This window comes from Oncorhynchus clarkii, chromosome 12, assembly GCF_045791955.1.
Source record: "Oncorhynchus clarkii lewisi isolate Uvic-CL-2024 chromosome 12, UVic_Ocla_1.0, whole genome shotgun sequence".
Taxonomy (NCBI): domain Eukaryota; kingdom Metazoa; phylum Chordata; class Actinopteri; order Salmoniformes; family Salmonidae; genus Oncorhynchus; species Oncorhynchus clarkii.
In genome coordinates this window covers 69,386,608-69,508,503 of record NC_092158.1, presented here as the reverse complement: position 1 = coordinate 69,508,503, position 121,896 = coordinate 69,386,608, and the positions used below count along the sequence as shown (strand labels likewise).

The 121,896-nt window shown below is 43.3% G+C and overlaps 2 protein-coding genes and 2 non-coding genes across 31 annotated transcripts; 2 read left to right on the top strand and 2 right to left on the bottom strand.

The window, feature by feature from the left end:
• The first annotated feature begins 400 nt into the window (after positions 1-400).
• LOC139421124 (supervillin-like) lies at positions 401-35,013 on the top strand. 25 transcript variants are annotated; one of them, XM_071171700.1, is made up of 33 exons: positions 401-489; positions 9,024-9,716; positions 10,389-10,553; positions 10,774-10,947; positions 11,589-11,617; positions 15,051-15,112; positions 16,392-16,540; positions 18,198-18,429; positions 18,930-19,477; positions 19,709-19,817; positions 21,290-21,340; positions 21,535-21,597; positions 21,784-21,858; positions 21,947-22,100; positions 22,219-22,314; positions 22,408-22,488; positions 22,664-22,868; positions 23,017-23,189; positions 23,570-23,686; positions 23,807-23,943; positions 24,187-24,334; positions 25,251-25,396; positions 25,660-25,835; positions 25,934-26,072; positions 26,423-26,884; positions 27,093-27,195; positions 27,311-27,518; positions 27,629-27,762; positions 29,988-30,143; positions 30,653-30,796; positions 33,387-33,499; positions 33,736-33,891; positions 34,309-35,013. In XM_071171700.1, the coding sequence occupies exons 2-33, from the start codon at positions 9,382-9,384 to the stop codon at positions 34,393-34,395; spliced, it is 5,127 nt and encodes a 1,708-aa protein (XP_071027801.1). In that variant the 5' UTR covers positions 401-489; positions 9,024-9,381; the 3' UTR covers positions 34,396-35,013. The 25 variants fall into 25 exon arrangements, with proteins under 25 accessions (XP_071027801.1, XP_071027800.1, XP_071027790.1 ...); XM_071171699.1 differs by having other exon boundaries at positions 23,567-23,686; XM_071171689.1 differs by having other exon boundaries at positions 21,944-22,100; positions 23,567-23,686.
• Positions 35,014-36,757: 1,744 nt separating this feature from the next.
• Positions 36,758-43,816, bottom strand: LOC139422192 (transmembrane protein 98-like). Of its 4 annotated transcripts, XM_071173354.1 has the most exons (9): positions 43,713-43,812; positions 43,287-43,334; positions 41,372-41,610; positions 40,898-40,969; positions 40,518-40,649; positions 40,276-40,309; positions 40,070-40,185; positions 39,913-39,972; positions 36,758-39,746 (listed from the first exon to the last, which is right to left on the bottom strand). In XM_071173354.1, the coding sequence occupies exons 3-9, from the start codon at positions 41,500-41,502 to the stop codon at positions 39,545-39,547; spliced, it is 747 nt and encodes a 248-aa protein (XP_071029455.1). In that variant the 5' UTR covers positions 41,503-41,610; positions 43,287-43,334; positions 43,713-43,812; the 3' UTR covers positions 36,758-39,544. The 4 variants fall into 4 exon arrangements, with proteins under 4 accessions (XP_071029455.1, XP_071029458.1, XP_071029457.1 ...); XM_071173357.1 differs by lacking the exon at positions 40,898-40,969 and having other exon boundaries at positions 39,390-39,746; positions 43,713-43,816; XM_071173356.1 differs by lacking the exons at positions 43,287-43,334; positions 43,713-43,812 and adding an exon at positions 42,299-42,358 and having other exon boundaries at positions 39,451-39,746.
• Positions 43,817-54,439: 10,623 nt separating this feature from the next.
• Positions 54,440-54,511, top strand: trnac-gca (transfer RNA cysteine (anticodon GCA)). The gene has a single exon. It is a non-coding gene; the product is annotated as a tRNA-Cys (tRNA).
• A 6,944-nt stretch (positions 54,512-61,455) lies between these two features.
• On the bottom strand, positions 61,456-61,527 carry trnac-gca (transfer RNA cysteine (anticodon GCA)). Its single transcript has one exon. It is a non-coding gene; the product is annotated as a tRNA-Cys (tRNA).
• Between the last annotated feature and the right edge of the window lie 60,369 nt (positions 61,528-121,896).

Below are 121,896 nucleotides of genomic sequence, written 5' to 3'. Positions count from 1 at the left end.
GTTTTATACTGAGAGGTGGTAGGGTACTTATCAAATGAGTTTGCCTTACAGTATTTTGTGTTAGCTTTCAAACGGGTGATTTTTATTCCTGAGTCATATTTGGATAAATACAAGTGTGTTTAGGTTTCAAGTTATCTTTATTTAAGCGTATCTTGATCCATGAAATGGCCAGACTTGACATTGTAGATGTAGCCTATGCTGTTGCAAAGAAAATGAACACATCCAATCATATCTTAAACGATAGAGAAGACCATGCTCTATTGACAGTGTGCTGACATTGTACTGGTTCTGTCAGTTGCTGTCTATAGCTCTCCCAGCCTTGTCCCCTGCATGTGGCAGCGCCCGGGCAAGGGGAGGGGGTTGTATTTTTAACCGGGACAGTCTGCGCTCGCCGTAAATGGGCTTTCACGCTCTGTTGCTGCGGCGCACAAATGCCCAGTCCCTGCTGTTGTTAGTGACCATAGCCGGTCCCCTACGATTCGAGTACATGTAAGTACCCTAGCAAAATTCCTTTATGTAGGCTTCTAAAACAAAACATGTTGAAAGCCAACTTACAATGGGAATTGTTTAGCTTTTCGTTCATTGTAAATGACACCGCGAGTTTTAGTGCGCTTTGGCACAACTAGATTACAACAGTTGATTTGACTCAAATAAACTGACACATTCAAGGGCATAGTTCATTTAAATGATTTGCATTTAAAGACTAATTTGATCTATTAATCGTATAGCTAGCTACACAGTTAGAAAAACCTATTCAGTGCGCACGAGTGGCAAGGAAAATAGACCCTCGAATTGTGTCCATTACGCGTCAGTTACTGACAAGTAATTGTGTCCCGATTGGAAGGTCTTCCCCCAGGTTTTTTTTTTCGTTGGCATTTGGTATCAAATAGTGATTATACTCTGTTAACAGATCTGTAATATCAAACTGCGGAGAGACTTGGTCGGCCTAATGTCATTCATTATCTTACCAAACATTTGACTTGAGACTTGTTTGCGTAGGAACATTGCTCTCATTCGTGCCATGACTCTTGTCTTGTTTTGTCAGCGGTTTTTTTTGTTCTTCGTTTGCGTTCTTACATACTATACTGTGAGATCCTATTTTGGATCAATATTTGGTGGTAATGACGTTTGTTGCCATGGTGTTTTCTTAAAGTGGTTAGCTACTGACTGTGTTGTGGCTGATGTAGAGGGTGGAAGTTAGAGTGGACTGGCATGTCATCTAGGACTGAACTATATGTACAGAAAGGAACAGTGATGTCATCACTGATACTCACATTGTAATTCATGTGATTTAGGCTAGATCTTTTGGATGCCATCTGGCATTGTTGGAGCAAAATGTTCCCAATTGTTCACACTTGGATGTCACACAGTAGACAACTGTTAATGTGTCATATCATTCCAGGGGCTGAGGGGTGGGTTACAGTATGAAGGGTGGAGGAGGAGGAGAGCTACAGCTGCTCTAGAGGCATTATGTTCCGTAGTGTAGACAAGTCCTAGAAGCTGCAGTTGTTATCATTTCTAAACTCAATTAGTGTCTTTGTATAGGCTCTGCAGAAGTCTGCCCCAGTGATAGAAGCATTCTGAGCTATTTAAACCCAGAGCATTTTATTTTAAATACAAGGCTCTGGTTAAATCTATCCCCAATTTACCTGCATCACATGTCCATTGGGTCCAGTGATTATCCAGAACATGGGTACAGAGAGAGGTAACACCCCTTATGCCTTCCGCATGCTAGCCGAACCGAACGAGTGTGCTCGCATACTCCCTTAGACATTCACTTGAAAAGCTAGAAAAAAGTGGCAATAGTACTGTTTGTCCATCTTGTGACGCCATAGCCAGTATACACTTCCTCAAAATAGAAGTAATCTAAGATAACTTAAGAAATCTGTCATTAATTTTGACATTTACTGCAGAGGAGATTGTTTTACATCCAACTAAGATGTTTGGTGCAGTATTTCTCAAGTGAAAAAAAATGTTGCATGAAAACGATTAGTCTCTCATTGAATGACAACAAACACTTCATTAAAGAATCCATACTGTTCACCAATCACCGTAGAAGGGGCGTAGACTTCGCCTTTAGAATGGGAAGAGTGGATGGGAAGCCACCGCTCATTTGCCCTTAAATTACTCTGCTGCCCAGTGGGGGGCTACAGATCTAATCCCGTGTAATTCCTCTCTTTAATCTGGCCTTCGCAGTCTGTTCCATTCCTGAACCCGATGACATCATCTGATGTAACTCCTTTAACTTCAATGGGGGAAGATGTGAGTTCAGAGACCCCATGTTTGGGAAAAATCCATTGCATTTGTACTGAAAGTTCCAAGGTTTTGTAAGGGTCCTCGTCCTCCTCTTCTGAGGAGGAGTAGCGAGAAGGATCGGAGGACCAATGCGCAGCGTGGGAAGTGTCCATAATGTTTTTTAATAAAGACTATAGAACACTGGAACAAAACAACAAACGATGACGTGAATATACAAAACCGAAAACAGTACCGTGTGAACCAAACACTCACATGGAAAACAAACACCCACAACCCAAAAGTGAAACCCAGGCTACCTAAGTATGATTCTCAATGAGGGACAACAATTGACAGCTGCCTCTGATTGAGAACCATACTAGGCCGAACTCAAAAACCAACATAGAAAAACAAACACAGACTGCCCACCCAACTCACGCCCTGACCATACTAAAACAAAGATATAATAACAGAACTAAGGTCAGAACGTGACAGGTTTAGTATGGACATTATCTATGAATAATCCTTTAATAATTATAGATTACTGTGTGGGCATTTTGAGTTCTGTTAAACAAAAAAACATATATGCTAATAGGATAAGGGGCAGTGGGGATTTTAGCATGTAAATCTTGGTGGGGCGAAAACTTTAAAATGTGTGATGCATGCCAGTAAAGCCAATACACAACACTAAACAATACTATAATGGTGACAAACGGTACCCACAAACTGTTAGGGCCTACATAGAGCTGTCCCAACACCTTAGCACTGATACACCTGGCTATCAGCTGAGCCTTGTCTGGCAGCGAGACAGTTCATTCAGCTTCATTTACTGCCTTTAAAAAATATATTAAAAAATAGACATAGCTGATATGGCTAAATTGCTTGAAAGAATATAGTTTCTACTGACAATTGAGATGTACAAACTATGGCATAAGGGGACAACAAACGGATAAGAGGCAATCCGTAATTTCGATTAAGACATTAATGAGCGAGCTAGAACGGACGTAGTGTTCTATATGAACTATATGTTCAGCACTTTTGAAATGCAGCATGGCCAATGTTGAATGTTTATAATTTTAAACTAGGAAAAAATATATTTAATCTTAGACCTGGGTCCACACGGCAGGGTAGCCTAGTGGTTAGAGCATTGGGCTAGTAACTGAAAGGTTGCAAGTTTGAATGCCTGAGCTGACAAAGTACAAATCTGTCGTTCTGCCCCTGAACAAGGCAGTTAACCCACTGTTCCTAGGCTGTCATTTAAAATAAGAATTTGTTCTTAACTGACTTGCCTAGTTAAATACATTTTTTACACATGACAAGGATTAAAACGGATTTGCCAGTAGATTGTTGACTTGATTCATGATGATGACTGACAATAACCTTGAGCTTTCTTCAATGGGCACTTCTAATCTAACTCTATGGCAGCACCCAAGGGGCTTGAATTTTTGAGGTCTACCCTTAGACTTGGCTGTGACGTAGTGTCCCCATGAGTGACAAAACACTGAGCCAATCCCAACACAATACTCCGTATTTTTCTGCTGGCTTGCCCCACCACCACAGAAAGCACTGAGCTAGGCTGAAACACCTGCATTTTGGAGCTGCCTTACTCAAGAAAACAAAAAAGACACCATGTTTGTATGCAGCTTTATTAACTCAATGATATATATATATATATATTTTAGATTGTTTTCAAACTGATATGTGACAAAATAACATGCAAAACAGGCAAGCCTCCCTTTTTATTTTTGGGGCTCTGCCCCGAATGACGGGTCGCCACTGGTAAGGGGATACCTAGCCAGTTGCACAACTGAATGCATTCAACCGAAATGTGTCTTCGCAATTTCACCCAACCCTTCTGAATCAGAGAGGTAATATGTCCTGCATCACAGAAGGTTGGTGGCAACCTAAATGGGGAGGACGGGCTTGTTGTAATGGCTGGAGCTGTACAGGTGGAATGGTATCAAACACATGGCTTCTACGTGTTTGATGCCATTCCATTTGCTCCTTTCTAGCCATTATTATGTGCCGTCCTCCATTCAGGAGCTGCCACTGTCCTGCACTGCATGACCAAAAGTATGTGGACACCTGCTCATCGACCATCTCATTCCAAAATCATGGGCATTAATATGGAGTTGTCCCCCCTTTGCTGCTATAATAGCCGTGACTCTTCTGGGAAGCCTTTCCACTAAATGTTGAAAGATTGCTGCAGGAACTTGCTTCCATTCAGCCACGAGCATTAGGGAAGTCGGGCACTGATGTTGGGCGATTAGGCCTGGCTCGCAGTCGGCGTTCAATTCATCCCAAAGATGTTCGATGGGGTTGAGGTCAGGGCTCTGTGCAGGCCAGTCAAGTTCTTCCGCACTGATCTCGACAAACCATTTCTGTATGGACCCCGCTTTGTGCAAGGGGCATTGTCATGCTGAAACAGAAAAGGGCCTTCCCCAAACTGTTGCCACAAAGTTGGAAGCACAGAATCATCTAGAATGTCATTGTATGCTGTAGCGTTAAGATTTCCCTTCACTGGAACTAAGGGGCCTAGTCCGAACCATGAAAAACAGCCCCAGACCATTATTCCTCCTCCACCAAACTTTACAGTTGGTACTATGCATTCATACACAGAACAGTGCAAACTGGCTCTAACATGAATAGAAAGAGGAGTAGGAGGCCCCGGTGCACAACTGAGCAAGAGGACAAGTACATTAGAGTGTTTAGTTTGAGAAGCAGATGCCTCACAAGTTCTCAACTGGCAGCTTCATTAAATAGTACCCGCAAAACACCAGTCTCAATGCCAACAGTGAAGAGGCGACTCCGGGATGCTGGCCTTCTAGGCAGAGTTGCAAAGAAAAAGCCATATTTCAGATTGGCCAATAAAAAGAAAAGATTAAGATGGGCAAAAGAACACAGACACTGGACAGAGGAACTCTGCCTAGAAGGCCAGCATGTTCTGTGAAGGGAGTAGTACACAGCGTTGTATGAGATCTTCAGTTTCTTGGCAATTTATTGCATGGAATAGCCTTCATTTCTCAGAACAAGGATAGACTGACGAGTTTCAGAAGAAAGGTCTTTGTTTCTGGCCATTTTGAGCCTGTAATCGAACCCACAAATGCTGATGCTCCAGATACTCGACTAGTCTCAAGAAGGCCAGTTGTATTGCTTCTTTAATCAGAACAACATAATTGCAAAAGGGTTTTCTAATGATTAATTAGCCTGTACACCTATGTAGATATTCCACAAAAAAATCTGCAGTTTCCAGCTACGATAGTCATTTACAACATTAACAATGTCTACACTGCATTTCTGATCAATTTGATGTTATTTTAATGGACAAACATTTTTGCTTTTCTTTCAAAAACAAGGACATTTCTAAGTGACCCAAAACTTTTGAACGGTAGTGTACTTTTGCATATATGTGGTAGATTAAAGCTGTTCGTTCAATGCCCTGTGTGTCCTCAGGGTCAGCGTGGGACTGGGGTGAAAGAGGGACATAAAAGATGGTGTCCGTGACTACTTCACCTCAGCTCTGTTTACAATGACATGCGGGGAGATATGATACTCACCTTCCGTTTTACCTCATTAAAACCTCTCTCTGAACTTACTTTTGCAAGTTGATTCAACTTTATCTTGGCAAATAGTGAAAATAGTATCATTGCTCTGTGTATTCCTAGCGAGTACTAACTAGTCTGTTCTTCCGGGTGCTTTAGAACAAGCTTGTTTATTAGTGTTACTGGATTAGGGACTGATGATCCATGCTGAGCTCCAATGGCAACCAATCTCTCTCACCCAATCCAGCCCTGCCTAGCCCGTGACATGACCTCTGCACCAGTCTGCCAAAAAGATGGACACTCTGTCTCTGTCTTCATTGTCTTACTCTCACTCAATTACATGGTATAGAGATGTTTCTCATCTTGCCCTCTGTTACTCTTGGGAAGGTAGGGCTCTACCAACCAAGCTGTCTCTATTCTTGTGGTTGTGTTGAACTTGACCTCACATACACAAACATACACACGTGAGCACACACACATACAGAGACTTAGCACACAAACACAGCTGCCCTTCTGATCTTGATGTCCCGTAGGGATCACTGCGTCTGACAGCTCAGCTTTCGGTGCATGGCCTTTTGCTGTCGTCTGCGACACGTCAGATTTGGAGATCCACCTGGCTCTATGTTAGTCGCTTGCTCACACTGTCTGAGAGCTGTAGTCAAAGTCAGAGGTGTATCCAAATCAATTTAAGTCAATCATGTCTTCCGTATATAAGCTTGCAATCTGGAAGACACTCTGTCTCACACTATTCCCAATACTCCCAGAGCAAGCGATGTATCTATAGTGTAACTGATGTCTGTGTTTATCTGTATATGGTGAAACCATGACTGTGACAGACCACTACAGAGTACACAGTGCCCTTTAGGCCTGCATTAGTTCTACTATTCTAAGTCCTATGAGTCCCATAGCTCTCTCTGCTCATTGTTCCATAGGCCCCATTGTGTGTCATCTGTGGTGGGAAAGGGGCAGGAATGCTGACGCTAACATTTAGCCATTTCAGAACACCACTCACACACCAATTTTTGGCGGCCTAGCAAATGGCTCGAGCCCCTACTGATTGAGAATACAAATGTGGTGATGTCATTATTTATATACAGTTGAAGTCAGAAGTTTACATACACCTTAGCCAAATACATTTAAACTCAGTTTTTTTTTTACAATTCCTGACATTTAATCCTATAAAAATTCCCTGTCTTAGGTCAGTTAGGATCACCACATTATTTTAAGAATGTGAGATGTCCAAATAATAGTAGAGAGAATTATTTATTTCAGCTTTTATTTCTTTCATCACATTCCAAGTGGGTCAGAAGTTTACATACACTCAATTAGTATTTGGTAGCATTGCCTTTAATTCAATTGTTTAACTTGGGTCAAATGTTTCGGGTAGCCTTTCACAAGCGTCCCACAATAAGTTGGGTGAATTTTGGCCCATTCCTCCTGACAGAGCTGGTGTAACTGAGTCAGGTACGTAGGCCTCCTCGCTTGCACGCACTTTTTCAGTTCTGCCCACAAATTGTCTATAGAATTGAGGTCAGGGCTTTGTGATGGCCACTCCAATTCCTTGACTTTGTTGTCCTTAAGCCATTTTGCCACAACTTTGGAAGTATGCTTGGGTCATTGTCCATTTGGAAGACCCATTTGTGACCAAGCTTTAACTTCCTGACTGATGTCTTGAGATGTTGCTTCAATATATCCACATAATTGTCCTACCTCATGATGCCATCTATTTTGTGAAGTGCACCAGTCCCTCCTGCAGCAAAGCACCCCCACAACATGATGCTGCCACCCCATGCTTCACGGTTGGAATGGTGTTCTTCGGCTTGCAAGCCTCCCCCTTTTTCCTCCAAACATAACGATGGTCATTATGGCCAAACAGTTCTATTTTTGTTCCATCAGACCAGAGGACATTTCTCCAAAAAGTATGATCTTTGTCCTCATGTGCAGGTAAACTGTAGTCTGGATTTTTTATGGCGGTTTTGGAGCAGTGGCTTCTTACTTGCTGAGCGGCCTTTCAGGTTATGTCAATATCGGACTCGTTTTACTGTGGATATAGATACTTTTGTACCTGTTTCCTCCAGCATCTTCACAAGGTCCTTTGCTGTTTTTTTGGGATTGATTTGGGTAGATTACTCGTGTCATGCTCAAAGTAGATGTCCTATCCGACATGCCATAACTATAGTTTGTTAACAAGTCATTTTATGGAGTTGTTGTAAAACAAGTTTTAATGACTGCAACCTAAGTGTATGTAAACTTCCGACTTCAACTGTATGTTTAGTGGTTCAGATCCTTGTTTGTGTTCAAACAGCCAGGCAACCTAGTAACCAGGATGAAGGTTTTGCATGTATTTGCTTGTTGAGAGAGACATTAGACTGTCAGATGAGTGATTATGGACATTCCTGCTCAGGGACATTTCGAGGGACATACATTCCCAATGACATGTTTAGTACCATGTTATTGGTAGAGGATCAGAATGAATGGTGTAGCCTACCTGAACCATTATTGGGTTTGAACAACCAGCAAACTATACCTCTTTGAAATATTATTTACTTTGTAAATGCAATATTTAGTTTTGTTGATGAACTTAGTGCTTGCCGGACAGCGACTCCAACTTTTCAGCTCGCTAACATAGGAAGGCACTAACTAACGTTGAAAGCAGGAGGGACTGATCTTGTCCAACCTGCAGACAGTCAGCCATGTACTGTAGGACTGAAGTGGAGCTGACTGGCTGGCAGTGTAGGGTTTCAGTGCAAGGGGAGATTTCTGCTTTGCAGAGCAGCCTCCAACAGGTCAACTTACAGGGCTTCAGCAGGAAAGAGGAGAGAAGGGAGACGGGCGTGGGAAGGAAAAGAGGGGGCAACGATAATGTAGCTGGTTGCCTACGGATGGCATGCTGTGATAAAATGAGATGAAGCAAGACGCTGACTTTATAAGGGACATTTCAACTAGGTATGGTTTGTTTTGGTCCAATGCGATGTGGAATTGAGAGAGACCTGTGTAAATTCTGGCGACTGTAAATTCTTTAGCTTTTTTTGTTTGTTGTCGTCATAGCGACATGTTATTTGATTTAATAGTGCACTTGTAGGCTGGTGCTCTGTTTATGTCGCGGTGGTTGACTTAACCAAGAACACGCGGATGTGAAACAAACGGTGAATGAGTTATTCAGCTGGTAGGGAATGAATGTGTGGCTAACTGATTGAGAAAGTGGGATGGCGCAGTTAGCTGATGTTTCTATTGCTCCCTCTGTCTCAGTAGAGCGATGAGCTCAAAGGAAGGATTCGTCTGTCTGACAGCCTGCTGACTGGAAGAAGACGTTCCCAATGCCAACGATGGAGGTGCTGATTGGTTCCACATGCCAACTTTGGACTTTTTGATTGGTGAAGCACATTAGGATATCTGACTGGTGTCTGCTGTTGTTTGGAGCACAGACTAACTTACTGGAGGAGGAATTGATTTTTGAACATCCATTTATCCTTTGGTGTCTGATAGCTGAGAAGTGACGTAAGGAGGGAGTCTCTTGAGGTTTGAGTCATCAATGCCCAGGTCATTGTTAAAGGAGACCTACTGAGACCTTCTGACTAACGGACAGACAGGGAGTGGAACAGGCAGCATGGACACTATCGAGAACCCCGACTTGGAGCCCAGATCGGAGCGGATCGCCCGCTACAAGGCCGAGAGGAGGCGGGAGCTGCAAGAACGCTATGGCAACATGGAGGAGCTCCCATCCAAGTGGGTGAGGAGGGATGGGGCTCTCATGAACTCAGACAGTGCACCTCCCTCCACAGACAGGACCCTCTCTGGGGGGTTGAACGGCAGAGCGGGGGGGCCGGAGGGCGGCCAGAGGGGCCTCCACTTGGAGAGCAACACCCCTCTGGAGTCAGAACCTCGGAGATTCTCCAACGGCTTTGAGGCAGACACCGGTGCAGACCCAACATACCTCCAAAGGTGAGTCCCTTCCATGTGTAGCCATTAGCCAATCAGTAGTGACGATCCGTCTCAACCGCATCGGGAAGACAAGTAAACAAAGAGTGATGCAGCAGACAGGTGGCAGACACTGACAATTTTCTTTTTTTCTGTCTGTGATGTCACCCCACATGTTGACTCAGACCACTGAAGCTAGTTATGAACGTATGCACGTATGAACGTATGAAGGTAATGCCGGCTGGCCAGTGAATTGCTGTGTTATACAGTATCAGGCCATGTTTCTTTTCCCTGTTCCCTGACAACAGATTGATGAATAGAAACAACCATATTATGTGTAACCACCTCTTAAAACAATCCCCTTCCAGTCGCCAAGCTCCTTTTCCAGTGAAAACTCTATCCTGCGACCTTTCAGCCTAGTAAAACAGTTGTCAGAGTTCACCTGTGCTCTATGGCCTTTGTTGCTAATTCATATGGAGCGAGCTAAACCCGACTCCCAGCGTCATGCAGTACTAGTACAGCAGAGATCCCGTTGATTCCTCCATGTGTGTTTTACACCCTCCTGACCTGGGCTCCCTTTCCTGTAAGAGGTACAATACTTTGTCAGGGGTGCTCGTTAGGAATGGGTGTAGTTGTGGTAGTTTGCCACTTTCCGTACGCCACCTCTCTCCCACCTCCCTCCTCCCCCGCCTCCAGGAAGTGTTCTTCTGACTCTGCCGGCGTGTTGAGTGGGGTGGAGCCCCTAGCTCCCCCAGGCACCCCTGGACCCGACGCGGCCCAGCTGCAAACGCGGGTGTCGGTGGGCCAGTTGAGGTGTGCCCTGCTGCAGCAGACTGGGACTGGAACACAGCCTGAGAAAGTGTAGGGTCTCCTGCATGAAACGGCCTATGTGTGTGTGTGTGTGTGTTGTTATTCTGAATATGTGTGGGCGTCAGTCTTCTATTTCTTTCTGTTTGCATGCGTCTGCGGTGTGTGTCAGTGGGAGTTGTCCCACTGTTTCCAGTTGGAGATTTTTTTTCTCATCTCTCTCTCCCCTTCTCTCCCGATGCTCACCCTGTTCCTCTGTGGTTGGGGATAGTAGTCCTGACAGTGGCCGTGCGGCCTCTTCCCTTGACCTGGCTGTAAAGCCGGGCTCGGAGGGGGGGCGGCGGCGCACCCGTCGCTATGTCCCTGGGGTGTCAGGCGGGGGCAGCAAAACCAACGAGCGCTTCAGGACACAGCCAATCACAGCCTGTGAGGTGCAGGAGAGCGGCGGGTAGGGACTGTGTGCTGAGGCCAGCCATATCAACCATGTCGTATCAGAGCATGCAGGTCAAGCCTGGGGCTCTGCCCTAGTTTGGTTACTCTTCAGGTGGAGAGGTTTGCAGTGTTTTGTGCCATTGCCGTGGTTCTTTTCTTTGCTGATTGTTTTGATAGTGTGTGATAATGGTTTGCGTGCATGTAAATGCTTCCCAGATATTTGCTGTCCTCTCATATCGGAGCATCGCTTTTGGTGGTCCTCGTGGTTATTTATTGAAATAGTTTGGCCTTGGTACACTGGCAAGAGGCATGATTTGCATGTATGTTTGCATCTGTTCATGGCGCTTAATAGCAACCATGACATGAACAGTGTTGCTTTGTTGAGCATGCAGATATGACCCTGTGTGTGAGATACAGTAACCCGCACAGACATCAGAGAGAGAGTGAAAAGAGAGAATTACACCAGGCAGGAATGAGCATGGTCAAACTCCTCTCATCTTTTGTCTTGTGTGCATGTTCGTGTTGATTCTCTCTCTCTCTCTCTCTCTCTCTCTCTCTCTCTCTCTCTCTCTCTCTCTCTCTCTCTCTCTCTCTCTCTGTCTCTGTCTCTGTCTCTGTCTCTGTCTCTGTCTCTGTCTCTGTGTCTCTGTCCCACAGGCTGCTGGAGGAAGAGGAGAACGCTAAAGGTACCGAACCCCGCCCACCTGGCTCTCACATGGCCTGTTTTATTTTGCCACACACAAACGGTTGATCCATTGCCTATTGTACAGCCTCTGTACTGCCTCTGTGTTAACTGAGTGGGGCGAGAGAGGGACAGAGAGAGAGAGGAACACAGAGAGAGACACGGCGAGAGAGCGAAACAGAGAGGGACAGAGAGAGGGGGGGTCACAGGCATAGTGCTGTGTGGCTTGCCAGTGTTAATGTTTAACACAATGACAAAGAAGAGCATGTGCTCTCTCTCGCTCTCCTTCTCTCTCTCTCCCCTCTCTCTCTCTCTCTCTCTCTCTCTCTCTCTCCCCCCTCTCTCTCTCTCTCTCTCTCTCTCTCTCTCTCTCTCTCTCTCTCTCTCTCTCTCTCTCCTCTATATCACAGAAATGCCGACATAGGCGATAGGAGGTGGCAAAGCTCTCTGATCAGCACTTGTCTCTACAAGTAGCGTGTGATAAAATGGCTCAGCCAGCTACTGTAATAGGCGTTTGTCATCACACAGTAGCTGAAAGAGAGAGACAGACAGACAGAGAGAGAGAAAGAAAAGGGGGGAGGACAACATCGGGTCAGAAGGAATAACTGTTTTTTCTATTTTCACTCATAAACAACCGTTAATATTAACACCCAAACCTACAGTGGGGCAAAAAAATATTTAGTCAGCCACCAATTGTGCAAGCTCTCCAACTTAAAAAGATGAGAGAGGCCTGTAATTTTCATCATAGGTACACTTCAACTATGACAAACAAAATGAGAAGAAAAAAAATCCAGAAAATCACATTGTAGGATTTTTTTATGAATTTATTTGCAAATTATGGTGGAAAATAAGTATTTGGTCAATAACAAAAGGTTATCTCAATACTTTGTTATATACCCTTTGTTGGCAATGACAGAGGTCAAATGTTTTCTGTAAGTCTTCACAAGGTTTTCACACACTGTTGCTGGTATTTTGGCCCATTCCTCCATGCAGATCTCTAGAGCAATGATGTTTTGGGGCTGTTGCTGGGCAACACGGACTTTCAACTCCCTCCAAAGATTTTCTATGGGGTTGAGATCTGGAGACTGGCTAGGCCACTCCAGGACCTTGAAATGCTTCTTACGAAGCCACTCCTTCGTTGCCCGGGCTGTGTGTTTGGGATCATTGTCATGCTGAAAGACCCAGCCACGTTTCATCTTCAATGCCCTTGCTGATGGAAGGAGGTTTTCACTCAAAATCTCACGATACATGGCCCCATTCATTCTTTCCTTTACACGGATCAGTCGTCCTGGTCCCTTTGCAGAAAAACAGCCCCAAAGCATGATTTTTCCACCCCCATGCTTCACAGTAGGTATGGTGTTCTTTGGATGCAACTCAGCATTATTTGTCCTCCAAACACGACGAGTTGAGTTTTTACCAAAAAGTTCTATTTTGGTTTCGTCTGACCATATGACATTCTCCCAATCTTCTTCTGGATCATCCAAATGCTCTCTAGCAAACTTCAGACGGGCCTGGACATGTACTGGCCTAAGCAGGGGGACACGTCTGGCACTGCAGGATTTGAGTCCCTGGCAGCGTAGTGTGTTACTGATGGTAGGCTTTGTTACTTTGGTCCCAGCTCTCTGCAGGTCATTCACTAAAAATCCAGAAAATCACATTGTAGGATTTTTTATGAATTTATTTGCAAATTATGGTGGAAAATAAGTATTTGGTCAATAACAAAAGGTTATCTCAATACTTTGTTATATACCCTTTGTTGGCAATGACAGAGGTCAAATGTTTTCTGTAAGTCTTCACAAGGTTTTCACACACTGTTGCTGGTATTTTGGCCCATTCCTCCATGCAGATCCTCTTATGGTTCTGGGATTTTTGCTCACCATTCATATGATCATTTTGACCCCACGGGGTGAGATCTTGCGTGGAGCCCCAGATCGAGGGAGATTATCAGTGGTCTTGAATGTCTTCCATTTCCTAATAATTGCTCCCACAGTTGATTTCTTCAAACCAAGCTGCTTACCTATTGCAGATTCAGTCTTCCCAGCCTGGTGCAGGTCTACAATTTTGTTTCTGCTGTCTGTTGACAGCTCTTTGGTCTTGGCCATAATGGAGTTTGGAGTGTGACTGTTTGAGGTTGTGGACAGGTGTCTTTTATACTGATAACAAGTTCAAACAGGTGCCATTAATACAGGTAACGAGTGGGGGACAGAGGAGCCTCTTAAAGAAGAAGTTACAGGTCTGTGAGAGCCAGAAATCTTGCTTGTTTGTAGGTGACCAAATACTTATTTTCCACCATAATTTGCAAATAAATTCATTAAAAATCATACAATGTGATTTTCAGAAATGTTTTTTCTCATTTTGTCTGTCATAGTTGAAGTGTACCTATGATGACAGGCCTCTTTCATCTTTTTAAGTGGGAGAACTTGCACAATTGGTGGCTGACTAAATACTTTTTTGCCCCACTGTAATATCAACTAATAGCTACTGTATAACAGTGCATTTATAACAGTAAGCCTGATGAATATAGTCTGACCTCTACTTACACTCAACCCCACTTTGTAGCTGCCTTTACAGAACATCTATAATAAACAGAACATCAAATAAATCAAGGGCTTTTATTTTTAAACACTCCACCAGACCCAGATGGGCACAGGGTGACGGTAGAATGTTGAAGTTCCTCGGTGGCGATGGATTTATGAGCCATAAAAGCATGCCTGAGCACCACACCGCCACTATAAAAAATAGTCCCCGCTTGTACGCAGTAGCTGTCCAATAAGTTCTCTCTCATGCATTCATTTGACTGTCCACCTAAAATACATGATTAAATGGCCATTGAGAGCAGTGTTAGAAACAACAGAGACAGTTGACACTCACTCGATCAGTGTTGCTGTCCAACTACCCAACTGCCTGGTCAAAAGGATGAACTGTGTGGTCATTAAGTTCAGGCCAGGTGAGAGGAGAAGCAGGCAGCTAGCTGTGCCAGCTGAGAGATAGTGGTGGTGGTGCCATGTGACAGTCTAGTGAGTGCCAGGTGCAGAGCGATGGCCTCACATGAAGGGATCAGTCACAGAGATCTGTCTATCTCATTGTGTCGCAGTGGACTGGCGGCTTGACTAACAGGTAGCCTCTCTGGACTGTATCTCTCCAAAGGCTACTATGAGCAGGTTAACTGTGTTTTTCTGTATGACAGGGACTGCTATATGATCACAAGGTGTGTGGGGGTGCTGTTCCATTTTTTTGTTTGCCTATTTTTATTTAGAGGGTTCGGCTTAATGTGTTTGACAGGCTCAGGGATGCCAAAAGGATACCCCTGCTGATGACACAGACAGGCTGACAGGGATTTAGTGTGTCTTTGAGTGTGTATGCACTTACCTCTAATGTATTTACTTCTGTTTGCCTGACTTGATGTATATATTTAATGTCATGTATCCCCCCCCCAGCTGATGTGAAGACAGACGACAGAGCCAAGATGAGTGTGGCGGCCAAGATGTCTCTGTTTAAAGTAAGCACGTCCATCTTGCTCAACCTTGGCTGTGAAACAGGACCCCCTCCCTGTTCCCTTGTACCATGCTGTCCGTCTCCATGCCTGATCACAAAAGGTCATCACCATGGAGACCAGGGGGGCTACACCGGGCTTATGTCTCACAACAGCACATCAACAGACACGACAGAGCCCATGTTGAGAGGAGAGAGAGAGTTGTTTATTATCTACTTCACTTGCTTTGTCAATGTTAACATATGTTTCCCATGCCAATAAAGCCCCTTGAATTGAATTGAAAGAGAGCGAGAGAGAGAGAGAGAGAGAGAGAGAGAGAGAGAGCGAGGCTGCTCACCTTACAGTCATGGAGCAACACATGATGAGCCAGCAGGCTGAGCTGAGCATGCAGAACTGAATACACTGAACGAATGTTGAGGAATATGAATGGCCAAACAGGTGCTGCTCTCTGATCCAGACAGGGCCTTGTATATTAGTACTGTACTAATATATTAGTACATGGTGCCTGAATAAGACCAGGTACTGTATGCAGACAGAGTGTAGTATAGGACATATAGGAAGCCAGAACACAGAGTGCATGCAGATGGACCCCTCTGTTCTTAGTTTATTCCCATTGGTTAATGTTTTATTGTTTAAGTAGCCTTTGGCAGTCTGTTTTGTTAACAAGACAGACTGCCCCCTCCCACCCAATATTTCACTTCCTGGTGGGTTTTAGTCACGTAGCATCTGTCAAAACCTAGGTGAAAAGTAGCCAGGGACTATCAAGCCATGAACAGCCATTAACAGGTGGTTATAATTAGCCCACAGCTAGCTCCTGTCAGGCTCGCTGGTGGAGGAGGGAGGCAGGGCCAGGAGGGAGGGGGCTGAGAGGAGGGCCAGGGGGGTAACGGTACACTACTAAGGGAGCTCTGGTTACACTGTGACCTGCAGGCCTGGCATTCTATCCCTCTCCTCTACCTTCTTACATAGGCCACCCACAGCACCTTACAGATCCCTGGTTTATCCACCAGCTATCGCACCCACTTCCTCTGCCTACTGCACCTCCATTCACATTCCAGGAAAGAGGGACACTTTCAATGAAAGAAATGAAAAAAGGAGAGGACATTTTGTCATTTCTCAGTCACTATTTTATGCTCTGTTTGATCTAAATGTTGATTATACACCTGTGGCAAAGGCATTATTGTTCAAGATGTAGTATTACCTATCAAATATGAACATAAATGTTATGAATTACTATTTCTCTCGCTCTTTCTTTCTCTCGTCTCCGTCTTTCTCTCTGTTGCAGGAGCTAGAGAAGTCAGCAGCCCCTGAGGCCTCCTCCTTTCTGAAGCCTCGCTCTGGCAGCGTCGCGTATGAACGCAGAGTACGCCGTGGCAACGAGCACCGCTCACTCACTCAGCCAATCACCTGTGAGGAGATGGTGGTGGCCACCAGGTGAGCAGGGTCAAGGGTCACACCTCTGGTCAATGTACAAGGATATATTGTATCTGTTGGCAACGAGGTGTTGGCATACTGTATGCAAAAAACATTAGCCTCTCACACATTAAAATTCCTTGCCCAGTGGGTTATGGAATCCACATGGAATGGTCATGAGATCATAACTGATTCTAGTTGTGATACGGTTTATGGTATTTGGTTTATGTATAGCATTCTAGATAATGCATTTTGGTATGGTACCGCTTAGGTGTAAACTCCCCTAAAGAGGGGACTAGAGTGTGTTTGGTACCGGTTCCGACTGACATTTTCACATATGAAACAGTGTGTGGACACCGGAGATCGAAATGGCTTCCATTCAGCAACAGCCCTAGTTCTCTTCCGCCTGTGTGACTCAGGCTGTGAAATCTTACACCACTTGAAGCTGGGATGTCCCATCTACCATTTCATTCGCTCTTCCGACTGTCCATCAACTCCTGGCTGACAAAGCACATGCCTGCAATTCTTTAGATCCTAGCGCAGCAGGAGAGCGTGGGTTTGTCGCTCTAGCACATTCAGATAACAATTTATCACCAACTTTATCAAAGTAACCTAAAATAATTCATAGATATTAAACAAAAAAACGATTTATATTTGTCATAGATGGACAGGATTAATATGATAAGATGAAAGGCCATTTCATAATGAGTTCAGGAAGCATAGCTAGAGCCCTGTGTGATGTTCAGAAGGGTGCAGAAGTTTTAAACGAGAGAGACCTTAAGAAAATATGCCAAATTTTTTCGGACACTAAACATACAAATATTTATTTTACAGTTATAAGGAAGGTGAAATCTTATAGTTAAGTCATTTTATAATTTGATTGTACTATTTAGAAAGCATTAAAGTAATTTCAAGTCTTATTCATACAGTTTTGTTGAGTAGAAAATACATCATCACATTTTGTATTTGTGTCATATTTGTACTGTGTTCTTGAGCTTGTGTCCTCAAAAGTGACTACACCTCAGGAATTTAAAACAATTTTTACCAGAAAGGTGAGATTTTAATATTTCTCACAGTAAAAACATTTTTTATGGCCCTCTCATGATAAAAATTAATTTAGGGTATGTCTATTTAGGTAGAGATCTACATTTTGCCATTACATTACGTTTTTTATTGGAAACCTAGAGCTGGCAGGGTTTGTTCACTCACAATGACGTCCTGTCTGGCTAACTACATGTAGTCTAGTGGTTAGAGCGTTGTGCCAGTAACCGAAAGATTGCTGGATCAAATCCCCGAGCTGACAAGGTAAAAATCTATCATTCTGCCCCTGAACAAGGCAGTTAACACACTGTTCCCCAGAAGGCTGTCATTGTAAATAAGAATTTGTTCTTAACTGACTTGCCTTTTTAAATAAAGGTTAAAAAAATAAAAAAATGATGAGACCTTTACTGAGTAGGACAGAGAGATTCCTACCCCTAATTAGAACAGGGGGCAGTCAGAGAGGAGGCTAAAACACTGATTTACTGCCATGCATTAAAAATATCTCACATTGTGTTCCACAGTTCCTGTCAATCCACATTTGAATTAACATGGCTGTTTCTCTGTTTTAACTATTAACTCTTCATCCATGACTTCCATTCACCACCTTCTCTTACCTATCTACCCCATGTCCTTGCAGCACCCCCCAGCCAGCAGAGTCAGGCGAGGCCCAGGCTGTGCAGGCCGAGGCGGAGGCAGGGGAGGACGATGAGAACAATAAGCTGACTATGAGCGAGAAGCTGGCTCTGTTCAACAAGCTGTCCCTGCCAGGGAACCTGGGGGATGCCGCTCCCCATGCCCCCCCAGAGAGACGCAGGCAGAAGGGGGCACGCTACCGCACACAGCCCATCACCGTGGAGGAGGTCAGCCTGGTGAGTGGGAGTGGGACCAAGACATCCTCAGAGGAATGGAAGAGGGAATATTAGAGATGATTGGCAATTGCGTGTGTGTCATTCTTTAACTGAGAAATGTGGATTGTGACACAGGTGAGTGTGTGTATGAGCGCGAGTGTGAGTGAGTGTGTGTGTGTATACTGGATGTTGACGTGAGCATGAGGGAGTGAGTAAGTGTATGTGTACACCAAATTGAATGTCACACTCTGTGCTTCTAACTGTTGTGAGCACCTGATTGATCAATAGTTTTATTTGATCAGTATCAAGCCAATATCGACCATAACACTGTCCAGAGGGAAACACTACACTCGCGCCCAATTCAATCACACTAGAATTAGACAGGTCCAAGTGGATGACTCAGAAATATGTAGTAACCTCTTCTTCTTATAGTTTTCATACTAATTTACACTATTGTGATGAGTAGAATCTATAATCTCCATGTCTCTGACAGTAATTCACCTCGCTTTGTCTTCCCTCAGCTCCAGAAAGGCCCCATCCGACTGCCCCCGCTGCGCCTGTCCCCCACCCTGTCCGACAGGCAGCAGGAGCAGTCCATCAATCTGAGGCCCAGTGAGGTGCGTCAGGCCCAGCCTCGACCCGGGGCCGATGTGGAGCCTGCCACAGGACCTGACCCGTCCCAGCAGGGCCAGCAGCAGCGCAGGGACTCTGAGCCAGGAGAGATCAGAGGCATCCTGAGGAACAGCGCCTCTGGAGCACCAGTACGGGACCGAGACAGAGACACTATGTGGGAGGACAGACAGCAGGACCAGGACGGAGGAGGGGAGAGGGGGAACAAGGTGGAGGAGAGGAGGGCAGAAAGACATGACAATGTACCAGTGCCTTGTAGAGAGAGACCAGCCTCCTCGGCCCCCTGGAGACAGAGGAACAGGAACAGGAGGGAGACGGTGGCCGTGTGTAGCCCAGCCAGGCCCTCCTCAGAGCAGGGTCACCCCCAGGAGGAGAGGCCTTCCCTGGCTGAACAGAGAAAGCAGATGGACCCCCCTGGGAACACCTCTGGGAGAGACAGGTACACAATTAACACAGAGCCAACATACGGGCCTTTTTAAATTCTGTGTTTGTGTGTGAACGTTGAGGGAACGTTGTGACCCTGAACGTGTATTGACATTTGTGTGCTGCAAGAGGGATCTCTATTGTGTGTGTGTGTGTGTGTGTGTGTGTGTGTGTGAGAGCAAGCATGAGCACGAGAGAGAGATTTGCATGGCTATTTTTTTTAGACCTCCCCTCTGCCTCTGTGCAGGCTGTCAGATGCTTCCAGGGAGGAGGGAGAGGAGGAGAAGGGGGGCAGGGTGAGAAGAGACACTCCTCCCAGACAACACGTCCAGGTGACCTTGGCGGACCAGAGGAAGGTAAGACCAGCGGCCGTCTTACTGGACCTCGCTTTAGTCTAAACACACAGACGCACCTCAGTCAGAGCAGGCAGCTACTGGGAATGGTGGGCAGTGGATAGATGCTGACATCACTGTTTTGCAATGAAAATCTCACACGGACTGAGCTCATGTGTTTTGGAGCCAGTTGGTTGGCTGTTTATAGTTGATTTGGGTCTGCACTTGTGTTTAGCATCTTGAATATGTTGGCTCAGAATTACAGTGGGGTAAATCCAGTCTTAGCCTGGAAAGCAGAGCAGCGGACAGCTGTGGACATATCATTCTCAGTCAGATATAGATATATAGATCCACGGGAGGCTCCCAGACAATCCCTAGTCCTCAGGGTCTGTGATACTATGGCTTGGCCCCTACTGTAACACACCAGCCCAGAGAAAAGGCCCTGGCTTCCACTTGTAATCTCTAATCCTCTGGGTGGCTGTCTGCAACCAGTGGGTTTAGTGTAACCTGTCAGCCAGGGAAAGAGGGGAGGATGAGGGTCACCAGGGGGACCGATCACAGGGGAGATAAGAGGGGATGCTGTCCGCACGCTGCCCAGAAATGATATCGAAATAGGATGTTTATTTAGAAAAGGGTAAAAAGGTGCCCTTCGTGCGTGGCCAGGTAGGAGGAATTAGTTAGCTGTCCTATCTGTTTTTGAAGGTTGAACAGATATGTTGTGTGGGCTGGTTCAGCAAGCAGTGCTTAATTTGAGAGTTTGTTAAAGTTTTGCCATTCTACTGAAACCAAAAGAGCATCATAATATCATAGCACCTCTACACCAGCCCTATACCTTACTATGGTATGTGTTTAATATCATAGCACCTCTACACCAGCCCTATACCTTACTATGGTATGTGTTTAATATCATAGCACCTCTACACCAGCCCTATACCTTACTATGGTATGTGTTTAATATCATAGCACCTCTACACCAGCCCTATACCTTACTATGGTATGTGTTTAATATCATAGCACCTCTACACCAGCCCCATATCTTACTATGGTATGTGTTTAATATCATAGCACCTCTACACCAGCCCCATATCTTACTATGTATTCAATCACTGAGAACTACCTTGCTTTACTTAGATATGGGTGCAGTTTCTACTGGTGCTAATGCCCAGGAATGGGCTGAATGGCTCTGAATGACATGGAATGTTAACAGATAGACTGAGATGCTTCCATGAACACCCCCTTGACCCAATTAGGCCCCCTTAGCTGGACAGTGTTGACAGTTCTCGTGGGTGGGTGTGTGTGTGTGTGTGTGTGTGTGTGTGTGTGTGTGTGTGTGTGTGTGTGTGTGTGTGTGTGTGTGTGTGTGAGAGACCTCCATACATTTTCTCATCGCTCTTCACCCTCTCTTTCTCCTGTTTGCCATCTCCTTTCACCTGCTCGCTCCTCTCACACTCTTTTTTTTCGGCTTTGCTGACCACACCCCCTCTCTTCTCCTGTAGGAAGACAATGAGATCTCCCATGATGCAACAGTCGTCAACCCTCAGTGCTGGGTAAGCGGAGTGCAGGCTCTGTGGCACCCTATTCCCTACATAGTGCAACTCATTGCCTACAAACCTCTGTGTTTGGTTATTTCAACCAAACTTATTACCCTGGTTTGTTGACTATGCTGCTCGTCCAAGTCATATCACATCTATTCTATTCTGTTCTACCCAATCCTGGGCTTATTCCTTTATCCTCCTCCCAGGTTCCTGTCTTTTCCTCTGTCTATTCTAACAGTACACCTCAATATGTCATGTGCTACAATCAGGTGAGTGTGTGTGCAAGCACCCGTTCAGGTGTGTGAGTGTGAAGTGTGTCCATTGCACGCCATTGCCCCTCAATAGTCCATTTAAATGTACTTGTTTGAGTGCTGTGATGTGAGTTGTGTTGATACTGCAATGAAACATGTTGATGTAGTTCCCCTTCATATATCCTGTTTTCTCTCCCTCCTCAGACCAGCTCTTCCTATGAGGCCCAGGAGGTCTCCTCTCCTACCCAGGTGTGCTCTCAGCCCCAATGGAGACAGAAGGTGACACATGCACACAAAAAAAACCACACACACATACTGGTAGGTGTTACTGTATGGCATCTGATCCCGCTCTCTGCCCATGCAGCAGACTAGACCAGTAGAAGCGGAGGAGCTGCCACAGGCGTCGGTGGCTGAGCGCATGAGAACCCTACAGGACAGCGAGGAGCAGTGGAAGACCAGAGGGAGAGGAGCCGCCAACGACTCAGCCCAGTACACTGTGGCCGGACGCATGGCGAAAAGAGGTGAGGTTTCCCTCTTTCTCCTTTTCTCTGTCTCTCTCTTTCTCTCGTTCTCTCTTTCTTTCTCTCCTTCTCTCTTTCTTTCCCTCACTCAGACCTGTGTGGGATTGTCCCATTGCAGGTTTGGTGACCCCTGTATCAGACATAGACGAGACCCCTCCATCTCACACTAAGAGACCCTCAACAGGAGCCACAGCAACAGCATGCCCATATGAAGGTAAACATACCCCATCCAGAAAAGAGAAAATATGTTTGTGTCTGGTTTGTGATTGTAGATCCTATCCATGACCTCTGGTTCTCCTCTCAACAGAGATCTCCAGTCACCCTGGGATGGAGGTGGACGAGGACACAAAGCTGGACAAACTGGATTCCATTGTGGACAGGTTGAATAGTACGTTTTATTATCTATTCTAGGATGATTTGTCCAAACCTCAGATTAAGAGAGGAAGTCTATCCACTAGTGTCTATTGTATCACTTACTGTGTTTTTCTCAGTGATGCTTTGAGTATCCTAATGAAGTAGAATACCTGTAACTTCTCTCATGTTGTCCCCCTCTCCTCCCCCAGCCGCTCCCCAGGACACGCCCCTGGAGGTGACCTCAGTGGGGGAGAAGGAGGTCATGACCCCTGATGACCAGGAGACATGTGGTGGTTTCTACAGGGAGGTGTCTCCCCACTCACCCGCCCTTGCCCTCCCTGCTGGGGCTGGAGCTGCCACTGGAACTGACCCAGAACAGGACCTGAGTGCCCTCTGCCGGACCAACACACCCATGTGAGTTTGGGGTGTGGGGAGGGGGGGGCTGTGTGTATGTGTTTACATGGACACTTCTATCTAATTGTATGAGTGTGTTCATTGCCTGTGTTTGTGTCTTAATGCCCCTTTGTGTTGTGTGGGTGTGTCTGTGTGTGTGTGTGTGCAGGCTGACATCAGAAGTAGCGCAGCACAGGCGGTCGGTGCGTCCGTCCCGTAGGACCCAGGGCTCCCGGAACCCTCTGCGTGCTCTGGCGGCCCGCGATGACATCAGACAGGACTTCATGGGAGAGAGAGTCACCATGGCTACCGTGAACACTAACAGGACACAAGTGGAGAAGTGTGAGTGATGTTAACATATACCAGAGATCTCTCTCTCTCTCTCTCTATATATATATATATATATATATATATATATATAATATATTTCTCTCTGTCTTTCTTCTCTCTCTCTCTCTGTCTTTCTCTCTCTCTCTCTCTCTGTCTTTTTCTCTCTCTCTCTCTCATTTTCTCTCTCTCTCTCTCTCTCTGTCTTTTTCTCTCTCTCTCTCTCTCTCTGTCTTTTTTTCTCTCTCTCTCTCTGTCTTTTTTCTCTCTCTCTCTCTCTCTCTCTCTCTCTCTCTCTCTCTCTCTCTCTTTTCTTTCATCAGTCTTCTTATATACTGTTTATGACTTTCTCATCTCTGATCTCTCTGTCCCATGTCTGTCCTGAACTCTAGCAGGTCTGGCCAGTACAGAGGACTTCAGTAACGTCCACCTTCGTGATGTCACTTCCACAGAATCAGTGAGGAACAGCAACAACTTGCCCATCAGCAACCTCATGCTCATTCACATCAAAGGTCAGCACATATTGTGTGTGTGTGTACGTGCATATGATTGCGTTTATGAGTGTGCATGTGTGTGTGTGGATACAAACTCTCTATTCAACATGTGTGTGTGTGTGTCTCATATGGTGCCAGGTTGGCATCATGTGCAAGTGCGTCTGGTGGAGCCCACAGCCAGGTCTCTGAACAGTGGAGACTGCTTCCTGCTGGTCACACCCACTCACTGCATCCTCTGGAGCGGAGAGTTCGCCAACGCCACAGAGAAAGCCAAGGTACGACTTCCACGCGACACACACATTGTATCACGTACTGACGGTCTACTCTCTAGATCCCTGTCTTGTATTGTTCATGAGGGATTCCCGTTGGGCGTCTTATTAGTCTGTAATTCAAACTATATATGACTTTTGAATAATATCATACATAACATTCTGCAGTTAAACACAATGTGAAGCCACTGGTTCATGTCCGTTATAAATGGTGATGATGTTTGCCTGTCTTCTGCTGTCTCTGTCCAGGCGTCAGACCTGGCCTCGTTGATCCAGACACAGGGGGACCTGGGCTGCCTGGCCTGTGAGGTCATCCACCTAGAGGAGGGGGTCAATACTGACAACAGCCTGGCCTCTGACTTCTGGAACCTTCTGGGAGGAAAGACACAATACAGAGGTCGGACTAGAACTAGTCACCAACCACTCTGTCACACACTCAGTAGACAAACTATGTGAAAATCCTATTAAAACAACCAGAACTCCCTTTTAGGTACGCCAGTCAGTCAGTCAGTCAGTCAACTAAGTCAGTCAGTCAGTCAACTAAGTCAGTCAGTCAGTCAGTCAACTAAGTCAGTCAGTCAGTCAGTCAACTAAGTCAGTCAGTCAGTCAGTAAACTAAGTCAGTCAGTCAGTAAACTAAGTCAGTCAGTCAGTAAACTAAGTCAGTCAGTCAGTCAGTAAACTAAGTCAGTCAGTCAGTCAGTAAACTAAGTCAGTCAGTCAGTCAGTAAACTAAGTCAGTCAGTCAGTCAGTAAACTAAGTCAGTCAGTCAGTCAGTAAACTAAGTCAGTCAGTCAGTCAGTAAACTAAGTCAGTCAGTCAGTCAGTAAACTAAGTCAGTCAGTCAGTCAGTCAGTAAACTAAGTCAGTCAGTCAGTCAGTCAGTCAGTAAACTAAGTCAGTCAGTCAGTCAGTCAGTAAACTAAGTCAGTCAGTCAGTCAGTAAACTAAGTCAGTCAGTAAACTAAGTCAGTCAGTCAGTCAGTCAGGAAACTAAGTCAGTCAGTCAGTAAACTAAGTCAGTCAGTCAGTCAGTCAGTCAGTCAGTAAACTACAAGTCAGTCCAGTCAGTCAGTCAGTAAGCAAAGTTAGTCAGTCAGTCAGTAAACTATAAGTCAGTCCAGTCAGTCAGTAAACAAAGTTAGTCAAACAGGCAGTAAACTAAGTAATTAAGTAAGTCAGTCAGTAAGTAAGTAAGTCAGTCAGTAAGTAAGAAACCAAGAACGTAAGTATGCAAGCAACCAGTAAGTGGCCATTTGCATCTGTCTTTGTGTACTGTAGGTGTGATCGTATATGTGTGTGTTCCCTGTAGGAGCGGGAGCCCCAGAAGAGGATGAGCTGTATGAGAGTGGGGTGGTGGAGTCTAACTGTTTGTACAGGCTGGTGGAGAACAGACTGGTACCCCATGAGCAGGCCTGGGCAGCCATCCCTACTGTCTCCCTACTGGGATCCACTGAGGTCAGTCCCTCCCCTGGATCCCCCTGTGTGTTTCTGTGGCTTCTCAGCCATTGCTGCCTTGGTGCTACATATCAATCAATGGGTTTTAAACTCAATACAAAGATTATAAACTGGAATGCCATCTGTCAACTCGTGTGTGTGATTTTCAACACTACAGATAGAATCTGATCTCTGAATGGCACTCTCTCTCTCTGCCTCTGTCTCTCTGTCTCTCTTCTGTCTCTCTGTCTCGGTCTCTGTTTGTTCCCTTGTCTCTCTACCAGGCCCTGGTGTTTGACTTTGGCAGCGAGGTGTACCTGTGGCATGGGAAGGATGTTGCCTCTGGTGACAGGAGTGTGGCTGTACAGCTGGCCCAGCAGGTGTGGGGTGGTCCCTACGACTACAGCAACTGTAGGGTCAACCCACTGGACCCCACACACTGCAACCCCAGCATACAGCCGTAGGTACACACCACACAGGCGCTTACATAGTAAAATACCTAATTTAAATACATACTGTTGTATTCATTGATACATTATGTGTGTGATTTGTGTACAGGCAAGGTGAAAGACGGCCCAACTGGGCCCTGTTTGGCTGTGTCTCTGAGCACAAGGAGACAGCCCTCTTCAGGGAGAAGTTTCTGGACTGGGCTGCAGATAAGGAGGAGACGGCTGCAATGGTGGTAGAGGAGGCACAGGTTAGTTAGAGAAAGATTAAATCAAATTGTATTTGTCACGTGCTAAATACAACAGCTGTAGACTTTACCGTGAAATGCTTACTTACAAGCCCTTAACCAACATAACGTTTGAAGAAAAATAGGAGTCAACTAAAGTAAAAAAAAAAAATGTAAAAAAAGAAACAATAAAATACTAATAACGAGGCTATATACAGGGGATACCGGTCCCGAGTCAATGTGCGAAACACATGACTCAAAGCCAAATAGGACCCATCCTGTACAGATTCAGAGTGACTGTGAGAAAGATGCCTGGTCTTCTTTGACTGTATTTCTCCTCTCCCTTCCTCTCTCTACTGTGTCTCTCTGTGCAGACTGCCATGCCAGTGTGGCCCCAGCAGAGTCCCCTGCCCCAGCAGCCCCAGCAGCAGATAGAGTGTGTGTCTCTGTGTGCGTGCGATGCCAAGGCGCTGGTGGCAGGGCAGGGGGTGGCGCTGCCAGGGGACGGGGTGGTCTCTACAGTCCTGGAGGGGGTGGACGTTCAGAGGGGGCATGGGGTCGTACCCCTGGAGGACGGGCGGCAGGTGGAGCTGAGCACTGTTGCCGTGGATACCTGGCACATTCAGGAGTTTGAGGACAGCGAGGCTCAGCTGGAGAGCCCAGGGCAGCTGCATGAAGGAGACACGTACCTGATCCGCTGGACCTATACTCTCAGCCCAGTGGATGAAAGCGGGCAGCCTGGGAGGGAGTGCTCTGCTGTCTTCATCTGGCAGGGCCGGCACTCCAGTAACAATGGGCGAGGCGCGTCTGCACTCAGGAGTCATGAGGGAACACAGGTGGGTGGTTCTTCCAATTAAACTCTTAAACCACCCATAGCCTCAATTAAAACCATAGAGTCACATATAGAACATGCAAGTTATAGGATGTCTATGGTTAAACCTGCCTAGCATTTCAGAGGCCTGAGTTTAACCAGTGTTATTGCTGTTGAGTACAGTTGGCTCTCTGACTGATGTTTCTACCTGTGTTGTTGTTGTCCTGTTGAAGGTGAGGGTGCCTCAGGGGCAGGAGCCTCCGTGTTTCCTTCAGCTCTTCCAGGGAGGTCTGGTCATCCACAAAGGCTGCCGAGCGGACACCACCAACAACACAGGTGGGATATTACCTTGGCTTTACCTCCTCTGATTTAGGTGGTGTGTGTGTCTGGTTGTGTGTCTGTGTTCTGCATAGATGTGTGTTCCTAACTGCACTCTCTCTGTGTCTTGTAGGGGTCTGGCGTCTGTTCTGTGTGCGTGGGGAGCTGCCTGAGGAGGCCAGTCTGCTGGAGGTGGACTGTAGCTGTGGCGGCCTGCGCTCCCGAGGTTCTCTCATACTGCTCAACGGTCAACAGGGGGCGCTCTACCTGTGGTACGGCTGTAAGGTCCACGCCAGCTCCCGGGAGGCGGGCAAGAGGGCTGTGGAGCGACTCACTCAGATGTAAGTCTCCCTTCATGGATGTGTTATTGTGCTTCTGTCTATATTCATTCGTTGGAATGCAAACAGTATTAATACGTGGTTATGTGTGCTTTCTGCTGTCTCTGTGTTAGGTGCCCTCCTGAACTGGGCCTCAGCAGTGATAGCCTTTCGAGGGTGCAGGAAGTGGAGGAAGGGGCGGAGCCTGTGGAGTTCTGGAACGCTATTGGGCAGCAGGACAGGAAGACCTATGACTGCATGCTGCAAGGTACTGAACACACCTCTCAGTTCCTGTTCATACCTAAACAAAACACACCTCTCAGCTCCTGTTCATACCTGAACAAAACACGCCTCTCAGCTCCTGTTCATACCTGAACAAAACACGCCTCTCAGCTCCTGTTCATACCTGAACAGAACACACCTCTCAGCTCCTGTTCATACCTGAACAAAACACACCTCTCACCTCCTGTTCATACCTGAACAAAACACACCTCTCAGCTCCTGTTCATACCTGAACAAAACACACCTCTCAGCTCCTGTTCATACCTGAACAAAACACACCTCTCAGCTCCTGTTCATACCTGAACAAAACACACCTTCAAATACAGTGCCGTGAAAAAGTATTTGCCCCCTTTCTAATTTTCTCTATTTTGCATATTTTTGATACTGAATGTTATCAGATCTTCAAGCAAAACCTAATATTAGATAAAGGGAACCTGAGTGAACAAATAACACAACAATGACATAGTTATTTCATGTATTTAATAAACCAGGTTATGCAACACACAATGCCCCTGTGTGAAAAAGTCATTGCCCCCTTACACTCAATTACTGGTTTGGCCACATTTAGCTACAATGACTCCAAGCAAACGCTTCCTGTAGTTTTTGATCAGTCACTCGCATCGCTGTGGAGGAACTTTGGCCCACTCTTTCATGCAGAACTGCTGAAACTCAGCAATATTTGTGGGTGTTCAAGCATGGACTGCTCATTTCAAGTCTTGCCACAACATCTCAATTGGGATTAGGTCTGGACTAGGCAATTGCAAAACGTAAAATGTGTTGCTTTTTAGCCATTTTCGTGTAGACTTGCTTATGTGTTTTGGATCATTGTCGTGCAGCATGACTCATCTGTGCTTCAGCTCACAGACAGATGGCCTGAGATTCCCCTGTAGAATTCTCTGATACAGAGCGGAATTCCTCCAGGACCTGAGTCAGCGAAGCATCCCCAAACCATCACACTACTGCCACAATGCATGACCTTTGGTATGAGGCTCTTACTGTGGAATGCAGTGTTTGGTTTTAGCCAGACATGATGGAACCCATGTCGTCCAAAAAGTTAGACTTTTGAATCATCTGTCCATAAAACATTCTTCCAAGAGTCTAGAGGATCATCCAGGTGCTTCCAGGTGCTTCCTGCTCCCGAGGCAGCAGCTACACTTCCTGGGGTCCAAAGCACCCACATTACATATAAAACAGTGAACTATGTTTGTACTGAATGAGCTAAAGATAAAACAGGACATCATATAACATCCCTACACCACCACATATCCACAACACAAAATGTTCACTACCACCATACAACAATATCACAATGTTATGCGTATGCGTGTGTGTACCGCACAGTCCCCGCTGTGTATTTCTACCTGTGCCTGCTTTTTAAATCTGATTCTACTGCTTGCATCAGTTACCTGATGTAGAATAGAGTTCCATGTAGTCATGGCTCTATGTAGACATGTATTAGAGACTTCTACAGGAGGTCAGGCCATCCATCTGTGAGCTGAAGCTGAAGAGCAGCTGGGTCATGCAGCAAGACAATGATCCAAAACACACAATCGAGTCTACACGAAAATGGCTAAAAAGCAACAAATTTGAAGTTTTGAAATGGCCTAGTCAAAGTCCAGACCTAATCCCAATTGAGATGTTGTGGCAGGACTTGAAACGAGCAGTCCATGCTTGAAAACCCACAAATGTTGCTGAGTTAAAGAAGTTCTGCATGGAAGAGTGGGCCAAAATTCCTCCACAGCGATGTGAGAGACTGATCAACAACTACAGGAAGCATTTGGTTGCAGTCAATGTGGCACAACCAGTTATTGAGTGTAAGGGGGAAATTACTTTTTCACACAGGGGAATTGGATGCTGCACGACTTTGTTAATTAAATATATACAATAAGTTTACATTTTTTTGTTGTTTGTAAACTCAGGTTCCTTTTATATAATATTAGGTTTTGATTGAAGATCTGACAACATTCAATACTAAAAATATTCAAAAGTAGAGAAAATTACAAAGGGGGCACGTACCTTTTCACAGAACTGTATTTAACAGAATACCTGAATGCTCAGATTAACCTGAACAGATATCCCAGCCCAAATGTCTTCTTTTTAAATTAACACACATATGACTAATGTAAGAAGGTGTACACCAGCTGAACCTGACTGAGTGCTGGAAGGTTGAGAGGTTGATGTGATGAGATGCTGTGTGTTGTTATATCTCAGATCCAGGGAAGTATAACTTCACGCCACGCCTCTTCCATCTGAGCGGCCGTTCCGGAACCTTCCAAGGGGAGGAGCTGCAGAGCCCTGCACGGTTGCCAGGGGTTGTCATGGCGATGCCCTTTATCCAGGAGAGCCTGTACTTTGTGCCACAGCCAGGTGAGTGTCCACTCAAAGCCCAAACACACACATGTATGCATGCACGCACTCATAAACACAACTTCCATTGTTATCACGAGGACTCGAGGTACAAAACACTCACCTAATATCCCTCCTTTTCTTTCCCTTTCTCACTGTTTCTCTCTCTCTCCCTCTCGCTCGCTGTTTCTCTCTCTCGCTCTCCCTCTCTCGCTCGCTGTTTCTCTCTCTCTCCCTCTCTCTCTCTCTCCCTCTCTCTCTGTCGCTCACTGTCTCTCTCTCTCTCTCTAACTCTCTCTCCCTCTCTTTCTCTCTTGCTATTTCTCTCTCTCTCTCGCTCACTGTCTCTCTCTCTCTCTCTCTCTCTCTCCCTCTAACTCACTCTCTCTCTCTTTCTCTCTCTCTCTCTCCCTCTCTTTCTCGCTCGCTGTTTCTCTCTCTCTCCCTCTCTCTCTCGCTCACTGTCTCTCTCTCTCTCCCTCACTCTCTCTCTCTCTCTCTCTCTCTCTCTCTCTCTCATCCCTCTCCAGCCCTGTTCCTGCTGGATAACTGTATGGAGCTGTATCTGTGGCATGCAGGTGAGCCTGAGGACAGTCAGACCACTGGCTCAGCCTGTATCCGCTGGGCGAATGAGAGGAGGTGTGCCATGCAGACAGTGCTCCACTACTGCAAAGGTGAGAGCATGTAGACAAAGCAGGGCAGCAAATAGAATATACATTTTTTATTTGACCTTTATTTATCCAGGTTTTTCTCATTAAGATAACATCTCTTTTCCAAGAGAGACCTGGTCCAATAGCAGCAGGGGGAACAACGTTTCAGACAAAACAACTTACATACACTAACACAACATTGAACAAAACTATAAACACACAGTACAACAAAAACATTTTACTTGACTAAAAACAGCTGTCCTAAAGACAATTACACTCTTCTATGATATATACATCGATCAAGTGTTTTAACTCCACCAACGAAACAAGATCATCAAATTTTTAAATGTTCAGGAGAGTTCCTGGACCATGGAGCTAAGTAACTAAAACTATTTCTACCATGACCTGTTCTAATTTTTGGTACTGTTAGAAGCAAATGAGAATGGGACTGTAATTGATATTTATTTACAGACCTGACTAAAAAAAGAACAGAGATAAAATGGCATTTTACCCAATATGGCCTTTATAAATCAGTGTATACCAGTGTTTAAGCCTACGCAAGGTCAATGACGACCAGCCAACAGCGCTGTAGAGATCACAATGATGTTAGACATTTTTGATTTGTAATGAACCTGAGGGCTGCATGATACACTGAATCTAGTGCTCTCAGGGTAGTGTTTGAGGCCTGCATATATACATATATATATATATATATAACATCACTAAAATCTAAAACCGCCAGTAATGTACATTGTACCAGCTCCTTCCTGGCCTCAAAAGAAAAACAAGCCTTAAACCGGTATTAAAAACCTATTCTCAGCTTGAGCTTCCTTATGAAGTTCATTACATGCACAGTGAAGCTCAGCTTATCATCAACCCACACACACAAATATTTGTACACTTTAACTTGCTCTATAGTATGTTCTGCCAATGCAGCAATGACATGATTAGTAACATGCCTGACATTTGAAAATGGCATGCATTTTGTTTTACCTGAATTTAGAACCAGCTTTAAATCAAACAGATTCTGTTGTATGATGTTAAATGCTATTTGGGCATTTTCAAAAGCCAAAGATAAACTACTACCACTTGAATAAAGATCAGTGTCATCTGCATAAAAATGAACATCCGCTGTTTCAATAAGATCCCCAATGTTGTTGATTTACAAAATGAACAACAGTGGGCCCAAAATAGTACCTTGCGGAACACCTGAGCACACCTCTATAGATTTACAACCATCTGTCATTGCCCATTGTGTACGATTTGATAGGTGATTTATAAACCAGTCTAGAGCATGACCAGTAATTCCACAACATTTGAACCTTTGCACTAACACAGCATGGTCCACGGTGTCAAAAGCCTTTGACAAATCAATAAAGACAGACACACAATGTAACTTCTTATCAAGAGCATAGTGGATGTCATTTAAAACCTTCAATGTTGCTGAAACAGTGCTGTGGCCAGACCTAAAACCAGATTGCATTCCATTTAAAATGTTGTTTTCTTGGAAGTAGGCCATTAGCTGCCTACTAACTAAGGACTCCAGTACCTTAGACAGTACAGACAATTTTGATATAGTTGTCAAGTAGCGAAGGATCTCCACCTTTCAGGAGAGGCAGTACAAAAGCAGATTTCCTTAACGTTAAGCGTGAGCTTAAACATACATGTTAAGCGTTGAGCAATGATGTCTGCAGATATGTGCAGGAAGCGGGGGTCTAGTTCATCAGGGTCGGGGGATTTTTTCCATCAATTTCTTTCAAGGTTTTACACACTTCTGAAACAGAGAAGGATGAAAAGGAGAACCTGGTGAAGGAGTGCACAGAGGTGTCAGGTAAACTCATAGGGCTCAATTATACCTTTGACCTTTTCAAATAAACTGCCTGCATCTAAAAAAATGCAGATTCAAGGCTTTCAGAATGGAGTTTCTCTCAGTTACAATCTGTGTGCCTACCAACAATTGTTTGGGAAGCTGTGTATCTTTTTTGCACTCCAAACCTTTCACTCCTTTTCAGAATTTGGATGGATAATTTAAATTATGTGAAGTAGATTTCAGGTAGTGGTCTGCTTTCAATTTATGGATCATAGCCACACCCATATTTCGAAGACGTTTAAAAGTCATCCAATCATCTGCCAAACCAGTCCCTTTTTTCTTTAGCCCACATAGCATTTAGTTCCCTTATGATTTTTGTAAGTTCTTTTGTAAACCAAGGGTTCTCTCTGCCCTTAATCTTGATTTTTTTTTAAAGGGGCATGCCTATTGCATACATCCTGGAATGCGTTGTGGAAGTAAGAAACGGCTAGTTCAACATCAGGGATGAATTCCATCTATTCCATTCAATGCTAGATACATCATGTAAAAAACCTTGATTGTTTAGATCTGGGGTACCCTATGAGGTCCAGAGTACTGCTGGTAATTACACCCACCTGGTGTCCTAGGTCCAAATCAGTCCTTGATTAGAGGGGAAGAACAAGTTAAAAAAGCAGTGGAACTGACTTCGAGGTCCACATTTTAATCTGAGTTGTTTAGATGGAGTGTGTCGGGGATATGCTGTAGTTAGGGGTTAAGTTGCTCTGTGGTTCTCTGACGGTTTGGGGTGTGTTGGCGGTGTTTCAGAGAGGAACCCGAGGCGCCCCCTTCAGGCCTACCTCATCCAGGACGGAGTAGAACCCCTCACCTTCACCAACGTTTTCCCTCGCTGGGAGAAGAGACCCACACCCACCACACAGGTACAGGAAAAGAGGACTAATTCGTCCTCCTCCTCATAATAATTTTCATTATCAAAAATAGCATCTGTACGCATCAGTAGCATCATCTGTGATAACTTCACAACAGCAGAAAGCACAGTTCAGTATTATCTGGTTGGGTAAAGACTGTTGTGTCATAGCAACACCACAGTCTTTGTCTTTCAAAGTCAGGTATGTTTTAGATTTAGATATGCTGACTTGTGAATGCTGTTGTCCAGGGGGAGGCCGGGCGGGTCAAGCTGACCTTGGTGCAGGACGCCCTGGCCCAGCTCAGTAAGACCCAGTACCCCCTAGAGGAGCTGCTGCAGACCCCTCTTCCCGAGGGAGTGGACCCCCAGCGCCTGGAGATATACCTCTCCGACCACGACTTCCAGGTTGACACACAAACACGCTTGTCCTGCGTGGCTCAGTTGGTAGAGCATGACCCTTGCAACGTCACGATAATGGGTTTGATTCCCACTGGGGCCACTCATATGAAAGTGTATGCACGAACTATGTATGCACACTTTGGATACATTCGTCTGCTGCATGTTTTGTACAGTATTATGACGTTATATAAAACAGAGTGCAGCTACACCTGACAGCCACTAGGGCGCACCACTAACGTCTTAATGGTGTGGCCAATTGAAACATCTTCTTGTGGTAGTCTCAAGATGATAAAAACAATGTGAAGTATGTAGGTTTCTATGTAAATATTTCACAAAACGTTCATCCCTAAGACCAGTGAGTGCTTGCTTTTCTCCAGTATCCTACAGTATCTGAAGTAATGTCTGTTTGTTTATATGTTTCAGACTATTTTGAAGATGAAGAGAGATGAATATGACTCCCTCCCAAACTGGAAACAAGTCAGCCTGAAAAAAAGCAAAGGACTCTATTGAAAACCTAAACAAACACAAAAAGATACCATTTTATTTATGTCAACATATCCCGAGGAGAAAATGTTTTTGTATTTTCTATTTTTAAGAGAATGATATTTCCCGTTCGGGTGATGACAAATCGTGTACAGTGTTTTCTTAGTATCTTAGTATCTAGTTCTTGTATTTAAGTTGTATCTGTGTGTCTTCTTTAAGTATGGTGCTTTAGGGCCTTATTCGTTCTCAGCCAATCGCTCTCGCTTGCAGAGAGACAAGACTGCCTATACCGTCAAACAGCAGGACAACCATCCTTCTCCCCAATCAATCAACTGGATCCATTTTCTTATTCCTAGAGTTTACATGAGTGTGTGGTTTTCTTACGGACTGTGGATTCCCTCAGAAATGTTAACTAAAAAGAAGAAGAAACAGCATTACACATTTTCCTATGAAACTTTAATTTACCTGTACAAATCAATGAAGGGGGAAAAAAAAGAGAAAGGTGAAAAGGGCAGGAGATAAGGAAACATCACTAACGAACGGTGGGTGGGGAGGAGAAAACACAGGAGAGCTTACATACAAAAGCAATCAATTGTAATAAAACGACGGGAACCAGGAAAATAAAGGGAGTGGCCACTTTTTTCATGTTTCATCTCAATCAATATCATTCCATCACAGCTCTGCTTATCTGATGTAGGCTGCAGTTATACTGGCAGTCTTCTCTTAGGCTGAATTTCAGAGCTTGAATTATTTGACTCCGGGTTCTAAGTAGCAGTGTATTGATCTGAGTAAGAGTGTATTGATCTGAGTAGCAGTGTATTGCTCTGAGTAAGAGTGTATTGCTCTGAGTATCAGTGTATTGCTCTAAGTAAGAGTGTATTGCTCTGAGTATCAGTGTATTGCTCTAAGTATCAGTGTATTGCTCTGAGTATCAGTGTATTGCTCTAAGTAAGAGTGTATTGCTCTAAGTAGCAGTGTATTGCTCTGAGTAGCAGTGTATTGCTCTGAGTAGCAGTGTATTGCTCTATGTAGCAGTGTATTGCTCTATGTAGCAGTATATTGCTCTAAGAGTGTATTGCTCTGAGTAGCAGTGTATTGCTCTGAGTAGCAGTGTATTGCTCTGAGTAGCAGTGTATTGCTCTGAGTAGCAGTGTATTGCTCTGAGTAGCAGTGTATTGCTCTGAGTAGCAGTGTATTGCTCTGAGTAGCAGTGTATTGCTCTGAGTAGCAGTGTATTGCTCTGAGTAGCAGTGTATTGCTCTAAGAGTGTATTTCTCTAAATAAGAGTATATTGCTCTGAGTAGTAGTGTATTGATCTGAGTAGCAGTGTATTGCTCTAAGTAAGAGTGTATTGCTCTAAGAGTATATGTCTCTAAATAAGAGTGTATTGATCTGAGTATCAGTGTATTGCTCTATGTAGCAGTGTATTGCTCTATGTAGCAGTATATTGCTCTAAGAGTGTATTGCTCTGAGTAGCAGTGTATTGCTCTGAGTAGCAGTGTATTGCTCTGAGTAGCAGTGTATTGCTCTGAGTAGCAGTGTATTGCTCTGAGTAGCAGTGTATTGCTCTGAGTAGCAGTGTATTGCTCTGAGTAGCAGTGTATTGCTCTGAGTAGCAGTGTATTGCTCTAAGAGTGTATTTCTCTAAATAAGAGTATATTGCTCTGAGTAGTAGTGTATTGATCTGAGTAGCAGTGTATTGCTCTAAGTAAGAGTGTATTGCTCTAAGAGTATATTTCTCTAAATAAGAGTGTATTGCTCTGAGTAGCAGTGTATTGCTCTGAGTAGTAGTGTATTGATCTGAGTAGCAGTGTATTTCTCTGAGTAGTAGTGTATTTCTCTAAGTAAGAGTGTATTGCTCTGAGTAAGAGTGTATTGCTCTGAGTAGCAGTGTATTGATCTGAGTATCAGTGTATTGCTCTATGTAGCAGTATATTTCTCTAAGTAAGAGTGTATTTCTCTAAGTAAGAGTGCATTGATCTGAGTAAGAGTGTATTGATCTGAGTAAGAGTGTATTGATCTGAGTAAGAGTGTATTGATCTGAGTAAGAGTGTATTGATCTGAGTAAGAGTGTATTGCTCTGAGTAAGAGTGTATTGCTCTGAGAGTGTATTGCTCTGAGTAAGAGTGTATTGCTCTGAGTAGCAGTATATTTCTCTAAGTAAGAGTGTATTTCTCTAAGTAAGAGTGCATTGATCTGAGTAAGAGTGTATTGATCTGAGTAAGAGTGTATTGATCTGAGTAAGAGTGTATTGCTCTGAGTAAGAGTGTATTGCTCTGAGAGAGTGTATTGCTCTGAGAGAGTGTATTGCTCTGAGTAAGAGTGTATTGCTCTGAGTAAGAGTGTATTGCTCTGAGTAGCAGTGTATTGCTCTGAGTAGCAGTGTATTGATCTGAGTATCAGTGTATTGCTCTATGTAGCAGTGTATTGCTCTATGTAGCAGTGTATTGCTCTATGTTGCAGTATATTGCTCTAAGAGTGTATTGCTCTGAGTAGCAGTGTATTGCTCTGAGTAGCAGTGTATTGCTCTGAGTAGCAGTGTATTGCTCTGAGTAGCAGTGTATTGCTCTGAGTAGCAGTGTATTGCTCTGAGTAGCAGTGTATTGCTCTGAGTAGCAGTGTATTGCTCTAAGAGTGTATTTCTCTAAATAAGAGTATATTGCTCTGAGTAGTAGTGTATTGATCTGAGTAGCAGTGTATTGCTCTAAGTAAGAGTGTATTGCTCTAAGAGTATATTTCTCTAAATAAGAGTGTATTGCTCTGAGTAGCAGTGTATTGCTCTGAGTAGTAGTGTATTGATCTGAGTAAGAGTGTATTGATCTGAGTAGCAGTGTATTTCTCTGAGTAGCAGTATATTTCTCTGAGTAGTAGTGTATTTCTCTAAGTAAGAGTGTATTGCTCTGAGTAAGAGTGTATTGATCTGAGTAAGAGTGTATTGATCTGAGTAAGAGTGTATTGATCTGAGTAAGAGTGTATTGCTCTGAGTAGCAGTGTATTGCTCTGAGTAGCAGTGTATTGCTCTGAGTAGCAGTGCATTGCTCTCAGTAAGAGTGTATTGCTCTATGTAGCAGTGTATTGCTCTAAGTAGCAGTGTATTGCTCTAAGTATCAGTATATTGCTCTAAGAGTGTATTGCTCTGAGTAGCAGTGTATTGCTCTGAGTAGCAGTGTATTGCTCTGAGTAGCAGTGTATTGCTCTGAGTAGCAGTGTATTGCTCTGAGTAGCAGTGTATTGCTCTGAGTAGCAGTGTATTGCTCTGAGTAGCAGTGTATTGCTCTAAGAGTATATTGCTCTGAGTAGTAGTGTATTGATCTGAGTAGCAGTGTATTTCTCTGAGTAGTAGTGTACTGCTCTAAGTAAGAGTGTATTTCTCTAAGTAAGAGTGTATTGATCTGAGTAAGAGTGTATTGATCTGAGTAAGAGTGTATTGATCTGAGTAAGAGTGTATTGCTCTGAGTAAGAGTGTATTGATCTGAGTAAGAGTGTATTGCTCTGAGTAAGAGTGTATTGCTCTGAGTAAGAGTGTATTGCTCTGAGTAAGAGTGTATTGCTCTGAGTAAGAGTGTATTGCTCTGAGTAAGAGTGTATTGCTCTGAGTAAGAGTGTATTGCTCTGAGTAAGAGTGTATTGCTCTGAGTAAGAGTGTATTGCTCTGAGTAAGAGTGTATTGCTCTGAGTAAGAGTGTATTGCTCTGAGTAAGAGTGTATTGATCTGAGTAAGAGTGTATTGCTCTGAGTAGCAGTGTATTGCTCTGAGTATCAGTGTATTGCTCTGAGTAGCAATGTATTGCTCTATGTAGCAGTGTATTGCTCTAAGTATCAGTATATTGCTCTAAGAGTGTATTGCTCTGAGTAGCAGTGTATTGCTCTGAGTAGCAGTGTATTGCTCTGAGTAGCAGTGTATTGCTCTGAGTAGCAGTGTATTGCTCTGAGTAGCAGTGTATTGCTCTAAATAAGAGTATATTGCTCTGAGTAGTAGTGTATTGATCTGAGTAGCAGTGTATTGATCTGAGTAGCAGTGTATTGCTCTAAGAGTATATTTCTCTAAATAAGAGTGTATTGCTCTGAGTAGCAGTGTATTGCTCTGAGTAGCAGTGTATTGCTCTGAGTAGTAGTGTATTGATCTGAGTAGCAGTGTATTGCTCTGAGTAGTAGTGTATTGATCTGAGTAGCAGTGTATTTCTCTAAGTAAGAGTGTATTGATCTGAGTAAGAGTGTATTGATCTGAGTAAGAGTGTATTGCTCTGAGTAAGAGTGTATTGCTCTGAGTAGCAGTGTATTGCTCTGAGTAGCAGTGCATTGCTCTCAGTAAGAGTGTATTTCTCTAAGTAAGAGTGTATTGCTCTGAGTAGTAGTGTATTGATCTGAGTAGCAGTGTATTGATCTGAGTAGCAGTGTATTGATCTGAGTAGCAGTGTATTGCTCTGAGTAGCAGTGTATTGCTCTGAGTAAGAGTGTATTGCTCTGAGTAAGAGTGTATTGCTCTGAGTAAGAGTGTATTGCTCTAAGTAAGAGTGTATTGCTCTGAGTAGGTGTGCATGTATTTCCCAGGCCTTTGGTCCTATTGGGTGTCCAGGGTTTTCCCCCACATGGATTAGTCTGACTAAATGTAAGCTTCCATGTGACTGTGCACTCCTAACGGGGTGGATTATAGCTCACCGCTGGGAGATGGAAGACACCCAGGAAGGAATGTCAAGGGGGCAGTCGTCCATGACAACAACTACACACAAGCCTGTCTCAGTGAGCTCTCCACTTACAATACAATCTGAGTCTGAGAGTGTAACATAAAATCTATATAAATCCTAATCATAACATACATTATGGTTATACATAACTATATACAAAACCAGAAACATGGTAAAAGTGAAAGGATCAAGAGCAAAATAGCACAAGGATCTGGCAACCCATCCTTTTCTAAAACCAGCTCTATTCTATTATCTAGCAACCCATCTGTATGTAAATCAGCACAGAACAACAGTGAGAAAGATCATTGGGAATGTGTGTTTTGGGAATGTGTTGAGTTTTTTTAATTGTGTGTTTATCAAGCATTGTGTATGCGTGAGAATGTGCCCGAGATGTGCATTAATGTGTCTATTTGTATGAGTGTAGGAGTGTATGTGCCTGCTTGCCTATGTGAATGTGTGCGTGCATGTGTGTATGTACATGTCTGCGTGTTCTAGATAGCCTGCTCTCTCTGCACGTCTATTCCAGGTAGACTCCGTTCTGGTTCAGACGCTAGCGCCGCCTCCCGCAGCACCACCATGTGATCCTCAGCGGCGTGCAGTGATTGGTCGATCCAGTCCATGCTGCCAGACATGTGACAGGCGTTGCGTGTCACCAGCACCAGGTGACTGACTGACAGGAGGAGGGCGGTGGCCCTGAGGGGACAAAATAGACAAAGGACATTTAGAATTTCTCCATCAGAGACTTCTTAATCATATGAGTTCCATCAGCAGAACTATGGTCTATATTGTCCCAGCTATCTTTGTCCCCTCAAACCATTATAAATGATGTCATCTAACAAAAGCAAACTTCATTAGGTACCTGGCATCAAGAAGTATGGGGTCCAGGGGAGGGTACATTGACCGCACAACGTCATCCACCCTACAGACACACACGGGATGATGGGAGGTGATGAAGGACGAAGCACGGTCAGATAATTTAAGGGTTATGTGATAGCACTGTATAACCTGACAGTTACCTCGGACTGATGCGTTTAGCCACAGTGATGATGTCACTGAGGCTGGCTGGAGCTTTCACCTTAGCGCCTGAGCCCATTGTCATGGCAACCAGCTTTTCAGTCAGGGTGTGGCAGATCTGCCAATGGAGAGAGTGTGTAAATATCCTTGAGTTAGATCGTAATGAAAACGATGTATTCGTGCAGGGTGTACAGCACATAGACATTACCTTTAAGATGGAGATACAATGTGAAACCAATCCACTGTTAGAGAAAGAGAGAAAAGCTGTAAATAAGGGTTCATTTTGTTTGTATGATCATGTCAGAGATCTATCACTTATTTGAACTTGATGATGTTACGCTCATGTTAAAGTTATTACTCTCGTAACCACGGAAGGCTATATATACGAATAGCTACAACAGCTGGCCTGATCTACTCCTGGCACATGTCAGTGTCACATGGCAGACATACGAGGCGTCCTCGATCCAGTCCTCGTTCTCCAGGATGGCCTCGATGTGAGGGTTGGTGATGACCACGTCGTCCAGCTCCAGCTCAGACGGCTCACTCTGGGTCTCCATGGCACCGATCAGGTCAACACTGGGTCTGTGGGGAAGGAGAGAAGTTCTGATGAAGGGAAGAGAGAGCGAGTGTGTGTGTGAGAGAGAAAGGGAGGGAATGTGTACTGAGTAGGTGTGTGAGAGGGAGGGTATGTATTCTGAATAGAAGCGTGTGTGTGTGTGTGTATGAAAGAGAGGTAACGCGAGCGAGAGAGTGAGACAGAGAAATATTACTGGCTCTAGAACTTTGCCCCTGTATGTTGACTTAGTATTAATCTTGTGTATCGTTTTGACCTTCGTGCTGTGAAGTCGCTCTGTTCAATCCATAGACTTATAGCTTCAAACCAGCAGGTCAGTCCATTGGGCCTGGGTAAGAGTGGGATACAGTTGAATCAGCTATATCCAGGACCCCTTACCACCACCTAATGCATTGTAGGGCCTAGGCCACAAACCCCATCAATAGGGCCAAGAGTTTTCCTTGTCTGGACAAACTCAGGGCACTACCCATAACCACCCAAAATGCCACTGTCCCCTCCCCCTCCCAGATGAAGCTTGCTAGGCATACTAGGCACGGCTAGGAGTAAGGCCCTAACCCTGACGACCCAAGATGCCACTGTCCCCTCCCTCCCCCTCCCAGATGAAGCTAGCTAGGCATACTAGGCACGGCTAGGAGTAAGGCCCTAACCCTGACGACCTAAGATGCCACTGTTCCCTCCCTCCCCCTCCCAGATGTATTGTATGTAGCTAGTAGGTATACTAGGCACTGACTTGGAGTTGAAGTGGTGCAGCAGGTGGTGGGGGTGGCAGTAGCGGTGTCGACACACCACCACCAGGGCAATGAAGGAGGCCAGGAAGATGGTGGCCAGCACCCCAATGGCCACGATCACCACCGTCTCCATGGCGACGACGGGTCCCAGGGCGTCGGCAGTCGGCAACAGGGGGAGAGAAAGGTGTTTCTGACCAGGGTTCTGGTTGTCTGGGCTTGGTGATTATGGCTGGTCGCTCATCTGTGGAGGAGTTGGTCATTAGTGGTTGGTAGTTTAGTAGTTACAAATAGTTGATTTCTAGACGTATGGTTACATCTTAAAGACGCTTTAGCTGAGAAGCCATCTGAAAACGACATACTTCAACTTCCATTTCGACCATGTGCAACTACGTAGTTAGATATAGCCTACTTCACAAACCACAGAGAACATGCCCTGTGACGTGGCTACTAAATATGAAACACCTCCAAAACAAACAAAACTCAGAACTTTATCTGAACTCATTGAAAGCTATCAGCGGACAAGCCCTTTGTGTTTGCTTCGTTTACTGTAGCAGAGTACATACTGTCCATGAATACAACACAGTTAGTTGATCATAACATCTGAATCTCAACCTAAAATAATATAATCAGACATTATAGGAAGAGATGAACTTATCATTGCATGTTTTTTTTCTTCCGGTGCGTCCACATCCTACAAGAAACCCACGTCAACTGATGTGAATGCTTTATAACCTATTTCAGATCCAAAACCAGAGTTTCTCGAAAGCTTTTAATCAGAGTCATGTGAGCTGTTTACGGTGTACTGTGAGTGTTGTGTTTTTGGTATCGGACGTACTTTATGACTCGCTGTTCAGGATCCAAATGTACACACAGCAAAAATAAACCCATATCCTTTCAAAAGAAACTATATCCATTGTCTACCCTCTTACCCTTTTGGGGTTCTCGGGTCCTAGTTGTGCGAACCTGGAATGTACTTCTGATGGTCTTACCACAGTGAGTAGTTTTCACACAGGATGTGTCAAACAAAGACTACACAAAATACAGTACCTGTCCTCTGCCTAGTGTAGTCACTCATTAACCTAGCCTTGCCCTACCTGGGAGCCTAATGTGTGCGTGTGAGTCTCACTACTACTATAAGAGGCCATGAGCAGAAAGACAAATTTACTTATGGTACAGCATAATAGCTTTGTAGTGAGTTGGCACTCATACGGTGGAGAGACACCATTGAAACACAGCTTTTGTGCAGTCACTATGGGCAACGGAATTACCGAATTATAACATTCCCAACCAGCATTTTGATCCAGATGATTATATGAGATTCTGCTTTGGAATGTTGTAATTCTTTAAGCAGATTAATTTGCAGCACACTGGCTGTATCATACAGTTCTTTCGCCGCTCTCTTTCAATCAATCCTTTTGGACTCCTTTTCTGTTCAAAGGCCTCTGGTTTCAGAGGCCCTCACTCAGGGTGGAGTTTTGACTGGTTTCTCCACACGTTTCCATTGCAAAAAGATGATTTGATAGACAGATAACTGTTTTATTCTGTAATTTTGGCCAGATCCACTATTCATTAACCCGACCAGCCCTACCAGCCTATAGTGTGCCATGCGTAACATTGTAGTACTTCAATTTAATACATCCTTCAACCATCTGACCAAAGAATATTCTGTGGTCACCATCTTTGATTCTTATGTAGTGAGACACAGTAGACTAGAGCCTGGAGACATTTTGTAGGCTTAATGTAAACACCTCTGTGCTCCCTCACAAAGGGCCACATTCTGTTCCAGATTGCAGTTCCCACACCCCCAAATTCACTACAGCAGCAATGTTGATGATGGAATAGTGAGAAAGGGGTGCATCCAGTCATTTGAGGAATATCTGCAATGTGAGACCAAGCTCTTTAAAAACAAAGATTTACCTGAATCGAGTTGAATTTGCAACTACAGATCATTCATGGAACAATGTTCTGCAAAAAAAAAGCAACAGAGCCTCATCTCATCATCCCCAATCTTTGAAATAATACATGTTTGAAATGAATACATACATAATGATAAATAGATATTTCTATTCACTAGTCAGAGTTACAGTTTCCCAGTTGTGTTGTGGTTAACTTCCTACATATCAGAACTGCATTTGCAATATTTGCAGAATTGTTAGTGAACCCCAAATAACCCCCCAAATCGTTATTGTTCCTCAAGGAACAGTTCAATTTCATAGAGTAATACAATTAATTCAATTAATTCCCCCCAACCTAATATAATTCACACTTGCATCATCCTATTCTGAATACGGAAAGTAAACTAAACACACCTATCATAAATGAGTTGGAGAATAATAGACTTACCTATACATTTTGTCCGTTTTCTTGAATTATAGCTTTGAGAAACAAAGCACCTTTTCCTCAAGGCGAGCGGAGATGGCACCGACCTCTCCAAAACGGGAACGCGCACAGGCCATACGTGAACGGCTCAGCACTGAGCAGGCAGCCGGTGAGTGAGTAGTGATGGAAGTTCGCCTAACTTTGCAAGAGTGAACTCAAATTAGCAGTGCCGTGCATGAGCAAATGATTACGGTTTCGCGCGCGCAAGAATGTATGGTCTGCTTGCTGAAATACTTTGTTTGTAACCGGCTAAGAAATAGGCCTAGTTTATGTATACAGGGTTTATAGACATGCACAAGATTTAACCTGTAAAAAATACATTTTGTAATAATTTTAAAAAAGTTTATAATCAGAGATGTGGTTTATATCTGAGACTTTATTATGTGACATCAGCCAGGCTAACCACTTGGAGTCTGATTAAACTATAGAAATGAACTTCGTTGTAACCAGACTCTCATCGAACCCACGGGCCCTTCAGAGGTGATAAATAATTAGGTTTATAGTTTACTGTTAGGCTACCTTTTTGACGTTATTGACCAATATGTCTTCAGTACTAGGCCTCACTTGTAAGACCGATTAATTCGCTATATACAGCCTATTAGCATCAGATAGGTAGAGTATTATTATCATAACATTCATGTGTTTTGGTAAAATGTTTGATAACTCTAGAATGCATGCGTTTTTTGTTTTACCATTAATATAGGCCATTAATAAAAAATGCCACATTTAACAGATCTTCAAAAACCCGCTAGAGGGCGTGCCCGTCCATCAGATCTCGGAAGCCTACATCTTTTGGAGGACTGAAAGGTAAGCTTTGAATAAAAAAAAGAACAATCATTAGCTAAATGGAGGGGAGCATGTCAGTAAATATAGTCGTAACATTATGGCTAGGGTTACACACTCCCTGAATCAATTATGAAATCAAATACATGCAAGCCATAGGTTCAATGGTTGAAGACTCGTCAAACCCTTGTCTTCAGGTATCAAGTAGAAAATTCTTAATAAAAAAAATATATATTAATAGTTTTATTTAGTAGTTAACTGGGCCTTTAATAGTCCTCTATTAGTGGACGATGTATCGTCTGCAGCACCAGCGAGGGCAAAAAGATTAGTCCCCACCCCGTTGGAGGAAAAAATGTACAGCACTCCCAGGCCCAAATTACTTCCTGCGGCTACACCTAAAGTCCATTGAGACAAGAAAGATAGTGTAATGAACAGTCAGATAGCCCTCTGTAGCTCAGTTGGTAGAGCAGGGATCATCAACCGATTTTTACTTGAGGGGATGGTCAGGTGGCCGGAACATAATTTCAAATAATTTGTTTTGACCGCAAGAAGCACAAACAGATATAATATTTGGCTAAAATAGAATTTCAAACCTTGCTTACATTTGTATATGATCACATATATCTCTCTATAATGTGTGGGAATACTTTGAAACAGATTTCCTCAATTAAAACCACTTGGATCTGATTTGCTCCTGTTTTTACAGTCTCTAATGTCCCAAAAAATATATAATACAAATAAAACACTTTTTTTTTTTTTTCAGAAAACTTGGGGGGGGGGGGGGGCAAATAAAACACTGGCCTGCATGCTGCCAGTTGGGGAACCCTGTGGTAGAGCATGGTTCTTGCAATGCCAGGATAGTAGGTTCGATTCCCGGGACCACCCTTACGTGAAATGTACAGTATGCACGCATGACTGTTACTTGCATTGGGTAAAACCATCTTGCATATATTTATATATTATAACCCTGCTACGACCCCACTAAAAGGGTCTGGCCCCTTGATCTCACAGAATAGGCACTGAGGATTATAGACACATAGCTCTTTGTGATCGATCTCTGTGGGTTGCTTTTGTTTGTCGTCTCTCCGCTAATGCTGCTGTGCTACTCCTACCTCGAGTGTGTAATGACAGTATCCTGTGCACCAGATAGCAGTGATGGAGATAATAATAGGCTAGCTACCCTTATGTCTGTTTCCTGCAATAAAGTAAGGTGCTCTTTGCAGAGACTATGGCTGGTTAGAGTGTTTACTCCTCTGTTCCTATCAGAATAATGTGTTATGGTGGAGTGGCAGCTAGTGCAGGAGTGTGCAGGCAAGCAAACCCTACAATTCCAGCATATCATATGTAGTTTGAGTTTGAATAACCCTGGCACAAAATGAAAAAGAATCAATGAAAACACATTCTGGTACACTAGTTCAAGAGAAGCACCTTGTGTTTTCAGCGGGAATGTAACATAGTTGTGTGTAACAGAAGCAGGGTGATTCCATGCCAGCAGGAGCGGAATATATTTTGGATATCAGATTGTTCTGGCAATTCTCACAAAAAAAACTTCATTGGGGGAAATTGTGTTTGAAATGCTTTTTACATTTGTATCACAATTTGTTTTTGAAAATGATGATGAAAGTGGCCATTTCAGGCGCCTTTTAGACCTACAGTATGCATGCCCTCCAGTAAGACCCTATGATCTGTGAACCGTACATGATACAGACAACATCTTGGTGTCATTATACTCCTTATACTATCCTCTATGTCAAAATAAAAAAGCATTGTTTTTTAAAATATTTATATTAATATTTTTCATGTTGAATAAATTCATGTGAACATTTTTATTTCAGAATATAGACATACTCCATATTTTACTGCACACCGAGATGTTGTCTGTGTTCTGTACGGTTCACAGATTATAGGGTCTTCCAGGAGGCATGTTTACTGTAGGTCTAAAAGGGGCCTAAAATGGCCACTTTCATCATGATTTTCTAAACATGGTTTGTGATAAAAATGAAGTTCCTATGTGAGAATTACCAAAACAATCTCAGATACCCAGAATATTTTCCGCTGCTGTGGAATCGCCCAGCAGAATGATGGCCGGGTGTAGTTGTCACCTGATGGTAGTAGGGAATATAAATGGTTCACTCCACAATACACACATCCATCTCAGGCCACAGCCCATTACCTCACATTAAGGGCATCTACACTGTACACTCAAGCAGTACACTGTACACTCAAATAGTAACAGGTTCCTCTCGGCACCCAGAACTCATGTGCTGTTGGCCATTTACTCGATTTCAAAATGAGAGTCATGAGAGACTACATACAGGTGTACCCTCCCTGTACAGTTCCGCTAACCGGAAAGTAAGTTTCCCCTTTATCACCCCATGTTCAGTATTACTCTGAGCAGGCTTTGAGACCTCTGAGACCTCTGACCTCTCACCTCAGAGTGCGTAGTGTTAATAGAATCCTCAGCCAGAGAGCTGTGCAGCAGTAGTCGTGATTATAGCAGGAGTAGTCAGTCAGCAGCTGCTGTGTGAACATAACAGCAGATCCAATCTCCTGCTAACAGTTAGAGGGGGAGAGAAGGAAAAAGAGAGCGAGAAGGAGAGAGAGAGGGAGAGGGAGTGGCAGAGCGAGAGAGAGAGAAAGGGAGAGAGAATTGAATGGAAATTGAGAGAGAGAGATCGTTACAACACTGTATATGAACATAATATGTCATTTGAAATGTCTTTATTCTTTTGGAACTTTTCTGAGTGTAACGATTACTGTTCATGTTTTATCTATTTCACTTGCTTTAGCAATGTAACGTATAACTTAGAGCTGCAGATATATTACTGTGCAAAGGTCATGTTTTATCTATTTCACTTGCTTTAGCAATGTTTCCCACTCCAATAAAGCCTCTTGAATTGAATTAAGAGAGAGCCTGGCTCTGACTGTTGTTTAATTGAACTATTTGCTGTCATAAAACTGACTCCAACCCTGGTCCTGGCCTTGCTGCACATACACCAGGAAGCGTTGTGCGGTAAAGCCTTGAAAATGGAGCATGTAATGAGTATGACTTATTTCTGACGGAGTTAGAAACGGAGCATGGTGATTTGCCTTATCACACAGAGGAGCTGCAGATATAGTGTGACCATAGAAATTTGTCCTGTTGAAAATTAAAGATTACTGACAGACCATAGAGGAAGTTGAGAGTAGTGCAACTTATCTCTCTGTGGTAGCTAGCCCTGTTGGAGACTAGAGGATGCAGTAGAAATGGCCAGGTATGGTCTTGTTGTCTGGGCTTTTGATATGCCAACCTGTAAGACTCGCTCTCTCTCTCTCATTCTCTCTCTCTCTCAGGACAGGGCATTGCTTTTTACTGGTGACTGGTTGTACTGTACTATTTAAACAACATTTTTTTACTTTCTCCCCAATTGGTAGTTACAGTCTTGTCCCATTGCTGCAACTCCCCTATGGACTCGGGAGAGGCAAAGATCGCGAGCCATGTGTCCTTCGAAACACAACCCTGCCAAGCCACACGGCATCTTGACACACTGCTCGCTTAACCCAGAAGAACCAATGTGTCAGAGGAAACACTGTCCAGCTGGCGACCTAAGTCAATTTACTAGCTTTGAGCTTACTAGAGTTCAATTGGATATGGAAATCCAGGCCAGCAACTCCTCCCCTAACAACACTGGCCCAATTGTGCGCCTTCTCATGGGTCTCCCGGTCGCAGCTAGCTGTGACACAGCCTGGGATTAAACCTGGGTCTGTAGTGATGCCTCAAGCACTGCAATGTCTCAGACAACTGTGCCACTCGGGAGGCTCTAGTGCACTATTTTTGACTAGGGTCCTTAAGCCCTGTGATCTCTCTTCTCTCTCTGCATCACACAATTCAGACCCACATCAGGGCACAGGACTGGGCTCAGTGTGAAATGGATGCTGGGTGCTGTTTGTTAGATTGCCTCAGCGTGGTTTGCCTCCATCACACACTATTTAGACATTTTGATATTGATTAGTTACAGTTGTTTTGAGTTAGACTTCCTGTAGTTCTTAGAAAAGTAGCCATTGCTGCTAAAGCCTGACAGATATGCTTTTTTGGGTCCGATACCGATTATTTTTGGGGGCAAAACTTACCGATACCGATATATCTGTTAGTATACTGTTTTACAGCAGGGAAATTAAAGTGTCATTTTACACACTGAATTTTCATAAATTGTCCTCCAAAAAATAAATGGTCCAATAATTATGCTTCAAATGTTGTTTTCGTACATTGTGACAATAATGACACATCATGAGAATGACCTCAAGTGTTCAGATAAACATGAGATTCCCTTTTTCCATCCTATTTATTGAGTAATGGTTATCGGTGCAGATAATATTGGTGAACTGATATATCGGTTGGGCTCTATTTGTGTATGGGTGGGGGGGTTGAAGCGGGGGGTAGCTGTGGTACCACAAAAGCACTCTAATAATTAATCAATTGCAGTTTTCAAAGATAATCACAAATGGTGGGCAGCATTCATCACTGACAATTTATCACAGTAGTGTCAACGTGCATGTCTTGGTTTGGTAGTGACCATTATCGTAGAGATACACCTTCTGGTCTGTCAACTGGTATGATGGTGTGGTGGGGAGCTGTGAGATTAATGATATCATCCCATCTGTTGGTTTATTGAACAGCGGTTGGAACCGGTTCAGGAAACAGAACCGAAAACCGGAAAATAACACAATTCTTCAAGAAACAGAAACGGAACCTGGAACGAAAGTGATCCATACTGTTTGAAAACAGAACCGTTATTTTAAAAGCATGGGAAATGGTTAATAATATTCCAGGTATTGTTTTTCTAGTCCTACAACAAAACACCTATGCAAAGCACTCACTCTGTCCCTCAGAAATGTATTCCAGTGTCTGTCTGCAAGCTGGGTATCTTAACCTTTCCTGTACGTGTTTAGGCTACCTGCCCCTCCCCCCTCCAAAGCATAGGCTACTGTACTGATGTTACAAGCTTGATTCAGAAGATAGGGAGAGAGATTTTTTAATTCGCTACAGTTGAAGTCGGAGGTTTACATACACTTAAGTTGGAGTCATTAAAACAACTAGTTTTTCAACCAACAAATTTCTTGTTAACAAACTATAGTTTTGGCAAGTCGGTTATGACATCTACTTTGTGCATGACACAAGCAATTGTTCCATCAATTGTATACAGACAGATTATTTCACTTATAATTCACTGTATCACAATTCCAGTGGGTCAGAAGTTTACATACACTAAGTTGACTGTGCCTTTAAACAGCTTGGGAAATGCCAGAAAATTATGTAATGGCTTTAGAAGCTTCTGATAGGCTAATTGACATCATTTGTACCTGTGGATGTATTTCAAGGCCTACCCTCAAACTCAGTGCCTCTTTGCTTGACATCATGGGAAAATCAAAACAAATCAGCCAAGCCATCAGAAAAAAATTGTAGACCTTCACAAGTCTGGTTCATCCTTGGGAGCAAATTCCAAACGCCTGAAGGTACCACGTTCATCTGTACAAACAATAGTGCGGAAGTATAAACGCCATGGGACCATGCAGCCATCATGCCGCTCAGGAAGGTGACGCATTCTGTCTCCTAGAGATGAACGTACTTTGGTGTGAAAAGTGCAAATCAATCCCAGAACAACAGCAAAGGACCTTGTGAAGATGCTCTAGGAAACAGGTACAAAAGTATCAATATCCACAGTAAACCAAGTCCTATATCGACATAACCTGAAAGGCCGCACAGCATGGAAGAAGCCACTGCTCCAAAACTGCCATAAAAAAGCCAGACTTCAGTTTGCAACTGCACATGGGGACAAAGATTCTACTTTTTGGAGAAATGTCCTCTGGTCTGATGAAGCAAAAATAGAACTGTTTGGCCATAATGACCATCATTATGTTTGGAGGAAAAAGGGGGAGGCTTGCAAGCCAAAGAACATCCCAACCGTGAAGCGCGGGGGTGGCAGCATCATGTTGTGGGGGTACTTTACTGCAGGAGGGACTGGTGCACTTCACAAAATAGAAGACATTATGAGGTAGGAAAATTATGTGGATATATTGACGCAACATCTCAAGACATCAGTCTTTGTTAAAGTTAAAGCTTGGTCACAAATGGGTCTTACAAATGGACAATGACCCAAGCATACTTCCAAAGTTGTGGCAAAATGGCTTAAGGACAACAAAGTCAAGGTATTGGAGTGGCCATCACAAAGCCCTGACCTCAATTCTATAGACAATTTGTGGGCAGAACTGAAAAAGCGCGTGCAAGCGAGGAGGCTTACAAAACTGACTCCGTTACACCAGCTCTGTCAGAAGGAATGGGCCCAAAAACTTATTGTGGGAAGCTTGTGGAAGGCTACCCGAAACATTTGACCAAGTTAAACAATTTAAAGGCAATTCTGCCAAATACTAATTGAGTGTATATAAACTTCTGACCCACTTGGAATGTGATGAAAGAAATAACATTCTCAGTAACAACTCTCTACTATTATTTCACATTCTTAAAATAAAGCGGTGACCCTAACTGACCTAAGACAGGGAATGTTTACTAGGATTAAATATAAAGCTTGAATATGTTTTATTCTGTTTTGTGTTTAAGTTTTCCTGTCGCCCTCCAGAGTTAGCAGATTTATATAATGAGATGAGTCAGCCTCCAGTATTTATGCTGCAGTAGTTTATGTGTCGGGGGCTAGCGTCAGTTTGTTTTATCTGGAGTACTTCTCCTGTCCTATTCGGTGTCCTGTGTGAATTTAAGTGTGCTCTCTCTAATTCTCTCTTTCTCTCTTTCTTTCTCTCTCTCGGAGGACCTGAGCCCTAGGACCATGCCTCAGGACTACCTGACATGATGACTCCTTGCTGTCCCCAGTCCACCTGGCCGTGCTGCTGCTCCAGTTTCAACTGTTCTGCCTTATTATTATTGGACCATGCTGGTCATTTATGAACATTTGAACATCTTGGCCATGTTCTGTTATAATCTCCACCCGGCACAGCCAGAAGAGGACTGGCCACCCCACATAGCCTGGTTCCTCTCTAGGTTTCTTCCTAGGTTTTGGCCTTTCTAGTGAGTTTTTCCTAGCCACCGTGCTTCTACACCTGCATTGCTTGCTGTTTGGGGTTTTAGGCTGGGTTTCTGTACAGCACTTTGAGATATCAGCTGATGTACGAAGGGCTATATAAATAGATTTGATTTGATTAAATGTCAGGAATTGTGAAAAACTGAGTTTAAATGTATTTGGCTAAGGTGTATGTAAACTTGAGACTTCAACTGTATATAAGAATGGATTCACTTTTTTAATGATAGTTAAGGATACTATAGGCCTATAAATCACATTGGATTTATTAACTACAAAAAGCTAAGAAGGATTTTTAATTCTGGTGCCACACTGCACACACAGGCATGTTAGCTAGCTAGCTAGCTCAAACGACATTCAAAGTTCCTTCATAGAAGCCGCTCCTTCTCGGTATAATTCTGTGGAACTAATTCATATAATGCATGTCATAAGATGCCCAGCACTTCAAGCCTCCTCCTCAACCCTCTCTCGCTCTCTCCCCACCCGCAGAATTTCAGTCGCGTCTTGCGCCATAGACTACAATTGTCTGTCCATGACGCATGTAAACAACTAACTTGCCTGCTCTATCCGCACTGATTGGTGGACTAAATGAATGAGCTAAATGTAAAAAACGGTTGATTTCACAGGTTAAAAAAGTAACAGAAATATAATGATATGAACCAGTACATTTTTGGGTTTCGATCTGATTCAGAACTTTATTTTGCTGGTCAGAACAGTGGAACGAAAAATATATATTTAAAAAAAATGATGTTCAGAACAAAACGACTGGGAAATAATAATTTAGGTTCCAACCCCTGTTATGTGATTATTGAGGAAGCTGAGTTACTATACTGTAGATCCTCCTTATCTAGGGTTGTGATTGAAGTGTTGCAAAATGTGTATGTGCAGAAGAGCGTATCTCACCTGTACATTTTGAAAGTTCTATGGTGTCATCCCTTAACTTTAGAGATGATCTGTTATGTGTTTTAATAATCCAAGCAGTTAAACGAGAGACTGTTGAAGGATTGATCCATCAATACAAAATTGGGATCAATACTGATCAATATCATTGCCTCACCATGGTGGATCAGTGTTATTGGTATCTGTGAAATATGCTGATCTTGTGTGTGTGTTCTGCATATTGCCATCAAATTATGTATTTTTTACAATGATAAAATGTGTCCATCCATACCTGTGCCTTGAGAGGGTTCCCGTACAAGAGTGGTTTTGTCTTCCCTGCCTTTTCTATTGGTACTTTCTTATCTGAGAAAACTGAGAAACCATGACAATGCCATCTGAGCCCCCTGCCCATAACAAGCACCTAATGGTCCATGAGAATGCTGCCCATTGGAATCTGTTGTTCCGTTGACATGGCAATGGACAGGAGAGGGAGTCTTGTCTTGATGTAAGGTACTATGACTATGTGGGACTGTGGGTGAAAGGACTTGTGAAGAGCAGGAATGATGAAAGGAAGGAAATCCATATGATGATGATTACCGAGCTGATGAGAAGAATAAGGCCTACTCTCCTCTCGTTGTTACTCTGCTACTCCCAGGGGTCAAGAGCTGGGGTCACAGTTAATGAGGTTCTGGATCTTGCTTTATGGAGACGCATCATAATTCAAATATGTGTTTGAGAGACAGAGGAAAAAGAGCGACAGCGCATCATTTTTCCTTTGATGCTGGTTTGGTCTGTTTATCTCCCTCAAGTTGTGTTTGCATCATTATGTGTCTCTCTGGCCTGTCAAATCTATAGAAAACCCATTTTCTGTGAAACACGACCCTCAAAGTCACTGGACTTTGGCTCAGAACTGTGCTTTCTCCATTCTGTTAGAATTAAAAGAGAGAATTTAGTGTGAACTTTCCTAGCTGTGCCCTCTGGCTTTTTCAATTCCCACAGCTCCTCCTGGCTTACATGGCTCTACGTTCCATAAGCGGCTGAGTGAGAATTGCAGGGCAAGCTTTCCCCGACACTGAGACAGAGCCGATGGGGATGAGTGGAGGACACTGTAGCGTCCTTAAAAATTAGACCAATTCAGCATGCTTTTAGTCAGAGAGCTTTTCTTTGTTGTTCTTTGTCTCTCTACTCTGTAAATACAGGACTGTTGAGAATCAGCTTCTTGGCAGAGGGTATTTACAAAATAAAGTACAAAGACATTGGATACTGCTCAGTTGAGACTTTATAAAATAAAAAAAACATCGCGTTTAGAAAAGTTTATTAAAGTGGCACTCCTACAATATAACAACATTGACAATATATCTCTTAGATGAAAACAACAACATTGGAGACTACCCGGGAAGAGTCTTGAGGAACTATAAACATCCATGAGACAGTATCATAAGCTTTTGTTGTCAGCCGTATTCAAACCTGCACAGGAACCTCAATGGATGTCTAGTCCATTGGCTTAACCACTCAGCCAGGACAACCTGATAGTCTTGACACAGAAACAGTGCCCTGATGCTTATTGACTTTTCAGAAGCAGCATGGTCACAATGCAGGGTCTCGGTGTGTGTGTGTCTTATTGTTAGGGTTCAGCAGTTCCTATTCAGAATGACTGATGGAAAGGTGTGTTTTGTGTGACTGTATCAGAGTGCCAGTTTGTATGTGACCACCACGCAGCTTCCTTTGTTTGCTATTGTTTGCTCAGCAGAGCAGTGCATGGCCCATGCTACAGTGTGAAGTTAAGTGGCTCTCTGTCCTCTGGTGCTGTTGACACACACATGCACACACAATAACCGATACTCAATGAGAGAAAGGAGGTGGTTCCCCAGTCTGATCACATGGCCCTGGCAGTAATCACATGGCCCTGGCCTAAAACCAACAATACAATGATAACACCTCTGTTTGCACTTTATTGCAACAGGGGGTATAGCTCAGTGGTAGAGCAATTGACTGCAGATCAATAGGTCCCTGGTTCAAATCCGGGTGCCCCCTCATTTTCTCTTGGATTTCTGTAGTAGTCAAATGTCACAATACAATTGCTTTGATCATGTTTTCTCTGTCTCTAGTCACTTATTAGATCAGATAACCCCGCGATATCAGTCAGTCAGCAAACAGCACCGGTGAGAACGGAGATGTTTGACAAATGATTGCTCTCCCCCTCCATCTGGGTCCTCATCTGTCAGGGATCGCTCCATCCTCCTCCTGTCCATCTGCAGGAGCGATTGCTTCTGCCTTCCAATACACCTTTCAAAACAATACGTTTTTCTGCCAACTTTAGCATCCCGACAACTTTTTGCCAACTTTTCGTTATATGTGAATGGTATTGCCGGAGACAAAGCCTCTACTTTTATTTCCGCCAACCGACTTAATAATCATAATCATAATTGCGGTAAAGTTCTGCCTACGGCTTACGGCTTATTTGCTGACAAGACCGCAGGTGCCATCGCGTGCATGTTGATTTTGTCCACCCACACCAGACAAGATCAGGTCATGCAGGTTGAAATATCAAAACAAACTCTGAACCAACTACATTCATTTGGGGACGGGTTGAAAAGCATTAAACATGTATGGCAATTTAGCTAGCTAGCTATCGCTAGCTAATTTTTCCTGGGATATAAACATTTGGTTGTTATTTTACCTGAAATGCACAAGGTCCTCTACTCCGACAATAATCCACAGATAAAAGGGTAAGCCGAGTTAGTTTCTAGTGATCTCTCCTCCTTCAGGCTTCTTCTTGTTTGGACTTTATATGTCGGTTGACAACCAACTTTAAGGTGCATTAACACTACCAACTGGACCTCAGTTCATCTTTCAATCACCCACGTGGGTAAATGCTCCTAAAAACTAAGATGCGAGACTTGCAGCACGTCAAGTGTCACAAATAGAACCAAGTTCTATTTGAGCGCTTGGCTACCCAGGCACTCGTTGACGTGCGCGAACTGTATGGGTGCAATGAGAAAACCAAAAAGAGACCATGTTTGTATGCGGCTTTATTAACTCAATAATATACAGTCCCAGTCAAAAGTTTGGACACACTTACTCATTCAAGGGTTTTTCCTTATTTTTTACTATGTTCTACATTGTAGAATAATAGTGAAGTCATAACTATGAAATAACACATATGGAATCAAGTAGTAACCAAAAACGTGTTAAACAAAGGAAAATATATTTTATATTTTTTAAAGTAGTACGCTTGGCCTTGATGACAGCTTTGCACACTCTTGGAATTCTCTCAACCAGCTTCACCTGGAATGCTTTTTTAGTGGGACAATCATTTAACATGCAAAACTGAATGACGGGTCGCCACTGCTATAATGTAGCCTAAATCAAGTAGCCCTATTATTTTTGCTTGATCGCATTTAGGCAACTCCAAAAGCCTGCGGAGGTTGTGAAATATGAACACGAGACACACATGCTCTTGAAAATATAGATTGCTATTATTCTCTATTAGTATTATGAAGATACTCTCAATGTAAGACCCTACGCCTACTCCCTAAGAAAGCAGAGTGAGGGTAGGAAAGACCTAAAACGTGGAACAAAAAAGCATAGACTTGCCTTGGGCTCTGTTTCAGAATATATATTTTTTATATGAAAGCAGTTCCACATGTTGCCTTGACGCAAGCTGTGTGGTAAAAATATTATTTGTATTTTAATCTGTTATATTTCATTATGTAGCCTACTGTAAAATATGTGTGTTGACTGTGATCAGGGTAGCCATGTCTGTTTAATGAACAAGATACCTATTGATTTCATGTGCGTGGCGCAACTATGTAGCCAATAGGCTGGACAGACACCAACATCGGCCACGTACTGCCACTCTTAAAGTTGCCGGCATGTGCACTGGAGATAATAATCTGGTAAAAATGGGACAGTATGGATTGGATAAAAAAAAACATTGGCAGATATTTTTTACAGGCAACATACCGTAAAGTCTGTCTGTACAAGTCTCATTTCTCAAACTCTTCTCCCTGTATTTCAAGGCTCACTGTAGAGAAATCACTCTCCCCCGGCTTCCATCCATGATATTGTCCTTATTGAGTATCCTCCCCTACATTTTTTATTTAAGTTAACACTATTACTCCCCTTTTGAATTCTTTATCACTCCACCTTTAGATCTTTCTCTCCAATCTCAGAGAAATGGTTCCCGCTCAGATCTTGTATCCAATCTTTGAGCAATTTCTCCTCTCGCTGAGCCTAAGTGTGGATATGAGAGCTTGCGTCCCAAATCGCACTCTACTCCTTTTATATAGTGCCATTCGGGATACACACAGAGACAGCAGTGATAGTTAAGGGAGGACTTTTATCACTCGCCCAGCTTGGTAATTGGACGTGTTCAATGGTGTCGTGAAGCCATGCAGTAAGAGGAGTCGAAGGAGAGAGCCAGCCTTCATCATCCAGATGGGAGAATTAAAGTGAATTAACAGACCGAACATTCAGAGAACCCCTGTGGAGTAGAACACCCTCTGTGTGGCATTTAACAAAGCAGACCTGCATCAGCTCATCCAGTATTGCTGGGGAGAGCGGCAGAATTAACTTGAATTTGAGTCTCCGATTGAATCGAACCATAAGAGAGAGAAATAAGAATATGACTACATTGGTATGTTACACGGGCAGGCATGTTATTTTCCTGATGGAGGTGGTGAGTGGGCGTATGACAAGGCGCCCGGCTGGAAGCGATGTGTGTAACAGCCGTGCTCTGCTCGACACTGCAACACTGATGAAATCCACTCTGTGGTCTATTGATCTGGCCTGCAGTTTGATTTATGTTGTCTTTAAAAATTCATTAGGTTGAGGCATGGGGGAGCTGCAGGGCAGCGGGTGCTCCTGTAGGGCACATTTGTCTATGTTTACAAAGCCACCAGCATTGACTCAGCAGCAGGAAAAGACACTAGGCCAAATGAGTCTGTGTGTTGTTGTTACTCTGTACACACACACACACACACACACACATGATTTGAAATCCCTGTAGTATTGAAGTGCATCTGTTGCTCTATGCCCTCATCTCGGTGTGACTACGTTTGCTATTGATTCCTGCATGTACCTAGAGCTCTGCACTGCTGCTACCTGCACCCATAAATCACATGACGACTACAGGACGACGACCCCGGGGACTCACTCCCATCAACCCCTACATCCATTTGAACGTGTGGAGATACTACAGCGTCGGGTCAAAAGTAGTAGTGCACTATGTAGGTTGCCATTTGGAATGCTGACCACATGTTAGAGTGAGGCCACAGAGGAGCAGGCAGCACACAAAGAGTTAATGATCATCAGAATAGAGCAAGTCCCCCCTCATAGGGAAAACAGCAGGTTGATGAGGGGTGCCGTTTACTATCAAGACACGCTGTTAATTAAGACCGCATGCTTCAATTAGCTGGGTAGTGCTTAAAGGACGTATTGAGAAGGGGCCTGGGGTTAATGTTCTACTCGGGGTTAGAGGGAGAGAATGGACTGTACGACAGGGGAGGGAGAGGGGGAGAGAGTACTTGCCTCTAGTAAGAATGCTGCAGAGGGAAGCCTTGACTTGCACATGAAACTCTGCCTGCCTGGATGTTGGCTGTTTGAAGCAGGGAAATTAGAATTTGGGTACGGCTGTGCTCCTGCCTCAGCCCTGGATCTCGCCCACTCTGCTGTGCCAGAGTGGGAAGAGTTCACATAGACACACACTGCTCCACTCCAGCACAGAACTTGCTTTCTTCTGTGTGTGTACACTCTTAGAAAAAAAGGGTTCTGGAATGGTTCTGCGGCTGTCCCCATAAGAGAACCCTTTTTGTTTTAAGGTAGAACTCTTTTGGGTTCCATGTGGAGCTCTTTGTGGAAAGGGTTCTACGTGGAACCCAGAAGGGTTCTACTTGAAATCAAAAGGGGTTCTTCAAAGGGGTTCTCCTATGTGGAAAGCCGAAGAACCCTTTTTGGGAACCATAACAATAACCTTTTTTTCTGAGTGTTTGTGTGTGTGTGCTCTTACACAGCTAAGAAGTTACTAGAGTTTAGTATGAGAGACTCCTTCATTGAAGATGGATGATTGTCCAGCAGTGTTCTCCAGGAAGGCATTTGTAGCTCTGTTGAAGGGGGTGCTTGTGTGCGTGCATGACTCCAGTTGTATTGTGTGTGGGGGAGTGCATTTACACGTGTGTGTGTGTGTAAGAAGCGAGTGGTTTATGCGTAGAGTAGATTGCACGTGTATAAAAATGGGCCCCTGGCTTTCTAATCACCATATTATTTTCATTACTGGGTTCAATTGAAAAATGGCACCTCTGGTTGCATGTAGCAGGTTACATAACACAGCTGTTCTTCCTTCCTTGGAATTTGCGTCACATCCCAGATATCCCCAAAGGAAACTTTTCAAAATGCTGTTTTTTTCACCTGCAGAGATAAACAAAGAGATAAGCATGGCGTGTGTTTGTGGAGAGGTCCGTCAGCCAGTGAGTCAGCAAGCCATCCAGCCAGTCAGTGAGAGCCTTATGGAATAATGAGTCCCCATTGTTCTGAAGCTTAGATTTTTTTTTTTATCGCTTTGGAATTATTTTTACAAGTATGTGGCACATTTTCACAACTCTTAGTACAAAATCAATGAAATGCAACTTAATGATATCTTTTAATTTAGTAGTTTTAACTACCAGTTAATCCAATAGCAAACAATGCAAGATACGTGTTTCAAATCGCCCTTCGAAGTGCTGAAAGTAATATGCTACAGTACTGTAAATTATAGTAGATTACACAGTTCACATTAGGTGATGCACTTACATTACCTAACAAAATTGACAGAAAATCTATAGTTTCCATAATATCTATCCGATGTGTGATCAATGAAGACATTCTCTACAATGGTTTATGCAAAAAAATAAAACAATCCATCATATATAATTGCGACATAGTTGTACTGTCTGTAAAGAAAATATATATAAAAATTTAATAAAACAAATTAAATTAAAAAGAAATCAATGTTTATCATGCATTAATTTGCATCAAGCCCGTCTTGAGCATTTGGCCATAAATTCTCATCCACATCACAATGAATGTCCTCATTGTTCATGCACTCACCACTGCCCACTCCTGCTGGTTGGTCAGCACATGGCCACGACCACCACCCGGGGGTCTTCTATCAATTCTGAGGGTAAAACAGAGTGTACTGTCAATAGACAGTATTAATAGACAGTATTATTACAGTAAGTTTTGTGAATCTGCATTGCAATATGTCATTTACTGTAAATGTAATGGTTGAGCATTGTGCATATCCCGCAGACTTACCGCTTTTCTCGCTGAAATGTTCTCATGATCAAATTGACATGGTCAGCGACAATGGCGCGGACGACATCAGGCAACAGTTTCCTGCCGTCTGCTTCCCTCTCTCTGATGTTCACCTCTTAGATGTGGCCCATGCCCACCTCTTTGACGGGCCCCTTGTCCACGAGCTCTATGATTTCTTCCTCTGCCTTGCTGTCTATTCTGCTCCATGTTGAAAGAAATATCAAGTGGTTCACTCACACACACCCTTTTAAATGGTGACCAAATGTGGTTACCACTATGTGGAATCAATTAGCAATAACAAGTAGTCATTATGTATGGTTATCATGTATCATACACGTCATTTAGATGTTTATACTTTACAAACACACTTTTTTTCTGTAGTTCTCAAAATCCATATACAGTATAGTAGACAAACCAGTTTAAAATCTATAGGTTTACTTAACGGTTAAGTGATTAACCAGTAAGAGCAGTTGGATTAAGTGATGGTTAAGTGTATTTAAACAAATGAGAAGAGAGTCATGTGTATGGTGAGCATTGCATTGGGAAAGGCAATTACTTTATATGAAAGCTATTTCTTGATGGAACACGGATTAGGTGTGGTGAAAAAGTTACTGTGTGATTTTGTGTGTTGTACTTAGTCAATTGAAAATGTGCTTAAAGTTTTGAAGAAAAAACACTTTTTGGTGATCTGTTTTGAGTTATGGGATGGACCATAAGTGTTAGACTTTTCTTCAGGCTGGTCAGTGTGTGCATGTGTATCACCAAATGTTTATCCATCCCCGAGACTGTAATGGAAAACAGTAAAAAACCTCTGAAACGTTTTACTGCAGCACACTGTAAATGATGATGAATTCTGAAAAAATGTCTGTTTTTCAAATGGTACTGTAATTCCACTCCACAGAATACAGTACCGTATCTTTGGAGGGCAAAAAACTTTCGACCACTAGTGGTTGCATGTTATTGTTGTTTTGGGCTCATTAACATATTTTGAGGTGTGCCTTGTAGGAGGCCATATTCATTTGCACCTGTGAGTGAAAATGCTGTACCAATTAACTCCTATGGTGGTTATAATGCCCCATCAATTTAAAATGTATAGTGGACATATTGGAGTGGCATGTTTGAGCAGTAAATGTAAAAAAATGTGTTAATTGTTTGTTTTTTCTTTTGATTTGATTAACTTAAGTTGAATTGATTATTTATTGTTTATAATTTAAGTTTAACTGAATTTGATTTGACATTTTTACAACCAAATAACTGTACCTGAGCACTCTGCCAATTTGGAAGCCTTTGTTAAGGCCTCTAGAAGTGCAAGCGATATAAAACATTGCATATTTATTAATACACTGTACTGTGTAAACACTTTACCGAGCAGACAACCTGCTTGAACCAATCCCTTGTAATTAAAGTAAAATATGTGACTACAAACCCTTCCCCTCAATGAATTGAATTAGTTCTGATTACGGTAGCATTGACCTTTTTAATGTATAATTTTACGCTATTGGACTGTGTGTCATTAGACAGTGCTTGCTTTGATACCATATTTATATTACAGTAACTGTATTGAGATATTGAATACAGAACTTTACTTGCCACAGGCTGCCTGTAAATCATGATCAAATTTACAGTAACCCTTTTACAGTGTACTGTTGTCTTGTATTTTTTATATGAAAATTTAAGAGAAAATGAGGGGGCACCCGGATTTGAACCAGGGACCTATTGATCTGCAGTCAATTGCTCTACCACTGAGCTATACCCCCTGTTGAAATCTTGCTGCAAACAGAAGTGTTATCATTATGTTGTTGGTTTTAGGCCAGGGTCATGTGATCACAACTACCAGGCCAGTGCACCACCCTCTTTTCATTCTTTCAGGCTCAGGTCACTTCAGTGTGCTTCTCAGGACACAGAGTTCTCACAGACAAAACAATCAGGTTGTTGTGGCTTAGGTGATGGACTAGAAAGCCAACATTTACAAAATAAACTAAAGTAAAAAACAAAACACAAAGTAACACAAAATAACAATGTGGGGGGATACAGATTAGGTCATTTGTACATGTAGGTAGGGGTAAAGTGACTATGCATAGATAATAAACAGCAAGAAGCAGCAATATAAAAACACATGAAGTGGCAAAAGACAGAAATAACTGCACAACTCTCATCTCCTTCCCCCTCACTCCCTACCTTTAACATCAGTGGTGTTCCCCTCAAAGTGGTACCCCATTTCACCACCCTAGGTGCTTCTGTCTCCCCGAAGTCCACACTCTGTCAATAGAGTCTCTGCTTCCTTTGGATGCCATCGTGCCAGGGTCTTAAAAAATCTAAACCCCAAGACCCAAACCAAGGTGGCAGTATACAATGCTGTTTGTTTCTCCACCCTGCTTTATGTCTCAAAGACCTGGACCCCGTATAGGCGCCACATCAACATCTTGGAAGCCTTCGACATCAGGTGCCTCCAATGCATCTTTGGGATAACCTGGGAGGACAGACTATCCCATAATGAGATTTTGTCGACCTGTATCGAAGCAAGCACGGCTAAACGACACCTCTGTTGGCTTGGCCACGTAATCCGAATGCCTGAACACTCCACGCCGAGTTCTCTACGGCCAACTGAGTGCAGCCAAACGCTCTGCGGGAGGTCAAACAAAAGCACTTTAAAAGGCCACCGCATGGACCCGCTGAAGCGCTGCAACATTGATCCCTCAAGCCTGGAAACCCTTGTACTCGACAGGTCCACATGGCAGTCCACCTGTGCCAGGGAGGTTCAGCACCTGGAAGGTGCCATCCTATAGAAGAGAAGTGAGAAACGCACCCAGAGTCTCCAACGCGGAGCTGGAATCACGCTATCAGAATTCCAACATACGTATCCCACCAGCAGCAGATTATGCAGCTCCCGCAACGGCCTCCACAGCCACATGAAGTGGCATCAGGGCCAGAAGTGTTGATCCTAACCACCCCTACCCCAATCACAAGAGGAGCATTTGTTATCATTGTCAACGATGGACAGTTTGTGTGTGTGTGTGTGTGCGCGTGTGTGCGTGCGTGTGTGTGTTCTCATTGAACGTTTACCCATCTCTAGCGGACTAAACTCCACTCCATGGTGAAGGATGTTTATGATGAACTTCACCAACAGAGTGGAGCAGAGACCAGGCGTGGTGGAATCTAGCTCTGACAACATTGGTTAATTCTTTAAAAATATATATTTAATGAAACACCGATGTATAAGGAAACTTAAGGAAACTTCATAGGAAGAAGGAACACTCAAGAACACAGTTCTATAAAAAAAACTTTAAGTTTGTCAAAGACCTCTTCGCAAAGGAAAAGTGCGGAATCCTAAAAACTCCAAAGCCAGAACTGGAAGAACATCTGGAAAAGGTCCACCAGGACATGAAAAGGCATGAGCAGATAATCATCCCACATAACATCCCACCTATTCAACCACCAGAATTCAATCTGGACACTGACCCTCCAAAATGGAAGGAAGTAGAGAACGTTGTCCGAAGAGCAAGAGTGGCCTCGGCTCCTGGGCCTAATGGAGTACCATACAAGCTCTACAAGAACGCCCCGGATGTTCTACGCTTTCTTTGGAGGCTCATGAGGATAGTGTGGCAGAAGGAAATAATACCAAAGGCATGGCGAAGGGCTGGTGGTGTGCTAATCCCGAAAGAGAAGGATGCAACAGACATCAGTCAATTCCGACCAATCTCCCTTCTCAACATCGAAGGGAAGATCTTTTTCAGTATAATAGCACAGAGGCTGTCCACTTATCTGGAAAGGAACAAGTACATTGATACATCTGTACAGAAAGCAGGCATTCCTGGTTTCTCTGGTTGCCTGGAACATACTAGTATGATTTGGCACCAGATCAAAACAGCTAAGAAAGACAAGAGAGACCTCTGTCATCTTCCTCGACCTGGCCAATGCCTTTGGCTCAGTTCCCCATGAACTCCTCTGGGAATCCTTCAACATTTTCCACGTACCAGAACCCATCACTACACTGGTAAAGGCCTATTTCCAAGACCTGCAATTGTGTTTCACAACACCTGACTTCACAACAACATGGCAGCGCTTGGAAGTAGGCATAATGGCAGGCTGTACAATTTCACCTCTGGCCTTCACTATGGCCATGGAAGTCATCATCAGGGCATCGAGATGGGTGGTCGGCAGTGAGAGAACTAAGGAAGGGCTCCGTCTCCCACCTATCCAAGCATACATGGATGACATGACTACACTGACCACCACTGCAGCATGCACCAGGCGGCTACTTGCAAAACTGCAGGATAAAATCAAGTGGGCCTGGATGAAAATCAAGCCAAGCAAATCTCGAAGCATCTCCATAGTCAAGAGATAGCTTAAAGATGTGAGGTTCTGCATTGGAGATGACCCGATACCAACGGTGTCTGAGCAACCCGTCAAGAGCCTGGGTAGATGGTACAATGAAAGCCTCCGGGATAAAGATCAAGTGCAGCAAGGCAACAACATCTGAACACAGGAAGCTGGTGGTCGAGGAGGTGCGCAGACAGGAGGAGACTGCAAGAAGTGCAAAGGCTGTCTCTCTTGCTAACCATGGGCAATGGACACGGTGGGAAGGCCTGGAGAGGAGAAAGATCAACTGGAGTGAGCTTTGGCAAATGGAGACAAGCAACATCAGCTTCATCATGTTTATGATGTGCTTCCATCACCAAAAAACCTACATCAATGGTATGGCGAGGACCCGACCTGCCCCCTCTGCCCAGCACCAGCGACTCTCAGGCATATAATGACAGGTTGCAAGACCAGCCTCTCACAAGGTCGCTACACCTGGAGGCACAATCAGGTCCCCAAGAGCCTGGCTGCAGCACTTAAGATCAAGAGGAGTGCAACCAATTCATTACCTCCAAAAACAAGCAATCAGGTCAAAACAACAACATTCATCCGGGAGGGACAGAAAAGGCCCAAGCATCCTCCTACGAAGCCAGAAACTGGACACCTAGCCATGGCCTGGGACTGGAAGATGCTTGTCGATATTGGCCAGCAACTCATTTTTCCACCTGAGATTGCTTCTACCAACCTTAGGCCAGACATGGTACTCTGGTCCCCTTCACGAAAGGCTGTGTACATCATAGAGCTCACAGTCCCGTGGGAAAACTCTGTTGAAGAGGCCTACGAGCGTAAGAAACTGCGTTACACAGAGTTGGCAGCAGACGCAACTCAGCGTGGCTGGAATGCAAAAGTCTGGCCAGTTGAAGTGGGATGCAGAGGATTCGTGGCTTCTTCCACCATCAGGTTGGTGAAAGAACTTGGAATCCATGGACAGGCTCTGCGGCAGACCGTCAGAGCAGTTTCTCAAGCAGCTGAAAGAGGCAGCCAGTGGATCTGGATCAAACGGAAGGACCCTTGCTGGGCTATAACTTCATGACCCCCCCACCCCCACCTGAGAACCCAATTCAGATCCCTCCAACTTGAGGAGGGCATATGAGGTATGCGGTCAGCTGTTGGGCTGGCTCAGGGAAGAGGACGACCCTGCCTTGCATAGTCCCGTGGGACATCTTAATTGGGCATGGGATACAAGCTAAGCCTTGATCACCCTTTAGCTGGCCACCTTTGATGAGGGTGTTTAGTGATTAAAGGCCGAAACACCCACTGATTCGAAGGCACACTACTGAGGATGTGTCCCAAAATTGACATCTTAACCCAGTCTAAGAAATAAACCTCCCATGCCACTCTGTCAACATCACGGCAAATCTCATGTGAGTACATTCCATCTTTTGGCACAATGGACAGTTTTTAACATCTCGTCCTGTGTTTTAGGATTCTTTGTCCTCTGTAGTTCTTGCCTTTCTTCTTTTGCTGAAATCCATATTTTTTCAATAAATGTTTGTCAAATACACCACTGACTTTTTGCTAATTTCTGTTTCTTGAAGATCAAATCGTATTAGTATTTCACAACAACTACCTTATACACACAAGTGTAAAGGAATGAATAAGAATATGTACATAAAAATATATGAATTAGCGATGGCTGAACGGTATAGGCAAGATGCAGTAGATCGTACAGAGTACAGTATATACAGTAGGGCAAAAGTATTTAGTCAGCCACCAATTGTGCAAGTTCTCCCACTTAAAAAGATGAGAGAGGCCTGTAATTTTCATCATAGGTGCACTTCTACTGTGACAGACAAAATGAGAAATAAAAATCCAGAAAATCACATTGTAGGATTTTTTATGAATTTATTTGCAAATTATGGTGGAAAATGACGATGGAAGCCAGAGGGTTAAATAAGGAACATTCATGAATAGAATGGACACCAGCTGTGTATGGATAAAACAAAACAAAACAAAAATAAAACATGGATCGGTGGTGACCAACTTCGGCAGAAGTCGTGACAACTCCACTAACAACACATTGGAGAAACAGCAAAAACCTGAAGCTAATCAGAACGAGCCCTCAATCATACAGTGCTACGCCCCAAGCAAAGATAAGGACAGGGAGACAAAGGATATTTTCTACGGTTAGGTTCTAATTCTCAGAGTAAAAAACTCAGCGGACATTATGAAAGCTTAACCAAGTTTATTCTTCCCAGAGGATCAATACAGCTGCATTCAGACAAAGACATTCACACAAGCACTGATATTTAACCCTTCCTCATCGGCTGATTCTCCTCCTACACATCTGTACAAACATCGTTCTTTACTGCTAGGCAGGACACTAGTGATACGGGCCATAAACTTTTATTTCTCCCTTAAGGTGACCTGACCTCAAACCCTCCTCCATCACTAATCCATGGCTCTCTCCCCTTATCAATGCCTGCCACATGTATTCGCTTCCCTGCACTCAACACATCCCAAGCTTAATTGCACACACTATATTCCTTCCTCCTATAACCATTCACTTCTGGTGTAGACCCTCTAAACCTCAGCACTCTCTCAGTGACATGAATAGGTATATTTCATATTCTCAGAACCCAACACTACCATGGACTACAAAACACGTTGGACAAGCAGAAGGAGAGACGTAACAATACTCATGGTAGATTTCAATGCTAAGATAGGAGCAGACAACAGTGGCTTTGAGGAAATCATGGACTCGGCGAGATGAATGAGAATTGGGAGATGTTTGCAAACAGATGCGCATCAAACAAGCTTGTCAACGGAGGGAGTGTTTCCCCATAAGAGAATACACAAAGCAACATGGATCTCCCCCGACCAGAGGACAGAGAATCAAATAGATCACATTTGTATAGTGCAGACGTTTAGGAAATCAATGCAAGACGTTTAGATTAAGATTTTATTTGGGATCCCCTTGCCCGATGCCAATGGCGAAAGCTAGTCTTCCTGGTGTCTGACACAACGAAATAGACACTACAGACAAATAGACCAAAATGTACATACATTTCAAAACATTAACATAGACATTACAGACTTACACACATACATTACTACATATTCCTTAAATAGGTTATAGGTCAGCTAGGGGAGAGGCATTGTGTTGTTTTATTAGTATTTTAAAGCTAATATTGCTGTTTGCTTGAGTAATTTGAGATGAAAAGGAGTTCCTTGTGATCATGGCTCCATATGACAATACATTACATTGAATTCATTCTGGATTTGGGGACTGTGAAGAGGCCCCTGGTGGCATGTCTCGTGGGGTAAGTATGTCGGTCAGAGCTATATGGAAGTTGATTATACAGACAATTTGGAATTCAACACAATAATATTTCACAAAAAAACTAGAATTGATGCAGTCAGTCTCTCCTCTACTTTGAGCCAAGAGAGACTGACATGAATACTGTTGACATTAGCCCTCTGTGTACATTGAAGGGCAAGACATGCTGCTCTGTTCTGGGCCAGCACGCAGGTCCAAAGGAGAGTGGATGCAGCCTACTACCACTACCTGGTTTTTGGCTAAGCTAAGGCTGAAACTTAAGAAGATCTGGGCACCAAAGAACAGAAGAACGCATTACAATGTGGACCTCCTAAAGGAAAAGGTGTTTTGCATCACCCTCTTTAACAGATACCAGGTCCTGCAAGAGGCAGAGGAAGAAAATCTAAAGAGGGCGTTGAGGCTAGAATCCAAAAAGCCAGATCAGCCTTCGTCTCTCTGAGGAGGAACATCTGAAGCTCCAAGAAGATAACAACCCACACAAAAATTTGGCATTTATAAACAAGTGCCTCGTTCCAAAATCATGTGCGTTAATATGGAGTTGGTCCCACTTTTGCTGCTATAACAGCCTCCTCTCTTCTGGGAAGACAGTGGAGGGAGGAATAGCCATAAGGATAGCTGTAAGAGGAGGAAGAGTAGGGAGGTGGGTAGAGTGTAAGAGGAGGAAGAGTAGGGAGGTGGGTAGAGTGTAAGAGACGGAAGAGTAGGGAGGTGGGTAGAGTGTAAGAGAAGGAAGAGTAGGGAGGTGGATAGTGTGTAAGAGAAGGAAGAGTAGGGAGGTGGATAGAGTGTAAGAGAAGGAAGAGTAGGGAGGTGGGTAGAGTGTAAGAGAAGGAAGAGTAGGGAGGTGGGTAGAGTGTAAGAGACGGAAGAGTAGGGAGGTGGGTAGAGTGTAAGAGAGGAAGAGTAGGGAGGTGGGTAGAGTGTAAGAGAATGAAGAGTAGGGAGGTGGGTAGAGTGTAAGAGAAGGAAGAGTAGGGAGGTGGGTAGAGTGTAAGAGAAGGAAGAGTAGGGAGGTGGGTAGAGTGTAAGAGACGGAAGAGTAGGGAGGTGGGTAGAGTGTAAGAGAAGGAAGAGTAGGGAGGTGGGTAGAGTGTAAGAGAAGGAAGAGTAGGGAGGTGGGTAGAGTGTAAGAGACGGAAGAGTAGGGAGGTGGGTAGAGTGTAAGAGAAGTGTGAAGAGTAGGGAGGTGGGTAGAGTGTAAGAGAAGGAAGAGTAGGGAGGTGGGTAGAGTGTAAGAGAAGGAAGAGTAGGGAGGTGGATAGAGTGTAAGAGAAGGAAGAGTAGGGAGGTGGATAGAGGTGGGTAGAGTGTAAGAGAAGGAAGAGTAGGGAGGTGGATAGAGTGTAAGAGAAGGAAGAGTAGGGAGGTGGGTAGAGTGTAAGAGAAGGAAGAGTAGGGAGGTGGGTAGAGTGTAAGAGAAGGAAGAGTAGGGAGGTGGGTAGAGTGTAAGAGAAGGAAGAGTAGGGAGGTGGGTAGAGTGTAAGAGAAGGAAGAGTAGGGAGGTGGGTAGAGTGTAAGAGAAGGAAGAGTAGGGAGGTGGGTAGAGTGTAAGAGAAGGAAGAGTAGGGAGGTGAATAGAGTGTAAGAGAATGAAGAGTAGGGAGGTGGGTGGGGTGTTAGATCTGCTTCGATAAATCAAATCTGTTCTGGAGATACAGACCTGACATGGAAACTGAACTGAAACCAAGCGGTGAGCGAAGAGAAGCTGATCAAAAGGGAGGAGAGAGGTGGAAAATTGAAACTCATACTCCTCCAACTCCTCCTCCCCCACTGCCTCTTTTCCTGTCTTCTGTTCAGCTCACTTTTCTGACAGAGGAATCTAGCTTTGCATTGCAATGAAGAAGTTGAACTTCGCACTTAACACTGTGTTAACACTAGTTTCCTTAACACACTACTAATGGAAGATTACACAGAGCTCCGAGTTAAAATAACCGTGGTTGCAACATAAAGAACACTGGAATAAATTAAACTGATCTGATATACCGTATCAAACCGGCTTGATACTAGACAGCAGAAATTATAATTGTCTTTGTTCACTACTCCTGCCCCAATGAAGTAATATATCCTATCAGCAGCAACAAAATCCAAAACGGAAAAAGATAAATATGGAAGAATGACATATTACAACTGAAATATGACTCGACTGAAAATGTAGCCTATGTCAAAACGCGTTGAATTGCAGACAATTGCCCAAAATGATGCCTACACTGAGGCTAATCTCCTGCGAAAATGAAGACCAACTTTTATTAATCACCACATTGTAAATACAAGTGAAATGGATTGCAGCAACATGTGATAGACATATTGAATATCAATACAAAACAAATCAATTTGCATCTGTTTCTTTGATTAAGATAACGACTTCCAAACACAATACAAGAAAAAAATTGCCTACAACACAATCAATATGTTGTTTAAAATGTCAAATGTGTACCCTACAGTTCAGGAATATTTTATTTCCCCCTTTTGATAATATATTGACATTTTTGTGAAATCATTAAGGGATTACATAATTTGGAAAATATATATTTCTTCATTCATAAAATGTGTAAGGGTAGGCTACATTGCCATAGTAAAGTTGCCATAGGAAAACAAGGAAATTACATATTGTATTTCAATTGTATGGAATGATTTTAAAATAGACCAATCACCCTTAGGTGACCAAAAGAGCAGGATTAAATTGTTCCGTCTAAATATTATTTTAAAAATGTTGGCAGCAATCAGGACTGAATGGCTCTCCATTCAATCTGTATCGCTGAATTGTTACACATTGCACAATAGAAATTGAAAGGAAATTGAGCTGACAAGCAGTGTTTACCTTCAATGCAGAAATTGAAAGGAAATATATGATTGAGCTGACAAGCAGTGTTTACCCGCTAATGCGGAAATTCTGCCTTTACATTTCAATCATCCTGTAATGCTGAACTTCCACGATACGGATTGAATAGAGCCCTAAGAGTACAATTGAACAGTGTTGTGTTCGAGACCACCTAAAGCGAGACAGATTGAAGCCCAAGACCAGAGCGAATAGAGTCAAGAGTCAAGAGAATGTATCAACACCGGAGCGAATCAAGTCAGAGTCAAGAGAACGTATCAAGACCGAGACCGGGAGGGGACCTCACCATAATGATAAGAGATCTCTGTGCAAAGGTGCATTTTTCATTGATAGGCTGGTCAGAACTGTTGTGAGCCTTTCACCATGCTCTGCTCTGTCCGGGCGAGTCGTCCGCGTGGACTATGACACCACTCGGCCGATCCAACAGCTGGGACATGCGTCTTTGGAAATGCTCAGGACTGGAAACGTTTAAACAGTACAGGCCAAACGTTGCGAGTGCCCTACTCGCTGGTGATAGGGGTATCTGCCAGAAGCCTGAGACTTGTGAGCCATCCAACTGAGCCAGTGACTGCTCCCCTGATGGTAAAATGTGTCTCTCTATGCAGAGTGCCTCATTCAAGTTAGTCATGTCCACACAGATCCTTATGTCCCCATTGGCTTTTGGGACCACCACCATCCCTGCACACCAGTCAGTGGGACTGTTTAAGACATAGCCCCAATTTCCTCCATCCTCCCCAACTCTTTCCTTACTTTGGCCAATAAAGGGATAGGCACATGGCGGTGGGTGGTAAGGGCATGTGTCCTCTATGCACTTACCACCACCCGCCATGTTATCTAAGAGGACTGCGTCCTCTTTCAAGCAGATTTTGTAGTCACCTTCTAGCCTTCGTAGGCCAGCAAACACTTTTGGGAACGCATTTTTGAAAACCCCCCCTGTGACTTCCAGTTCGCTCACTTTCTCAATGAGTTGCAATACTTCAATTGCTGGCAGGCCCAGCAAGGGTCTGGCAAGAGAGTCAATGATAATGACGGGCTGGATGGCACTTTTGTCTTCCCTCTCCAGTTTAATCACAAACGGCCCTAAAACTGGTAATATCTTATTACTGGGCCTGTACAGTTTTTTGTTTGTGGGGAGCAAACAGGCTGTAGCTATACAGCCAAGTGGGGATTGCTGTCGCTGCGTCTAGTTTAAATGGCACGGCCTTCAAATTGAGTTTAATGTCTGAATGCCAGCCAGCATTGTTTTATCTTATTTCTCCCAGCTGTAGCTGCTGCTCCTGTAATTCAATAGAGAATCTATTCATGCTGACTGAAAATGCAGTGTGTGATTAGGGAGAAATAAAGCACGTAACACATGAAAGCAGTTTATTTAGTCTTTCTTGGTATTCAAGAGCAGAGCCTAGTGGCAAAACACAGTTATGGCTACCCCAAAGAGAAGCATGCCTCCATTTAAGGTAACTTCAATGTGAAGCTAGGAGAAAAACCATGTTCAGGAAAGCACCACAGAATGCTTGTTGTCGAATCGCCATTAACAGATACCCCAACAAAAAGCACTTACTGCAGATAAAACCAGTCAATGATTTTGTTAAGGTTGCTGTTGTGGCGTGAAGGTACATGTAGAGTCTGATCAAAATGTAGCTCCTGTAATTCAATGCAGTATTAGACCCTAACTTAATAGCACTTCCTGTGCCTGATAAAATCAAGTTGAAGTAGAATTCAGTATGTTCAAGAGCAGAGCCTAGTGGCAAACCACAGTTATGGCTACCCAAACAGAAGCACTTATTAGCTATGGATTCAAATAAAGCTTCTGTTTGAAGTAATCTTTCAAATGTAAAAATAAAAAAAGGATAATTCTGACAATCAGGTGATTTTATGTTGCATAAGTCACTTCAAACTACCCCAACAAGTAGAACTTACTGTATTATATAGACAAGTCAATGCTAGTGTTCGGGTACCAATTGTGACAGGTTTGGTAGAGAAAAGGCCACAGTCGTAGAGCTCTGGTAAATACGACTTATTGCTTTCTCCACGATGCCCATCTTTACTGGAGCCCATTCATTTAGTTGGTAGTCCTCCAAGGAGAAAAGCAACAAAAGAATAGTTGTCGTCGGGTGGACATTAACAGATACCCCAAGAAAAAGCACTTCCTGCAAACAAAACTGGTCAATACTTTTGTTAGGGTTGATATTGTGACATGCAGGTACACATAAAAAAGTAGTTGCTGTAATTCAATAGAGAAATGATTAATGCTGAATGAAAATGCAGTGTGTGATTAGGGAGAAATAAAGCACGTAACACATGAAAGCAGTTTATTTAGTCTTTCTTGGTATTCAAGAGCAGAGCCTAGTAGCAAAACACAGTTATGGCAACCCCAAAGAGAAGCACTTATTCTTCCAGCAAGAAATGTATGCTTCCATTTAAGGTAACTGTAATGTGAAGCTAGGAGAAAAACCATGTTCAGGAAAGCACCACAGAATGCTTGTTGTCGAATCGCCATTAACAGATACCCCAACAAAAAGCACTTTCTGCAGATAAAACCAGTCAATGCTTTTGTGTGGGTTGCTGTTGTGGCGTGTAGGTACATGTAGACTCATTAATAAGTGGTTTCTGTAATTCAATGCAGAATCATACTCCAACTTAACATCACTTCCTGTGCCTGATAAAATAAAGGTGCAAAGGTTGAAGTAGAAATCACCATGTTCAAGAGCAGATCCTAGTGGCAAAACACAGTTATGGCTACCCTAAAGAGAAGCACTTATTCTTCCAGCAAAAAATGTATGCTTCCATTTAAGGTAACTTTTATGTGAAACTAGGAGATTAACCATGTTCAGAAAACCACCACAGAATGCTTGTTGTTGAATTGCCATTAACAGATAACCCAACAAAAAGCACTTACTGCAGATAAAACCAGTCAATGCTTTTGATAGGGTTGCTGTTGTGACGTGTGGGTACATGTAGACTCATTAATAAGTGGTTTCTGTAATTCAATGCAGAATCATACTCCAACTTAATAGCACTTTCTGTTGTGTGATAAAAGAAAGGTGCTCAAGTTGAAGTAGAATTCAGCATGTTCAAGAGCAGAGCCTAGTGGCAAAACATAGTTATGGCTACCCTAAAGAGAAGCACTTATTCTTCCAGCCAAAAATGTATGCTTCCATTTAAGGTAACTGTAATGTGAAACTAGGAGAAAAGCCATATTCCCGAAATGCACCACAGAATTCTTGTTGTCGAATCGCCATTAACAGATACCCCAACAAAAAGCACTTACTGCAGATAAAACCAGTCAATGCTTTTGTTAGGGTTGCTGTTGTGACGTGTGGGTACATGTAGACTCATTCAAAAGTAGCTGCTGTAATTCAATGCTCAATCAGACCCTAACTTAAAAGCACTTCCTGTGCCTGATAAAAGAAAGGTGCTCAAGTTGAAGTAGAATTCAGTATGTTCAAGAGCAGAGCCTAGTGGCAAACCACAGTTATGGCTACCCAAACAGAAGCACTTATTAGCTATGGATTCAAATAAAGCTTCTGTTTGAAGTAATCTTTCAAATGTAAAAATAAAAAAAGGATAATTCTGACAATCAGGTGATTTTATGTTGCATAAGTCACTTCAAACTACCCCAACAAGTAGCACTTACTGTATTATATAGATAAGTCAATGCTAATGTTCGGGTACCAATTGTGACAGGTTTGGTAGGGAAAAGGCCACAGTCGTAGAGCTCTGGTAAATACGACTTATTGCTTTCTCCACGATGCCCATCTTTACTGGAGCCCATTCATTTAGTTGGTAGTCCTCCAAGGAGAAAAGCAACAAAATAATAGTTGTCGTCTGGTGGACATTAACAGATACCCCAAGAAAAAGCACTTCCTGCAAACAAAACTGGTCAATACTTTTGTTAGGGTTGATATTGTGACAGGCAGGTACACATAAAAAAAGCAGTTACTGTAATTCAATAGAAAATTGATTAATGCTGAATGAAAATGCAGTGTGTGATTAGGGAGAAATAAAGCACGTAACACATGAAAGCAGTTTATTTAGTCTTTCTTGGTATTCAAGAGCAGATCCTAGTGGCAAAACACAGTTATGGCTACCCCAAAGAGAAGCACTTATTCTTCCAGCAAGAAATGTATGCTTCCATTTAAGGTAACTGTAATGTGAAGCTAGGAGAAAAACCATGTTCCGGAAAGCACCACAGAATGCTTGTTGTCGAATCGCCATTAACAGATACCCCAACAAAAAGCACTTACTGCAGATAAAACCAGTCAATGCTTTTGTTTGGGTTGCTGTTCTGGCTTTTACATGTAGAGTCTCATTAAAAAGTGGTTTCTGTAATTCAATGCAGAATTAGACACTAACATAACATCACTTCCTGTGACTGATAAAATAAAGGTGCTCAAGTTGAAGTTGAATTCAGCATGTTCAGGAGCAGAGCATAGTGGCAAAACACAGTTATGGCTACCCTAAAGAGAAGCACTTATTCTTCCAGCCAAAAATGTATGCTTCAATTTAAGGTAACTTTAATGTGAAACTAGGAGAAAAACCATGTTCCTGAAATGCACCACAGAATGCTTGTTGTCGAATAGTTGCTGTAATTCAATGCAGAATCATACCCCAACTTAATAGCACTTTCTGAGGCCTGATAAAAGAAAGGTGCTGAAGTTGAAGTAGAATTCAGCTTGTTCTGGAAATTGGAGAGCTATGGAAATGACCTGTAAGTAACACAGTTAAGACGACCCCAAAGAGAAGCACTTATTAGCTATGGATTCAAATAAAGCTTCTGTTTGAAGTTATGTTCATTTGTCAAAAACAGGATAATACTAACTATCAGGTGATTTTATGTCTCATAAGTCACGTCAAACTACCCCAACAAGTAGCACTTACTAGACAAGTCAATGCTAGTGTTCGGGTACCAATTGAGACAGGTTTGGTAGGGAAAAGACCACAGTTGGAGTTCTCTGGTAAATACGACTTATTGCTTTCTCCACGATGCCCATCTTTACTGGAGCCCATTCATTTAGTTGGTTGTCCTCCAAGGAGAAAAGCAACAAAAAAATAGTTGTCGTTGGGTGGCCATTAACAGATACCCCAAGAAAAATAACTTCCTGCAGATAACCAGTCAATGCTTTTGTTTGGGTTGCTGTTGTGGCATGTAGGTAGGTACATGAAGAGTCTCATTAAAAAGTGGTTTCTGTAATTCAATGCAGAATCATACTCCAACTTAACATCACTTCCTGTGCCTGATAAAATAAAGGTGCAAAGGTTGAAGTAGAAATCAGCATGTTCAAGAGCAGATCCTAGTGGCAAAACACAGTTATGGCTACCCTAAAGAGAAGCACTTATTCTTCCAGCAAAAAATGTATGCTTCCATTTAAGGTAACTTTTATGTGAAGCTAGGAGAAAAACCATGTTCAGAAAACCACCACAGAATGCTTGTTGTTGAATTGCCATTAACAGATAACCCAACAAAAAGCACTTACTGCAGATAAAACCAGTCAATGCTTTTGTTAGGGTTGCTGTTGTGACGTGTAGGTACATGTAGACTCATTAAAAAGTAGCTGCTGTAATTCAATGCTCAATCAGACCCTAACTTAAAAGTACTACCTGTGGCTGATAAGATAAAGGTGCTCAAGTTGAAGTTGAATTCAGCATGTTCAGGAGCAGAGCCTATTGGCAAAACACAGTTATGGCTACCCTAAAGAGAAGCACTTATTCTTCCAGCCAAAAATGTATGCATCCATTTAAGGTAACTGTAATGTGAAGCTAGGAGATTAACCATGTTCAGAAAACCACCACAGAATGCTTGTTGTCAAATCGCCATTAACAGAAACCCAAACAAAAAGCACTTACTGCAGACAAAACCAGTCAATGCTTTTGTTAGGGTTGCTGTTGTGACGTGTGGGTACATGTAGACTCATTAATAAGTGGTTTCTGTAATTCAATGCAGAATCATACTCCAACTTAATAGCACTTTCTGTTGTGTGATAAAAGAAAGGTGCTCAAGTTGAAGTAGAATTCAGCATGTTCAAGAGCAGAGCCTAGTGGCAAAACCCAGTTATGGCTACCCTAAAGAGAAGCACTTATTCTTCCAGCCAAAAATGTATGCTTCCATTTAAGTTAACTGTAATGTGAAGCTAGGAGAAAAGCCATATTCCCGAAATGCACCACAGAATGCTTGTTGTTGAATCGCCATTAACAGATACCCCAACAAAAAGCACTTACTGCAGATAAAACCAGTCAATGCTTTTGTTAGGGTTGCTGTTGTGACGTGTGGGTACATGTAGACTCGTTAAGAAGTAGCTGCTGTAATTCAATGCTCAATCAGACCCTAACTTAAAAGTACTACCTGTGCCTGATAAGATAAAGGTGCTCAAGTTGAAGTAGAATTCAGTATGTTCAAGAGCAGAGCCTAGTGGCAAACCACAGTTATGGCTACCCAAACAGAAGCACTTATTAGCTATGGATTCAAATAAAGCTTCTGTTTGAAGTAATCTTTCAAATGTAAAAATTAAAAAAGGATAATTCTGACAATCAGCTAATTTTATGTTGCATAAGTCACTTCAAACTACCCCAACAAGTAGAACTTACTGTATTATATAGACAAGTCAATGCTAGTGTTCGGGTACCAATTGTGACAGGTTTGGTAAAGAAAAGGCCACAGTTGGAGTTCTCTGGTAAAGGCTACTTACTGGTTTGGTAGGGAAAAGGCCACAGTCGTAGAGCTCTGGTAAATACGACTTATTGCTTTCTCCACGATGCCCATCTTTACTGGAGCCCATTCATTTAGTTGGTTGTCCTCCAAGGAGAAAAGCAACAAAAGAATAGTTGTCGTCGGGTGGACATTAACAGATACCCCAAGAAAAAGCACTTCCTGCAAACAAAACTGGTCAATACTTTTGTTAGGGTTGATATTGTGACATGCAGGTACACATAAAAAAGTAGTTGCTGTAATTCAATAGAGAAATGATTAATGCTGAATGAAAATGCAGTGTGTGATTAGGGAGAAATAATGCACGTAACACATGAAAGCAGTTTATTTAGTCTTTCTTGGTATTCAAGAGCAGAGCCTAGTGGCAAAACACAGTTATGGCTACCCCAAAGAGAAGCACTTATTCTTCCAGCAAGAAATGTATGCTTCAATTTAAGGTAACTTCAATGTGAAGCTAGGAGAAAAAACATGTTCAGGAAAGCACCACAGAATGCTTGTTGTCGAATCGCCATTAACAGATACCCCAACAAAAAGCACTTACTGCAGATAAAACCAGTCAATGCTTTTGTTTGGGTTGCTGTTGTGGCATATAGGTAGGTACATGTAGAGTCTCATTAAAAAGTGGTTTCTGTAATTCAATGCAGAATTAGACACTAACATAACATCACTTCCTGTGACTGATAAAATAAAGGTGCAAAGGTTGAAATAGAAACCAGCATGTTCAAGAGCAGAGCCTAGTGGCAAAACACAGTTATGGCTACCCTAAAGAGAAGCACTTATTCTTCCAGCAAAAAATGTATGCTTCCATTTAAGGTAACTTTTATGTGAAGCTAGGAGAAAAACCATGTTCAGAAAACCACCACAGAATGCTTGTTGTTGAATTGCCATTAACAGATAACCCAACAAAAAGCACTTACTGAAGACAAAACCAGTCAATGCTTTTGTTAGGGTTGCTGTTGTGGCATGTAGGTACATATTGAGTCTCATTAACAAGTGGTTGATGGAGTTAAATTCAGAATTAGACACTAACATAACATCACTTCCTGTGCCTGATAAAATAAAGGTGCTCAAGTTGAAGTTGAATTCAGCATGTTCAGGAGCAGAGCCTAGTGGCAAAACACAGTTATGGCTACCCTAAAGAGAAGCACTTATTATTCCAGCCAAAAATGTATGCTTCCATTTAAGTTAACTTTAATGTGAAGCTAGGAGAAAAAACATCTTCCGAAAAGCACCACAGAATGCTTGTTGTCGAGTGGTCATTAACAGATACCCCAACAAAAAGCACTTACTGCAGATAAAACCAGTCAATGATTTTGTTTGGGTTGCTGTTGCGGCGTGTAGGTACATGTAGACTCATTAAAAAGTAGCTGCTGTAATTCAATGCTCAGTCAGACCCTAACTCAACATCACTTCATGTGCCTTATACAGTAAAGGTGCTCAAGTTGAAGTAGAAATCAGCATGTTCAAGAGCAGATCCTAGTGGCAAAACACAGTTATGGCTACCCTAAAGAGAAGCACTTATTCTTCCAGCCAAAAATGTATGCTTCCATTTAAGGTAACTTTAATGTGAAGCTAGGAGAAAAACCATGTTCCTGAAATGCACCACAGAATGCTTGTTGTCGAATAGTTGCTGTAATTCAATGCAGAATCATACCCCAACTTAATAGCACTTTCTGAGGCCTGATAAAAGAAAGGTGCTGAAGTTGAAGTAGAATTCAGCATGTTCTGGAAATTGGAGAGCTATGGAAATGACCTGTAAGTAACACAGTTAAGACGACCCCAAAGAGAAGCACTTATTATCTATGGATTCAAATAACGCTTCTGTTTGAAGTTATATTCATTTGTCAAAAACAGGATAATACTGACTATGAGGTGATATTATGTCTCATTAGTCACGTCAAACTACCCCAACAAGTAGCACTTACTGTATTATATAGACAAGTCAATGCTAGTGTTCAGGTACCATTGTGACAGGTTTGGTAGGGAAAAGGCCACAGTTGGAGTTCTCTGGTAAAGACTACTTACAGGTTTGGTAGAGAAAAGGCCACAGTCGTAGAGCTCTGGTAAATATGACTTATTGCTTTCTCCATGATGCCCATCTTTACTGGAGCCCATTCATTTAGTTGGTAGTCCTCCAAGGAGTCAGACTGAAGTGATTTCCTAACCTGGGATGTGCTCATTTTAAATATTCAGGGCCACCATCTGATAGCTGTGCTGTTCGCAGCCTAGCCCCTTCCACACCTATTGTGAAACAAGTATTGTTCTTCATGCTAATGTGATCAGGCAGCTTACCACTGAGGTGCTTGAGCTTGATGAGTCGTCTTCCACATTGTCAGCTGATTGTTGATATGAAAAAGTAGTGTGTGATTAGTTTTAAATAAAGAATGTAACACATGAAAGCAGTTTATATAGTCTTTCTTGGTACTCAAGAGAAAAGCCCTGTGGCAAAACACAGTTATGGCTACCCCAAAGAGAAGCACTTATTCTTCCAGCAAACAATGTATGCTTCCATTTAAGGTAACTTTAATGTGAAGCTTGGAGGAAAACTATGTTCAGGAAAGCACCACAGAATTCTTGTTGTCGAATGGCCATTAACAGATACCCCAACAAAAAGCACTTACTGCAGATAAAACCAGTCAATGCTTTTGTTAGGGTTGCTGTTGTGACGTGTAGGTACATGTAGACTCATTAAAAAGTAGCTGCTGTAATTCAATGCTCAATCAGACCCTAACTTAAAAGCACTTCCTGTGCCTTATACAGTAATTGTGCCCAAGTTGAAGTAGAAATCAGCATGTTCAGGAGCAGAGCCTAGTGGCAAAACACAGTTATGGCTACCCTAAAGAGAAGCACTTATTCTTCCAGCAAAAAATATATGCTTCCATTTAAGGTAACTTTAATGTGAAGCTAGGAGAAAAACCATTGTTCCGACAAGCACCACACAATGCTTGTTGTCAAATGGCCATTAACAGATACCCCAACAAAAAGCACTTACTGAAGACAAAACCAGTCAATGCTTTTGATAGGGTTGCTGTTGTGGCATGTAGGTAGGTACATGAAGAGTCATTAATAAGTGGTTTCTGTAATTCAATGCAGAATCATACTCCAACTTAATAGCACTTTCTGTTGTGTGATAAAAGAAAGGTGCTCAAGTTGAAGTAGAATTCAGCATGTTCAAGAGCAGAGCCTAGTGGCAAAACACAGTTATGGCTACCCTAAAGAGAAGCACTTATTCTTCCAGCCAAAAATGTATGCTTCCATTTAAGGTAACTTTAATGTGAAGCTAGGAGAAAAGCCATATTCCTGAAATGCACCACAGAATGCTTGTTGTCGAATAGTTGCTGTAATTCAATGCAGAATCATACCCCAACTTAATAGCACTTTCTGAGGCCTGATAAAAGAAAGGTGCTGAAGTTGAAGTATAATTCAGCTTGTTCTGGAAATTGGAGAGCTATGGAAATGACCTGTAAGTAACACAGTTAAGACGACCCCAAAGAGAAGCACTTATTATCTATGGATTCAAATAAAGCTTCTGTTTGAAGTTATATTCATTTGTCAAAAACAGGATAATACTAACTATCAGGTGATTTTATGTGTCATAAGTCACGTCAAACTACCCCAACAAGTAGCACTTACTAGACAAGTCAATGCTAGTGTTCGGGTACCAATTGAGACAGGTTTGGTAGGGAAAAGGCCACAGTTGGAGTTCTCTGGTAAATACGACTTATTGCTTTCTCCACGATGCCCATCTTTACTGGAGCCCATTCATTTAGTTGGTTGTCCTCCAAGGAGAAAAGCAACAAAAAAATAGTTGTCGTTGGGTGGCCTTTAACAGATACCCCAAGAAAAATAACTTCCTGCAGATAACCAGTCAATGCTTTTGTTTGGGTTGCTGTTGTGGCATGTAGGTAGGTACATGAAGAGTCTCATTAAAAAGTGGTTTCTGGAGTTCAATGCAGAATTAGACACTAACATAACATCACTTCCTGTGCCTGATAAAAGAAAGGTGCGGAAGTTGAAGTAAAATTCAGCATGTTCTGGAAATTGGAGAGCTATGGAAATGACCTGTAAGTAACACAGTTAAGACGACCCCAAAGAGAAGCACTTATTAGCTATGGATTCAAATAAAGCTTCTGTTTGAAGTTATATTCATTTGTCAAAAACAGGATAATACTGACTATGAGGTGATATTATGTCGCATAAGTCACGTCAAACTACCCCAACAAGTAGCACTTACTGTATTATATAGACAAGTCAATGCTAGTGTTCGGGTACCAATTGTGACAGGTTTGGTAGGGAAAAGGCCACAGTTGGAGTTCTCTGGTAAAGACTACTTACAGGTTTGGTAGAGAAAAGGCCACAGTCGTACAGCTCTGGTAAAGATGACTTACTGCTTTCTCCACGATGCCCATCTTTACTGGAGCCCATTCACTTAGTTGGTTGTCCTCCAAGGAGTCAGACTGAAGTGCTTTTCTAACCTGGGATGTGCTCATTTTAAATATTCAGGGCCACCATCTGATAGCTGTGCTGTTCGCAGCCCAGCCCCTTCCACACCTATTGTGAAACAAGTATTGTTCTTCATGCTAATGTGATCAGGCAGCTTACCACTGAGGTGCTTGAGCTTGATGAGTCGTCTTCCACATTGTCAGCTGATTGTTGATATGAAAAAGTAGTGTGTGATTAGTTTTAAATAAAGAACGTAACACATGAAAGCAGTTTATGTAGTCTTTCTTGGTACTCAAGAGCAGAGCCCTGTGGCAAAACACAGTTATGGCTACCCCATAAGAGAAGCACTTTTTCTTCCAGCAAACTATTTACAGTGGTTTAAAAGTTGCGAGCTTACACCTCTGGACTAAGAGGTACCCAGAGCCGCTGCTTCATTGCTCCAGTCCACCACAGGGGGGAGTTATAGCGCTCATTATGCATTTGGGTCCCATGGTTTTGATATGATCAATCATATTGAGTGGTTCCAATGACGAATTTGACGCGGGGTCACCCGTCCCTGGTGACTTCAGCTTAGATGTCTGACAAATCATTATTGGGAAGCGAATGTATGTAGGTACAACGTCATAACGAGTCAAGCAAAACATTTACAATTGAGAGGAATATGTTAGTTAATGTAGAGAACATTGATTGTGCATATTTTTTTTGTCATAAAGTTAATTTACGAAAATCCCTATTTAGTAAGTTTTTCCCCAGCCATATCCACTACCAGGTGTATTGAACTCATTCATTATAGCAAGCAGGGAGCAGGTTTCGAACCCTCAACATTCTAGCCCGAAGTCCAGCACGCTATCGACTGTGACGAAATATATTAATTGGGATTGGGACCAATTGTGACTAAAAACACTTGGTCAATTGGAATCTTTAACATGGAAAGGGAAACAAGTATTATTATTTGTTTTTTTCACAAGCATAGCAGGATGGGCTATTAGCTGAGCAATACACTATTCAACCTTTAAAAAATAATTGTCTTATTGCCGAGCTAGATGTGAACCCCTCCTCTCCCCAACTTGAGCTAAGGTGTGAACCCCCTCCAATTTGCAATAAATCCTTTTCAGGACTATCTAGAAAAAGCAACGGAGATGCCCAATAGGTCTCCAAGAAGAGGCTATTCTCCACAATGTGTGGATGATGAAGCTCTTAATTTGGCATTTGGGAAAGCACGAGATGAATTGCTACAAAAAACACCCGCTAAAGAACACTGTAATGTTCACAACTGCATATAGTTTGAACTCGCGAAAGGTGGGAGATGCGGTCAAGAAACACTGGCATGTTTTATATATGTGATAAATTGGTCCATGCCAACTGCCAGCCACAAAAGAAAATCAGCCAGAATGTTTTTGGATTTTCACCCTCCAGACATTATTTCCTGAAGGTCTTAATGATGAAATGCCTATGTATGTTAGCTTGTAAATCTGAACATGAATTATGCCCCTATTTCAGATTACTCTGACGTTTTTCTTACCCTTTACCCAATGATTTTTGAAAACTTGCTTGGTAGGCCGATGTCCTCATTGTGGTTTTACAGACGTGTTTAATACGTCTTATTTACACACTTTATTTGAATATTTATGAAATGCATATTGTTATATTTATTTTTAGTAGCACTTATTTGTTTTTCCTTCGCCTCGAACCCCCCTCGATGTGTGGAACGGATGTGGGTGGGGCCAGGTCTACATAAGGGTGCAAACTTTTTTTTTAACTCACAAAAGCTCTGACGAAGGCCGTGAGGCCGATACATAAAGCTTATTAAAGATCATTGATACTATCAAGAGCAGTGTATGGGTTCCTACTTCTTTCTCCTAATCTTATCCGGCCTTTGCCATGAACCCGCAAAAAAGAAAGCTCAGATGTGCGAGTGCCTTTTGAATTTTGAATTTGACTTGACAAAAAACAAGAGGGCTTAATTGGAGTCTATTTCTTCGGAGCCTAGACCTATATGAAATAACTTAACTGGCTGAGGTAGGCTCTCAGGCTTTAACAGCCAAAGAGAAGTAGGATTTTTATTGTTAGGCCTACTTACAATTGCAACTGGTCAAACATGTAGCGTCCTACATAAAACAATACATTTAAAGGAAAAAAAGTCTGCACGTTCAAACTAAAACAATGTAACTAAAACGAAAGCTCACATTTGTAATTCCCAAACTCTAAAAGTAATTGGAAAGGTAGATACAAATTGTATGTATGACATGGTTACAATAGAGAATGTAGCTCATCATGCAAATGACTACTATTAGCAGGACAATAGACTTTCTATAACCCGGCTACTGTTGTGAAAATCCCTCAACCTGCAATGTATTCGATGCTTAAGTACTCTAAAGTGTTTTGTTAGGGTTTCTGTTGTGGCATGTAGAGTCTCATTAAAAAGTGGTTGCTGTAATTCAATGCAGAATCAGAACCCAACTTAATAGCACTTTCTGTGGCCTGATAAAATTAAGGTGCTCAAGTTGAAGTAGAATTCAGCATGTTCTGGAAAGCAGAGAGCTATGACCTATAAGTAACACAGTTAAGACTATTCCAAAGAGAAGCACTTATGAGCAATGTATTCAAATAAAGCTTCTGTTTGAAGTAATCTTTCAATTGGCAAAAAAAGGATAATACTGACAATCAGGTGATTTTATGCCGCATAAGTCACGTCAAACTAACCCAACAAGTAGCACTTACTGCATTATATAGACAAGTCAATGCTAGCGTTCGGGTACCAAGTGTGACAGGTTTGGTAGGGAAAAGGCCACAGTTAAAGAGCTCTGGTAAAGATGGCTTACTGTTTACTCCATGATGCCTATCTTTACTGGAGCCCATTCACTTAGTTGGTTGTCCTCCAAGGAGTCAGACTGAAGTGATTTTCTAACCTGGAATGTGCTCATTTTAAATATTCAGAACCACCAACTGATAGCTGTGCCATTCACATCTCAGCCCCTTCCACACCTATTGTGAAACAAGTATTGTTCTTCATGCTAATGTGATCAGGCAGCTTACCACTGAGGTGCTTGAGCTTGATGAGTCGTCTTCCACATTGTCAGCTGATTGTTGATATGAAAAAGTAGTGTGTGATTAGTTAATAACAAAGAACTTAACACATGAAAGCAGTTTATGTAGTCTTTCTCGGTACTCAAGAGCAGAGCCTCGTGGCAAAACACAGTTATGGCTACCCCAAAGAGAAGCACTTATTCCTCCAGCAAGAAATGTATGCTTCCATTTAAGGTAACTTTAATGTGAAGCTAGGAGAAAAAACATGTTCAGGAAAGCACCACAGAATGCTTGTTGTCGAATCGCCATTAACAGATACCCCAACAAAAAGCACTTACTGCAGATAAAACCAGTCAATGCTTTTGTTTGGGTTGCTGTTGTGGCATGTACATGTAGAGTCTCATTAAAAAGTGGTTTCTGTAATTCAATGCAGAATCATACTCCAACTTAATAGCACTTTCTGTAGCGTGATAAAAAAAAGGTGCTCAAGTTGAAGTAGAAATCAGCATGTTCAAGAGCAGAGCCTAGTGGCAAAACACAGTTATGACTACCCCAAAGTGAAGCACTTATTCTTCCAGCAAAAAATGTATGCTTCCATTTAAGGTAACTTTAATCTGAAGCTAGGAGAAAAAACATCTTCCGAAAAGCACCACAGAATGCTTGTTGTCGAATGGCCATTAACAGCCACATTCACTTAGCACTTATTAGCTATGGATTCAAATAAAGCTTCTGTTTGAAGTTATCTTTCAATTGTCAAAAACAGGATAATACTGACTATGAGGTGATATTATGTCTCATAAGTCACGTCAAACTACCCCAACAAGTAGCACTTACTGCATTATATAGACAAGTCAATGCTAGTGTTCGGGTACCAGTTGTGACAGGTTTGGTAGGGAAAGGCCACAGTTGGAGATCTCTTGTGAAGACTACTTACTGGTTTGGTAGATAAAGGGGGGCAATGCAAATAGTAGGTGTAGACATTTGATTAGATGTTCAGGAGTCTTATGGCTTGGGGGTAGAAGCTATTTGGAGCCTTTTGGACCTAGACTTGGCGCTCCAGTACCGCTTGCTAGAAAGAACACAAGAACACAGAAAGAACACAGTCTTTGACTAGGGTGGCTGTAGTTTTTGACAATTTTCATGGCTTTCCTCTGACACTGCCTGGTGTAGAGGTTCTGGATGGCAGGAAGCTTGGCCCCGGTGATGTACTGGGCCATACGCATTACCCCCTGTGGTGCCTTGTGGTCGGAGGTTGAGCAGTTGCCATACCATGCAGGGATGCAACCAGCTCTCGATGTTGCAACTGTAGACCCTTTTGAGGATCTGAGGACCCATGCCACATCTTTTCAGTCTCCTGACGTGGAATAGGTTTTGTTGTGCCCTCTTCATGACTGTCTTGGGGTGCAATCATGTCTTGATCACGTTGAGGGCAAGGTTGTTGTCCTTGCACCCCACGATCAGGTCTCCTCCTCCTTATAGACTGTCTCATCATTGTCAGTGATCAGGCCTACCACTGTTGTGTCATCAGCAAAGTTAATGATGGTGTTGGAGTCGTGCCTTGCTGTGCAGTCCTGAGTGAATAGGGAGTATTCTGGGATAATGGTGTTGATGTGAGCCATGACCAGCTTTTCAAAGCATTTCATGGCTACAGATGTGAGTGCTACGGGTCAGTGGTCGTTTAGGCAGGTTACCTTAGTGTTCTTGGGCACAGGGACTATGGTAGTCTGCTTGAAACATGTTGGTATTACAGACTCAGAGAGGGAGAGGTTGAAAGTGTCAGTGAAGACACTTGCCAGTTGGTCAGCACATGCTTGGAGTACACGTCCTGGTAATCCATCTGGCCCTGCTGCCTTTCTGAAGGTCTTACTCACATCGGCTGCAGAGAGTGTGATCACACAGTCGTCCGGAACATCTGATGCTCTCATGCATGTTTCAGTGTTACTTGCCTCGAAGCGAGCATAGAAGGTATTTAGCTCATCTGGTAGGCTCATGTCACTGGGCAGCTCTTGGCTGTCCTTCCTTTTGTAGTCTGGAATAGTTTGCAAGCCCTGCCACAGCCGACAAGCGTCGGAGCCGGTGTAGTACGATTGGATCTTAGTCCTGTATTGACGCTTTGCCTGTTTGATGTTTCACTGGAGGGCATAGCTGGATTTCTTATAAGCTTCTGAGTTAGAGTCCCGCTCCTTGAAAGCGGGACTCTGGCAAGTCAATGCTTTTGTTTGGGTTGCTGTTGTGACATGTAGGTACATGTAGAGACTCAATAAAAAGTAGTTGCTGCAATTCAGTGCAGAATCAGACCCCAATTTAATAGTCCTCTTTTTTTTTTACAGATCCCCCACACACACACACACACACACACACACACACACACACACACACACACACACACACACACACACACACACACACACACACACACACACACACACACACACACACACACACACACACACACACACACACACACACACACACACACACACACACACACACACACACAGAGAGAGACACAGGGACAAAGACAGAGACACAGACAGAGAGACAGACAGAGAGAGAGACAGAGAGAAGCCTGGCACCCGACCGTGTTTATCTAGGTGTGAGGTGTAGAAATCACGTAGATGGGAGGGGTTCAGAATGTGACGGCGGGGCACCCAGCAGTGCTCCTCAGACTCATATCCTTCCCAGTTCACCAGGTACTGCCAGCTACGACCCCGACGGCGCACGTTCAGAAGCCACCGGACGGTATAGGCAGGATGGTCATTGATGAGCTGAGGGGGTGGAGGAGGTGCTGCAGGAGGAGACAGGTTTAATCAGGGATACATGGAAGGCAGGGTGGATCTTGAGAGAGGCTTGGAGTTTCAGGTGCACAGCAGAGGGGTTAACGACACGATCAATCTAAAAGGGACCAATGAATCGAGGAGAATGTTTCTTGGAAGCCTCCTTCAAAGGCAAGTCCCTTGACGAGAGCCATACCTTTTGGCCTGGAGTGTAGACTGGAGCTGAGGCTTGGGACTGGGTCCTGGCAGAGGCACGGAGAAGGGCCCTCCTCAAGGTGCGATGACAACGGCGCATATGGTCATGGACTGAGGGAACCGCCACCTCGACCTCTTGGGCGGGGGTCTGATTCTTTGATTGACAGACAGCTGAAATGTGTGCTCTCCTGTGACATTTCCTACATTCCACATACTTTTCTGGGCAATCTTTCCAGCTGTGGAAAGGGGATTTCCTACGTTTGCGACAAACACTTGAACTGGCTGCTGGTCCTATCTGTGATTGCTTTCTCCATGTCTGTCTCTGTTCTGCGTTCTCCTCCTTTTCTTCAGTGTAACAGTTGTTAAAGTACTGTGCGAATTTAACCAGGTTCATATATTATTATGTCATGTTGATTTGTTATTATGCATGCCTGCCTCCTGGGAGTAGGGGAGTGTGTACTAACGTTTTGCCCTGCGTGCTCCTGCTCAAATCATTTTGATGCACTATGAGAGGTAGACACGCAGTGTTTTGTTCATGAATAATGTTGTATATTTAGAGGTTACTCATAAGTGGATGGTATTTTTAAGATGCACTTGTAATTGTACTTTTTTAGGATGACCCTTGCCTGTCCTGACCCTGTACCTGCCCGCTTGAACTCTGCCTGAGCCTGCCTGCCCTCCTATACCTTTTCCCCAACTCCGGATGATCGATCCCTGCTTGCCTTGACCTGTCGTTGTCTGCCCTGGTGGTTACAGTAAACATTGTTACTTCACACAGTCTGCACTTGGGTCTTACCTTGATTCTTGATAGCTTGTAATGTCAGGGTCGGAACCACCCATAAGTATGCTTGTATGACTGTAAATTGCTTTTGCTGAAAATGTCTAATAAATGGAATAGAAATCCATTGGGGTCTTCCCGCTCAAGTTTGAATCCTGCTGACAACAAAAGCATTAGCATACCCGTATTGAATTAACATAGCAAACATACAGTGCATTCGGAAAGTATTCAGATCCCTAGATTTTTTTCCAGATTTTGTTACATTACAGCCTTATTCTCAAATTTTATTCAATTGATTCTTCCTCTCATCAATCTACACACAATGCCCTATAATGACAAAGCAAAAACATATATTTTTTTGTTTGCAAATTTACATAAGTATTCAGACCTTTTACCCTTTTACACCTTTGGCAGCGATTACAACCTCGGGTATGATGCTACAAGCTTGGCACACCTGTATTTGTGGAGTTTATTTACATCAGCCAATGTCACAGAGTGCTATACAGAAACCCAACCTAAAACCCCAAACAGCAAGCAATGTTGAAGAACAGTGGCTAGGAAAAATTCCCTAGAAGGCAGGAACCTGAGAGGAACCATGCTCTGAGGGGTGGCCAGTCCTCTTCTGGCTGTGCCAGGTGGAGATTATGACAGAACATGGCCAAGATGTTCAAATGTTCATAGATGACCAGCAGGGTCAAATAATAATAATCACAGTGGTTGTAGAGGGTGCAACAGGTCAGCACGAGTAAATGTCAGTTGGTTTTTCATAGCCAATCATTCAGAGTTAGAGACAGCAGGTGCGGTAGAGAGAGATATTCGAAAACAGCATATCCAGGACAAGGTAGCACGTCTGGTGAACAGGTCAGGGTTACATAGCTGAAGGCAGAATAGTTGAAACTGGAGCAGCAGCATGACCAGGTGGACTGGGGACAGCAAGGAGTCATCAGGCCAGGTCATCTTCCGGGAGGGGAGGGAAAGGGAGAGAAAGACAATTAGAGGGAGCATACTTAAATTCACACAGGACACTGGATAAGACAGAATAAATACTCCAGATATAACAGACTGACCCTAGCCCCCTAGACACAAACTATTGCAGCATAAATACTGGAGGCTGAGACAGAAGGGGTTGAGAGACACTGTGGCCCTATCCGACGATACCCCCGGACAGGCCCAACCAGGCAGCATATAACCCCATCTACTTTGCCAAAGCGCTAGAGGGATATCTTCAAACCAACTTACTACCCTGAGAGAAGGCGGAGTATAGCCCACGAAGATCTCCCCCACGGCAAGAACCAGAGGGGGCGCCAACCCAGACAGGAAGATCACGTCAGTGACTCAAACCACTCAAGTGACGCATCCCTCCTAGGGACGGCATGGAAGAGCACCAGCCCCTGTAATATGGTTAGAGACAGAGAATCCCAGTGGAGAGAGGGGAACCGGTCAGTCAGAGACAGCAAGGGCGGTTCGTCACTCCAGGGCCTTTCCGTTCACCTTCCCATCCCTGGGCCAGACTACACACAATCATAGCAACTATTGAAGAGATGAGTCTTCAAAAAATACTTGGGACCGTCGTGTACTTATAGGTATGTACGGCAGGACCAAATCGGAAAAATAGCCCATGTAATACAAGCCCATGTAATACTTTGTAGGTTAGCAGTAAAACCTTGAAATCAGCCTTAGCCTTAACAGGAAGCCAGTGTAGAGAGGCTAGCACTTCTCTGCAGATCCTCTCAAGCTCTGTCGGGTTTGATGGGGAGCGTCGCTGCACAGCTATTTCCAGGTCTCTCCAGAGATGTTCGATCGTGTTCAAGTCCAGGCTCTGGCTGGGCCACCCAAGGACATTTAGACTTGTCCCAAAGCCACTCCTGTGTTGTCTTGGCTGAGTGCTTAGGGTCGCTGTCCTGTTAGAAGGTGAACCTTCGCTCCAGTCTGAGGTCCTGAGCGCTCTGGAGCAGGATGTCAACAAGGATCTCTCTGTACTTTCCTCCATTCATTTTTATTTTATATTTTTACAGTTTATTTAACCTTTATTTAACTAGGCAAATCAGTAAATAAGAACACATTCTTATTTACAATGACGGCCTACCAAAAGGCAAAAGGCTTCCTGTGGAGATGGGGGTTGGGATTTAAAAACAAGTATATGTATATAAATAAATATAGGACAAAACACACATCACGACCAGGGAGACAACACAACACTACATAAAGAGAGACCGACAACAACATAGCAAGGCAGCAACACAAGACAACACAGCATGGTAGCACCACAACATGACCACAACATGGTAGCAGCACAAAACATGGTACAAACATAATTGGGCACAGGCAACAGCACAAAGGGCAAGAAGGGAGACAACAATGCATCAGGCAAGCATCCACAACTGTTAGTAAGTGTCCAATGGAGTATTTGAATTTAAAAACTGTCTGGTTTGAATGTTTGTTGCAGCTCAAGTCGCTATCGAAAAGATGAAAAGATGAGCGACCCAGGGTTGTGTGTGTGGGTCAGAATGTGACTGGCAGAACGGGTGTTTTATGTGGAGGATGAGGGCTGCAGTAGATATCCCAGATAGGGGGGAGTGAGGCCTAAGAGGGTTTTATAAATAAGTATCAACCAGTGGGTCTTGCGACGGGTATATAGAGATGACCAGTTTACAGAGGAGTATAGAGTAGAGTGCAGTGATGTGTCCTACAAGGAGCATTGGTGGCAAATCTGATGGCCGAATGGTAAAGAACATCTAGCCGCTCGAGAGCACCCTTACCTGCCGATCTATAAATGATGTATCCTTAATCTAGCATGGGTAGAATGGTCATCTGAATCAGGGTTAGTTTGGCAGCTGGGATGAAAGAGGAGTGATTACAATAGAGGAAACTAAGTCTAGATTTAACTTTAGCCTGCAAGTACTTGTATGAAGTGACTACTTCAGAGGTAGTAATCACACCTGTGGGGAGAGGGGCATTCTTCTTACCAAACCACATTACCTTTGTTTTGGAGGTGCTCAGAACAAGGTTAAGGGTAGAGAAAGCTTGTTGAAGACTAAGAAAGCTTTGTTGTAGAGCATTTAACACAAAATCGGAGGAGGGGCCAGCAGACTATAAGACTGATTCATCTGCATATAAATGGATGAGAGAGCTTCCTACTGCCTGAGCTATGTTGTTGATGTAAATTGAGAAGTGGAGCCATCTTTCCCTCGATCCTGACTAGTCTCCCTGCCTCTGAAAACATCCCCACTGCATGGTGCTGCCACCACCATGTTTCACCATAGGGGTGGTGCCAGGTTTTCTCCAGATGTGACTCTTGGCATTCAGGCCAAAGAGTTCAATCTTGGTTTCATCAAACCAGAGAATCTTGTTTCTCATGGTCTGAGAGTCCTTTAGGTGCCTTTAGGCAAACTTCGAGCAAGCTGTCATGTGCCTTTTACTGAGGATTGGCTTCTGTCTGGCCACTCTACCATAAAGGCCTCTGGAGCTATGTCAGTGTGACCATCGGGTGACCAAGGCCCTTCCCTCCCGATTGCTCAGTTTAGCCGGGCAGCCAGCTCTAGGAAGAGTCTTGGTGGTTCAAAACTTCTTCCATTTAAGAATGATGGACACCACTGTGTTCTTGGAGACCTTCAATGTTTTGGTACCCTTCCCCAGATCTGTGCCTCGACACAATCATGTCTTGGAGCTAAGCTACAATTCCTTCGACCTCATGACTTGGTTTTTGCTCTGACATGCACTGCTAACTGTGGGACCTTATTTAGACAGGTGTGTGCCTTTCCAAATCATGTCCAATCAATTGAATTTACCACAGGTGGACTCCAATCAAGTTGTAGAAACATCTCAAGAATAACCAGTGGAAACAGGATGCAACTGAGCCTCAATTTCGAGCCTGATAGCAAAGGATCTGAATAATTATCTAAATATATTTTCATGTTTTTTTTTTCTAAAGACCTGTTTTCGCTTTGTCATTATGGGGCTATTGTGTGTGGATTGATGATGTATTTAATTTATTTAATCCATTTGAGAATAAGGCTGCAAAATAATACAATTTGGAAAAATTCAAGGGATCTGAATACTTTCAGACTGCACTGTACTGTAGGTGTTATCATTATTTTGTTAGCTTTACTCTGTTAGGTAAGCTATAACTCCCAGCAATTTATTTGGTAAAACGTTTTCGGCCCTCACTGGGCCTTCTTCAGGGTGTTTACTCTGTTAGGTGACACAACGTTGAGATCACAAAACTCTATTTTATGATAGAGGGTGCTACACTGGTTCTTACAAAGCTCCTTGTTTACCAAATCATCTGAAACAATAGCTCTAGTTTATTCCTAAACCAAACCGGGAAAAGAGAGATAGAGGATTGTGGCTACATCACAGACTCAGTTTGTAGTGAGCCTTCCGATCACTTTGCTCTATCCACAGCACACATTTAATGATGCTAGCCTTCGGTTGTACAGAGCAGAGCTTTGATGTGTTCTCCGCTGAGCAGTCCTGACCCTGGGCCTGTGTGTGTGTGTGTGTGTGGGGGGGGTTTCTGGAGGTGACTTTAGGTGGTGAAGCCATAGTCACAAAAAATACCAGCTTAATTACCACACTGAAAGCCAGGGATCCCTGGGCCAGAACAGATAAATTAGCAGAATTACTCTCCTGCAGTGTCACACTAATTATGGAGCAAAGACTCCTCGCCAAAAAAGATCATTAACAAATTATATTTTAGAAAGATAGTTAGGGGGAGGAAATGGAGTGACGGAGAGAGTGAGGGAGAGAGAACAAGCAAGTGAACATTTCTGAGTTAAATCTGCTGGAACCATGAAATGTAACTAGCTTGAGTGAGATTTCTAATCAGTTTGCGACCGAGCAGGCCAGGTTTGCATATGTTGGCATATATCTGTTTATGTTTATGTGTGTATCTGTGCACAAACGGCAGAGGCTAAGCTTGTGGTTTGAGGCACAATAACAAAGGTATAAACATGGGAGGTGTGTGTGTGTGTGTGTGTGTGTGTGTGTGTGTGTGTGTGTGTGTGTGTGTGTGTGTGTGTGTGTGTGTGTGTGTGTAGTGCAGCTCTGAGATGGAGTGTATCAGTAGCCAGATATCCATCCGACTGTTTGTTGTCTCTGCTGCCTACTGTGTGTGTGCTGCCTGCTCAACCATGCTAATTAAACGCCTCTCTCGTGCACCACATCTCCTCTGCAGTGGCAGCACTACAGACAGACAGACAAACACAGAGCAGACATAGGGGAGCTACAGCACTCTGTTTAAAACACAGATTGGGGGGGGGACGGGGACTCTGTGTTCTAGAATGTATAGATGTATGGGTTGCACATGCATTGTTGTCTCACATGATAGACTTACAGTTCTGTGTTGCACAACATTGTTCATCCACAGACTATGCACCCTGCAATTTTATCCAAGAACTGCACGTTGATCTTTGTACTACCTTCTGTGCTCTGCCACGGACCGACATACTGTATATATTTCCCCCATTGAACATCATTCTGTAAAATAGTTTTCTTTTCGTATATCTTTACATGCATACGTTATAATATAGCGTTCAGTGTTTATAGTGTAGCCTGTCATTTTTAGCCTCAGTGTTCATAGTGTACACTGTCTGTGGATTGTGTAAATTCGGTCCATATACCCTGTTTATTGTCTCTCTGTATATTCTGTTTATTGTCGCAGCACCATTTCACAGAGTCAAATTCCTGTACATGCAAATGTATTTGGCGAAAAAGGTGATTCTGAGTCTAACACGTGCCAGTGTTTTTGTTTGGATATACAGTGAAATGGCAATTTATGTAACATTCATGAAAATTGATTTGTAAAACATTGGATGTCTTTTCCTCCTGTATCCCAGCTCTGTCTGGATGGCCTGTTGTTCACAGGCTTCCTCTGAGTGCTCTGACTCATGTCTTGGTCTGTTTTCTAGCCCCTGGTCTTATTGGTTGTAGAACTCTGCTTGTCGGTGTTGGGCTTTTTGCCTATCGTGAGTAAGAATTCACTCCTCCTCCTTCGAAGAACAGAGTCTGCAAGGTCAACGTTAGTTCAACGTCTAAAGCAAAATGAATTGTTCATACTCCGCTTGTTTGTCAGTTGTTTTTTATTCAGAGAGTTAGTTTTTTCCAAAGAGAGAGAGAGTAAAGGTAACTGCTAGTGACAGACGGGGCAGGCTACACTGCGGGGTACAATCACAGCACTTTGGTTCCTGAGAGCAGAGCTGCATAGAAAAGTGTTAATCCGGACATTTACCTCCACTCTGTTTCAATACTTCTGATGTGACCTGCATGTACATGCTCTCCCGTGTCAATTACACAACACGCACTGCAGGCCCTCCCCCTCGGCCCTGCTGAACATGTCCACTTACAACACCTCACCGTAGAGTCATGCCAGGACAAAGACCCTTACTGGGTCAAATTAGTTTGAATCAATGTTGTTTCCACTTCATTTCAACTTAAACATGTAATGTGATGACGTTGAATCAACGTGGAAAACTGATTAGATTTGAAAAGCCAGCAACATAAGGGAATTTAGTATTTTTCTTCACCCAACTTTTAACCTACATCCAATGACATGGTGGCTATTTTTTCTTCTTTCGTTGAATTTGCGTTAGTTGACACCTCAACCAAATGTAAATCAAAACTAGACTGTTGATCTGACGTCTGTGCCCAGTGAGACCTCTCTTCTTACTCACTTCCCCCTCAACAAAGAAATAATTAACTCAACTTAACATGTGAGATGTGCTGTTGCCTGCAGTGTGGGTTTCTATGGGGTTTAAAATAGGTGTAAATGGGGTTTCAGTGTTCAAACAATACACTCCCAATACACACTCACTCAATCTAGGGGCTCTGGGCGGAGAGCTTTCAGAGACGGTATGGTTATTTCATTATGATGATCCATTTGATAGTCCCACAAGGATAAAAAAAATAAGAAGATACAGACTGAAAACATGCTCTTGCCATAAAATGGCCCTCCATACACTAATGCATCAAGTAACACTTAAAGTAATTCAAGATGACTCATGTTCTCCATAGTAATGACTGAGTTGGTAAACTTAAAGGATATAGAAGAGCCTGTACTGTATAACTCCCAGACTTCCTCTGGCATATTACATATTACTACAAATAAAATGTTATTTGTCACATGCGCCGAATGCAACAGGTTTAGAATTGACCGTGAAATACTTACGAGCCCTTTCCCAAAAAAGTGATACTTATTTTTTTTTTAAGGAAATAGTAACACAATAGAATAACAATAATGAGTGGACTCCTGCTCGTCGAACATCTCATCCCAAAGGTGTTTGATGGGGATAAGGTCAGGGCTCTGTGCAGACCAGTCAAGTCCTTCCACACCGATCTCAACAAACCATTTCTGTATGGACCTCGCTTTGTGAACAGGGGCATTGTCATGCTGAAACAGGAAAGGGCCTTCCCCAAACTGTTGCCACAAAGTTGGAAGTACAGAATCGTCTAGAATGTCATTGTATGCGGTAGTGTTAAGATTTCCCTTCACTGGAACTAAGGGGTCTATCCCGAACCATGAAAAACAGCCCCAGACCATTATTCCTCCTCCACCAAACTTTACAGTGGGCACTATTTATTCGGGCAGGTAGTGTTCTCCTGGCATCTGATTCGTCTGTCAGACTGCCAGATGGTGAAGCGTGATTCATCACTCCAGAGAACACATTTCCACTGCTACAGAGTCCAATGGCGGCAAGCTCTATACCACTCAAGCCAACAATTGGCATTGCGCATGGTGATCTTAGGCTTGTGTGCGGCTGCTCGGCCAAGGAAAGCCATTTCATGAAGCTCCCGACAAACAGTTCTTGTGCTGGCAGTTCTTGTACAGATACTTAGTAGTAGGTACCAACACAACAGATTATCAGTCATCTTCCCAAAACAGCCAGTCTTCCATGTCAGTATCCCTGTATTCCTATCCGGAGTGCCATACGGGTGACAGATTGTGCCCACTCTGTTCCCACTGACCTGCCATGCTCCGGGAGGGGCCTGGGTATGGCTGTAGCACCGTTTTCCTGGAAGACACAGCACAGCTCTGTTCTTCACTGGTGCATTCTAACAAGCGCCAGTGTTTTGTTTGGATATACATTGTAATGACAATGTATATCATTTTTATGACATTTGATTTGAAAAACATTGGATGTATTTTCCTCGGGTATCCCAGCTCTGTCTGGATGGCCTGTTGTTCACAGGCTTCCTCTGAGTGCTCTGACTCATGTCTTGGTCTGTTTTCTAGCCCCTGGTCTTATTGGTTGCAGAACTTTGCGTGCCAGTTATAGGGATTTTTTCCTTACTGCGGAGTAAGAATTCGCTCTAAGGACAGTCTGCAAGGTCAACGTTAGTTCAACGTCTAAAGCAAAATGAATTGTTCATATTGGGCTTATTGTTTCTCAGTTCTTGTGGTCTTGGATTCAATCCGTTTGAGCTTAAACCAGCGTTAACCAGCGTTGGCCGAACTCCGCAGAGCAGACGTTTGAGGTGTAACCGCGGTATGAGCTGACATGTCAGTGAGCGGTTGCGCCTGTGTGTCCCAAACCACTATTTTCGTTATTAGCACTACTTCGTCAGAAATCCAAAACGGTGCTAGAAAGTGTAGGCTCTGTTGATGTTGATGTTGGGTTAATGCATGTTTTCATTTGGATGGGGGGATTTATGCCTATCAGTCTAATTAGAGTGTTTGAACTTCTTATTTGAGTGTTTGAACTTCTAACGCGGTGGATTATAGTTGGGTGTAGTTTGGTTGCATCCAATGGCAGTGTCCGTGATAAGCTAACGCTGCTTGTGGATTTGACAGCTCAAACGCAGTTCCACCTCCGACACCACCTAAACAACGCGATGTCAATGTCAATGTGATTGAATCTAGCCCTTAGTTTTCAAACGAGGGAGAGAGAGGGAGAGAAAGAGCAAGTGAGATCAGTACAGACAGAGTTAGAGAGAGAGAGACAGAGAGAGGGTTACTGCTAGTGACAGACTGGGCAGGCTACACTGCGGGGTACGGCCTTAGCGTTGTGGTTCCTGAGAGTGGAGAGGAGTGTTCGTCCAGACGTTTATCTCCATGCCAGTTTCAACCCTTCTGATGTGATCTGCACGTACACCCTCTCCCATGTCAATTATACAACACATACGCAGGCCGCGCCGCCTCCCTTGGCCCTGCGCACAAGTCGACTGTGATTTACATCTACATCTGCATGCGCAGAGTGAGAGGGGAACACACGTACACTCACACATACTCACACATACACACTCACACACGTCCTGCTCTGACTTACAACACCGCACCGTAGGAACTTGAGCCAGGGCAAAAGCCCTCTTCTTACTCACTTCCCCGTAAACAAACAAACAGAGTGAACTCAACATAACATACAAGATGTGCTGTTGCCTGGAGCGTGGAGGTTTAAATGGGGTTTCAGTGTTCAAACAATCCCCCATACACTCCCACTACACACTCACTCTGTACAGTCTATCTAGGGGCCCTGGGCAGAGAGCTTTCAGAGGCAGTATGGTTATTTAATTACCATGGCATTTCCATTTCATAGTTCCACAATGATAAAACAAAAAAATCAATACAGACAGAAACCATGCTCTTGCCATAAAATGGCCCTCCATACACTACTTCATCAAGTAACACTTAAAGCAATTAAAAATGACTCATGTTCTCCATAGTAATGACTGAGATGGTAAACTAATAGGATATAGAAGAGCCTGTACTGTATACCTCCCAGGCTTCCCTCTGGCATATTTACATATCACATGCCTACTGGTTATTACAGTTTTATACCATTCTGCGAGGATAGTTTTTTTGCCTGCAATCCTTTTCTTTCAAGGAAGGAACTTGACGTGAAAGGTATATCGAACAGCTCTTGGTGTGTGATGATCATATAGGGGTGGAAGTCATACTGTCACAGTCTGAGGTGTCATACTGAGAGAGACTTGTTCTGCTCTGAATACAGATACTTAGTGGTAGGTACCAACACAACAGATTATCAGTCATCCTCCCGAAACAGACAATCTTCCATGTCAGAGTGCCAGACCATCTATCCCCTCTATTGTCCTCCAGTGTCAATGGTCTGGGCCGGGCCAGAGTCTCCATGAGTGGAGCAGTGTTGAGTTAGGGTGTTGGTGAGTGACAGATTGTGCCCACTCTGTTCCCCCATGACCTGCTATTCTTCTGGAGGGCCCTAGGTTCTGGCTCTAGCACAGCGTTCTTGGAAGGGTACATCACAGCTCTGTTCTTCACTGGTGCAGCCAGGGAGCCAGCAAGGCGAGAAAGAGGCCACAGACACAGGTGCACCACATGGCCCAGAGGGACACAGAGGGGGGCTGTGTGTGTCTCTTTGGCAGGGATTGTGTGTGTGTGTGTGTGTGTGTGTGTGTGTGTGTGTGTGTGTGTGTGTGTGTGTGTGTGTGTGTGTGTGTGTGTGTGTGTGTGTGTGTGTGTGTGTGTGTGTGTGTGTGTGTGTGTGTGTGTGTGTGTGTGTGTGTGTGTGTGTGTGTGTGTGTGTGTGTGTGTGTGTGTGTGTGTGTGTGTGTGTGTGTGTGTGTATAGCAGATGGGGATGTGGGAAACTCACTCCTCAGCCTGAAGTGTCCCCACTTGCGCCGCTGAATAGCTAGGTTTTCACGTGGCGAGAATGGTAAGACGCTATAGGAGGGTGGTCACATGTGCTAGCAAGGCAGAAGTCCTAAATTCGAGCCTCAGTTTGAGCCGAATCAGGAGGAAGTGGTACTCGCTAAGCAGGCAGTGTGACATCCGTTACACTTGCGTGTGAAAATGTTCAGCTGCCATGGTCATGTTGTGTGCAGCCAAGATGCAATGTCCCAAATAATGTGTAAAATATACCTGTTTTTTACAATAGGCTCTATCTGTGTCATGCATGCATGCACAGGCAAACAGTCCTCATAGCAAAGGTGAATTGTTCCATAGAAGATTGGTCTCTCCTGGGGCCTCCCTCTGTGACGCGTGCAGCTTCGTCAAGCTGAGCCCCAAGGCAGCCCCAGATGCTCATGGGAAATGTCAAGGCTCGTTAACCCTCCAGAGAGGTACTGATGAGGGCACGTCTCAGAGAGGGAGGTAGGGATGGGTGGATGCATGTAGGGATGGAGAGATATAAGGTAGGATAGATGGATGAAGGGATGGGAGAATGCAGGTGCTGAGCTGTTGAGAAAGAGAGAGAGAGAGAGAGAGAGAGAGAGAGAGAGAGAGAGAGAGAGAGAGGGGAGAGAGATAGAGATAGAGAGATGCACTAAGGGTGAAATTAGATAGGGACACAGATCTATGTCTGGGGAACTGTAACTAATAACTTGCATCCTTACAAGAGAGAAGAGGAGAGCGACAAGGAGACATGGTGAAGATGAGGGGAGTTGTTGAGGGAATTGGATAGTCTTGTACCTTTACACCGGGAAAACAGAAATGGAAACACAAGTAGCTACACAGACAGAGCGGGAGAGAGAAACTCTCCTTGAAACTTGTAATGTAAACTTTTTGTTTATTATCTATTTCACTTGCTTTGGCATTGTAAACATATGTTTCCCATGCAAATAAAGTCCTTTGAATTGAATTTATAGAGAGAGAGACAGGGAGTGTTCATGATTGTTTGACAAAGGAGAGACAGAGTCCTCTCAGTGATAGCTTTCCTAAGCTGTGACCCTCTGGCTGTTTGCGATGAAAGGTTGGCGGTTAGCATGTTAACATCACCTCTTCCTCGATGCTTCTTCATGTGTTTCTAAAGACTGGTTTACACCTTCTGTCTCTTTCTTCCATCTGACTGGTAATCTCAGGCTTACAAACCCCCCTCCGGTCACACACACACACACACACACACACACACACACACACACACACACACAGACGCACACAGACGCACACGCACATGCACACGCACACGCACACACACACACACACACGCACACACACACGCACGCACGCACGCACGCACGCACACACACACACACACACACACACACACACACACACACACACACACACACACACACACACACACACACACACACACACACAGTATCTGCACCCACAGTAAATCTTTTATAATCCTGATTACATGGTAAACACTCCCACTCCCAGTTGGGCTCTTTGACATTTATGTGTGGAAAATAATAATAGTAGAGAGAATTATTTATTTCAGCTTTAATTTCTTTCATCACATTCCCAGTGGGTCAGAAGTGTACACTCAATTAGTATTTGGTAGCATTGCCTTTAAATTGTTTAACTTGGGTCAAACGTTTTGGGTAGCCTTCCACAAGCTTCCCACAATAAGTTTTGGGACATTCCCCCTGACAGAGCTGGTGTAACTGATTCAGGTTTGTAGGCCTCCTTGTTTGCACACACTTTTTCAATTCTGCCCACAAATATAGGATTGAGGTCAGGAAGTATGCTTGGGGTCATTGTCCATTTGGAAGACTCTTTGCGACCAAGCTTTAACTTCCTGAGTGATGTCTTGAGATGTTGTTTCAATATATCCACATAATTTTCCTCCCTCATGATGCCATCTATTTTGTGAAGTGCACCAGTCCCTCCTGCAGCAAAGCACCCCCACGACATGATGCTGCCACCCCCGTGCTTCACGGTTGGGATGGTGTTCTTCGGCTTGCAAGCATCCCCTTTTTCCTCCAAACATAACGATGGTCATTATGGCCAAACAGTTCTATTTTTGTTCCATCAGACCAGAGGACATTTCTCCAAAAAGTACGATATTTGTCCCCATGTGCAGTTGCAAACCGTAGTCTGGCTTTTTTAAATGGCGGTTTTGGAGCAGTGGCTTCTTCCTTGCTGAGCAGCCTTTCAGGTTATGTCGATATATGACTCGTTTTACTGTGGATATAGATACTTTTGAACCTGTTTCCTCCAGCATCTTCACAAGGTCCTTTGATGTTGTTCTGAGATTGATTTGCACTTTTCTCACCAAAGTACGTTCATTTCTAGGAGACAGAACACGTCTCCTTCCTGAGTGGTATGACGACTGCATGGTCCCATGGTGTTTATACTTGCGTATAATTGTTTGTACAGATGAACGTGGTACCTTCAGGCATTTGGAAATTCCTCCCAACGATGAACCAGACTTGTGGAGGTCTACAATTTTTTTTCTGAGGTCTTGGCTAATTTATTTTGATTTCCCATGATGTCAAGCAAAGAGGCACTGAGTTTGAAGGTAGGCCTTGAAATACATCCACAGGCACACCTCCAATTGTCTCAAATTATGTCAATTAGCCTATCAGAAGCTTCTAAAGCCATTACATAATTTTCTGGAATTTTCCAAGCTGTTTAAAGGTACAGTCAACTTTGTGTATGTAAACTTCTGACCCACTGGAATTGTGATACAGTAAATTATAAGTGAAATAATCTGTCTGTAAACAATTGTTGGAAAAATGACTTGTGTCATGGACAAAGTAAATGTCCTAACCGACTTGTCAAAACTATAATTTGTTAACAAGAAATTTGTGGAGTGGTTGAAAAACAAATTTTAATGACTCCAACCTAAGTGTATGTAAACTTCCGACTTCAACTGTAGAATATGTGCTGATAAGTGGTTCAGAGTAACCTGTCCAAACAACTGGACTGAGGTTTTCCTCACGTTCCTCCTGTTTGTTCAGCAAGGAGGGATGTGTCTGTCTGTCTGTCCGTCCATATGGGTGTACATGGCTCTGCATGCGTCCCAAATGGCACCCTGCTCCCTATATAGGTCGAAGTTGTAAATGAGAACTTGTTCTCAACTGGCCTACCTGGTTAAATAAAGGTGAAATATAAAAAATATATATGGCCCATAGGCCTCTGGCCAAAAGTAATGCACTTTAAAAGGAATAGGGTGCCATTTGCCATTTGGGTCACGTTGTGGTTTGTCAGGCGAGGAGCACTTTTCCATCACAGGAAACACTGCTCATGGAGACAGGAGAGCTGTCGAGTTGACCGCACAAACGAGTGTCAGCTTGCTGCCTCTCTGTCCACTACAGTTATCTGATTCCATCCCATGACCATGAGAGAAAGATTTAGCTGGCTATCGCCCCACATTTACTCATAAATAGGCACACACAGACACACCACGGATGCCAGTTTCATCTGACCACAGAACAGTAGGTATTCAGGGAGGATGGAAATCTTATAGGGTCATCACAAAACCCATTCTCCCTTTAGAACATTGAAGCTCTCCCTATGTGTTGTGTTCTGATCATCAGAAAGCTGTTACTGTTTGGACTAGATATACAGGCTGCTCCTCCGGAGTCAGATGGAACAGAACTCTGTGTACGTGTTTGACCTGCAGATAGACTATCTATTGTTGGGTGGTTCTAGACAATAGATTCTATACATGATTGGGTAACACTTTACTTGATTGCACAGCTTCATAACTCGCTATGACACGGTCATAAACATTTCATAACGTGTCATAACAGCTGACAACACCCACAACTAAAATGGGGAAAACAGGCTACCTAAGTATGATTCTCAATCAGAGACAACGATCGACAGCTGCCTCTGATTGAGAACCATACCAGGCCAAACACCGAAATACAACATAGAAAAAAGAACATAGACTACCTACCCCAACTCACGCCCTGACCAAACAAACACAAAGACAAAATAAAGGAACTAAGGTCAGAGCGTGACAAGCAGATTTCAGGAGCAAGACAAGACAACCTCTTTTCGAGTGATGACTGACATAAGTGCATGTACGTGATAGGCCAATCTGGCTTTTTGATTATGATGGTCATAATGCTTCTTGACAGCATCATCAAGTGTATTTTCTTGGTCCAAGTAAAGTGACACGGGATGGTCATAATTCTTCAGGACAGTGTCCTAAAGTGTATTTTATGCAAGTTATTTAAAATATGAAGAAACATTTACAGTAAAGAATTCATCTCAACAAAAACAAAGGGGTTAAGAAACAAACTTTCAAGTGAAAGGAGACATCTTGTCAGGGAAAATATATGTGGGTTTTGACACTTCTGTTGGTGTCATAATCAGCCATGAAATAATGCAATATACAGTACATTCTGAAAATATTCAGACCCTTTCCCCTTTTCCACATTTTGTTACATTACAGCCTTATTCAAATATGGATTAAATACTTTCCCCCCTCACCAATCTACACGCAATACCCCATAATGACAATGCCAATACAGGTTCTTAGAAATCTTTGCAAATTAAAAAAATAATAAAAAACAGAAATACCTTATTTACATAAGTATTCAGACCCTTTACTATGAGACTCGAAGTAGAGCTCAGGTGCATCCTGTTTCCATTGATCATCCTTGAGGTACAGAAGGACAACCATCTATGCAGAACTCCACCAATCAGACCTTTAGGGTAGAGTGGCCAGTCCTCAGTAAAAGGCACATGACAGTCCGCCTGGAGTTTGCCAAATGTCAGGATCGAGGAAAATGCAGGAGTGGTTCCGGGGCAAGTTTTTGAATGTCTTTGAGTGGCCCAGCCAGAGCCCGGACTTGAACCAGATTGAACATCTCTGGAGAGACCTGAAAATAGCTTTGCAGTGACGCTCCCCATCCAACCTGACAGAGCTTGAGTGGATCTGCAGAGAAGAATGGGAGAAACTCTCCAAATACAGGTGTGCCAAGCTGGGGACTGTCATACCCAAGGAGACTCAAGTCTGTAATCGCTGCCAAAGGTGCTTCAACAAAGTACTGAGTAAAGGGTCTGTAAATGTAATATTTCTGTTTTATTTTTATAAATTTGCAAAAAATTCAACAAAAACAGTTTTTGCTTTGTCATTATGGGGTATTGTCTGTAGATTGATGATGGGGATAAAATATTGAATCCATTTTAAAAATAGGCTGTAATGTAACAAATTGTGGAAAAAGTCAAGGGGTCTGAATACTTTTCAAATGCACTGTATGCACACAATGAACTTAGAAACAATCAGGACACTAAGGGCTTTATAAAATCCCTTAGTGGGAATGCACATGCTGCAGCTACTCTTTCTGGGAACCACATGATTATACTGTATACTCTGTGTGTGTGTGTGTGTGTGTGTGTGTGTGTGTGTGTGTGTGTGTGTGTGTGTGTGTGTGTGTGTGTGTGTGTGTGTGTGTGTGTGTGTGTGTGTGTGTGTGTGTAATGGGTGGCGTGTTGTAACTGTAATACACCATTTATTATGGAACTGTGATTTTTAGAGAGTAGGCCTATGTATATGGCTGAGAGGAAGAGAGGAAGAGAGAGCAAGAGTGTGTGTGAGTGAAAGAGAAAGTCAGAGATTATGATCCTGACCACAATTGTATCCTATTTGTTCCCCCCTTTCTCTCTCTCTCTCTCTCTCTCTCTCTCTCTCTCTCTCTCTCTCTCTCTCTCTCTCTCTCTCTCTCTCTCTCTCTCTCTCAGTCTCTCTCTGCCTCTGTTCCTCTGTTCCTCTAGGTCAGTGAAAGTGAGGGAAGTGATGTGGAGAGTCAGGGCTCAGTGGCATAGGGCAGGGAGGAAGAGGAGTTGGAGATGATTGGAGGGATGGAGATGTGGAGCGAGGAGGGAGGAGGGATGGGTGAGAGCGGAGTGAGAGGAGCGTGGAGAGAGAGAGAGGAACAAGAGAGTAGAGAGGAGTGTGGTGGGAGAGGAACATGGAGAGGAAGAGGACCATGGAGAGGGAGAGAAGGAGGAAGAGGAAGAACGCACCAGAGAGGGGAGCCTATGTTTCCATGGAGTGCATCTGCCCCAAGTCTCACCATTCACCCTTGTACCACACAGCTTATTTTGTGCAATGTGTTTGTCTCAATTGTTGAATTTGGTGAAAGTGCATGTACCTACATACTGTAGCTGATCAAAGGGGTTGCGTGGCATTTTGCTACATATCTATGGTACCCTGAGCGCGGCATCAGTAGACAAATGTGGGGGACCCTGCAAAGGCCCCTTCCCAGAAACCGCAGGTGCTGGTCCCTGAAGGCATTCAAAAAGCAGCTTGTGCATTCACTTTGTGATATGGCTGCAGTGGCAGGAAGTGTCAAGAGTGTGGACCAGGCTGTGTGGACCGAGTTGTTACTCAGTGTTGTAGGTTAAATGTAAACACTGAAGTGACAGTGGGAAATATGAATTTGTCCTACAAATCTTATAGGGAAATTGTGTCATTTTCTTTATTGTCTCTGAATAGTAGTTGTGCTTTGTAGCTTCTCTTTATCTCTATCTAATACTTGTTGCATTCACTGAATTGTTGTCAAAGTAGGTTACTATTTCTACATTTTGTTTGTGTACTAAATGTTACTGAGGGTCTCTGAATATTTGTTTGCATTTTTACATTGTTACAGAAGTAAAAATAGTTGTCAATCAAATAGCCTACTTCATGTGGGGTTTGAAATAGTTTCTGTGTAAGGTTCTGTATTTATTTTCTTAGTGAACCTTGTGTTCTGTTTCATTGTGCTCTTGAACGTAGCCCTGTTTCTTTGTGTTCTTGAACGTAACCCTGTCTTTCATTTTTGTCCATTGATTTCACCTGTGTTAGTTACTCACCTGGTCTCATCAGCTCCTTATTTAGTTCAGTTCATTCTGTTTGTGCCTTTGTGAGGTATTGTTCGTTTCGACTCAACTAAGCCTTTTCCTAGCTCGTTTGTGAGAATCAGTTATAGCCTTCAGTCCTAGTTTTGATTCACCTGCCTGTTTGTCTACCTGTGTATGACCATTGCCTGCCTGTGACCACGATTCCTGACTTCTGCGAAGGCGAAATAAACACCTGCCGCGCTCTGCGTGTGAATCTTCTCTTTTTCTCACTGAGTGTAAATTACATTCTGAATATTGTCCTCTTGTCACATTTGGGATTATTATATTATACTTGGTAAATATATGAATGTGGTGTCATATTAAAGAACAGGTTGTGCTCTTTAAAATTAAGTTACTTTGTAATTGTCATTGTTTCTTTGTTTTTGAGCAATGTCTGTTTGGCATGTGTGAGAAAATTAGCTTTATCTTAAATTCTCCAATCTACAGCAGTAATCTAGAATTATATTGAGGTCTTAAGGGTTAATACTATACTACCCTCTGATACAGTAGATTGCCCTCCTCCTACCAAATCCATCCTCCAACTATTTTCTCCCTCTGCTCCATTATCCCTCCTCCATCCTTCCTATTATCCTCCATTCCACCTTCTCCCTTCCCTCCTCCATTCATCCATCTTTTGTATAATCAGTGTATAATCAGTGGATGGCTCTGATATGGTCCATCACTCTCCAACAGGAGGCTTTATAGATGACCGTCCAAATTCAATGCAAATTCTAATCCATTACCATAATAAATACATTAATTAATAAAACAATTGCCTGGATGCGGTTTGAGTTTGTGTGGATGATACAAGGATCTGATTGGTGACTTTTACAGCATGCTCTCATCAACACTAGCTACCTGCACCTGCAACTACTGCTACAGATGTGGGATCTTAATTTGATCACTCTTTTGTTGCTGAGAATTTTCCAGCAAATCAGGAAATGCAAACTTATGGTGAATTCGAGTTTTAAAAAGGCTTCTAATGTTTGTTATTTCCATTTTGAAATTTCAGACTGGATTTGCCCTAACACATTTTGATCAAGCCTTACAAAAATGTTAATTAATTATAATTATTCACATTTTCTGTTGCTGCAGGAATATATTCCTGCTGTAGCAAACTGGCTCAAATTAAGATCCTACATTTGTATCAGTGGAGGCTCCTCAGAGGAGGAAGGGGAGTACCATCCTCCACAGTGAATTTCATAAAAATGTAAATTGTAAAACATTTAAAAAGTTATCCTTTAAAAAAAATAATTGTTTAAAATGCACTATTTTGCAAAGAAGTTCTACAGTAGCCGCAACAGCACACTGTTGGGGAGCACCATGGTGTAGCCGAAGGACAGCTAGTTTCCGTCCTCCTCTGGGTACATTGACTTCAACACAAAACCTAGGAGGCTCATGGTTTTCACACCCTTCCATAGACTTACACAGTAATTATGACAACTTCCGGAGGATGTCCTCCAGCCTGTCAGAGCTCTTGCAGCAACTGACATGTTGTCCACCCAATCAAAGGAATCAGAGAATTCATCTAGTACTGAAATCATAAGCTACAGCTAGCTAGCACTGCAGTGTATAAAATGTGGTGAGTAGTTGACTCAAAGAGAGAGAAAGACAATAGTTGAACAGTTTTGAACAAATTAACTTCTTCTAATATTAAGGAGAAGCTAGAGAGAAATAGAGAGAGATTGTACTTTCTTTTCAGTTTCACTTACTTAGCTAGCGAATGCAGGTAGCTAGTTTAGCCTACTGAAACACCCTGCTCAAACAGAGTGTGTTACCTAGCTGGCTACGACTTTCCAGCACAACACTGTAACTCTTCCAAGTCAAGGTAAGCTTTCGATATGACTAATTTATTGCCACCGGGGCCTGCCGGTGTAACTGCTTATACTGACTGTACACTGTAACGTTACTGCATGATTGTAGTGGGTTAACTAATGTGTTAGTTCTATTAGCAATGTTGATTATGACATTACTTTAGCTAATTTTGTGACAACAATGTAGGCTGTGTAAAGCGGTTATGATCTGCTTTGACTTGGAAAGATTTTTTCGCCTGGTCACATACAGCTGATGTGTTGTGCATTGAAGTCCACAAGCGAAGGGAAAAGGTGAGAGGAGGAGAGCACATAGATGCGAGAAGGAATACAACGTGGCTGCTATGAAAGTGAACTGTGTTTTCCCTTGATTGGGGGTGTATTGATTCAGCCGATTCTGTTGAAAAATGTTTCTTAAATGGAAGTAAACGGAATAAATTGGGGATAAACATATCTGAATTTGTCCAATAGAAACTCTCGTTTGCAACTATTGGACTAATGATTAAACCCTATATCAGCTAGATGCAGGCAAGGGTGTGCAAGGCGATATTGAATGTCACTGTCTATCCATTTGTCACTGTCTGTCACCTCAAATGTGTCTCTCAACCTGTGTGCACTTAAACTCAGCAAAAAAAGAAACGTCCTCTCACTGTCAACTGCGTTTATTTTCAGCAAACTTAACATGTGTAAATATTTCTATGAACATAACAAGATTCAACAACTGAGACAAACTGAACAAGTTACACAGACATTTGACTAACAGAAATTGAATGATGTGTCCCTGAACAAAGGGGGAGTCAAAATCAAAAGTAACAGTCAGTAACTGGTGTGGCCACCAGCTGCATTAAGTACTGCAGTGCGTCTCCTCCTCGTGGACTGCACCAGATTTGCCCGTTCTTGCTGTGAGATGTTGCCCCACTCTTTCACCTAGGCACCTGCAAGTTCCCAGACATTTCTGGGGGAAATGGCCCTAGCCCTCACCTTCCGATCCAATAGGTCCCAGACGTGCTCAATGGGATTGAGATCCGGGCTCTTCGCTGGCCATGGCAGAACACTGACATTCCTGTCTTGCAGGAAATCACACACAGAACAAGCAGTATGGCTAGTGGCATTGTCATGCTGGAGGGTAATGTCAGGATGAGCATGCAGGAAGGGTACCACATGAGGGAGGAAGATGTCTTCCCTGTAACTCACAGCGTTGAGATTGCCCGCAATGACAACAAGCCCAGTCCGATGATGCTGTGACACACTGCCCCAGACCATGACGGACCCTCCACCTCCAAATCGATCCCGCTCCAGAGTACAGGCCTCGGTGTAACGTACATTCCTTTGACGATAAATGTGAATCCAACCATCACCCCTGGTGAGACAAAACCACAACTCTTCAGTGAAGAGTTTTTGCCATTCCTGTCTGATCCAGCGACAGTGGGTTTGTGCCCATAGGCGACGTAATTGCTGATGATGTCTGGTGAGGACCTGCATTACAACAGGTTCTACAAGCCCTCAATCCAGCCTCTCTCAGCCTATTGATGGGTAAAGGGAAAATTTGAGTATCATGCGCCTAATGTCACGACTTCCGCCGATGTTAGCCCCTCTCCTTGTTCGGACAGCGTTCGGTGGTCAATGTCACCTGCTTTCTAGCCATCGCCGCTCCATTTTTTATTTATCCATTTGTTTTGTCTTGTTCCCTGCACACCTGCTTTTCATTCCCCAATCACACTACATGTATTTATTATTCTGTTCCCCCTCATGTCTTTGTGTGAGATTGTTTTGTGTTACGTGCTTATGTTGACGCGCTTTACTGGTATGCGCTTATTCCGTGTTTTCTTTCACGAGGTATGTTATTGTGTTTATACAATATTATTGTGACTGTTTGCGGGTTTGCACTTTTGCATTGGCTGGAAGTTTTGATGCAGTAGCTTCCGACTGTTGTTTTCTCCTGCCTCACTAAAGTGTGCGCCTGTTCACAACTCTCTGGTCTCCTGCACCCGACTCCGCTCCCAGTACGCAAGCCATTGATACCTAAACCTATCGCTGTTACATTGAACTGGGTGAATTGAATAGGAATGAGAGTTATCCAATATGGTGTAATAGAAATAAGGCCATGCTCATGAAAAAAAATGGTCCTCTCTCATCTTAAACGGCGCTGACCGCCATTGATCTGTATATGTTGTTTTTCAAGCTTTGTTCTATTCATGTGTCATGTGTGATGTGCAGAGACTGTAAGGTGAGGTGGGGGACTGGTTGTAATGCAAATGTAATTTCCCACCTGCTGTCATGTATGAATAGAAATGGAAGATGGGGTAAAGGGATCCGTGTGAGTGATGTGGGTGGGTGTGGGAGTGGGTGGCTTTGGGTGTGGGTGTGTGTGTGTGTGTGTGTGTGCGTACTTGCGTCAGTGTATGGATGGGGCAGCTAGGCCTGCTTGCAACTCATTCTTATTCAGATGGTGAAATTGAGGATCTTGGGACGATCTGCACCTGCAATCACACAGCCATCATCATACGGTTTGAGTCCTGATACTTTTTCTAACATGGAACTACCAAACAGCCCCTGGCTTATGCAGTCGTGTCTCTACTGTTGTAACTAAACTTTTGATTGGAATACAGAAAGCACTGCAGTACTCCAAATAACCCACATAATAAATGCAAGCCTCAAGGTGCTTACACCTAAAAACATAGACTAGAACGAACAAACGTTTCCAAACATTTCTAAGCTCCATAACACAGTGAAAACAAAGAGCAGGGAGGTAGAGGTAGAAAGATGAGGGGGACAGCTCAGTGTATGCAATGACAGTGTTGATAAATGGTTGTAATGCATTATGCCTCAAACTACTGCTTCATTATTCCACCTGTCTGACAAGTTGTTGCATAATTTATGTTCTGTTGTTGCCGTGGCTCCTAGGGTAAGTAGATGGGGGGAGGAGGGGAGGGAGGGGATAGGGAGGAGGATGGAGAAGGGAGGATAAGGGAGAAGAGGGGAGGGTGATGAGGGAGAAGGTGTGTGAGGCTCTGACTGACACCACGGGGGAAGATGTGTACAAGGGGTAAACTGTGCTCGTGCATTAGTTCTATGTAATCATGACTGTTAGTGGTTGTCTCATTGAGATAGAGGACTTTAGATGGATATAACACATTTCAGCATGGACATTGCCATTGAGGGCTTCCACCATTTTAAAGTAGTCAACGGGGTGGGGATTCCAATGGATTGGGAGCGAACAGCCAATGATCAGAGCATTGTCGTCTTCTTCAAATTGGGTTGTCTGAGCTTATGCCGGACATACACTTCCCAGATGAATTTTCACGATTGGGGTGAAATCCTATGAACTTGGGCTAGAATCAGTACGTCGGGTCTCGCGTAGTTTGAGTGGGCCAAGGACGCACCGACGATGGCTGTTCTGTTCTCCAGACCCATGTCGGATGTCCCTATAATTTTTGGACATGTCAGACATTTTGGTTGTGCATCTTCTAGTATGAGCACTGCTAGAACGTGACTCCAGACACCCTAGTCATGGACTGTTCTCTCTGCTACCACATGGCAAGCGGTACCAGAGCGCCAAGTCTAGGTCCAAGAGGCTTCTAAACTGATTCTATCCCCAAGCCATAAGACTCCTGAACATCTAATCAAATGGCTAGCCAGACTATTTGCATTGCCACCCCCTTTTACGCTGCTTATACTCTCTGTTATTATCTATGCCTAGTCACTTTAATAACTCTACCTACATGTACATATTACCTCATTTACCTCGACTAACCGGTGCCCCCTCCCATTGACTCTGTACCGGTATCCCCTGCATATAGCCTCGCTATTGTTATTTCACTGCTGCTCTTTAATTGTTACTTTAATTTATGTATTTTATTCAGGTATTTTTCTTAAAACGGCATTGTTGGTTAAGGGCTTGTAAGTAAGCGTTTCACTGCACGTGACAAATACAATTTGATTTGATTTGGTAAGGACAGCTGCCAATAGCCAATGAGCATTCAGCATGTGAGACCAAAACAATGATGGCGAAGAGGAAAGAAACAACAACACTCATCTGTGTGGATCGATGTGATGGAAGACAGATTGGTGGAGCTGTGGAGAGAACCCAACTGGCTTTTCAATGGGGGCGTTCTTAATTGTTTATGTTAATTATTATGTTCTAGAAGGGTCCAGACACTTTTTCAATGGGTGAGTTCTTAATTGTTTATGTTATATGTCATGTTCTAGAAGGGTCCAGACACTTTTTTAGGATTTGGCTTGTTTTTGAGAAACTTAACCCAGCTGTGATTCCCTTCCTCGTTGCTAGTGGTGCAGTATTAGGCCACCCAAAATTACATGACGTATTTTTTATAAAATAAAAATAAGGTCATTTTAGAAACGGACACGCTCTCAGTATAGTGATGTAGGTCTTTGGACATTGTACACATTAAATTGTGTCATTCTGAACATCCACAACATTATAATCCAGTTCAGAGCGCTGGGACAGGACATCCGAAGCATCAGCCTTCACCACAAACTGACGGGACGGGTCAGGATGAACCAATATAGGAGCAGTTGTGAAGGGGTGCTTGAGGTCCCTGTAACGCCCGGTCAGCAGCTGGGAACCATGTGAATGGAACCTTGGGAGAGGTGAGTGCAGACAGGGTGGAAGCCAGGATAAAGCGGCAATAGAAGATGGCAAATCCCAGGAAACGTTGCAGCTGCACGACATAGGCTGGAGCCAATCCACATCCGTTCTCACCTTCCCGGGATCCATCTGTACATTCCCTGCAGCGATGACGTAACCAAGGAAGGGGATGGTAGAGCGATGGAATTCGCATTTCTCTGCTTTCATAAAAAGCTGCATCTCCAGGAGGCGCTGGAGGACCTGTCGGACGTGGAGCACGTGTTCTTGGGCTGAGTGGGAGAAAACTAGGATGTCATCGGGGTAGACGAAAACGAACCGGTTAAACATGTCGAGGAGAACGTCATTAACCAGGGCTTGGAACACAGCAGGGGCTTGGTAAGTCCAAATGGCATGACCAGGTATTCGTAGTGGCCGCTGGCCGTGTTAAAGTCTTCCACTCATCCCCTTCCTGTATCTGCACCAGATGGTAGGTGTTCCACAGGTCCAACTTGGAGAAAACAAAGGACCCCTGGAGCGGCTCGAAGGCCGATGCGATAAGTGATAGCGGGTAGTGATTCGTCACCGTGATGTCATTGAGGCCCCGGGAGTTGATGCAAAGGTGCAGGTTTTGTCCTTCTTCTCCACAAAGAAGAATCCTGTGCCAGAAGGACGGATACACCCTGCAGCTTGGGAGTCCTCTACGTACAGTTGAAGTCGGAAGTTTACATTCACCTTAGACAAATACAGTGCCTTGCGAAAGTATTCGGCCCCCTTGAACTTTGCGACCTTTTGCCACATTTCAGGCTTCAAACATAAAGATATAAAACTGTATTTTTTTGTGAAGAATCAACAACAAGTGGGACACAATCATGAAGTGGAACGACATTTATTGGATATTTCAAACTTTTTTAACAAATTCAAAAACTGAAAAATTGGGCGTGCAAAATTATTCAGCCCCTTTACTTTCAGTGCAGCAAATTCTCTCCAGAAGTTCAGTGAGGATCTCTGAATGATCCAATGTTGACCTAAATGACTAATGATGATAAATACAATCCACCTGTGTGTAATCAAGTCTCCGTATAAATGCACCTGCACTGTGATAGTCTCAGAGGTCCGTTAAAAGCGCAGAGAGCATCATGAAGAACAAGGAACACACCAGGCAGGTCTGAGATGCTGTTGTGAAGAAGTTTAAAGCCGGATTTGGATACAAAAAGATTTCCCAAGCTTTAAACATCCCAAGGAGCACTGTGCAAGCGATAATATTGAAATGGAAGGAGTATCAGACCACTGCAAATCTACCAAGACCTGGCCGTCCCTCTAAACTTTCAGCTCATACAAGGAGAAGACTGATCAGAGATGCAGCCAAGAGGCCCATGATCACCCTGGATGAACTGCAGAGATCTACAGCTGAGGTGGGAGACTCTGTCCATAGGACAACAATCAGTCGTATATTGCACAAATCTGGCCTTTATGGAAGAGTGGCAAGAAGAAAGCCATTTCTTAAAGATATCCATAAAAAGTGTTGTTTAAAGTTTGCCACAAGCCACCTGGGAGACACACCAAACATGTGGAAGAAGGTGCTCTGCTCAGATGAAACCAAAATTGAACTGCAACAATGCCAAACGTTAAGTTTGGCGTAAAAGCAACACAGCTGAACACACCATCCCCACTGTCAAACATGGTGGTGGCAGCATCATGGTTTGGGCCTGCTTTTCTTCAGCAGGGACAGGGAAGATGGTTAAAATTGATGGGAAGATGGATGGAGCCAAATACAGGACCATTCTGGAAGAAAACCTGATGGAGTCTGCAAAAGACCTGAGACTGGGACGGAGATTTGTCTTCCAACAAGACAATGATCCAAAACATAAAGCAAAATCTACAATGGAATGGTTCAAAAATAAACATATCCAGGTGTTAGAATGGCCAAGTCAAAGTCCAGACCTGAATCCAATCGAGAATCTGTGGAAAGAACTGAAAACTGCTGTTCACAAATGCTCTCCATCCAACCTCACTGAGCTCGAGCTGTTTTGCAAGGAGGAATGGGAAAACATTTCAGTCTCTCGATGTGCAAAACTGATAGAGACATACCCCAAGCGACTTACAGCTGTAATCGCAGCAAAAGATGGCGCTACAAAGTATTAACTTAAGGGGGCTGAATAATTTTGCACGGTCAATTTTTCAGTTTTTGATTTGTTAAAAAAGTTTGAAATATCCAATAAATGTCGTTCCACTTCATGATTGTGTCCCACTTGTTGTTGATTCTTCACAAAAAAATACAGTTTTATGTCTTTATGTTTGAAGCCTGAAATGTGGCAAAAGGTCGCAAAGTTCAAGGGGGCCGAATACTTTCGCATGCCACTGTACATTGAAACTCAGTTTTTCACAATTCCTGACGTTTAATCCTCGTAAAAAGTCGCTGTCGGAGGTCAGTTAGGATCACCACTTTATTTTAAGAATGTGAAATGTCAGAATAATAGTTGAGAGAATGATTTATTTCAGCTTTTGTTTCTTTCATCACATTCCCAGTGGGTTAGAAGTTTACAAACACTCAATTAGTATTTGGTAGCATTGCCATGAAACTGTTAAACTTGGGTCAAACATTTCGGGTAGCCTTCCACAAACTTCTCACAATAAATCGGGTGAATTTTGGCACATTCCTCGGGACAGAGCTGGTGTAACTGAGTCAGATTTGTAGACCTCCTCCTTGCTCGCACACGCTTTGTCAGTTCTGCCCGCAAATGTTCTATAGGATTGAGGTCAGGGCTTTGTGATGGCCACTCCAATACCTTGACTTTGTTGTCCTTAAGCCATTTTTCCGCAACTTTGGAAATATGCTTGGGGTCATTGTCCATTTGGAAGACCCATTTGCGACCAAGCTTTAACTTCCTGGCTGTAGTCTTGAGATGTTGCTTCAATATGTGGACATAATTTTCCTACCTCATGAAGCCATCTATTTTGTAAAGTGCACCAGTCTCTCCCGCAGCAAATCACCCCCACAACATGATGCTGCCATCCCCGTGCTTCACGGTTGGGATGGTGTTCTTCAATACTCCCCCTTTTCCTCCAAACATAAAGATGGGCATTATGGCCAAACAGTTATATTTTTGTTTCATCAGACCAGAGGACATTTCTCCAAAAAGTACGATCTTTGTCCCCATGTGCAATTTCAAAGCATAGTCTGGCTTTTTTATGGCGGTTTTGGAGAAGTGGCGTCTTCCTTGCTGAGCGCCCTTTCAGGTTATGTCGATATAGGACTCGTTTTACTGTGGATATAGATACTTTTGAACCTGTTTCCTCCAGCATCTTCACAAGGTCCTTTGCTGTTGTTCTGAGATTGTTTTGCACTTTTCTCACCAAAGTACGTTAATCTCTAGGAGACAGAACGCGCCTCCTTCCTTAGTGGTATGACAGCTGCGTAGTCCCATGGTGTTTATACTTCCGTACTATTGTTTGTACAGATGAACATGGTACCTTCAGGCGTTTGGAAATTGCTCCCAAGGATGAACCAGACTTGTGGAGGTATACAATTTTTTTTCTGAGGTCTTGGCTGGTTTCTTTTGATTTTTCCATGTTGTTAAGCAAAGGGGCACTGAGTTTGAATGTAGGCCTTGAAATACATCCACAGGTACACCTCCAATTGACTCAAATTATGTCAATTAGCCTATCAGAAGCTTCTAAAGCCATGACATAATTTTCTGGAATTTTCCAAGTTGTTTAAAGGCATAGTAAATTAGTAAATTAGTAAATTAGTAGTATTAGTAATTAGTAAATTATAAGTGAAATAATCTGTCTGTAAACAATTGTTGGAAAAATGACTTAAGTCATGCACAAAGTAGATGTCCTAACCGACTTGTCAAAACTATATTTGTGGAGTGGTTGAAAAACTAGTTTTAATGACTCCAACCTAAGTGTATGTAAACTTCCGACTTCAACTGTAGGTCTCGGGACCTGACAGAGAGTACAATTGTCCCCTGGGGCGGTGGCGGGGGGGGAAGGTCGATTCCGCAGTCATAGGGTCGGTGCGGAGGAAGTGAAGTGGCCCGCGCCTTACTGAAAACCTCTCGGAAGTCCTGGTACTCCGCGGAAATGGCGGAGAGGTCCGGGGCAACTTCCGAGCCCACAGGAAGATATCCCGTGTCAGGCCTCGCTGACTTCAGACAGTGGGTGTGGCAGAACGGGCTCCAGCCCATAATGGCACCAGCAGTCCAGTCTATGATGGGATTGTGTCACTGGAGCCAAGATAACCCCAATACCGCGGGAACTTAATGTGACTTAATCAGCATGAATTGGATTGCCTCGCTGTGGTTCCTTGACACTCGTAGGTTGATGGGAGTGGTATTGTGAGTGACGCGGCCTATAGAGCGCCCGTCCAGCACTCTAACGTGCATGGGAATGGAGAGGGGCTGAGGGGTGTTGAACAGCTCAGACGCCAGGGTAGTATCCAAAAAACTCTCATCGGCCGCAGAGTCGATGAGTACCCGGAGCGATTTTGACATGTTCCACCACAGCAGGATGGCATGGCAAGGGGAGCGAATAAGGGGAGAGGAAAAGTTGACCCACCAGAGTACTCGCCCCTTCTTGATGAGCCTGGATTTTTAATGGGCAGGTAGCTACGAAATGTCTCATAGCTCCACAATATAGATAGCTCTGGGTGTGGAGTCAGCGCAAGCACTCTGCTGGAGACTTCGGGGGCGAGGTGGGAATCGAGGATGAACGAGGGTGACGGCACAGATTCCTTCTCCCTCCTACGTTCACGAAGCTACCCATCAATCTGGATGGTTAAGAGTATGAGGGAGTCAAGGTCCATGGGCAGCTTCCGGGCTGCGAGCTTATCTTTGATCACCTCCGATAATCTGTGAAGGAACATGTCGAACAATGCTTCCGGGTTCCATGCTCTCTCAGCCTCCAACGTGCGAAAATCCACCGCGTAGTCTGCCACAGCTTACGAGGAGCCTCTCTCCCGGACAACAGGGAATTAAACACCTTACAAATATCCGCCACAAACTTCTTCAGACTGAGGCAGACAGTGGACTGTTGCTCCCACACCGCCGTGGCCCAGGCGAGTGCACTCCCGGACATCAGCGTTATGATGTACGCTATCCTCAAGCGGTCTGAGCGAAACGAAGAAGGCTGCAGCTCGAAAATGAGGGAGCACTGGGAGAGAAAAGCCCGGCAGGTTCCGGAATCTCCAGCGTAGCGCTCTGGAGGAGGTAAGCGTGGTTCTCAGAAACTGGGGTAGGCTGGGAGATTATGGTTGTGAACTGCTGCCCAGTGAGGTCTGTAATCCAGGGAAGAGTCAATAAAGTACAGAAGAGCAGGCAGGCTTGGGGTCAGGACAGGCAGAATGGTCAGAATCGGGGAAACTAGGAAACAGAACTTGAGAAAGCAGGGAGACCGGAAAACACGCTGGTAAGACCTGACAAGACAAGACGAACTGGTAACAGACAAACAGGGAACACAGGTATAAATACACAGGGGATAATGAGGAAGATAGGCGATACCTTGAGGGGGGTGGAGACAGGTGACACTGTGTATGTGTGCCATTCAGAGGGTGAATGGGCGAGACAAATGTTTAAAGTGCCTTTGAAAGTGGTATGGTCTTTGTTCCAGGTGTTTTGGTTTGTGTCAAAAACTGCAAAACTGCTGTGTTTTTCACACTCAACAGTTTCCTGTGTGTGTCAAGAATAGTACACCACCCAAAGGACATCCAGCCAACTTGACACAACTGTGAGAAGCATACGAATCAACATGGTACATTTTGGACACCTTGTAGAGTCCCTGCCCCGATGAATTGAGGCTGTTCTGAGGGCAAAAGGTGGAACTCAATAAATGTTTGGTATACTCAGTGAAGTAGCCTAATGGGTAATTTATAGACACTAGCAATCAAAGGGCAAACCATTCAATAAATGTACACAAATTGGTGGAGAGATTGCATTCTGGAGAGAGACGTGCCTTGTGCATCTTAACCACACTCCCCTTCTTTTTGGACTGTGCCATCCCCGTGGCCTTTGTAATGGATTAGTCCACTGAAACAGGCTTGAATTAGACAGGTGTCTCGTGTGCCATTAAAATATATGTATATATATTTGCGACTGCTCGACTAAAACAACCAACAGCCTATCGACAAAACAATTGACTAGTCGACTAACACACACACACACACACACACACACACACACACACACACACACACACACACACACACACACACACACACACACACACACAGACACACACACACACACACACCCACACACACACACACACACACTGAGCCTGGATGTGTACAGAAGCAGAGTCATATATTTAGCCAAATATATGGTTCTGTACCAAAGTATGTGTGTATTCTTTGGTTCTTTGTTTGGTGAAGTGTGTATGTATTATTCATTTATGTGATTTGCTGGAGATATGCCGGGTCAACTCTGTCTGATGGCATAATACGCTGGAACGGCTTTCATCTGCTCTAGCTTTCTCCTCAGCTGATGAACATTTGAGTAACCGTTGCTTATCGAATAGCCTGCAGACATTCTTTATTCACATTACAAACTATAGTACTAACTGTACGATCTCACCAAATATTGAATATATGCTGAAGGATGACTGAGTATCTTTCCACAGCTCCGACATTATGTTATGAAAATTCACAAATCAGAAATATCTGCCATCGCTGGTGTTTGTACTAATGAGTTAGCAGTAGATTATGAAAATTGTGACCGTCAAAGATGCCTTGATTCAGACAAGGGAATGAGTGTCTACTCTTCTCTTTCAACTCTCTTCCATTTGTGTGTGTCTGTTCGTTCGTGCTTGCATGTGAAGTGTGTCTGTGTTTTATAAAATTATTGGGGGGTGTAAGTGAATGTTTTATGTTTTGGTAATTTAACACTCTGACCCCTTGTTAGCATTCCAGCTTACTTGTACAATCCTATTTTGTGCTTGTTTACATAAAGGGAGCGTAATTCTATGTTCAAAACTATTTAAATCTAGTTTGAGAGGTGATCCGTGAGGGTGTTTCCATTCTCTCTCTTTTTACCGTCTCCCTCACACATTTGAAATTCAAATAGGCTTCATTTCCATATCATGGTTGATCTAATGTTGTTAAGGCATTATGTAAAAGAATGGTAATTTTTCAAAGCCATTACTTGATGTCTCTCTCTAAGTCTCGATTGATATCCAAGTGGTCTATTCCTATATGACACACAACACACACACACACACACACACACACACACACACACACACACACACACACACACACACACACACACACACACACACACACACACACACACACACACACACACACACACACACACTGAGCCTGGATGTGTACAGAAGCAGAGTCATATATTTAGCCAAATATATGGTTATGTACCAAAGTATGTGTGCATTCTTTGGTTCTTTGTTTGGTGAAGTGTGTATGTATTATTCATTTATGTGATTTGCTGGAGATATGCCGGGTCAACTCTGTCTGATGGCATAATACGCTGGAACGGCTTTCATCTGCTCTAGCTTTCTCCTCAGCTGATGAACATTTGAGTAACCGTTGCTTATCGAATAGCCTGCAGACATTCTTTATTCACATTACAAACTATAGTACTAACTGTACGATCTCACCAAATATTGAATATATGCTGAAGGATGACTGAGTATCTTTCCACAGCTCCGACATTATGTTATGAAAATTCACAAATCAGAAATATCTGCCATCGCTGGTGTTTGTACTAATGAGTTAGCAGTAGTCAGAGCAGAACTGTAGTCACTGTGTGAAGACTGTCTGAAAATCCCAGTAAATAATGTGATTCTTTTTCATGTTGCCAAGTAACATGAGATTAATGTGCTTTAATAAAGCTTTTTCCACGCATAATGTTTTCTACTCGAGCTGCGAAGGCCCCTTCTAGCAAAGCAAGGCTCCTCCTGTCAAGAGCTGCTCAGTAAGTCTAGGAGCTGTGTAGCCTCTGCCAACAACCGGATGTTCTGGTTTACAGTAGAAATGAGCCTGTGATGCAACTTCCGGTTTTGGACATTTACAATGCGACACACAAACTTAACTCCTCCTCCACATTTACTGGATTGGTTGAACAGTGCAGAAGAGAACCTCCGCCAACAGTTTTTTTTTCTTCTTCTCGTCAAGACCAGTATGTAGGGGGGGGGGGGGTCTAGTTTCAGGAGTTTCCTTTACGCCTGCTACGCTAAATTAGGAGCTGTGGAACAGAAGTGGAACAGCTTGGCTAATTACCTCTTTAGATGACGTGAGGTTTGTGGGGGATGTTACCTGGCTGACATGACGTCTACCGAGTCAGCCCACAGCTCTCTGTTTTCTAACCACAAGGGTTTGGGATGGCAAGGTCTATTCCCAATGAGCGTGGGATAACTTGGCTTGTATTATTAGACAAGGTGCAGCCTAAATGGTAGATGATGAAAGTTGTGACCGTCAAAGATGCCTTGATTTAGACAAGGGAAAGAGTTTCTACTCTTCCCTTTAAACTCTCTTCCATTCGTGTGTGTCTGTTCGTTCAGGCTTGTATGTGAGGTGTGTCTGTGTTTTATACCATTTTTGGGGGGTGTAAGTGAATGTTTTATGTGTTGTTAATTTAACACTCCGACCCCTTGTTAAGCATTCCAGCTTACTTGTACAATCCTATGTTGTGCTTGTTTACATAAAGGGAGCGTAATTCTATGTTCAAAACTATTTAAATCTAGTTTGAGAGGTGATCCGTGAGGGTGTTTCCATTCTCTCTCTTTTTACCGTCTCCCTCACACATTTGAAATTCAAATAGGCTTCATTTCCATATCCTGGTTGATCTAATGTTGCTAAGGCATTATGTAAAAGAATGGTAATTTTTCAAAGCCATTACTTGATGTCTCTCTCTACGTCTCAATTGATATCCAAGTGGTCTATTCCTATATGACACACCCACACACACACACACACACACACACACACACACACACACACACACACACACACACACACACACACACACACACACACACACACACACACACACACACACACACACACACACAATTCACCTCTATAGTTTTATAGAGACTTTAGGAGATTCTGGGAGATTCTCAATTGGGCAAAAGTCTGTCCTCTCCTGGATTCAAGTAACTTCCATTGTGGCGCTGAAACTTGAAGCAGCAGCCGCGGCACAATTAATCAGAAATTAACAGCTCATGGTGCTGAAAGTAGGAAATTCGAGTAGGCATAATTCATTTAAACCGTCTTCATTTTCATTTAACAACAAGAGGGCTTTTTGTTGGAGCCTATATATTCATATTTAAGAAATACGAGGTAGGCTGTTTGACAGACTAAATTAGGCTATAGACCGCTAAATCCATAGATTTCTCTGTCAATTACTCCGCCCACCATGCAATTTAAATAGCCTACCTCCATATCAGTGAAGTGCTGTTAAATTAAAACCAAGACTCGATTTGAGGGGGTATGAGAGGGTATTCCATAGGCCTACCTTTTATTAAAGAAAATGACAAAAAGCACAGGTCAGTTTAAGATTTTGAATAAAATAAAAAGCATTTGATTATATAAAGTGATCTATGACAGCGCTTTGGTCCACAATGCTTTATGCTAGAAACAAGCTGTAAAATAGCCGGGAAAGACGTGACTCTGATGCATATGGGGATGTCATTGTTTAGTTTCTTTGACATTCAGAGGCTGAGCTACAACTTTCTATAGCCAAGGAGACAAAAAAAATGGACTTTGCTTGGGAACTAATCTAATTCTCTCACTATCAATTGATTAAGCTATTCACTTTCTGTACAATAGAAGGTGTGGAAAGGTAAGCCTAACTTTTGAAAGTACCATGCTCAGATTCCTAATGATGTCCCAG

Excerpts from the sequence above, each read along its gene's own strand:
- LOC139421124 (XM_071171686.1), top strand. The coding sequence starts at position 9,382 with ATGGACACTATCGAGAACCCCGACTTGGAGCCCAGATCGGAGCGGATC. Across the intron at positions 21,598-21,783 it reads ATGTCATGTGCTACAATCAG|ACCAGCTCTTCCTATGAGGC; the intron begins GTGAGTGTGTGT and ends CTCCCTCCTCAG. Across the intron at positions 26,073-26,422 it reads TGGTGGTAGAGGAGGCACAG|ACTGCCATGCCAGTGTGGCC; the intron begins GTTAGTTAGAGA and ends CTCTCTGTGCAG.
- LOC139422192 (XM_071173354.1), bottom strand. The coding sequence starts at position 41,502 with ATGGAGACGGTGGTGATCGTGGCCATTGGGGTGCTGGCCACCATCTTC. Across the intron at positions 40,310-40,517 it reads GACTGGATCGAGGACGCCTC|TGGATTGGTTTCACATTGTA; the intron begins GTATGTCTGCCA and ends TTTCTCTAACAG. Across the intron at positions 40,186-40,275 it reads ATTGTATCTCCATCTTAAAG|ATCTGCCACACCCTGACTGA; the intron begins GTAATGTCTATG and ends CTCCATTGGCAG.